The 144,179-nt window shown below is 39.0% G+C and overlaps 5 protein-coding genes, 1 long non-coding RNA gene, 2 other non-coding genes and 1 pseudogene across 9 annotated transcripts; 2 read left to right on the forward strand and 7 right to left on the reverse strand.

Moving 5' to 3' along the window:
* Positions 1-3,143: 3,143 nt before the first annotated feature.
* LOC142512988 (small nucleolar RNA R71) lies at positions 3,144-3,249 on the reverse strand. The gene has a single exon (XR_012808958.1). It is a non-coding gene; the product is annotated as a small nucleolar RNA R71 (small nucleolar RNA).
* Positions 3,250-11,149: 7,900 nt separating this feature from the next.
* Positions 11,150-11,255, reverse strand: LOC142512989 (small nucleolar RNA R71). Its single transcript, XR_012808959.1, has one exon. It is a non-coding gene; the product is annotated as a small nucleolar RNA R71 (small nucleolar RNA).
* Positions 11,256-12,860: 1,605 nt separating this feature from the next.
* On the reverse strand, positions 12,861-13,367 carry LOC142504966 (uncharacterized). Its single transcript, XM_075617802.1, has one exon. It carries the CDS (start codon positions 13,365-13,367, stop codon positions 12,861-12,863), a length of 507 nt encoding a protein of 168 aa, XP_075473917.1.
* Positions 13,368-19,798: 6,431 nt separating this feature from the next.
* LOC142505585 (uncharacterized) lies at positions 19,799-22,317 on the reverse strand. 2 transcript variants are annotated; one of them, XM_075618625.1, is made up of 2 exons: positions 21,237-22,317; positions 19,799-20,378 (listed from the first exon to the last, which is right to left on the reverse strand). In XM_075618625.1, the coding sequence occupies exons 1-2, from the start codon at positions 21,904-21,906 to the stop codon at positions 20,059-20,061; spliced, it is 990 nt and encodes a 329-aa protein (XP_075474740.1). In that variant the 5' UTR covers positions 21,907-22,317; the 3' UTR covers positions 19,799-20,058. The 2 variants fall into 2 exon arrangements, with proteins under 2 accessions (XP_075474740.1, XP_075474741.1); XM_075618626.1 differs by lacking the exon at positions 19,799-20,378 and adding an exon at positions 20,529-21,000.
* A 4,888-nt stretch (positions 22,318-27,205) lies between these two features.
* Positions 27,206-27,840, reverse strand: LOC142504755 (uncharacterized). The gene is made up of 2 exons (XM_075617549.1): positions 27,496-27,840; positions 27,206-27,403 (listed from the first exon to the last, which is right to left on the reverse strand). Exons 1-2 carry the CDS (start codon positions 27,812-27,814, stop codon positions 27,387-27,389), a joined length of 336 nt encoding a protein of 111 aa, XP_075473664.1. The 5' UTR covers positions 27,815-27,840; the 3' UTR covers positions 27,206-27,386.
* A 7,165-nt stretch (positions 27,841-35,005) lies between these two features.
* On the reverse strand, positions 35,006-35,640 carry LOC142504754 (uncharacterized). Its single transcript, XM_075617548.1, has 2 exons — positions 35,296-35,640; positions 35,006-35,203 (listed from the first exon to the last, which is right to left on the reverse strand). The coding sequence occupies exons 1-2, from the start codon at positions 35,612-35,614 to the stop codon at positions 35,187-35,189; spliced, it is 336 nt and encodes a 111-aa protein (XP_075473663.1). The 5' UTR covers positions 35,615-35,640; the 3' UTR covers positions 35,006-35,186.
* A 4,977-nt stretch (positions 35,641-40,617) lies between these two features.
* Positions 40,618-41,939, forward strand: LOC142505546 (thaumatin-like protein). Its single transcript, XM_075618577.1, has 2 exons — positions 40,618-41,046; positions 41,127-41,939. The coding sequence occupies exons 1-2, from the start codon at positions 40,983-40,985 to the stop codon at positions 41,804-41,806; spliced, it is 744 nt and encodes a 247-aa protein (XP_075474692.1). The 5' UTR covers positions 40,618-40,982; the 3' UTR covers positions 41,807-41,939.
* A 66-nt stretch (positions 41,940-42,005) lies between these two features.
* LOC142505545 (hsp70 nucleotide exchange factor fes1-like) lies at positions 42,006-83,532 on the reverse strand (annotated as a pseudogene).
* On the forward strand, positions 48,133-49,520 carry LOC142506148 (uncharacterized). Its single transcript, XR_012804524.1, has 3 exons — positions 48,133-48,850; positions 48,930-49,100; positions 49,181-49,520. It is a non-coding gene; the product is annotated as an uncharacterized LOC142506148 (long non-coding RNA).
* Positions 83,533-144,179: the final 60,647 nt, after the last annotated feature.

A 144,179-nucleotide genomic window follows, 5' to 3' on the forward strand; every position in this document is an offset into this window, starting at 1 on the left:
CCATGTTCATACATACTTGCAACATAACCAAGGCCAGATCTGCTGTCCTTTCCCATAGTCAGCACTGTGTCAAGTTTTGATGAGCTTGAATTGAATTTGGCCAGAGTTTTTGATGCTTTCTCAAGATCATCCTTGACTTTACATGTTCAAGATCCTTCCTACTCAGCAAAACTTCTAGACGAGACAAGTTGCTCTTTAACTCAGTGTTTTCTTTTGACAGTAATGAGTTTGTCTTATTTCTTTTGAGCCAGTCATCATAAAGTTCTTCATACATCCTTTGGACAATTTCCATAGTAAGCTCTTCTTGGTCATATTCCTGAATTTTGTCAGCTTCTGAAATTTCCAGAGAGTTAGCATTGAGACACAGTGATTCTGACACAGTGTTGCGCCCTGGTGTTGCAGCACCAGTGGCAACACCAAAGGGATTAACATGCAGTTTGTATGTTTGTTCCTGGATGAAAGATAAAGAGGTGGAATCATCTCCTTCCTTGGTTTCAAAATCATCATCAGTGTCCTCATCACTCAGTGTAGCTACCATATTTTTGTTTTTGCGAAGTCGATTTGCGCACTCATTTGCATAATGACCAAATCCAGAGCATTCTCTAGATTCGACTGAATCAAGTTTCTTTGTTTCTGTTCGAGCTGATGAATCATTTCTCGATCTGAAATTTCCTTGAGTTGATGCAGTTATTTTATTCCTTTCAAAAGGAACAAACTGTGGTCTTGATGTTTATACAATCTTCTCTTATCTCTCATTCTTTTTAGGTAGTCGCCAAACTTTTTTGTGATTAAGGAGATTGACTCCTCGCCAAGATCAGAATCCTTCGCCTCTTGTATTAGGCTATTCACAAAATCATCAGTCGTTTGTAAAGCAACAGCCTCCCCAGTATTTCTTTTTTGTAGGTCTAGATTCATCTCAAATGTTCTGAGAGAACTAATTAGATCTTCCAGATTAAGTGTAGAGGTGTCCTTGGATTCGTCAATAGCACAGATTTGATATTAAAACGCTCAGGAAGGGATCTCAGGACCTTGTTAACCAGTCTTTTGTTTGACATAGGATCTGATACGTGTGGTTTTTACGTGTTTTATTGCATTAGGTTGTGTGTGTTTGCATTGTGCATGGGTACATTTCGTTTACATTTTGTTCATTTTAAAGTAAACATTTGCATGTGATCGTATCTCACTTGGATGTGACGAATTTGCAGGAAAAATGGCCGGAAAAACGGAACTCGGAGCCAAGTGCTAAGCCAACAAGATTGTATACAGAAAGATTGGCGCCCGAGCGGTAATTTTCTACCGCTCGGGCGCGAGAAGCGAGTTGCTGAAGAGACGGACAGAAGATGTGGCGCTCGGGCGGTGAAATTCTACCGCCCGAGCGCGAGAAGTGATCCACAAGGAAGAAATTACAGAGAGTGTGGCGCTCGAGCTGTATTTTTCTACCGCCCGAGCGCCACCTAATTTTGGCAAGATTTCTTGTCTGATCTTTTACCTTATTTTGGAGAAGGGAAGATATAGAAAGGAGGGAGGCACGAATTAGGGATTATTCAGACATAATTTTAGCAGCCACCACAAGTGGAAGAGGGCACTTTGCGCTTGGATTGAAGATTTGAAGTTTTCCGAGCGTCGTTCTTCGCGTTTTTCGTCAATTCTCGTATTTCTAATTTGGTTTTCATCTTTTAAACTTTGTTTTGTTCATTTTCAATCATGAATTTTAGTAGCTAAACCTTAATATTTGTTGGGATTTAAGGGGAGCCTACCCCAAACTTTGATTTGAATTAATTTTTATTCGATTGTTGCGTAATTCTTGATTATACTATTCTTTTTCTTCGCGTTGTTAGAGCGTAGCTAACTTTAACAACGTTTTTATATTGCGAGTGAGTTCGAGAGAATAACTTGTGATAGGAACGAGTAGTATAATCCGTGGATCTACAATTTACATAGACATATGAAATTGGATACGCGCCGATAGTCATAGTCCTTAGGGTCGAAAACTAGGGGATTTCATAAATCGACATGCGATTCACTCTTGATAAATAATTAAAGACATTTAATTACTTCATTGAGTCGAATTAGTTTGGCATAGCTCGAGAGAGTGTGTTCAATTGTAAAGGAAATCCTGTGTGGAAGCATATAATCATTATCGAACGAATTAATTAATTAACGAGGGGTAGGTGAACTGAAATTCCCAACAAATTCATTTCTCACTGAATTTTACTCAATATTTTAGATATTAATTCTCATTCATTACTTATTAAAGCATTTTATTTACATCTTTCTTTGAGCATAGTAGTATTAATTACTCAATCAAATTTTCGTTGCTAAAGATCTCACAACTGAAAAGAATAATTGTTAAATACAGTCTTCAGTGAAACGATACTCGTACTCACTTACATTATACTATTACTTGACATCGTGCACTTGCGATTAATTTTCGAGCTTACAAAACCATATTTTTATTGGGGATTTTACTGTGCAAGTTTTGCTCGATCAAATTTTTGGCGCCGTTGCCGGGGACTGTTAATCTACAATTTTATTTTTAGTCAATTTCTTTAGCGTTATTTTATTTTTCTTTAGCTAACACTCCATATTTTATTCCAGATATCTTGTCTAGTGCATGCCAAAGTCACTTGACGAGGAGCTTGAGTTTAATCCTGAAATCGAAATAACTTTCCGCAGGAGAAGACAGCAGCAGAGACTAAAAGAACTGATGGAGAGGCAGTTGAATGATCAAGAGGAGGAACGTCGTGAAGATAGACATGTGGAGATATCGCGCCGCATATCCATGCTGGAATATGCCCAACCTTCTTTGGAGGGTGCACGCCCTAGCATTGTGAGGCCTATCGTGCGGGGAAATCACTTTTAAATCAAGCCAGCCATAATCCAGATGATTCAGAACACAGTCCAATTTAGAGGAACTGCAGTAGATGACCCAAACACGCACATCGCGGATTTTCTTGAAATTTGCGATACTTTTAAATTCAATGGAGTTTCTGATGATGCTGTTAGGTTGCGTTTATTTCCTTTCTCCTTACGTGATAAAGCTAAAGCATGGTTAAATTGTTTGCCTGTAGGTTCGATCGCTACATGGGAGGACATGGCGAAAGCATTTCTCATCAAATACTTCCCTCCCTCCAAGACCATGAAGCTGCGGGCAGACATTACAACATTTGCTCAATTCGATCAGGAATCTTTATATGAGGCATGGGAACGCTTCAAGGATCTACTACGAAGATGCCCACATCACGAGTTACCACTTGGGTTAGTCGTTCAAACATTTTATTATGGTTTGCTTAATCCTAACCGTACTATGATAGATGCTGCTGCTTGTGGAAACCTGTTGAGAAAAACCGCGGAGGAAGGATATGAATTGTTAGAGGAGATGGCTGCTAGCAGCTATCACCCTCAATCTGAAAGAAACAACCAGCTGAAGAGTGCAGGAGTTCACCAGGTAACTGATTTTTATGCTATTACTGCACAACTTGATGCTTTAAACAGGAAATTAGACAGCTTGAAGGTGGGTGGCACGGCGATGCGTCTTCAAGAGATATTCTGTGACAATTGTGGAGGGGAACACTATGCGAAGGACTGTCAAGATGACAATCCATTTTATGTGCAAGAAGGGGCACCAATAAATCAAGTAGGGGTCCAAAACCGCCCAAGGAATGACCCGTATTCGAACTTATACAATCCGGGGTGGAGGCAACACCCAAACTTCTCCTGGGGTGGTCAAAACAGCCAGAATAAACCACAAGGAGGACAATCATATGGGAAACAACCGATGTACAGGTCCGATCCTCCTAGAGAAGAGAAGTCCAATTTGGAGCAGATGATGTCTAAGTTCATCTCGTCTACCGAGACTAGACTACAGAATCAGGATGCATCGATAAAGGGGCTTGAGAATCAAATTGGGCAGTTGGCAAAAATGATCACAAACAGAGAGCCGGGCACCTTGCCAAGTAACACAGAGAAAAATCCAAAAGAGCAAGTGAAGGCCATCGATTTGAAGAGTGGAAAAGTTTTAGAGTCAAGAGAAAAAGAGAGAACTCAAAAATCGGATGAACACCCTGAAACATCCAAAGGTAAGTCCTCTAATACTACACCATCACCCACTGCACAACCTAAAATTGTTTTTCTTCCACCTTTTCCTGCAGCACTGAAAAAAGCAAGACTAGATGCACAATTCGGTAAGTTTCTTGAGATATTCAAAAAATTGCATATCAATATTCCTTTTGCCGATGCCTTGATGCAAATGCCTAGTTATGCTAAGTTTTTGAAAGATATATTAGCGAATAAGAGGAAGTTGGAGGATCACATGACAGTGAGTCTTACTGAAAATTGTTCTGCTTTGGTGCAAAACAAGATCCCACCGAAACTTAAGGATCCAGGGAGTTTCTCTATTCCTTGCACGATTGGAGATTTTGTTTTTCATAAAGCGTTATGTGATCTTGGTGCAAGTATTAACCCGATGCCTCTTTCTGTGTTTAGGAAACTTGGATTAGGAGAACCTAAGCCGACGCGGATGTCCTTACAACTAGCTGACAGATCCGTCAAGTACCCCCGCGGATTGATTGAGGATGTACTAGTGAAAGTGGACAAATTTATTTTCCCTGTGAATTTTGTGGTACTTGACATGGAGGAAGACATAGAGATGCCCTTGATTCTTGGGAGACCATTCCTTGCGAATGGCAAGGCCTTGATTGATGTTCAAGAAGGGAAGTTGAGATTAAGAGTGGGCGAGGAAGAGATCACTTTTGATGTTTTTAATGCACTTAAGAACACACTGCACTCTGATAGTTGTTATAGAATTGATGCTGTTGATGCTCTCGTTTCTGACTATGTGCAGGATGCTCTTGGGGACCCTTTGGAAGCCACCCTCACAACTGAATTGGAGGATGACGACTTGGACGAAGAAAAAGCTGAAATAGTAGCATACTTCAATGCCAACCCTCCATGGAGAAGGCCGATGAGGATGAAACTGGAAGATCTGGGAGAGCGCAGAGATTTGATCCCTCCAAAGTCAAGCATCGAGGAACCACCGACGCTTGAACTCAAACCCTTACCTTCGCACCTGAAGTACATATATCTAGGTAAGAATAACACTTTGCCTATCATTATTTCTGCTGCTTTGACAGATGCCATGGAGGAAAAATTGTTGCAAGTTCTCAAGGAGCACAAAAGAGCATTCGCCTGGAAGGTGGCAGACATAAAGGGAATCAGTCCATCGATATGCATGCATAAAATCTTGATGGAAGAAAAGTACTCACCTCTCGTGCAACCTCAAAGACGACTAAATCCAAAGATGCAAGAGGTAATGAAGGCTGAAACTATTAAGCTTCTCGATTCAGGTATTATCTACCCCATTTCCGATAGTGCGTGGGTAAGTCCGGTTCAATGTGTGCCTAAGAAAGGAGGGATTACGGTGATCACCAATGAAAAGAATGAACTTATTCCCACAAGAACTGTTACGGGGTAGAGAGTGTGCATTGACTATAGGCCCATAAGGACCATTTTCCCCTTCCCTTTATTGATCAAATGTTGGAGAGATTAGCGGGGCATGAATTTTATTGTTTTCTAGATGGGTATTCGGGGTATAATCAAATCACTATTGCACCTGAGGACCAAGAGAAAACCACTTTCACTTGCCCTTATGGCACTTTTGCTTTTCGCCGTATGCCTTTTAGTCTTTGTAATGCACCTGCTACATTTCAGCGCTGTATGACTGCTATATTCCATGATATAATTGAAACCTTTCTTGAAATATTTATGGATGATTTTTCTATCTTTGGTGCAACATTTGATGAGTGTTTGCAGAATTTGAGATCCGTGTTGAGAAGATGTGAGGAGACGAACTTGGTGCTCAATTGGGAAAAGTGTCATTTCATGGTACAAGAGGGAATTGTTTTAGGGCACAATGTTTCGGAAAAAGGAATTGAGGTGGACAAAGCTAAAATTGAAGTAATAAAGAACCTACCACCACCAGCCTCAGTAAAGGGAGTTAGAAGTTTTCTAGGCCACGCCGGCTTTTATCGGCGTTTTATCAAAGATTTTTCTAAAATTGCAAAACCTCTATCTTCCCTACTTATGAAAGATGTGCCTTTTGATTTTCATTCTGACTGTTTACAGGCATACGAGGATTTGAAGGAGCGCTTGGTGACAGCTCCTGTCTTGGTGGCACCAGATTGGGATCTACCTTTCGAGATCATGTGCGACGCCAGTGACACTGCGGTGGGAGCTGTGCTTGGCCAGCGACAAAACAAGGTATTTCATACAATTTACTACGCAAGTAAGACCTTAGATGAGGCTCAATTGAATTATGCAACAACTGAAAAGGAATTACTTGCAGTAGTATTTGCGCTTGACAAATTTCATGCATATCTTGTTTTGTCAAAAGTCATTATTTACACAGACCACTTTGCACTAAAATATTTTCTTGCTAAAAAAGATGCAAAACCACGCTTACTTCGGTGGATCTTACTTTTACAAGAGTTTGACTTAGAAATCAAAGATAAGAAAGGTGTTGAGAATGTGGTTGCGGATCACTTGTCTAGGTTAGAATTCGTCAGTGATGATTGTGTGAATGATGCTATTAATGATTGGTTTCCTGATGAGCAACTGTTTGAGGTGAAAAATTGTCCATGGTATGCAAATTTTGCAAATTTTCTTGTTACAGGCTCACCTCCCCCAAATTTAACTTTTCACCAAAGAAAGAAATTTTTTTCGGACGTGAAATATTATTTTTGGGAGGAACCGTTTTTGTTCAAAATTTGTGCAGATGCCATGATAAGAAGGTGTGTTGCATAGGAAGAGTTCGGTCAAATTCTCAATCATTGTCATGACCGTGAGGTAGGTGGTCATTTTGGACCAACAAGGACGGCGTCTAAGGTACTTGAATGTGGTTTTTATTGGCCATCCCTTTTTAAAGATGCTCGTTCTTATGTGCTCGCATGTGATAGATGCCAATGGACAGGTAACATTTCTAACCGTCATGAAATGCCATTGAATAATATTCTTGAGTGTGAGGTTTTTGATGTATGGGGAATAGATTTCATGGAACCGTTTCCCAGTTCGTTCACGAAAAAATATATTTTGGTTGCGGTTGACTATGTGTCTAAGTGGGTAGAGGCAAAAGTATTCGCCACTAATGATGCTCAGGTGGTCTTAAAATTTTTAAAGAAAAATATTTTTAACAGATTCGGAACACCACGAGCAATCATTAGTGATGGTGGCACTCATTTTTGCAACAAACTATTTGAAAAACTCTTGAGCAAGTACGGTGTCACACATAAGATCTCTACCCCTTATCACCCCCAGACAAGTGGTCAAGTTGAGGTGTCTAATCGAGAAATCAAGCGAATTCTGGAAAAAGTGGTGGGTGTCAGTAGGAAGGATTGGTCGATGAGGTTAGATGATGCTCTTTGGGCATATAGGACTGCTTTCAAAACACCTATAGGCACAACACCGTACAGATTATTGTTTGGTAAAGCATGTCACTTACCTGTAGAGTTAGAGCATCGGGCATATTGGGCAACAAAAGCACTAAACTTTAATTTTACTGATGCAGGTGAACGACGTTTGCTTCAACTAGATCAGTTGGAGGAATTCCGAAATCTGGCATATGATCTCGCACTGTCCTACAAAGAAAAGACAAAGAGGGCTCCATGATGCGCACTTTGCTCATACACGGGGGCATCGACCCAGGCACCTTCCCACCGACTATGCCACCCCCTCCCCCGTTCCATTTTCAGTACGACTACCAGCAGCAGGGGGATGCTTCCAGAGTGCCACCACCTGAGCACGACGACGACGAGTCTTGACCAGGGGAGTTACTGTTTCCCCTTCTTTGCACTTTCATTTCTTTACCGCTTTCTGTTTTCTTTCTTATCGTTGTTTCAGTCTAACATGTTTTTAGCTTTCATGTTTATGAGTCTGCATTTGTGTTTGCATTTCTGTGTTTTGAGTCTTTTGTGCAATGGGGACATTGCACACGTCTAGTATGAGGGGGTCGTCGTACGTCTTCTTATTTGTTTGCGTTCGTATTTGTCTTGCATGAGTGTCAGTGATGGTGAAACTAGTAAATTGGTAGCCGATGATGATTGTGGGATGAATGAACTGCATGTTATTTAGTCTGATCACTATGTGTGAATCCCCAAGTATATTGAATTTTGGTTATGCACACATAGTGGATTTTAATAGTGGTGTCGATGACAGTTAAGTTCAAAACAATCTGTGAGGGGAACCGGAGAAACATTAGATGCGAGTTGAACTTGAATGAATGTCTATTGACATGAGGGACTAACCAGTAGCATGAATTCGAGTAGCAAATCAAGAGTACGTATCAAACATCCTCCTTCCAATCGTGCATAAGACCTGAAAATTCATCCTTAGGCCAGATAAATAAACATATACCAAAGCCTAGGGAGTACGTATGAGAAAACTATGCACCAAAAAAAGAAAAAAAAAATTATGGAATAATAAAGGGGTTGTAAGGTGTGGGGGAGCCGAAAAGGGATGAAATCCTATCCCAAAGGCTAAAAAGAAGGAGATGTAAGTCGTTGAGGAATGTCAGAGAAAATTTCTGACAAGGGCATAGTGAAAATGATCTACGTACTCCCAATCTCCCTAAGCCAGTTGAACAGTTATAACTATTGACCTCATGCCTTCTGATGTTTGACCATGAAATTCTACCACTTCATGTGTTTACTGGTCGGTCCCAAATAGAAACAGAACTCAGTAGAGCGAAGCTTGCGTTGACATATCTATTTGGCAACCCACATGATTTGCGAAAAAAACTGTCTGAAACACAAGCTAGAAAAATCCACGGCACACACAACCACACTCTGTTGGAAAAGAACAAATGTTGTGCAATGTTTTGAAGGGGCAGTAATATATGTTGTGATTTGACTAAGTGGATGTGGTTCAAACACCCGCTGAGGCAGGAGATACCGGTTCGCTACTTCACCATCATTTTAGTTGTTTCAGTACCCTCCTTTTTGTGTTCGTTTCATGTTTTAATTGTAGTCTGTAACCTATTTTGCTTGAGGGCAAGCAAAAGGTTAGTATGAGGGAGTTGATACGTGTGGTTTTTACGTGTTTTATTGCATTAGGTTGTGTGTGTTTGCATTGTGCATGCGTACATTTCGTTTACATTTTGTTCATTTTAGAGTAAACATTTGCATGTGATCGTGTATCACTTGGATGTGACAAATTTGCAGTAAAAATGGCCAGAAAAACGGAACTCGGAGCCAAGTGCTAAGCCAACAAGATTGTATACAGAAAGGTTGGCGCCCGAGCGGTAATTTTCTACCGCTCGGGCGCGAGAAGCGAGTTGCTGAAGAGACGGACAGAAGATGTGGCGCTCGGGCGGTGAAATTCTACCGCCCGAGCGCGAGAAGTGATCCACAAGGAAGAAATAAAAGAGAGTGTGGCGCTCGAGCGGTATTTTTCTACCGCCCGAGCGCCACCTAATTTTGGCAAGATTGCTTGTCCGATCTTTTACCTTATTTTGGAGAAGGGAAGATGTAGAAAGGAGGGAGGCACGAATTAGGGATTATTCAGACATAATTTTAGCAGCCACCACAAGTGGAAGAGGGCATTTTGCGCTTGGATTGAAGATTTGAAGTTTTCCGGGCGTCGTTCTTCGCGTTTTTCGTCAATTCTCGTATTTCTAATTTGTTTTTCATCTTTTAAACTTTGTTTTGTTCATTTTCAATCATGAATTTTAGTAGCTAAACCTTAATATTTGTTGGGATTTAAGGGGAGCCTACCCCAAACTTTGATTTGAATTAATTTTTATTCGATTGTTGCATAATTCTTGATTATACTATTGTTTTTCTTCGTATTGTTAGAGCGTAGCTAACTTTAACAACGTTTTTATATTACGAGTGAGTTCGAGAGAATAACTTGTGATAGGAACGAGTAGTATAATCTGTGGATCTACAATTTACATAGACATATGAAATTGGATACGCGCCGATAGTCATAGTCCTTAGGGTCGAAAACTAGGGGATTTCATAAATCGACATGCGATTCACTCTTGATAAATAATTAAAGACATTTAATTACTTCATTGAGTCGAATTAGTTTGGTATAGCTCGAGAGAGTGTGTTCAATTGTAAAGGAAATCCTGTCGGAAGCATATAATCACTATCGAACGAATTAATTAATTAACGAGGGGTAGGTGAACCGAAATTCCCAACAAATTCATTTCTCACTGAATTTTACTCAACATTTTAGATATTAATTCTCATTCATTACTTATTAAAGCATTTTATTTACATCTTTCTTTGAGCATAGTAGTATTAATTACTCAATCAAATTTTCGTTGCTAAAGATCTCACAACTGAAAAGAATAATTGTTAAATACAGTCTTCAGTGAAACGATACTCGTACTCACTTACATTATACTATTACTTGACATCGTGCACTTGCGATTAATTTTCGAGCTTACAAAACCATATTTTTATTGGGGATTTTACTGTGCAAGTTTTGCTCGATCAAATTTTTGGCGCCGTTGCCGGGTACTGTTAATCTACAATTTTATTTTTAGTCAATTTCTTTAGCGTTATTTTATTTTTCTTTAGCTAACACTCCATATTTTATTCCAGATATCTTGTCTAGTGCATGCGAAAGTCACTTGACGTGGAGCTTGAGTTTAATCCTGAAATCGAAATAACTTTCCACAGGAGAAGACAGCAGCAGAGACTAAAAGAACTGATGGAGAGGCAGTTGAATGATCAAGAGGAGGAACGTCGTGAAGATAGACATGTGGAGATATCGCGCCGCATATCCATGCTGGAATATGCCCAACCTTCTTTGGAGGGTGCACGCCCTAGCATTGTGAGGCCTATCGTGCGGGCAAATCACTTTGAAATCTAGCCAGCCATAATCCAGATGATTCAGAACACAGTCCAATTTGGAGGAACTGCAGTAGATGACCCAAACACGCACATCGCGGACTTTCTTGAAATTTGCGATACTTTTAAATTCAATGGAGTTTCTGATGATGCTGTTAGGTTGCGTTTATTTCCTTTCTCCTTACGTGATAAAGCTAAAGCGTGGTTAAATTGTTTGCCTGTAGGTTCGATCGCTACATGGGAGGACATGGCGAAAGCATTTCTCATCAAATACTTCCCTCCCTCCAAGACCATGAAGCTGCGGGCAGACATTACAACATTTGCTCAATTCGATCAGGAATCTTTATATGAGGCATGGGAACGCTTCAAGGATCTACTACGAAGATGCCCACATCACGAGTTACCACTTGGGTTAGTCGTTCAAACATTTTATTATGGTTTGCTTAATCCTAACCGTACTATGATAGATGCTGCTGCTTGTGGAAACCTGTTGAGAAAAACCGCGGAGGAAGGATATGAATTGTTAGAGGAGATGGCTACTAGCAGCTATCACCCTCAATCTGAAAGAAACAACCAGCTGAAGAGTGCAGGAGTTCACCAGGTAACTGATTTTTCTGCTATTACTGCACAACTTGATGCTTTAAACAGGAAACTAGACAGCTTGAAAGTGGGTGGCACGGCGATGCGTCTTCAAGAGATATTCTGTGACAATTGTGGAGGGGAACACTATGCGAAGGACTGTCAAGATGACAATCCATTTTATGTGCAAGAAGGGGCCCCAATAAATCAAGTAGGGGTCCAAAACCGCCCAAGGAATGACCCGTATTCGAACACATACAATCCGGGGTGGAGGCAACACCCAAACTTCTCCTGGGGTGGTCAAAACAGCCAGAATAAACCACAAGGAGGACAATCATATGGGAAACAACCGATGTACAGGTCCGATCCTCCTAGAGAAGAGAAGTCCAATTTGGAGCAGATGATGTCTAAGTTCATCTCGTCTACCGAGACTAGACTACAGAATCAGGATGCATCGATAAAGGGGCTTGAGAATCAAATTGGGCAGTTGGCAAAAATGATCACAAACAGAGAGCCGGGCACCTTGCCAAGTAACACAGAGACAAACCTTGCGCTTGGATTGAAGATTTGAAGTTTTCCGGGCGTCGTTCTTCGCGTTTTTCGTCAATTCTCGTATTTCTAATTTGGTTTTCATCTTTTAAACTTTGTTTTGTTCATTTTCAATCATGAATTTTAGTAGCTAAACCTTAATATTTGTTGGGATTTAAGGGGAGCCTACCCCAAACTTTTATTTGAATTAATTTTTATTCGATTGTTGCGTAATTCTTGATTATACTATTGTTTTTCTCCGTGTTGTTAGAGCGTAGCTAACTTTAACAACGTTTTTATATTGCGAGTGAGTTCGAGAGAATAACTTGTGATAGGAACGAGTAGTATAATCCGTGGATCTACAATTTACATAGACATATGAAATTGGATACGCGCCGATAGTCATAGTCCTTAGGGTCGAAAACTAGGGGATTTCATAAATCGACATGCGATTCACTCTTGATAAATAATTAAAGACATTTAATTACTTCATTGAGTCGAATTAGTTTGGCATAGCTCGAGAGAGTGTGTTCAATTGTAAAGGAAATCCTGTCGGAAGCATATAATCACTATCGAACGAATTAATTAATTAACGAGGGATAGGTGAACCGAAATTCCCAACAAATTCATTTCTCACTGAATTTTACTCAACATTTTAGATATTAATTCTCATTCATTACTTATTAAAGCATTTTATTTACATCTTTCTTTGAGCATATGAGTATTAATTACTCAATCAAATTTCCGTTGCTTAAGATCTCACAACTGAAAAGAATAATTGTTAAATACAGTCCTCAGTGGAACGATACTCGTACTCACTTACATTATACTATTACTTGACATCGTGCACTTGCGATTAATTTTCGAGCTTACAAAACCATATTTTTATTGGGGATTTTACTATGCAAGTTTTGCTCGATCAGGATCACCGAGACTAAAGGCCTCATTTGCAATATCTCGCAATCTACGATCATATTCCACAATAGTCTCGTTCTCCTCCATCCTTAAGCTCTCAAATTTAGAGGTTAACATCCTGAGTTTAGTTCTGCGAACACTTTCAGACCCTTCGCAGTGCTTTTGAAGAATATCCCAAGCTTCTTTGGCAGAAATGCAGTTGGTGATGAGACTGAACATGTTGACATCAACAGAGGTGAATATAGCATTGAGCGCCTTATAGTTGAAGTTTGAGGTTTGAACTTCATCATTGAACCTGGAACTCTCTGGTTTACTTCTACTATCACCATCATCATCAACTATCCTTGGTGGAGACCAACCATCTAAGACTCGTTGCCATGCTCTTTCTTCGATAGATTTGATGTACATCCTCATCTTGACTTTCCAGAGAGCATAGTTCGAACCATCTAAGACTGGTGGTCTAAAAGCAGTGTTAGACGCTAGTGGATCCATTAAGCTATTAATGTATTTCCTGTAAAGACAGCAATAAACCATAATCAATCACTTAGTGTATCAAGTGTCTGCTCTGATACCACTTGAAAGAATTATTGCACATAAAGTAACAGAAAATAAATATTAAAAACTGGTATATCAGAATTGGGTGTTGTGCTCGGTGTTGTCAACACTGCACACAACACAGCAGCGGAAATTTATTATTTAACACGGATATAACTTTACTAAATAAACATTTGGATTAAATTATGCACAAGTACAAAGACTTGTGCGACGCCTCATGGCAAAAATTTCACTAGAAAACTTATGTAAATTGTTTACACTAAAACAATACTAATGAAAGAAACAAAGCTAAATTCATTGACACTCCAAGGAATTAAAATATGCATCAAAAACACAAATCAAATCTAGATGCATAAAACAAACATGTATTGCTTAAAAACCAAATGAAACCACTCTTCGATCAACACTCTGCGTCATTGTTGTTCTTGAGTGTTGGCAACACCAATCGGCAACATGGTCACTAGATAGACGGACCACCCTTTCTTCTTATGCAAATCTTCAAGAACTGAAGATGCTTCAGCAAAGCTCCTGTCGCCGTCAAAGTATTTTTCTGCATCTCACCCACTTATTGATAATTGACCCTCTTATATATATAGTCCTTTTTTGACCTAGATCTTCATAGATCCTTCCCACCTATAAACAAGGAAACTAGAGTTTAATAGGAATCAAACTCTAATTTAAAGCAAATACCTTATATATTATAGATAAGTTTCCAACTTAATTAAATCATTCCTAATAATAGGATTCAGTATATCTTGGAAAACAAATCTATTAAATTTGTCTAGAAGTGCAAAATTGAAATAATATCTTAAATGAATTCGGAATACAATATTCCTTTCAACTTGGAAATGTTTTTAAATGCAAGCCACGCCAAATAAGTTGGCGTGACTTACATAATATATACATTTTTTAATGCAAGTCATGCCAAATGAGATGATGTGACTTGCATAATATTTTTTTAAAAAAATAGTTATATGGCGTGACTTAATAGACATACATTTATTTTCTTTGATAAAAAAAACGTTAAGAAAATTTTTAATTTAATTATTTAAAAGAATATATTTGTATCGTCGATCGATGCAATGTAAAAAAGATGGTCAAATGCTGCAAAGCCATGTGATATTTCTTTATTGATAATTGGATGGTAGTGAAGGCTGCAAAGCCATGTGCTCTATCTGTTTTGGAAGCATCCGCCTACTTTGCCTACATAATACGAAGAGTTGTGTTTTAATTTTTTTCTCATTTTCATCTCAAATAAGTTCTCTTAATTTTTTTATGTAATTTGTTTATTGGATTGACTCAAATTTTGAGTTAATTTTAATTTTTTTTGCAGGTAAATTTTGATTCATCCGTTAATATAATGTATGTATATTAATATAATTATTTATGTTAAGTATTAAATTTATAGAAAAAATTATTATTTGTTAAAATATAATTTCTATGTTATGCTGATTTAATTTTTTTGCAATTATAATTATTACAAAAATTTTATTTCTTAGTTGTATCTTATAAGTCAATAATAATACAAATAATAATTTTATAATAATAAGTTTTCATACTACGCATGTCAAATAAATTAATAAAAAATAAAATTAATTGTAATATTTATTTGTATTTAAGTAGTTAGGAAAAAAATTAACAATAATCAAAACTTTATCTGCAAAAAATAATCACAAATAAATAATTTATCAATTTCAATCTAACTACAAGATTTAATTTGGAGTATAAGTACCTCGTATGTGGAAGTAGAAACTGATATTGAGTAGCTTCAACAATTAAATATATTCAACATTGAAAGAATATGTATCACTTCAATCGGCCGAAACAATTTGAAGAACACTTCAAAAATTTTCAGACCAACGAAGAATGATGATAACAAATGTTCTCTATATGTTCATCAATTTTATAAGCAAATTTTCAATATTCGGTCAAAAACACGCCATTTAACAAGGCGTGTTAATTGATTTGAACTGATACATCTCATCACTCTATCACCGCAAATTATTTTGAGCTGCTCGTGACATCCCATCACTCTGCCACCACAACGTCATCTTGGATGACGGGACTTTTTGATCTAAAAACTTTCATGTCATCTTCATTGGCGTGATACGGTATATTATTAATCTTCCTCCGCATGCGTTATTTATTCAAAATTTTTTTTTTCGCGGTAAACACTGAAAAAGCCCCTCAGCATTGAATCTCACAGGCAAAAAGATTTGTTTAATTCATTTTCTATTAACATATTTTGTGAAAAAGATTTGTTTAATTCATTTTTAATTATTTTTTTTATGAATTAGAAATTATATGGATTTAAAAAAACACGGATGGTAAAGATGGAGACATTGGACCAACCGTAAAAGAAGCTTACTCAAGGTGTCCCAACAAAATTTCTATCACCCAAGATTGGAGAAGCAATTAATTCCCAAATTGGGTGAACTACAATTAAAGAGGATATAGACCTCGTCTCTCGCCTTGGTTGAATATCCAAAAACTCTCTCTAAGCATACCAATAGTTCATGAGATACTTAAACAAGTGACATCCAAAAGACAAAGTGATTTCTACATTTTTAATTTTTTTCAACAACATTACATATATATATTTAATATCACATTTTGGGAAAAAAGATTAAAATTCAACAGTGTAAGTAACAAAATATAAAAAAGGAAGACACTATTATTCATGTGTTGGAGGTATCAATTACAATAATATGCTTCAAAACCCGTGTAGAAACACCCTCATGGGGCATGGGATAATAACTCAAATCATTGAGACAATTGTATTACATAAAATAAAATCACAATTGAACCAAATCTTCGTATATGCTGAAAAGTGTGAGAATTAAATGGACGGAAGCTCTCTGTTCTTTCATATAATAGTTTTACACTGTATAAATACAAGTACAAGTTTTGGTAAAAAATGAAAGTACGAAACTAATTGCATATGTCAATCTTTAATTACGTCAATCAATTTGTATGATGATCCTTGATTTGAGTATACTGATTTTTTTCTTGATATGCTCCTTTATTAATGATAATCATCTCTTGATCTTCGTAATTATCCTTAACATGCCCCCTCAATCTGGTGTGTGAAAGAGGACAAACACCCAGATTGTTTCTGAACCTTTGGAAATCATTCTTGTGTAATGGTTTTGTAAAGATGTCAGCAGGCTGAGACGAGGACGGAATATATCGTGTGACAAGAAGGCCCATTGCAACTTTCTCCCGTACAAAATGATAGTCAAGTTCAATGTGTTTTGACCGTGCATGAAACATTGGATTAACTGACATATGGAGTGCACTAATGTTGTCACAAAAAAGTTGTGGTGGTTGTGATAATTTAATCCCAATGTCTCGAAGAAGGAATGTCAACCAAGTTATTTCTGCTGTTGTGGAGGCCATGGACCGGTATTCGGCTTCAGAACTAGAGCGGGACTCAGTAGGTTGTTTCTTTGAACACCAAGATATGCAGTTTGCACCAAGAAATGCACAAAATCCTGTAGTACTTCTTCGGGTGGTTAGACAACCAGCCCAATCTGCATCACTAAAGGCATAGAGGTTTGTAGGACTTTGAGTTATATATCGAACACCAAAATTTCGTGTACCATTTAAATACCTCAAAATACGCTTCACCGCATTTAAATGAATTAGTGTAGGACTGCTGAGAAATTGAGCAACCTTGTTGACCGCATAAATTATATCTGGCCTCGTGAAGGTGAGGTATCGTAGTGCACCTACTATGCTTCGAAAATCAGTCGCATTAACAGGCTCTGAATCTCAGGGTTGCGCTTTTTCTTTTATCGTAATGGGTGTTGAGAAGGCAACACTTTCAAGCATCTGTGTTTTTTGAAGCAAGTCATGAGTGTACTTTTGCTGCGACAAGAACACACCACCAGGAAAATAATTCACTTCAACACCAAGAAAATAATGCAGTAATCCGAGGTCCTTGATAGCAAATTCTTGGCCGAGCTTATCAACTAATCCTTGAACGAATGCATCATTATTTCCTGTAAGGATTACATCATCTACATATATGAGAATAATAGCGATAATATCATTAGCACGATAGACAAAAAGTGAAGAATCAGATTTGCTACAATAGAAGCCAAGTTGTAGCAGATATTGAGAAAGTCTGTCAAACCAAGCGCGAGGTGTTTGCTTCAATCCATAGATTGACTTCTTAAGTAAGCAAACGTGATTTTTCTTTGTCGAATCGATGAATCCTGGTGGTTGTTCCATGTAAACAATTTCCTTAATATTTCCATGTAAGAAGGCATTTTTAACATCGAGTTGCCTCATCTGCCATTTGAATGACAAGGAAAGAGCAATCACCAGCCGTATGGTAGTTGGACGAACTACCAGACTGAAGGTTTCGTCATAGTCGACACCCGAGACTTGTGTGAAGCCTTTTGCAACTAAACGAGCTTTGAAGCGATCAATTGTTCCGTCCTGTTTTGTTTTAATCCGATAGATCCACTTTGAGCCAACAATGTTGACTCCAGAGGGCCTAGGAACCAATTCCCACGTACCATTTGACTTGAGAGCATCAAGTTCATCTTGCATGGCACTTATCCAATGTTGATCTTTTATGGCTTCTTTGAGGCTGTTTGGTTCTGATAGAAGAGATTCTTTTGTGGCAACAGTTGCATAATCTTGCAAGTATGAAGAAGGTTTGCGGCGTTGTCTCATTGTCGAGAGATGGTTTCAGAACTTGCTTCAGAATGTTCAATGAGAGGTGATTGAGATTCCATATTTCGTGGTTGTTCGGATGATGACTCTATCCTTGGCTCGGTCTGTCACGCCCCGAGACCGGGGTTAGTTGACATCGGCGTTGTTTTACAACCACACAATTGAAAACAACAAGCCTCGTAGTACAGTATAAACCAAAAACCAGTTTATTACTCATAATTAATCAAAAGATTGTCTTTACAACGTAGATTCTTAAAATGATAAAAATAATATACGGAAGCTTTTACAACTTACTAAGCCAAAACTAAAATAAACTTTTTGAATCATCTTATTATCAGCCCCAAAACTGGTCTTGTTCATCTTCCTCGATTTTCTTTTCTGATTTATCTAGGGAGAGTAGAGTAAGGGGTGAGTGATATGGTCGTCACTCAGCAAGTGGGGGCCGTTCGAGCACAATATAACAACATGCATAATTTCGAAAATCACATGACTTGCACTTACATGACATCATTCATATCACATGCATAACATTTACCAGCACTGAGATTCATCCACTTTCTATGGTTTACTGATATCAGTCCCTAATTTTTACTCCTCTAAGGGGGCGAGGCCGTATAGCGGTTATGTCCCCCACCGCGTAAGGGTACATCATGGTTGGGATTCCCACCCATATACAGTCGAATCCTGACAGTGCCCAAAATCGTATGACAACCAACACAAGAACGGAGTAGAAGAAGAACGTACTCGACCGTATTTTCAAAAAACGAAATAAATATGCATAAACGAAAGTTTAATCTTTAAAACAAGCCTACTTTCCTTAGACTGGAAGAAAACGTGAAGAACTCTGAAACTATAGAAGAATCATGAAACCAATCCCTCGAAAACGCAGCAGCACATCTACCGAAAAATCAGCTGTTTTGAAAAATTCACTGCGCCTTATTTAACCGTTGGATCGGATTCAAAATTTTACAGTACGTTCACAAGTACGTTAAATATATTATGAACAGTGAAGATCGGGTTTGGAAGTTGTTTAGGCCTGTTCATACAAAAAACCGTATGTATGCTGAATTCCAGCCTAAAATCTGAGCAGTTTTCTTTCAAAGGCTATAAACGAAAAACTAACCGTTGGATTTTGCTGAAATTTGGATATGTTATGCGAAACATACGAAGCATATTCTAAACTGTGGAGATCGGATTCCGATCAATTGAGAGAGAGAAACGAATTTCTGAACTTCGAAAGAAATTTGATGACTCGTGCAGAATTTTATGAGCAAAATTTCGAAAATTTGGGGAGGAACTCGAAAAATTCATGTAAATTCTTAATGAGAGGGTCCTACTATTTATAAGGGTGATGTGAAAATCCTACCATAATTCGATTGATATTTCTTCCATAATTTCGAGATAATTATTCCATAATTATCGAGATACTCATTCCTTTAATATTAGGATGCTACCTTGTTGAGAAAATCTACCTTGTGTGTAATATTTCCTTCCAAATTGATTGATATCCAGCCTTATTTCGAAATTAATACACGATTTGTACTGAATATTGAATTTTATGTATTTGGAATTTCCATGTATTATTTTTATTTTCGAATTTATTATAACTCGAAAATAAATTCTTATACATGTCTATATTTAATTAATTACGTGTCCAAAAATTTGGGTTCTCACATGGTCGAAGTTTGTTCAGCATGGTCGTAGTCATTCTCCATAACTTGTGATTGTGTAGAAGGACCATGAGTTTCTATAGTTAATGACTTTGATGAGTCAATCATTTGAGATTTTGTACGATCATCAACGAACATCTCTAAGGTTGTGGAATTATCGACATCTGCATTTGAAATATTGTCACAACAATTTATGAAATTAGGAGCAATTAAGGATTGAGGACTATCCTTTTTTGATTTTTCTTCATTTGAAAAATCTTCCGACGTGCCAATCAGCTCATCCAAGTTCGGAAATTCTGACAAGGAAAACTTTTGAGATTTTTGGACCAACAGTGTTGGTTTGAAGGGGAAGGCTTGTTCATCAGAAATACATGTCGTGAAATGTATACTCGTTTTGATTTTGGCTCTAGACATCGATACCGTTTGTGTATTGGACTGTATCCAATGAAAACACATGGGTATGTTTTCTTGACAAACTTCGAACCACCTTGATGTCTCAAGGAAGGAAAACACAAGCATCCCAGCACCTGCAAACCATTATAATCTGGATGTCTGTTATAAAGCTTGTGATAAGGGCTTTCATTCTGCAAAACTGATGATGGTAGACTATTAATCAAATATACACCAGTAATGAAAGCTTCAACCCACAAAGATAAAGGTAAATTTGCATGGAATAACCTCGTAAGTCCGGTCTCAACAACATGTCGATGTTTTCGTTCCGCTAAAAAATTTTGATTCTTTGATCGAATTGGTTCTCCACAAGTTTCTGAAATTTGATGAAGCAATCAAGAAAGTCTGTCTTTTTCTTTAGAGGATATAACCATGTAAATCTGCTCAAGTCATCAACAAAAATCGCATAATATCGAAAACCTTGATTTGAGGCTATAGGAGCTGGCCCCCAAAGATCACAATGTATTTTTTGAATTGGAAACTTTGAGATCTTATTATTGGTTTTAAAGGGGAGTCTACAACTTTTTTCCCATTTGACAGCTGATACATACGTTTGGTTTAGCTATCCAATAAGAAACATCAATGACATTTTTCTCCTTTAACAAAGATAATAACTTTGAATTAGGATGTCCTAATCGTTGATGCCATAGTGTAGATGATGAACCTCCTTTCCTTATTGCACTCAAGGCTTCATGAAAAACTCCATCCAAGGCATATAACTGTCCCTTTTTATGCCCCTTCGCAATTACCCTTTGGTTTTGATCCTTAACAACAAAATCAGAAGATGTGAATTCAAAGGTGCAATAATTATCTGATGCAAATTTTCCAACAGATATCAGATTCTTTTTCAAATGCGGAACGACGAGCACATCATTTAATTTAAACTTCCCTTCTTTGGTAAAAATATGTGCATCACCCACATGAGAGATTGGTAAGGCATTTCCATCACCCACAAAAATCATGTCATTGCCCATATAAGATTTTAAGGATGACAATTTACCTGCATCATTTGTCATATGCGCAGTAGCCCTAGAATCAACGTAAAATGATGGATCATTTTCACTGTTAAGATTAATTGCAGCAAGAGCTTGGGGTAAGTCGTCTGATTGGTAAGAATAGTCAAACCTGTACCAACACTCAATGGCCAGATGATTAGGCTTTCCACATATTTGGCAAGTAACTTTATCGGGATCGTTTGAGTTGTTGGAGTGCTTAATATCCATCTTCGGAGGGCGATCGAAATTTCTGGGCAATTGATTCGTGTTCTGGTGTTGTTGCACTGCAGTATTTTGGATGTTGCTGTATCTTCCAGCTGGTGTAAAACCTATGCCACGAGAGTTGAAGCGTCCTCTTCTTCCATTTTTTCCACGACCCCTTTGGCTAAAAAAAGCCTGAGCATGTTGGATGTATGTTTTCTCTTCCTCTTGTTGTGATGATAACGTTTGTTCATGGCCTTGAAGAGCTAAGACAAACTGGTTGAATGAAGGATATGGTGGTTTTGTGAGCCAAGCATTTTGAAAATTTGTGTACTGGGAACCTAAGCCCCTTGCAAATTGGAAGACCTTTTCAAGATCTGGAACTGGTTTCCGAATAGCTGCAAGATTATCACATATGGATTTAAATTCTTTAAGGTATTCTCCAAGTGGACGAGAACCCTTCTTAATTACCATCAGCTAATGTTTCAAATTTCCTTCTTTTTCGATGGTGATGAGGAGTAGTTGTTGTTCTAGTGATGTCCATAGATCAAAAGCACTTCCTGTTTCTCCAAAAATCGTGCCAAGGACATCTTCTGTCATGGTTCCAAGGAGCCACGAAGTTAGGAGTCCATCATTTGTTAGCCAGATTTGATATTGGGAGTTCATTTTTTTTTCTCCCTTTTCATTCATAATTTCTTCTGTTGGTTTTTCATTCACAGAGATGTGATGGTAGATACCAAGTTTGCGGATTAGAGGGATGACTTGGGATCGCCACAGAAGAAAATTGCTTGGATTTAGTTTGATGGAGATCAAACTAAAACATTGGTGAAATGAGTGCAAATTGAGTTCAGGTTCTTGCTTTAGCAAGGAAGAAGAAGCTGAAGACATATTGTTTTGGTTTGTTGGTGTAGGGCCTGTAAGCGGACCGGTTACGGTGGCCGGAAGCGCAACGGAAGTCAAAAATTTTTAATTTTAAGCTCAAATTTTCGGCCACCATGTTTGTCTGCAACATTTACATTCAAACACCATAAAACATTCATAGGGTGTTAGAAAGTTTTACCTATCAACCTCTTGAGGTTGATGAATGGCTCCAACTTTGTTGTGAACAACAAAGCTCTTCAAGGTAGGCAAGTCTACAAGCTCCTCCTCCCTTTCCTTCAAAATAAGGCCCACCACTAACTAGGTAAACCCCCTCAAATTTTGCACTAGAAAAATTTGAGGATTTATCAAAGAGAAGTGCAAGAATTCCTCAAACAAGATGAAGAGAAAAATGGAGAGAAAATGAGTGTCAATTTTTCGGCCAAGTGAGTGGAGAGTGAAGGAGTGAAGGAGTTGTCTTGGTGTGTGAAAAAGTAGTGACCAACTTTAGCATGCCATGCAATTTTTTAATCAAAAGTAATCCACAACCTTTCACTTCCCAAGCATGCATTCTCATTTGGGCTTGTAACAATTACAATGCCCATGGACTTTTATTTAAATGTCCCAAACATATTTGAGCTCATTTAAAGTTTACTTGATTTTACCCAAGCCCACTAGTTTAATAATTATTTCTAATTGGGCTCTACAAGGCCCAATATAATTTAATTAATTCAACACTTGAATTAATTTAATTATTTGGACTCTACTAGGCCCACTAGTGTTAAATTAATTCAACACTTGAATTAATTTAATTTAGTCCATAATAATGTTTATGAAAATCAAAAATTACAAATACATTATTTACTTGGCCAACTTTTAATTTTAGGAACACATTCGTAAATTAAAAGTTACATTTCTCTCATAGAAGTCATACTTCTATTTTTTCTTTACGCTTATAAACACATTTATAAGCCGTTCAACACATTGAACTATTTTATTTCTCATCGTGATTTACAAAGCTAGTACTTGTGTGGCCCTCAATGGTTCATTGATACGACTAGCCGTGGGTTCACATCTCCATGTGATTAGGACTAAACATGTCCTTATATGAGCATACCCCCATTGCTCCATTCTTATTTATCAACCCCTTGATAATAAGAATGTCAGAACTCAAGTCTGATATTACCCAACCAATCATGTTAAACACCTAGCACCATCGCTTACATGATTCCCTAGGTATCAAATGATAGTGCCTGCAAGAACCATTCAATTATGGTTAGCGTACAGTACGGTCCCTTCAACTCATATATCCCGACCGATTCGACAACTATTGGTTTATCGAGAGTTGTCAATGAATCGATACTATGTTTCATGTCGTAGTTGCATCGATGGTGTAATCTATGAAACCCCTTTCATAATTACAACCATACTCTGATCAAAGATTTCAAACTACACGCACATGAAAACACATAGGATATCCATACCCGTATGTAAGTGGTGAATCCCCGACTACAATGCATCGACTCCTATATGTTTCGCCGTAACACCCAACCTTGCCACCTGATGACCTCATAAGAGTCGGTAAACAAGTCAAAGTGAAACGCTAGCACATAGAGTCTCAATGTTGTCCCGGGTCATAAGGACTAATGATGTACAACCATAAACTAGGACGTTTCCACTCGATAAGTGAGAACCACTTGTAAAGTCCTTTATGGAGGGTTGTTCAGTGCACTCTACCAGGAGCACCTATCTGCATGCTCGGACATCACAATGTCCCCTACCAATGAAACATGGTACTCACATCGCAGATACTAGTCTCTAACTCGAGCGGCCTATATCCTTCTTATTGGCGGCTGAATCGACTAGGAACCGTTTAGAATATACAGTATTCCAAATATGAGTTTCATGATACTCATCATATGAGCATCTCATATTCTTTCTACTATTTGTATATTCAAAGACTTTATCTATGCAACTAACATGGGTATACAGATAAAGATGCGCCAATATAATAAATTCAAATATTATTAAAATAATGATCGTTTATACATAGAGTTTCATTGTGAACACTGGGCCAACACTTGGCTCGACGTGCACCTACTCTAACAATCTCCTACTTGCACTAGAGCCAACTACCCATATACTTCAAACCCATTGATTCGCGACGCTTCTCGAATGATGGTCCTGGTAAAGGCTTAGTTAGTGGATCATCAACATTATCTGCGGAGCCGACTTTGTCGATCGACACTTCTCCTCGTTCCACAATCTCTCGGAGGATGTGGTACTTTCTCAATACATGTTTGGACTTCTGATGAGACCTTGGCTCCTTCGCCTGAGCTATGGCTCCCGTGTTGTCACACATCACCGGGATAGGATCAACTCCATTAGGAATGACGCCCAACTCTTGGACGAAATTCCTAATCCAAACAGCCTCCTTTGCTGCAGCCGATGCAGCAATGTATTCTGCCTCAGTGGTGGAATCCGCAGTACTGTCTTGCTTGGAACTCTTCCAAGAGACAGCACCACCATTGAGCATGAATATGAATCCGGAGGTTGACTTCGAGTCATCGATATCGCTTTGGAAGCTAGAGTCGGTATAGCCTTCCAATTTCAGTTCTCCATCCCCATAGACCAAGAACAACTTATTGGTCCTTCTCAAATACTTGAGGATGTCTTTCACAACTTTCCAGTGTGGAAGACCAGGGTTGGATTGATATCTACTCACTACACTTAGTGCAAATGCCACGTCAGGACGTGTAGATATCATCCCATACATGATACTACCAATAGCCGAAGCATACGGAATTCGTGTCATCGCCGCTATCTCTGCATCAGTCTTGGGAGACATAGACTTGGATAGGGACACGCCATGACACATTGGTAGATGTCCTCTCTTGGACTCATCCATCGAGAACCGCTTCACGATGGTATCAATGTATGTGGACTGGGTGAGACCAAGCAATCTTCTTGATCTATCTCTATAGATCTGTATTCCCAATACAAATGATGCTTCACCCAAGTCCTGCATCGAGAACTTACTTGCTAACCATATCTTAGTTGATTGCAACATTCCTACATCATTCCCAATGAGTAGAATGTCATCAACATAAAGAACAAGGAATGTCACAGCACTCCCACTGACCTTCTTATACACACAGGGTTCCTCAGGATTCTTAGTAAAACCAAACTCTTTGATTGTACTATCGAATCTGAGGTTCCAACTCCTAGATGCCTGCTTAAGACCATAAATAGATCTTTGAAGTTTGCATACCATATGCTCACTTCCGATAGATGTAAACCCTTCAGGTTGAGACATGTAAATCTCTTCCTTAATATCCCCATTAAGGAAGGCAGTCTTGACATCCATCTGCCATATCTCATAGTCATACCATGCAGCTATGGCTAGCAAAATTCTAATGGACTTGAACATTGCAACTGGAGAAAAGGTTTCCTCATAGTCAACACCTTGCCTTTGAGTATACCCTTTTGCTACCAATCGCGCCTTGAAGGTCAATACCTTCCCATCCGCCCCAAGTTTCCTCTTGTAAATCCATTTACACCCTATGGGAACAGTTCCCTCAGGTGGATCCACAAGATTCCACACTTGGTTCGAATGCATGGAACTCATCTCACATTCCATTGCTTCAAGCCATTTGGATGAATCGGCATCAGATAATGCTTACTTGAAGGTCCTTGGATCACATCCAAGGTTAGGCTCATCATGGCCCTCTTCAAGAAGCAGACCATACCTCATAGGTGGTCTCGAGACTCTCTCGGATCTTCTAGGAGCTTGTATCTCCTCACTTAGCTCATTGGGTGTGGGTTCTACAACTGTGGGTGTCTCTCGAACCTCTTCGAGTTCTATCATCTCGCCTTTTCTATCCAATAGAAATTCCTTTTCCAAAAAGGTTGCATTTCTAGAAAAAAACACCTTTGTTTCTTGGGGATGATAGAAATAATATCCAACGGAATTCCTTGGATATCCCACAAAGTAGCATAAAATGGATCGACTATCTAATTTATCTCACACTGCCTACTTCACATAAGCAGGACACCCCCATATTCTAAGATAAGAATACTTGGGAGGCTTACCCATCCATATCTCATATGGAGTCTTGTCAACTGCCTTTGTATGGACATTGTTCAACAACAGTGCCGCTGTTTCAAGCGCATATCCCCAAAAGGATGGCGGCAACTCCGTGAACCCCATCATAGACCGAACCATGTCCATTAAAGTCCGGTTACGACGCTCTGAAACACCATTCAACTGCGGTGTAGCGGGCGGAGTCCACTGCGAGAGAATCACATTCTCCCTAAGATACTCTTGGAACTCGGCACTCAAGTACTCACCACCTCGATCCGATCGAAGTGCCTTGATGCTTCGTCCCAATTGCTTTTCTACTTCACTTCTGAATTCTTTGAACCTTTCAAAGACTTCAGACTTGTATTTCATCAAATACACATACCTATACCTCGAAAAGTCATCGGTAAAGGTGATGAAGTAGGCATGTCCATGCTTAGTGGTGATGCTAAGCGGACCGCACACATCGGTATGGATCAAATCCAATAACCCTTTGGCTCGCTCCGCATGGCCCTTAAAGGGAATTTTGGTCATCTTTCTTTTTAGACAGGATTCACAAGTCGTGAAAGCATTAATATCGGACATATCAAACATGCCAACTCCCACTAGCTTGTTCATCCTTCTTAAAGAAATATGTCCTAATCGAGCATGCCATAATTGTGCCGAATTAAGAGTATCTTGTTTGCGCTTATTTGTTGTTGTTATTGCTTGGACATTGTTAAGTGGAATATCTTTCAACTTTAAGGTGAAGAGATTGTTTTCAAGTTCTCCGGTACCAACTAAACATTCATTCTTGTAAATATTACAAACACCTTTGCTAAATAAACAAGAAAATCCATCAATATCAAGCATAGGAATGGAAATAATGTTTTTAATCAAGTCTGGTACGAACAAAACATCTCTCAAAACAAAATTAAAATCATTGTTCAAATGTAAATAAACATCTCCCACAGCCTTGGCAGCAACCCTTGCTCCATTGCCCATCCTCAAGAAGGTCTCACCTTCCCTGAGCTTCCTACTTCTTTCCATCACCTGCAAATCATTACAGAGATGTGAGCCACAGCCGGTATCCAATACCCAAGAAGTAGAGTTAATGGAGATATTTACTTCAATGTAGAACATACCTTTGCCAGAACCCTTCTGGGCAAGATATTCCCTGCAGTTACGCCTCCAATGCCCAGGCTTCTTGCAGTGATGACAGATATCAACTGTCTTCTCAGCCTTGGCTGGCGCGGCTGCCACAACGGGACCCGGAGTTTGCCTCTTCAAGGGCACGCTCTTCTTGGGACGTTGGAAAGAACGCTTCTTTCCCTTCCCATGTGGATCGTTCTTTGTGCCAGATGAAGAACCCACATAAAGAGCCAGCTTCTCCTTTTTGATAGTGGACTCAAAAGTCACAAGCATGTTCACCAACTCTTCAAGGCTTGGCTCAAGCTTGTTCATATTAAAGTTCACGATAAAAGGATCAAACGAGCTAGGCAAAACGACAGCAGCAGCACATCCATGGTCAACTCCGAAGGCAAGATCAGATACATGCTAACGAGCTTGTCCACGAGCCCAATCAACTTTAGGCCATGCTCATGGACCGAAGCCCCATCTCGCATGCGTAAAGTGATGAGCTCCTTGACTGTGGCATGCCTTAGAGGCCGAGTCTGCTCACCAAAAAGCTCCTTGAGGTGCAAATGAATGTCAGCAGCATTCTTTGCATCCTCGAATCGCCTCTGCAGCTCATCGTTCATCGAAGGCTGCATATAACACCTTGCCTTCAAGTCATGGTCACACCATTCCTTGTAGGTCTGCAATTCCTCGGGAGTGCAGCTAGTCGGAGCCTCAACAGGGGGCGACTCAGTTAGTGTATATGCGATCTTTTCCGAGTTTAGGACTATTTTCAGATTTCTTAGCCAAGTGAGATAGTTAGGTCCGGTTAAGACATGTTTTTCGAGAATAGCGGAAAGCGGGTTGCGAATTGATGACATTGTCAAAGATTTGTACTGAAAAGTAAAACAGATAAATTTTAATGACTATTTTAAAATATTTAATAAGATATAAAGTTTGGACTTTTACTTTATAAATTATCGCTCCCACTGTTTTGACATTTTCACTACCCTCTAGTGAAAACGGGAAACACTTTCCTCAGAAGGTACGTAAGGTCCTAATTAGCGAATTGTGATCCCGAATAATATCAGCCAATCACAATTCCTAAAATGTAGTTTCCAATTGCATCAACATGCAACCCTCTACGTATACTTTTGTCTCACGTTTGATTAGGACCAATAATATGACGTCGTTCATCTTTACGTGTCAAGCCTAACCCATCGATATTGAACCTTAATGGACGGTCGTCATGAGTTCCCTCAATAATATGAGCCGAAATCATGGGAGTTCCACGTAGTTCACATCACCATGTCAATGGATGTCACAGCTTTCCGGCACCCAGGGCCCCCAATAATATGAGCCGAGCCCCGAGTACGGGTAGCGTTCATCATGCACCCATTGTCGATGGAAGACAAGGAAATTATAAACAAATTTATAATTCCCCTTTTCGGACTTGATATTAATTTTGAATCTTATTCAAAATGAGGGTTTTTAATTTTGAAAGGTCTCATCATTAATTTTATTTTAAAAGCTCGCCATGTTTGATCGTATGTTTGCCGGATTCATGCAACTTTGTTATTATCATAATAATAACGCACATACTCATTATTTATAACATATCATGCATATATTATAAACAGTAAACAAACAAGGATGATCAATCGCCCCAAAACGAATGGCCCGTGTGAGCTAAACACGGGCCTAGGTCCAATCCTAGGGTAAATGCACGGGATGCAAATGCAACTATTACATTAGCTTCCAATATTTACATGTCTTCGATTTTCATAATCATCATGGCCACCATCTTCCAATCTTGATCATCTACTATTCTAATATTTACAAATAAATATCCATGGCACATAGGGATACATCTCATGGGGTGGGAACGGGCCATAAACCAAGCCCACTTTATAAATTGATAATTATTGCAATCATTCAACACAAAATATCCTAGCATACACCTAGCAAATTGAGCTTGGGCTTTTGATCATCCTTCATGCATAATATCACATATCATACACCATCAATTAATTATCACAATAATTAATTGATTCAATATTATATATCTTGATCCAATCACTAACCGCCACAATTATAAATTAAATTAACAAAGTATACAAACACCTTTGTCTACTTTCAAATTAATTTATTTATAATCGAATTTCTTGTAAATCACAATTTACTATAAATAATTAAAGTCCCACTTCAATTATTTATTTTATGAGAAAATATATGCAACAATTGTAAATTTAAACTTAAGGGCCCAAAACTCATTTTTCACCTAAAATACTTTGGCCCATTTAAATTTCACAAAATATGTTAGCCATCCAATGGCCCAACAACTCAAGGCCCATGACAATAAGATTGTCCAAAACATTTTTGGAAACCCTAGTCGTCATCCCCGTCGCCGGATTCCGGCCACACCCAAAAAAAAATTTTTTTTTTAAAAAAAACTGGAAGTTTCGGGCTGCCCCATTTGCTGCCCGAAATTCTCGGGCAGCCCGAGATTCACGGGCAGCAACAAGCTGCCCGAAATTTTTTTTTTTTTTTTTTGTGTTTCAAAAATTTCGGCCTTCATGTATACCTTGCAAAAATATTTCTCAAGCGGTTAGAAATCGATCTCAACATAATATTACGTAAATATTACACAAAAACCGTAACCTTAGCTCAGATACCACTTGTAAGCGGACCGGTTACGGTGGCCGGAAGCGCAACGGAAGTCAAAAATTTTTAATTTTAAGCTCAAATTTTCGGCCACCATGTTTGTGTGCAACATTTACATTCAAACACCATAAAACATTCATAGGGTGTTAGAAAGTTTTACCTATCAACCTCTTGAGGTTGATGAATGGCTCCAACTTTGTTGTAAACAACAAAGCTCTTCAAGGTAGGCAAGTCTACAAGCTCCTCCTCCCTTTCCTTCAAAATAAGGCCCACCACTAACTAGGTAAACCCCCTCAAATTTTGCACTAGAAAAATTTGAGGATTTATCAAAGAGAAGTGCAAGAATTTCTCAAACAAGATGAAGAGAAAAATAGAGAGAAAATGAGTGTCAATTTTTCGACCAAGTGAGTGGAGAGTGAAGGAGTGAATGAGTTGTCTTGGTGTGTGAAAAAGTAGTGACCAACTTTAGCATGCCATGCAATTTTTTAATCAAAAGTAATCCACAACCTTTCACCTCCCAAGCATGCATTCTCATTTGGGCTTGTAACAATTACAAGGCCCATGGACTTTTATTTAAATGTCCCAAACATATTTGAGCTCATTTAAAGTTTACTTGATTTTACCCAAGCCCACTAGTTTAATAATTATTTCTAATTGGGCTCTACAAGGCCCAATGTAATTTAATTAATTCAACACTTGAATTAATTTAATTATTTGGACTCTACTAGGCCCACTAGTGTTAAATTAATTCAACACTTGAATTAATTTAATTTAGTCCATAATAATGTTTATGAAAATCACAATTTACAAATACATTTTTTACTTGGCCAACTTTTAATTTTAGGAACACATTCGTAAATTAAAAGTTACATTTCTCTCATAGAAATCATACTTCTATTTTTTTCTTTACGCTTATAAACACATTTATAAGCCGTTCAATACATTGAACTATTTTACTTCTCATCGGGATTTACAAAGCTAGTACTTGTGTGGCCATCAATGGTTCATTTATACGACTAGCCGTGGGTTCACATCTCCATGTGATTAGGACTAAACATGTTCTTATATGAGCATACCTCAATTGCTCCATTCTTATTTATCAACCCCTTGATAATAAGAATGTCAGAACTCAAGTCTGATATTGCCCAACCAATCATGTTAAACGCCTAGCACCATCGCTTACATGATTCCCTAGGTATCAAATGATAGTGCCTGCAAGAACCATTCAATTATGGTTAGCGTACAGTACGGTCCCTTCAACTCATATATCCCGACCGATTCGACAACTATTGGTTTATCGAGAGTTGTCAATGAATCGATACTATGTTTCATGTCGTAGTTGCATCGATGGTGTAATCTATGAAACCCCTTTCATAATTACAACCATACTCTGATCAGAGATTTCAAACTACACGCACATGAAAACACATAGGATATCCATACCCGTAGGTAAGCGGTGAATCCCCGACTACAATGCATCGACTCCTATATGTTTCGCCGTAACACCCAACCTTTCCACCTGATGACCCCATAAGAGTCGGTAAACAAGTCAAAGTGAAACGCTAGCACATAGAGTCTCAATGTTGTCCCGGGTCATAAGAACTAATGATGTACAACCATAAACTAGGACGTTTCCACTCGATAAATGAGAACCACTTGGAAAGTCCTTTATGGAGGGTTGTTCAGTGCACTCTACCAGGAGCACCTATCTGCATGCTCGGACATCACAATGTCCCCTACCAATGAAACATGGTACTCACATCGCAGATACTAATCTCTAACTCGAGCGGCCTATATCCTTCTTATTGGCGGCTGAATCGACTAGGAACCGTTTAGAATATACAGTATTCCAAATATGAGTTTCATGATACTCATCATATGAGCATCTCATATTCTTTCTACTATTTGTATATTCAAGGACTTTATCTATGCAACTAACATGGGTATACAGATAAAGATGCGCCAATATAATAAATTCAAATATTATTAAAATAATGATCGTTTATACATAGAGTTTCATTGTGAACACTGGGCCAACACTTGGCTCGACGTGCACCTACTCTAACAATCTCCTACTTGCACTAGAGCCAACTACCCATATACTTCAAACCCATTGATTCGCGACGCTTCTCGAATGATGGTCCTGGTAAAGGCTTAGTTAGTGGATCATCAACATTATCTGCGGAGCCGACTTTGTCGATCGACACTTCTCCTCGTTCCACAATCTCTCGGAGGATGTGGTACTTTCTCAATACATGTTTGGACTTCTGATGAGACCTTGGCTCCTTCGCCTGAGCTATGGCTCCCGTGTTGTCACACATCACCGGGATAGGATCAACTCCATTAGGAATGACGCCCAACTCTTGGACGAAATTCCTAATCCAAACAGCCTCCTTTGCTGCAGCCGATGCAGCAATGTATTCTGCCTCAGTGGTGGAATCCGCAGTACTGTCTTGCTTGGAACTCTTCCAAGAGACAGCACCACCATTGAGCATGAATATGAATCCGGAGGTTGACTTCGAGTCATCGATATCGCTTTGGAAGCTAGAGTCGGTATAGCCTTCCAATTTCAGTTCTCCATCCCCATAGACCAAGAACAACTTATTGGTCCTTCTCAAATACTTGAGGATGTCTTTCACAACTTTCCAGTGTGGAAGACCAGGGTTGGATTGATATCTACTCACTACACTTAGTGCAAATGCCACGTCAGGACGTGTAGATATCATCCCATACATGATACTACCAATAGCCGAAGCATACGGAATTCGTGTCATCGCCGCTATCTCTGCATCAGTCTTGGGAGACATAGACTTGGATAGGGACACGCCATGACACATTGGTAGATGTTCTCTCTTGGACTCATCCATCGAGAACCGCTTCACGATGGTATCAATGTATGTGGACTGGGTGAGACCAAGCAATCTTCTTGATCTATCTCTATAGATCTGTATTCCCAATACAAATGATGCTTCACCCAAGTCCTGCATCGAGAACTTACTTGCTAACCATATCTTAGTTGATTGCAACATTCCTACATCATTCCCAATGAGTAGAATGTCATCAACATAAAGAACAAGGAATGTCACAGCACTCCCACTGACCTTCTTATACACACAGGGTTCCTCAGGATTCTTAGTAAAACCAAACTCTTTGATTGTACTATCGAATCTGAGGTTCCAACTCCTAGATGCCTGCTTAAGACCATAAATAGATCTTTGAAGTTTGCATACCATATGCTCACTTCCGATAGATGTAAACCCTTCAGGTTGAGACATGTAAATCTCTTCCTTAATATCCCCATTAAGGAAGGCAGTCTTGACATCCATCTGCCATATCTCATAGTCATACCATGCAGCTATGGCTAGCAAAATTCTAATGGACTTGAACATTGCAACTGGAGAAAAGGTTTCCTCATAGTCAACACCTTGCCTTTGAGTATACCCTTTTGCTACCAATCGCGCCTTGAAGGTCAATACCTTCCCATCCGCCCCAAGTTTCCTCTTGTAAATCCATTTACACCCTATGGGAACAGTTCCCTCAGGTGGATCCACAAGATTCCACACTTGGTTCGAATGCATGGAACTCATCTCACATTCCATTGCTTCAAGCCATTTGGATGAATCGGCATCAGATAATGCTTACTTGAAGGTCCTTGGATCACATCCAAGGTTAGGCTCATCATGGCCTTCTTCAAGAAGCAGACCATACCTCATAGGTGGTCTCGAGACTCTCTCGGATCTTCTAGGAGCTTGTATCTCCTCACTTAGCTCATTGGGTGTGGGTTCTACAACTGTGGGTGTCTCTCGAACCTCTTCGAGTTCTATCATCTCGCCTTTTCTATCCAATAGAAATTCCTTTTCCAAAAAGGTTGCATTTCTAGAAAAAAACACCTTTGTTTCTTGGGGATGATAGAAATAATATCCAACGGAATTCCTTGGATATCCCACAAAGTAGCATAAAATGGATCGACTATCTAATTTATCTCACACTGCCTACTTCACATAAGCAGGACACCCCCATATTCTAAGATAAGAATACTTGGGAGGCTTACCCATCCATATCTCATATGGAGTCTTGTCAACTGCCTTTGTATGGACATTGTTCAACAACAGTGCCGCTGTTTCAAGCGCATATCCCCAAAAGGATGGCGGCAACTCCGTGAACCCCATCATAGACCGAACCATGTCCATTAAAGTCCGGTTACGACGCTCTGAAACACCATTCAACTGCGGTGTAGCGGGCGGAGTCCACTGCGAGAGAATCACATTCTCCCTAAGATACTCTTGGAACTCGGCACTCAAGTACTCACCACCTCGATCCGATCGAAGTGCCTTGATGCTTCGTCCCAATTGCTTTTCTACTTCACTTCTGAATTCTTTGAACCTTTCAAAGACTTCAGACTTGTATTTCATCAAATACACATACCTATACCTCGAAAAGTCATCGGTAAAGGTGATGAAGTAGGCATGTCCATGCTTAGTGGTGATGCTAAGCGGACCGCACACATCGGTATGGATCAAATCCAATAACCCTTTGGCTCGCTCCGCATGGCCCTTAAAGGGAATTTTGGTCATCTTTCTTTTTAGACAGGATTCACAAGTCGTGAAAGCATTAATATCGGACATATCAAACATGCCAACTCCCACTAGCTTGTTCATCCTTCTTAAAGAAATATGTCCTAATCGAGCATGCCATAATTGTGCCGAATTAAGAGTATCTTGTTTGCGCTTATTTGTTGTTGTTATTGCTTGGACATTGTTAAGTGGAATATCTTTCAACTTTAAGGTGAAGAGATTGTTTTCAAGTTCTCCAGGTACCAACTAAACATTCATTCTTGTAAATATTACAAACACCTTTGCTAAATAAACAAGAAAATCCATCAATATCAAGCATAGGAATGGAAATAATGTTTTTAATCAAGTCTGGTACGAACAAAACATCTCTCAAAACAAAATTAAAATCATTGTTCAAATGTAAATAAACATCTCCCACAGCCTTGGCAGCAACCCTTGCTCCATTGCCCATCCTCAAGAAGGTCTCACCTTCCCTGAGCTTCCTACTTCTTTCCATCACCTGCAAATCATTACAGAGATGTGAGCCACAGCCGGTATCCAATACCCAAGAAGTAGAGTTAATGGAGATATTTACTTCAATGTAGAACATACCTTTGCCAGAACCCTTCTGGGCAAGATATTCCCTGCAGTTACGCCTCCAATGCCCAGGCTTCTTGCAGTGATGACAGATATCAACTGTCTTCTCAGCCTTGGCTGGCGCGGCTGCCACAACGGGACCCGGAGTTTGCCTCTTCAAGGGCACGCTCTTCTTGGGACGTTGGAAAGAACGCTTCTTTCCCTTCCCATGTGGATCGTTCTTTGTGCCAGATGAAGAACCCACATAAAGAGCCAGCTTCTCCTTTTTGATAGTGGACTCAAAAGTCACAAGCATGTTCACCAACTCTTCAAGGCTTGGCTCAAGCTTGTTCATATTAAAGTTCACGATAAAAGGATCAAACGAGCTAGGCAAAACGACAGCAGCAGCACATCCATGGTCAACTCCGAAGGCAAGATCAGATACATGCTAACGAGCTTGTCCACGAGCCCAATCAACTTTAGGCCATGCTCATGGACCGAAGCCCCATCTCGCATGCGTAAAGTGATGAGCTCCTTGACTGTGGCATGCCTTAGAGGCCGAGTCTGCTCACCAAAAAGCTCCTTGAGGTGCAAATGAATGTCAGCAGCATTCTTTGCATCCTCGAATCGCCTCTGCAGCTCATCGTTCATCGAAGGCTGCATATAACACCTTGCCTTCAAGTCATGGTCACACCATTCCTTGTAGGTCTGCAATTCCTCGGGAGTGCAGCTAGTCGGAGCCTCAACAGGGGGCGACTCAGTTAGTGTATATGCGATCTTTTCCGAGTTTAGGACTATTTTCAGATTTCTTAGCCAAGTGAGATAGTTAGGTCCGGTTAAGACATGTTTTTCGAGAATAGCGGAAAGCGGGTTGCGAATTGATGACATTGTCAAAGATTTGTACTGAAAAGTAAAACAGATAAATTTTAATGACTATTTTAAAATATTTAATAAGATATAAAGTTTGGACTTTTACTTTATAAATTATCGCTCCCACTGTTTTGACATTTTCACTACCCTCTAGTGAAAACGGGAAACACTTTCCTCAGAAGGTACGTAAGGTCCTAATTAGCGAATTGTGATCCCGAATAATATCAGCCAATCACAATTCCTAAAATGTAGTTTCCAATTGCATCAACATGCAACCCTCTACGTATACTTTTGTCTCACGTTTGATTAGGACCAATAATATGACGTCGTTCATCTTTACGTGTCAAGCCTAACCCATCGATATTGAACCTTAATGGACGGTCGTCATGAGTTCCCTCAATAATATGAGCCGAAATCATGGGAGTTCCACGTAGTTCACATCACCATGTCAATGGATGTCACAGCTTTCCGGCACCCAGGGCCCCCAATAATATGAGCCGAGCCCCGAGTACGGGTAGCGTTCATCATGCACCCATTGTCGATGGAAGACAAGGAAATTATAAACAAATTTATAATTCCCCTTTTCGGACTTGATATTAATTTTGAATCTTATTCAAAATGAGGGTTTTTAATTTTGAAAGGTCTCATCATTAATTTTATTTTAAAAGCTCGCCATGTTTGATCGTATGTTTGCCGGATTCATGCAACTTTGTTATTATCATAATAATAACGCACATACTCATTATTTATAACATATCATGCATATATTATAAACAGTAAACAAACAAGGATGATCAATCGCCCCAAAACGAATGGCCCGTGTGAGCTAAACACGGGCCTAGGTCCAATCCTAGGGTAAATGCACGGGATGCAAATGCAACTATTACATTAGCTTCCAATATTTACATGTCTTCGATTTTCATAATCATCATGGCCACCATCTTCCAATCTTGATCATCCACTATTCTAATATTTACAAATAAATATCCATGGCACATAGGATACATCTCATGGGGTGGGAACGGGCCATAAACCAAGCCCACTTTATAAATTGATAATTATTGCAATCATTCAACACAAAATATCCTAGCATACACCTAGCAAATTGGGCTTGGGCTTTTGATCATCCTTCATGCATAATATCACATATCATACACCATCAATTAATTATCACAATAATTAATTGATTCAATATTATATATCTTGATCCAATCACTAACCGCCACAATTATAAATTAAATTAACAAAGTATACAAACACCTTTGTCTACTTTCAAATTAATTTATTTATAATCGAATTTCTTGTAAATCACAATTTACTATAAATAATTAAAGTCCCACTTCAATTATTTATTTTATGAGAAAATATATGCAACAATTGTAAATTTAAACTTAAGGGCCCAAAACTCATTTTTCACCTAAAATACTTTGGCCCATTTAAATTTCACAAAATATGTTAGCCATCCAATGGCCCAACAACTCAAGGCCCATGACAATAAGATTGTCCAAAACATTTTTGGAAACCCTAGTCGTCATCCCCGTCGCCGGATTTCGGCCACACCCAAAAAAAAAATTTTTTTTAAAAAAAAACTGGAAGTTTCGGGCTGCCCCATTTGCTGCCCGAAATTCTCGGGCAGCCCGAGATTCACGGGCAGCAACAAGCTGCCCGAAATTTTTTTTTTTTTTTTTTGTGTTTCAAAAATTTCGGCCTTCATGTATACCTTGCAAAAATATTTCTCAAGCGGTTAGAAATCGATCTCAACATAATATTACGTAAATATTACACAAAAACCGTAACCTTAGCTCAGATACCACTTGTAAGCGGACCGGTTACGGTGGCCGGAAGCGCAACGGAAGTCAAAAATTTTTAATTTTAAGCTCAAATTTTCGGCCACCATGTTTGTGTGCAACATTTACATTCAAACACCATAAAACATTCATAGGGTGTTAGAAAGTTTTACCTATCAACCTCTTGAGGTTGATGAATGGCTCCAACTTTGTTGTAAACAACAAAGCTCTTCAAGGTAGGCAAGTCTACAAGCTCCTCCTCCCTTTCCTTCAAAATAAGGCCCACCACTAACTAGGTAAACCCCCTCAAATTTTGCACTAGAAAAATTTGAGGATTTATCAAAGAGAAGTGCAAGAATTTCTCAAACAAGATGAAGAGAAAAATAGAGAGAAAATGAGTGTCAATTTTTCGACCAAGTGAGTGGAGAGTGAAGGAGTGAATGAGTTGTCTTGGTGTGTGAAAAAGTAGTGACCAACTTTAGCATGCCATGCAATTTTTTAATCAAAAGTAATCCACAACCTTTCACCTCCCAAGCATGCATTCTCATTTGGGCTTGTAACAATTACAAGGCCCATGGACTTTTATTTAAATGTCCCAAACATATTTGAGCTCATTTAAAGTTTACTTGATTTTACCCAAGCCCACTAGTTTAATAATTATTTCTAATTGGGCTCTACAAGGCCCAATGTAATTTAATTAATTCAACACTTGAATTAATTTAATTATTTGGACTCTACTAGGCCCACTAGTGTTAAATTAATTCAACACTTGAATTAATTTAATTTAGTCCATAATAATGTTTATGAAAATCACAATTTACAAATACATTTTTTACTTGGCCAACTTTTAATTTTAGGAACACATTCGTAAATTAAAAGTTACATTTCTCTCATAGAAGTCATACTTCTATTTTTTTCTTTACGCTTATAAACACATTTATAAGCCGTTCAATACATTGAACTATTTTACTTCTCATCGGGATTTACAAAGCTAGTACTTGTGTGGCCATCAATGGTTCATTGATACGACTAGCCGTGGGTTCACATCTCCATGTGATTAGGACTAAACATGTTCTTATATGAGCATACCCCAATTGCTCCATTCTTATTTATCAACCCCTTGATAATAAGAATGTCAGAACTCAAGTCTGATATTGCCCAACCAATCATGTTAAACGCCTAGCACCATCGCTTACATGATTCCCTAGGTATCAAATGATAGTGCCTGCAAGAACCATTCAATTATGGTTAGCGTACAGTACGGTCCCTTCAACTCATATATCCCGACCGATTCGACAACTATTGGTTTATCGAGAGTTGTCAATGAATCGATACTATGTTTCATGTCGTAGTTGCATCGATGGTGTAATCTATGAAACCCCTTTCATAATTACAACCATACTCTGATCAGAGATTTCAAACTACACGCACATGAAAACACATAGGATATCCATACCCGTAGGTAAGCGGTGAATCCCCGACTACAATGCATCGACTCCTATATGTTTCGCCGTAACACCCAACCTTTCCACCTGATGACCCCATAAGAGTCGGTAAACAAGTCAAAGTGAAACGCTAGCACATAGAGTCTCAATGTTGTCCCGGGTCATAAGGACTAATGATGTACAACCATAAACTAGGACGTTTCCACTCGATAAATGAGAACCACTTGGAAAGTCCTTTATGGAGGGTTGTTCAGTGCACTCTACCAGGAGCACCTATCTGCATGCTCGGACATCACAATGTCCCCTACCAATGAAACATGGTACTCACATCGCAGATACTAGTCTCTAACTCGAGCGGCCTATATCCTTCTTATTGGCGGCTGAATCGACTAGGAACCGTTTAGAATATACAGTATTCCAAATATGAGTTTCATGATACTCATCATATGAGCATCTCATATTCTTTCTACTATTTGTATATTCAAGGACTTTATCTATGCAACTAGCATGGATATACAAATAAAGATGCGTCAATATAATAAATTCAAATATTATTAAAATAAAGATCTTTTATACATAGAGTTTCATTGTGAACACTCGGCCAACACTTGGCTCGACGTGCACCTACTTTAACAGGGCCAAGCTCTGATACCATGAAAAGTGTGAGAATTAAATGGACGGAAGCTCTCTGTTCTTTCATATAATAATTTTACACTGTATAAATACAAGTACAAGTTTTGGTAAAAAAAGAAAGTACGAAACTAATTGCATATGTCAATCTCTAATTACGTCAATCAATTTGTATGATGATCCTTGATTTGAGTATACTAATTTTTTTTCTTGATATGCTCCTCTATTAGTGATAATCATCTCTTGATCTTCGTAATTATCCTTAACATATGCTCAACCAATATTAAAGTAGAAACTCAAATTATTCACTTGAAGTTTCAGAAAAATCATCCAAATATTTCAATACGGATTCTATAATTTTTTTATCAAAATACCTAAACGTCCATGATTCCATTGGGTGTGTGATATAATTTCTCCATAAATATTGTATTGCATGTTATAACTATTAAAGATTTATATTTAGTTATTTCCTTTCTTAAGAGGTTAAGGAGCTTCTAAGTAAATATGACTATCTAATTACTTAAAAATTGTACGGCCAGATCCAACGGCCTCAAGTGATTTTGGGTCATGAGGTCTACGTGATCTTTGAGGTTGCTGCATGGAATTTCCCCCTTGAAAATTGGGGAAAATCTTGTCCAGTTGTAGGCAAAACTGTTGAATTGGTTCCAACACAAAGTACATAAGCATGTGCAATGGATTTCCTATAAACCATCATAGTCATAAAGGGAGAAACAGAATAGCTCGTAGCAACTTGCAAAAGTTCTAAAGCGCAATATAGTATGTTCACATAAGTATTAATCCTCTGTTAGAAGCAATGCATAAATTCCCATGTGTTCTTTAAGTGGAAAGCAAAAGTGAGGGATAAAAAATTAAAATTGCTGCTTAGCTACTAACAGAAAGTAGCCCACGCAGAAATCTTTTTGTGCTTTAAATTTGGAAATATATGGTTCAGATGTCATATCACCATTAGCATCAGAACTTCACCATCAACATGCTGTTTTTCAAATTTATTTGCTTGGTTGTGCTCTGCACGCTTCTGTTTCTCGCCGGAGCAAGTATAGTATCGTTTTTATTCTGAGCTTTTGTCTCTGTTTTCTCATGTGTTTTGGTAAGTTTAAGGTGAATGTTTATGCAGATGGAACAGGACACCAACTCATAGTAGTTAACAACTGTCAGGAAAGCATATGGCCAGGAATTCTCGGCAGCGCGGGGCAGCAGACGCCGCAAGATGGAGGTTTTCTCCTTAACAGTGGCCAAGAAGTGGTCATTGATGTACCAGAGAACTGGTCAGGAAGATTATGGGGGAGGCACAGCTGCAACTTCGATGAAAACGGGAAAGGTTCATGTGCCACCGGAGATTGTTCGGGCTCCTTACGCTGCCGTGGGATGGGTGGCGTGCCACCAGCAACCGTGGTGGAAATGACATTAGGGACATCAGCTTCACCCCTGCATTTCTACGACGTGAGTTTAGTCGATGGATTCAACTTGCCTGTTTCGATGAAGCCTGTCGGAGGAGGGATTGGGTGCGGTGTGGCATCATGTGCCATCGATTTGAACATATGCTGTCCTTCCGCTTTAGAGGTTAGGGTGGGAGGCAGAGTGATGGGGTGTAAGAGCGCGTGCTTGGCCATGCAATCAGCCAAGTACTGCTGCACAGGGGAGTATTCAAATCCCAAAACTTGCAAGCCTACGGTCTTTTCCAATTTGTTCAAGGCGATTTGCCCCAAGGCCTATAGTTATGCCTTTGATGATTCTTCAAGCCTCAACAGGTGCAGAGCTTCAAAATATGTAATCACCTTTTGCCCTCCAAATTGAGGATGGAATATAGAAGTTGAAGAATAGTGGGGTAGAATTGTAATAGAACTGTACTATGCAAGAAAAATTTATGCAAAATGGAATATATTTCTGTTTTTTTTAACAAATCAGGAAATATATTATTACCTTAGAAATAAATTATATGATGCAAATCACGATCTAATATTAGGATTTGTAATTGATCCACAAGTGAAAAACTAATTTAACGTAGGCATTAACATCTTCAAATAATGTATATAAGATGGGGTTGGGACAAATAACCCTTTTAGCACTTCAGACAAAAATCACAAAAACCAATATTTGCGGAAACATATATCCGGTCCCCACCCTCTAACAACAGCTGCATCAGGATGCATCGTCAGTTGGGGGCCCTGGACCCATCAATAATGGAGGTTCATTCTTTTTAGTACTTGGTTTTGTATATTGAGTTTGACTCGCAGCCCAAGCTCTGAGAGGGGGTTTAAATTGCTGGCTGGCAACATCAGGTGGAGGTGCATCCTCTCCTGGGAGAACAAGAAGCCCGTTTTCACGAAGAGAAGATGGCTCATTGTAACACGTGTTCCAAAGGGAATCAACGAGTAGTCTTTCTTCTTTGGCAGCTGCTAGGTTTTCAACACACATCTCACTGATAACCTCAATTCGGTTTTGTAGAATTTGCTTCAGTTTATCATTGTCTTCATTTAACCAAACATTGGACGTACCTGACTCATCTTGAGCTAGGTCGAGAAGGCCCCTAAGTGCAGCTTCACGAACATCAGCATCCTTGCTTGAAGCCAAGTGCACAAAGATACGTGGGAATCCGAGCTCAGCCACAATACCAAAGTCTGCCTCATTCTCATGCACTAAATAATGGATCAAGTTAAGTGCTTTCCTGCAGATTATCATGTGTCAGTTAACATACAGCCAAACAGTCTTATGACATTGAGCTTTGTACAAACATAAAAAAATTGCAGTTGGGCCCATTTTTAGAGCTTGTTAACATCAAGAGATGTGGGGAGAAACACTAAAAATTAAAGTAAAGAAAATCCTATTCCAATCGCTCTTATGTTCTTATACTTGTAACATACAAAAGGGATTACAATCTTCAGAAACTAACCTCTGAGATCTCACATTCTCGGTATCTAGCGCATCTTTAAGGGTCGCATATCCATTAGCCAACCGAAATGCAGTAACACCATCCCTATTATGCATGATCAGAGCTGAATATATAAAGACAACACAACCAAAACTAGTAATCAGAAGGCCCTATGCAGATGCGTCAAAACGAGATAAAAAAAGACTTTGCTTACATGTGATTGCACCAAGTGCTTTTGCACGAACTGTAACATCCGGATCTAAATTAAAACACCATAGAAGTGGTTCCAGGCCATTAGCTTCCATGACTAACTGCTGACTTTTTGGATTATTCTGCACAATAGTGCTAACTGCTAACAACTTCTGCAGCCTTGGCCCTGACATTAGAATGGGAATTTTTCAGGTAGGCGAGAAGAGGAACCAGACCACCAATGGAATGAAGATCTGGAAAAGAACAAAACCAACTTTTCTGTTAGTCATTCCATCTACCAACCTCTTCGATAAGTAGACTAACATTAAGTTTCAAATATCTGTATATTCTACATTGGGCTCCAACTAATCAAGAACATGTGCTCCAACAAATAATCCACAGCCAGAAGATAAAACTATGAAACTCACCATTTGCCATATCGATAGATTCCACATGATCTTGTAGCTCATCCAGCATATCTGGAAGCAGGCGAAGTTAATTTAAAACCAAGTCTTTCAGGAACAACAAACAACTCGAAAATAATCCGAAACCTATTCTTACAAGACAACAAACAACAAAAAAAAACTGCAACACAAAACAAATCCTCTAAAAAAAGACATTCAATATCTTCAGCAGTTACTCCCTGAGACTCCTAAACCTGCTCCGGGGTCTGCATAACAAGTGTTATCTCCTTCATTCGTTTGACAACATCTACTGTCTGCGCTTGCATTGCCTCCATAAACCATCTTCGATCCTCCTCACTAATCCCGTAAAATAACCAACAATTTACAAGCATTATCCACAAAATCAGTACTTATCAAGTCCAAGAACAACAAAAAGTATAGTTTAATCAACTAATAACTCAAAAATCATTAGCAATTTCCTGTACTGGCTTGTTTACACCATCCCACTGAGAACTTCTCCAGGAGCCAAAGATTGGGTTTCAATAAAAATACAGAAAAAATTATTTGCGCAGCATATCCGACTTACTTTTCAGTAGAGACTCAACTTTTACCCCAGCCCTCCAAGATTTGGACCCAAAACACCCTAAATCAAGAGCAATCGAAAATTTACAGAAACCCAAATATAGTACCTTAGATTACCAGAAGGCTTAGTACCATCAGAATGAGAGAGACTCCATTTCAGCAAACCATCCCAATTAGGACCTTCCTTCGCCATTCTGAATCAAGCAATCAAATCAAACAACTGTAAACATCAAACTTAAATCCGAAAATGGGAAATTTTGTGGAGATCAAGCTTAGTTACAGCCCCACAGGAAAATTTATCGAGGGGTTTCTGAAACGAACTCCAATCGTCGAGATTATAAGTTGAAGAAGACCAGGCATCGGCTAAAATCAGCGAATATGCACGGGGAAAATCAGGTAAAAGGCAGTCTGTTGTGTTTTTTTTAAAAAAAGATCCATGAAATTTATCTTTATGTCTGTGTTTTAAGTTTAAAATAAAACACACGATTAAATATATTCTTTTGCCAAAAAATGAGTAAGAGTACCCTATTCCACCCTAAATACTCCGTTCCCGGAAAAACCTTTCCGTCAAGGGTTCGCAATCTCAACCGAAGGAATGACAAACAAAAATGTGGTAATGTTCGCGTTTATTTCGATTTGTTTCTTCTGAATTTAGTCGTATTTTTTACTTATGTTTGCTGCGTGTGTGTGCGTTATCGACTGTGGTTTTCCACCATGGTCGACTAGGCATGCTTATCGGTTCCACCGGACCGGTTCCGAACCGGTTCTTACCGGTTCTGGGTCCAATGAGTTCGGAACCGGTCTGAACCGGTAAGGAACCGGTTCCGAACCGGTTCCGGTTCCAAGTTGAAATACTTGGAACCAATCCAAACCTAAGACCGGTTCGGCCTCTAATATACCTGTTCCGGTTCGGGTCGAACCGGTTCCGAGCTCAAATTTATTATATTTTACTTTATAATTAAAATTAAAAATATTAATGGACAATTTTTTATTTATTATTTTGATGCAAATAATTGTGTATTACATTAAAAAACTATAACAAAATAACTTAAACATTTATTTTTACAATTGAACATCTAAAATTTATCACAATTTATTAAAATATATTTTGAATATTCTGGATCTTCGTCGGAGCTTGAGCTTTGAAATTCGTCGATTGCGCCAGAGATCCTGTTCTTTTTTTTGCTGCAAACCAATCTTGTAGGCATGTTAGCATGGAAAGTGTTTCTGGCTTTAAATTAGTTCTTTGTTCACTAATGATCCTTTCACATAATGAAAATGCTGATTCGGAAGCAACACTTGAACTTTGAATGGGTAAGACATCTCTTGCAATTGCAGCTAACACTGGATAAAGTTTAGAATTTACTTTCCACCAATCAAGAACATCGAAATTATCCGTAGTCTCAATATATTGGCTTAGATAAATTTAGATCTCATTGTAATTGATTGTTGTCACCGATGTTCCTTTGAACTTTTGTCGTTTCAAACTTTGAAAGAAGTTCAGTGCTCCAATTTTGCTTTTATATGTCGGCATCTCTTCCGGCTGCGCACTCGGTTCATCACATTGTTCACTAGCAAACGAATCAAACAATTCTTGGAGAGAATGCATGATTGACTTCTTTGGATCGTCAACATTCTTCCAAAGAAATTTAGCATAATATTCAAAAAAAACACGTCTAATCCTCCTTGATTTTGAGTAGGATCAAGTAATGTTGCTAAATCATGCACAATTGGGATAGTTTCCCAATATTTTAAAAATTTGTTTTCCATATTTGAAATAAAATTACGCATAACAGAATCATCGCGATATTCAATAAATTTATAAAACATATTGAAAAACAAAGGTAGAAACATGGTTGAAGTAGGGTAGTTAATGCCAGAAAATTTTTCGGTTGCTTCTTTAAAAATTTCTAACGAAGAAACACATTTACTCAAAATATTCCAATCATCGTCAGTTAACATTAAAGATTGTATCGCAATATTATTATAATATGGAGTAACTAAATCTTGAAAACGTAATAAAGTATGAAGCAATTGATATAAAGAACTCCATCTAGTTTCAATAGGAAGATGATATTTTTTAAATTTAATTCCGGTTGATTCGACTAGTGTTTTCCAGTCACGTCCATTTCTTCTTTCACGTAATAATTTCCCACATAATTTGAATTTTTCTATTACAGTGGACATTTGCTCATCACAGTCATATTTAATACATAAGTTGATAATATGACACGCACATCTAACATGAAGCAAATTACCTTCTAAAATTGATTTTAGTGAATCTTTAAGGTATTTAATTGCAAGAGTATTGGCACTCGTATTGTCTAACGTTATCGACATTATTTTATTTTGTATGCCATAAATCTTAACAACATTTAAAACATATCTAGCTTTAGTGTATGCGTTATGAGACGATTCTAAATGATCTAGAGCTAAAATTCTTTTTTGCATAGTCCAAGTTTCGTCAATCCAATGACATATAACAACAAGATGTGATTCACATTTTAAATTAGTCTAAATATCAGTAGTCAAACTAACTCTACAAGAAATATTTGAAAGATGCGCTTTTAGTTTTTCTTTATATTCTTTATAAATATCAAAACAATATTTCTTAAGTGTGTGCCTAGAAATATTGTGAAACCAGGTTGAATAGTACTAGTAAATTCAACAAAACCTTCTTGTTCAGCTATTATAAAAGGTTGACCACATTTGGTGACAAATTTTACGATGGTTTTCCGAGAAATTTTTTTTGTAATTGTGAAAGCTTTACCACTTGAAGGATTAATTTGTTATTGTGTTAGTTCCTTACCGAATGGTTGTATCGTATTAGGGTCAAGTTTATGTACCTTAACTAAATGTTTTTTCAAAGTGTCGGTACCACCGGAACCACCACCCTTTTTGTAAGAATACCTCGTTTTGCAAATTTTACAAACGGCAAAAGAGTTATTCGTACCTTGTTGTTCGATATCAAAGTGATCCTAAACTTTACTTCGCTTTGCACGGGCTGTCGTCGTGCTCGTTGACATTGTGTTGCTTGCTCGAGTAGACGATAGCGTCCTTAAATCTTTGTTTGGGAGTTCCATGGATTCTTCATCCTCGTGTCAGGTTCGACTTTATCAAAGTCGGGGATGTAGCCAAAATTTTCATCAAAGTCGGGAGCGTATTCGCCACCATCACCACGACGGTTTGAAGATGATGCCATTGAAATTCGATTTATTTATATGAGTAAGTTTAGAAATAATAAATAAATAACAATAAAAATAATACTGATTATAGATAAAATTATAACACAATTATTGAATATATTTGGAAAAATGATAGCAAAAATGATATTGATTGTAGAGAAATGAAAAGTTGAGAGAAAATTGATATGTGAAATGTTAAAAATGACTTGTATTTATAGGTGATTTTGGAGGTTAAAAAAAATTATATTTGCAATTTGGCCCCCAAATTGAAAAAAAAACCTGCACATTTAAACGGCTACTGAAATGTGCTAACGGCTGCTGCAAATGCAGCCGTTGGCTGCTGCAATTGCAGTCTTTGGGCCAACGGTTGCATTTGCAATCGTTGGCCCAAAGGCCTTTTTTAAATTTTTTTTAAAAATTCGGTTTCCGGGTTATGGGTCCGGTTCCGAATACGGTCCGGAACTGGTTTCGAAACCGGACCCGGAACCGGTTCAACCCACAAACCAATGGTTTGTACATAGTTTCGGGTCCAGTTCTTACATACCGGATCCGGTTCCGGGCTTAACGGACCAGTTCCGGGTCGGTTCCGGCCCGAACCGGTCCGTTAAGCATGCCTATGGTCGACCATAAAAATTGGTCGATTAACTTTTATGGTCGACCATATGTGGTCGTCCATACAAAGTAAAAATTTTATGGTCAACCACATTAATGGTCGACCATAAAAATTGGTTGTGGTCGACCATAATAGTCGTTCGACCAATTTTTATGGTCGACCACAAATATATTGGTCGACCATCTTTGTTTGTTTGGTCGACCACATGTGGTTTATGTGGTCGACCAATTTTTTTTTCCTAACTTTACTAAGTTATATTTTTTTTCATCACAGGTCTATTTGCTGAGAAAACTAGGCAGGGATGCCATTTTTCGATGTAAATTGACAATTCAATCGAGATATAAAGAGATTGTTGAGAAGATTCATCGTTATTTGAACAACGACGAGAGAACCCATTTTTTCGAGCAGTCGCCTTTTGGTAATTTAGTTAGGTATTATATAGATTTTAACATTTCCAGCCAAATTCTATGGTATTTAATGAGTAACCAGATACTTGATACTAGTAGTGATGATTTGTGGATGGTGGTGCGCAAAAGGCCTGTTAGATTTTCTTTGTTGGAGTATTGTTTAATAACGGGTCTCGATTGCGCTATAGAGCCCGAAGATTTACCAGATAGAGGTGTATTTGGCACCACACACTTTCTCAGTAAGGCTGAGATTGTTTTGGTTGATTTGGAGGGAAATATTATCGTCCAAGAGCAGAATGAGACTGGTATAGACATGGAAAAGATAAAGATGGCTAGTCTATAATTTTGTTGTGCCGTATTCGGTGAGACGACTAGGAAAAAGACGACGAAGATCGACCCTAAATATTTGAGGCTTGTAGATGATTTGGATAGGTTCAACCATTATCCTTGGGGTAGAGGAGCCTATCGGGATGCGGTCCGATGTTTGAAGAAGGACCTTTTAGGGCGATATAATAATCTCACCGAGGCATAGGTCCGGAAAGAAGTTGAGGGCAGCTTTCTTGTCGGTGGTTTTGTTCTGCCTCTGTAGGTATATTATTTTTTGAATGTTAAAGTGGATTTGTTATCTTTATTTGTACCAGTAACACTATTTGAAATTTATGTTACAGATCCTCGCTTATGAATGTTATCCGAGCGTGACACAAAAGTTTGAAAGGAGAAGAGATGTGGACGGTTTGATGTTGCCCAGGATGTTTCAGTGGATGACTAACACGTGGCCGTCAAACAGTCCCCCAACTGGTGTTGAAATCGCTGCAGCCTTTGGTGATTGTGCTATAGATGTAAGTAATATGAATTGATTTGATAAAATAACTGTGGACATTAATTTTAATTAATTTGATCTTTTATTAATTATATGCAGGATTGTCTTGGATTTTTGACTCCTACTCCTGAGAAGCTAGTTTCACCGTATTATACGACGGGGCTTTTTGTTGATTCTGCACCTGATGCGGTGATCACTCGGGTACTCGAGCTCTGGAGGCAGGGTCAGATAGTCATATGTAGTGATCACCCTCTGGAGTCTCCTTCAGTCCAGCACATGCATTCTACACATTCAACTCCCTCTGTCCAGCACACGCCTTCTGCACATGCATCTCCTGACGTTTCCCGCACCCGTCCTGGTGATCTCAATAGATCCAGATCTAGCACCAGTTCTCCTATGCGTACGGGTCCTAGAGTCCACTTTGGACTCAATCCTGCCCGCCGCCCATCACCCTTGGAGCATCGTTCCGAGCTGGCGATTGACTGAGTTGGAGGATTCTGTTACGTCTATGCATGTTAAGATGTCAGCAGGATTTATTGAGACCAGAGCGTGTATCAGGAATATAAATCCAAGCTCTAGATGACCTGAAATCGAGTTTCAATCTTGGTCTCGATGAGTTGAGATTGAGTTTGTGTTGGAACATTTCATGTTTTCAATCTTGATTTTGATGTTAACAAAACTTGTTATTGTGTTTCTAACATATTTACTCAAGTGTGAAGTTATTAAAAAAAAAAGCAAGCCGAAACTGAATTCTGCACAAACGGAATTTCTGGCAAGCTTCAGTGTTTTGACGATATCTCCCAGCTGGATGATCCAAATGACAATCTGCTAACTTAACCAATCAGAAAACTCAATTGGGAACAAATCGTATTTCACGTCAGTTGGGCAAAATCGGATGTTATCAAGGTCTAATTGATCGCTCAATTACCGAACTGATCACACGGAAACAGCAATCAGTTGGGTTTGAGCAGTTACGATATTTTGGTCATATCTCTCAGCTCAGTTATTGAAATGAAGCGATTCATTATGCATTGGAAAGATAAGATGAAGATCTACAAATCATCTTCAGAAGTCAAAGTCTAAATTGAAGCTTAAGATGCTGATAAATGATGATGAAACTACTGGTTCTGCACAAACTGAAATCAGCCTAGCTGATTTCAGGACACCAGCTGAAACTGAACCAGCTGCTGACCAGTTGAACTGAAGCAGCTACTGACCAACTGAAACTGAACCAGACCAGCTGAAATTGAACCGAACCAGTTCAACTGAACCAGACCATCTGAACCAGCTGAACTGAACTGAACCAGCATTTGACGAACAGAACCAGCTGCTGACCAGTTGAACTGAATGACCAGTTGAGTTGACCAGTCGGGAAAATGTCCAGCAAGACGAATTTGACAGTTGCAATTCTAGAAACAGTACAGAAACTTTCCAAACGGTCATATTCTTGTGTCTAACGTATATATCAGTGTTGGAGCGTATAAATACAACATCTTGAAGATCAAACAAGAGCTTTTGAAGTGGTTCCAAAGCATGGGCAGTTAGCATGAATATATTAGCTAGTTGAGAGCACAAGCCCTTGTGTGAGGATACATTTGAGATGCACACTGTAAAGGATAAATTCCTCACACACAATCACTCACACATATACAAGAGAGTTGAACTTCAAAGTTTAGTTGAGTGAGTCTTCACACAAAGACATAAAACAATGTTTTTGTAGTCTTTGCATATAAGACATTAAACAATATGCTGATTGTGAGGTGCTGCCTACAATCTTGAGTGCTAGGAGTTCAGTTTAGGCAGTGGGTAAGTCCTAGCTGAGTGGGTTTGTACAAAGAATTGTATAAATTAAAGTCTTCTAGTGAATCCTTCCCAAGGGGAAGAAGGGGTGACGTAGGAGCATTTTAAGTCTCCGAACATCCATAAACAAATTCGTGTTTATTTATTTATTGCATTTACTTATCATTTCCATTGTTTTAAAGATGCATTGTTGAAGCATTTTATGTGTTCTTCAAATACAAAATTATTGCATACCAAATGTTCGATAAAATGCTTCAACCAAAAATATTTTTACTCATTCAACTTGCATATAATTTAAATGCTTTACAAAATATTTAATTGGTGTCTACGAATGATTACTTCGAGTGTATTCCACTTGGTTTGAATACCAAACTTGATTTAATTTATCGGTGTTCAATATTTCAAGAACCGAGCTATTGTAGCTCAACGGTGATCCCCCCATCGATCATAACAATTGGTATCAGAGCAGGTTGTTCTTGAAAGAATATTGAAACTGATTTTGATGTTTAAAATTCGAAAATTTCAGAATTTTTAATCATATATGTGCAAAACTGAATTTTCGTGCAGCTTGTAGCGACCGTAGGAAAAATGACATATCTCCTTGCTCGATTGTCCAAATGACGAACCGCTTTTTGCGTTGCAAACTAGACTCATAGAGGTTTATAGCGGTATAAAATTTGCAGCCTAGTTATGCCCGAGAAAATACAGTTTATTCGTTGAAGGCAGAGCATATGTGCTGCGGCAGAAAATGAGCCATGGAGAAAATTGGTTAGTTATCCCTCCACTCTTATAATTTTCAAAATTTCAAAAATATAGGGGGAGAACTCATTATAATTTTAATGAGTTGATTATTTTTAAATATTGAGGGGGAGAAAATTTTGTTTAAAATGTTTTGAAAATATGACTTTTTGATTCACACAAAAAGGGGGAGAAATATGTTAGTTGAGTTGATTGTTTATCCAAGTTTTGTGATCATCAAAAAGGTGGAGATTGTTGGAACATTTAATGTTCGCAATCTTGATTTTGATGTTAACAAAACTTGTTATTGTATTTCTAACACATTACTCAAATGTGAAGTTATTAAAACAAGAAGCAAGCCGAAACTGAATTCTGCACAAACTGAATTTCTGGCAAGCTTCAGTTTTTTGATTATATCTCCCAGCTGGATGATCCAAATGACAATCCGCGAATTTGACCAATCAGAAAACTCAATTTTGAACAAATCGTATTTCACGTCAGTTGGGCAAAATCTGATGTTATCAAGGTCTAACTGATTACTTAATTACCGAACTGATCACACGAAAACAGCAATCTGTTGGGTTTGAGCAGTTGCAGTATTTTGGTCATATATCTCAGCTCCATTATCGAAATGAAGCGATTCAGTATGCGTTGAAAAGATAAGACGAAGATCTACAAATCATCTTCAGAAGTCAAAGTCTGAATCGAAGCTTAAGATGCTGATAAATGACGATGAAACTACTGGTTCTGCACAAAATGAAATCATCTAGGCTGATTTCAGCACACCAGCTGAAACTGAACCAACTGAACCAGCTGCTGACCAACTGAAACTGAACCAGATCAGCTGAAACTGAACCGAACCAGTTGAATCGAACCAGACCAACTGAACCAGCTGATCTAAACTGAACCAGTAGTTGACGAACTGATCAAGCTGCTGACCATTTGAACTGAATGACCAGTTGAGTTGACCAAAGTTGACCAGTCGGGAAAATGTCCAGCAAAACGAATTTGACCGTTGCAATTCTAGAAACAGTACATAAACTTTCCAAACATGAACTACTATTCTATTCAAGCCTGCTGTTACGCTGCTAAAATCAGAACTCGTATTCAAATATCAAGAGCTCACTCTTATCAGATATACCGGTAGCAATCAAGGCTATATCAACGAGCTTGCTAGCACTTTGAAATCTTTGTTAGATTCATTCAGTCATGTTAAATTCAGTCACGCACTGTAAAAGTTTTTGTGAACTAAGAGTTTCAGTTTTGGCAGTATTAAGTCCAAACTGAAGTGGGTCAGTACATCTTTTGTATTCGGTCAAAGTCTTTTAGTGGATATCATATCTTCGTCATAGAAGGGGTGACGTAGGAGTTATTCTATTCTCCGAATATCCAGAAACAAACCGTGTGCCTTTTTATTTCAGTTATTATTTTCAGTCAGTTATTCTATCTCTCAGTCAGTTTACTTCCGCAACTGTTTCTTCAGTTAAACTGATTGTTATCGACTGATAAGATACCGAGTGTCAGTTTGTCACTAAACTGAACTCAATATTCGAAAAATATATATAATTCGGGAGTGTTTATTCAACCCCCCCTTCCAAACACTTATCACCTTCTAACCGATCCTTTCAGTTTGACTGAACAGATTAGAGCTGATTTTGCTGAGATGAGGTCTAACATGGCAGTGCAGCAGGACAGAGATTATAGCATAACCTATAGCAGAGGGCGGAAGAGGAAAGCATCTGAGGAAGATTTTGGTGAGTTAATTTTATTAATTATATTTATGTTTATGTAATAGAATGATTTAGTAGAATTCTCATTATTATTTTAATTTGTTTAATGTACGCTTTTAGGTGTGTATGATAATCTGGCTAGGAAAATTGGCAGTACTAGCCAAACACTACATATATTTGAGCCTAACCTTCCGGTCATTACAGAGGAGTCCTCGGAAGGTGAGTTAATGCACATTTTTGATTTGATATTTATGTATAGTATATTAAACAACAAACTTTTTGTTTTTAGATATTCAAGTGACTCCGAATTTGCGTAAGTCAGGTGGCGAGACGACCTATCTATTCATATTTGCATTAAAGTTGTTATTATTTTAATTTGCTTAATGTACGCTGTTAGGTGTGGATGATAATTTGGGTAGGGAAATTGGCAGTAGTAGCCAAACCCAACAGATATTTGAGCCTAACCTTCAAGGCATTCCAGAGGAATCCGCAGAAGGTGAGGTAATGCACATTTTTTATATTTATATTTATATTTTTGTATAGTATATTAAACAATATACTTATTCAAGTGACTCCAGATGCGCGTATGTCAGGAGACGAGGCGACCACGTCGAGAGGTTATTAAACTATACCTTGTTTATTGTTCATATTTGCATTAAAGTTGTTACAATTGATCATTTTATAGATGACGGTGTGAGGCCACTTGCGGAGACAGTGACACTGAAGGTAAACAACTCGCTTGCGCGAGTTAGGGCATCGATGGTCGACCATTCGCCAAGTAGGATTCAAGGTTTTTACGCCGAATATGAGAAGTCGTTCTACGGGCCCATGGCGATCGCAAACTCGCGTGTCACTATCTCTGTAAGCTTTTAAAAAAATCTTTTATAAAGTTTAAATTTGTAGAGAACTTCTTTTAAAATATTGAAAACCTTTTGTTATGTTGAATTCAGCACATCGGCAAAGCTCTCTGTGGATTGCTTGAGATGCAGATCCGACATCCTGAAGTGATGTCGGCAGATGATTCGTTGATGGACAGACATTTCTACACTGCAATCTTAGTTTTGGCCGAAGCTAAAGATATCAATTTCAAAATAAATCTGGCAGGGATTGTGAGCAAAGTCAAAGGTAGTGATCCAGAATGGCCGTGTCTCTCGTGGGAAAATGCACGAAGAATTCTCATCCCTGCCTACAGAGATGGGCGCTGGTTTTTGCTAAAACTCGTGACAGGGGTGAATAAGTGCATTATATATGACTTGCAGCGAAGGCACGATCCCAAATTTCAAAGATCTGAATGAAGAAATAGAGCCTATACTTATAAACGCTGCTCGTCTTCTATTCATTGCTGGGAACAACCCACACCCCGAGAGGCCATGGAATATAAAACTACATGATGAATTCCGTGCCAAGATTATACAGTACGTTGTCAACTTTCTATTTATAATATAATAACTTCTTTATATTTTTTTTTATTTTACAGTAAATATTAACTTCTCATTTTCTTTTCTTTTTCACAGTGAAGATTCTGGAGCATTTGTGTTAGCAGTTGCTGGATACTCTTTGTCTAGGAAGAGTGCGCAAGTAGTACTAACTTTAGATGATAGATCAGTATCTGAGTTTAGATTTTTTTAAGCTTGTAATACGTTCCTTAATGATTGATCATTATTATGATGTATCGGACAATTTTATGTAATTATTGGAACATTGTTTCTTATGTAATTATTTGGGGTTTTTTGTTGGTCGACCACTTTGGTCGACCACTAGCTTTTTGGTCGACCAATAGCTTGTTTGGTCGACCACTCTAGCTTTTTGGTCGACCAATATCATTTTGGTCGACCACCACTGTCCTTTTGGTCGACCATTGTGCTTTAGTTTTTAGTGTTTAGGGTTTAGGGTTTTAAGGGTTCACGATTCATCATATAACATTATTTCACGATCTAACAAGCATGTTACATTTTAAAAATCAAATGTGTAACGATCTCACAACTATGTTACATTAAAAATATATGAATCGTAATTTCAGGATTATGTTATATGTTTTAAATTATATATGAATCACAGAATCACAATCTCAGTATTTTGTTACATTTTAAAAAATATGATTAGGTTATATGTTTTAAGGTACCTATTAATCGTGGAATCACAAGCGAACTATTTTGTTATATTTCAAAAAACACAAGCGAACTATTTTGTTATATTTCAAAAAATATGAAGCGCAATTTCACGATTATGTTATATGTAATAATTGACATGTGTCACGATCTCACAACTATGTTACATTAAAAAAAATATGAATCGTAATTTCAGGATTATATTATGTGTTTTAATTTACATATGAATTACAAAATAACAATCTCAGTATTTTGTTACGTTATAAAAAATATGATTATGTTATATGTTTTAAGGTACCTATTAATCGTGGAATCACAAGCGAACTATTTTCTTATATTTCAAAAAACACGCAATTTCACGATCTCACAACTATGTTACATTAAAAAAAATATGAATCGTAATTTTAGGATTATGTGTTTTAATTTAGATACAACTATCCTAATTTCACAATTATGTTACATATTTTCCACAATTATTAATAAAACGTCCTGCCCTTTTTTTTATTGCTTTAAAAGTACTAGAATTTTTTTTTTAAACCTCACTTAACATCGACCGAACCATAAAATATCTTGACATCATTTTAAAAATAACCATCCAACTGCTATTTAAAAATCCAAAGGAAAATATTTTAAAGCATAAAATCGTCAAACATTTTACCAAACCTAAAAAGCAATAATTTGAAAAGAATAGCCCATACTAAACCTCTCAAAAATCTCTCAAATGCATAAATAAATAATCTTAAAAATCTTTAATCATAAAGCATGAGTCAAAAGTCATAATGCGGAAAAAGTAGAAGCGCTGGTACTCGGGTTGTGTGCGCCTTCAGCCCAGTCAAATCACTCATCAAGTCCTCCCTCAATACCACCTGCATCCATCACACCTAGTGAGTCTAAAGACTCAACACACCATAATCTTTATAACGAGTAATACGTAATACAGTCAACATATAACGGTGAAAAATACTTGTACTTAAAATATCGTTTTCATGAAGATGCATAAACATAAACATTTTCGTAAACATTTTCATGATGCATAAAACTTTAAATAAAAATATCTTTATAATGATGCATCAACTTTAAACATAAACATTTTCATGACATGCATAAATAAACCTTAATCTTTTTCCTTTTTCCTCAACATGACATAAAACCTGTAACATTATCATAAACATTTTCCTTTGTTGAATTCAGATCGTTAATTGTGACTTTCCTCAACATGACATGACATGACGATGGATCCATCTACGTGAAACCTCAGTACTGGGCGGCGGGGGACACCAGCAACACTCTCACCGGTCAACTGGGCCCTGGCCTAACATGATCGAATAGAAATACGATCGTCGGGGCTCCCTCTGGGGCCTTCTCCCATGAATGGGCTCCCTCTGGGGCCTTCTCCCCTCACGATATTCCCATTCTTACCTCAAATCTCATAACCTCATATTCGTAATAATGGAAACAAGATCGTCGGGCTCCCACTGGGACCATAACCCTCACGACGTCGCCATAATTAACGAATTAGTCACAATCACTTCACTTCCTTCAACATTTATATTCTCACCACTTTATAAAAATCATGCATAACATAACATTTTATTTTTGAAACCAAGCATGCAACATGTCTTTTAAATGTCTTCCTTAAATCATAAAAATCAAATAGACATTTTAAAAACCATAATTTAATCATGAACATTTCATAAACATTTAAAAATAATCGTAATATCATAAAAACAGTATTTAGGGCACTACCATGACCTTTACTAATTTCTCGGTGTAAAAAGACCGTTTTACCCCTAGACTAAACATTTTATGTTTTCAACTTTTTTCTTGATTTCATGACTCTAACATGTCCCAAATAATTATTTAAGCTTACGTGAATTTTTCCATAATTTTATTTGGCTTAAAACTTAGACTTTTTCAATTATCTTTTCTTAATTGTTTTAACGGTGTTTTAATCCTGAAAAATACCAAACTTTAATATAAAATTCCTAAATTCTAAATTTAGTCTTTTTATATTATTTTAGCCCTTATGGACCACGACTCGACCCCCGTGAGCCGTTTTCCAATTTTTCATTATTTAAAACACCCTATTTGACACCTAAACTTCGACCCCGAGCCAACTTTTGATTTTCTCGAGTTAGCCCCGCACCATGTTGGTCCAAAACTTGCCCAACATCCTAAGTTAACCTAACCTACTGGACCATTATTTCACCAAGTCACTAACCCAAACCATAAAAACGAGAACCTCCTAAGTGACCCTATGCTGGCCGTGACTTTCAACTTGCATGGACTCTATGTTTCGAGCACTTAGTGACCTAGCCGTCAGCCTAGCTCCCAAGCCAACCCCCTGTGAACCTTCCTAGGACCCTAATGAGTCACCCTAGCCTAACCCACGAGCCCCTGAACGATACCTTAAACCCTGCAAGCCACCTGAAGCCTGCACCCTTTTTGTGTCACTTCTCGGGGAGGAGTCCTTGCTTGCAAGGACTCCTCCCAGCCCCTCGAAACAAAGTCCTAGCGTGGCTAGGACTCTTCCCTTGCCCCTCACCGACACTAGCCAAGCCCTGGTCCCAGCCAATCCCAAGCCCAGTAGCAAATCCCATGAGTCGAGCCCCCTTCGATCGCATGACAAAAACTAGGCAGCAGCTTGTTCTATTCTTATGTGCAGTCCATACGTGCGTTTTCTAGGACAATAGAATGTGTGTAAACCTTCCCTTCTCAATCTACCAGACCCTATATTGGCCTCTTACCAAGCCCCAGCATTGGTAAGCCTTTAGTTCCCTTAAACTGAAACCTCCTCCCACCATGACAGCAACTTACAACCTACTTATTCCTGTTCGTGTACAGTGATTTGGGTGTGTCTAAGACCCCTTGAAAACGTGAAAACATGCCCCCTTTTAATCCTATACATGGCAGCCCCTTACACAATATAAAAACATGATTTTGGAATCAAATAACACAAGTTTAACACCTATATACACATAGTTACGAAAATAAATTTGTGTGTCAAGTTTTCTTTCAAATTATGATCAAATAAATATTATGGTGTGATAGATGTTTGAAAGAAAGAAATATGGCGTGCCTTTGCGTATTATACGCTCGAATAATCGTTGACGACGAAGAACGGGACGCAAACGTTGGCTTGTTTCTTATTGCTACCTACGAAATCCTCAAGAAATCCTCTCTAATATGATTGTGTGTTGTGCCGTGAAGTGTAGGGTTGGGAGAGAGAGTTTTCAGATTTAAAACTTGAGTGGCCGATACTTGGTTTGCAAGGTAGACTAGGTTTTGATTTGATTAACAAATTAAATATTAAACTAATCACTAATCTAGACTTTAGGCCTAATAAGCCATTAAATTAGGCCCATTAGTCTATTTAGGATTTAAATAAAAAATTAGCAATGTTTTTGTTTAATTAAGTTTGAGAATTTATTAGCTGGGTTGCCAAAAAGTTCGTATTTTAGTTGAAAATCCAACACCGATAAAATTTTCGTCCCGGCGTATAAAATCACTTCAAAACCCTTTATATTCAAAAATACTAAAAAGCATCGACCATCTTTTAAATAATTAAAAATAATTATTTAATAAAAATATTTTACGTTTTTTTCAGCCCTCGGTCCCCGTTCCTCGATCGTCACTTGAATATTCCTAAAAATACATTTTTTATGCATGATGACAAATAAATCTCATTTAGCATATAAACAAATACGTCACATAATTAATTAGCAACTAAAATCAATTAATTACTCAATTTTTCATAATTTCCTAGATTCGCATGCAGTTGGATTACGTCGTCTTAATTTTGGACCTTACAATTCCTCCCCCCCTTAAATAAAATTTCGTCCTCGAAATTAGAACTTACCGAATAGATCCGGATAGCGACTCTTCAAGTCCCTCTCGGTTTCCCAAGTAGCTTCGTCTTGCGAGTGATTCAGCCACTTGACCTTGACCATTGGAATGACTTTGTTACGCAATCGTCTTTCTTGTCTAGTCAGAATCTGGACAGGTCTTTCTTCATACGACATATTTGGAGTTAGTTGAAGAGGTTCATAATTAAGCACATGTGACGGGTTAGACATGTACTTCCGCAGCATCGAAATGTGGAACACATTGTGAACTCCAGAAAGTGCGGGTGGCAATGCCACTCTATAAGCTAGTGTCCCAATCCTCTCCAAAATCTCGAATGGGCCAATAAATCTAGGACTAAGCTTGCCCTTCTTGCCAAAACGCATAACACCCTTCATGGGTGCTATCTTCACAAACACGTGGTCGCCTACTGCAAACTCCAAGTCCCTTCGTCTTTTATCCGCATAACTCTTTTGTCGGCTTTGCGCAGTCTTCATTCTATCACGAATTTTGACTACCAGCTCAGCTGTCTCTTCAATCACATCTGGACCAATATCTCTTCTTTCCCCAACCTCGTCCCAAGGAATAGGAGATCTACACTTCCTTCCATAGAGTGCCTCAAAAGGAGCCATTCCTATTGATGATTGATAGCTGTTATTGTAAGTGAACTTCACTAGAGGTAATTTTGGTTCCCAACTACCTTGCAAATCAATAACACATGCTCGCAGTAGATCTTCCAAAATCTGTATAACTCTTTCTGACTGACCATCGGTTTGAGGGTGGAACGCTGTATTGAACAATAACTTGGTCCCCATCGCTGCATGAAGACTTTTCCAAAAAGACGACGTGAACCTCGGATCCCTGTCAGAAACGATGGATATAGGAATCCCATGCAGCCGAAATATCTCCCGAATATACAAGTCGGCATACTGAACCATGGTGAATGTCGTTTTAATAGGTAGAAAATGCGCTGATTTCGTAAGACGATCCACTATCACCCAAATGGCATTGAATCCTTTAACTGTCTTTGGCAATCCCACAACAAAGTCCATGGTGATATTTTCCCATTTCCACTCGGGGATAGGGAGTGGTTTTAATTTTCCCGCTGGTCTTTGATGCTCTGCTTTGACTTGCTGACAAGTCAAACACTCAGATACATATCTCAGAATGTCCCTCTTCATGCATGGCCACCAATATAACAACTGTAAATCTCTATACATCTTCGTACTGCCCAGATGAATGGAATATGGCGTGTCATGAGCTTCCTTCATAATAAGATCTCTCAAAGAATCGTCACTAGGAACCCATAGACGGTCTCGATAACGGACTAAACCATCCACCACTGAATATAAATTCCGGACCTTGGCTTCATCTCTTGCTCTCCACTTTTGCAACTGCTCATCAGTAGACTGCCCATCACGAATTATGTCCCTCAAAGTCGACTGCATTGATATTGTAGCAAGATTAGGGGCCTCGCCCCTAGCATACACTGTAAACTCAAACCGCTGTATCTCGGACTGCAACGGTCTTTGGAGTGATAAATGAGTGATAACTGCTGCTTTTCTACTCAATGCGTCTGCCACTACATTAGCTTTCCCCGGATAGTAGCTAATATCACAATCATAGTCCTTTACCAATTCGAGCCATCTGCGCTGTCTCATATTCAACTCCTTTTGGGTGAAGAAGTATTTCAAACTTTTATGATCGGTGAATATCTTGCACTTCTCCCCATAAAGGTAGTGTCTCCAAATTTTTAGTGCGAAGACTACTGCTGCAAGCTCAAGATCATGAGTAGGGTAGTTCTTTTCATGAATTTTCAACTGTCTTGATGCATAGACGATAACTCGGTCGTTTTGCATCAGAACTACACCTAAACCAAGCTTAGAAGCGTCGGTATAAAGAACATACTCCCCTTGCCCCGATGGCATAGATAACACTGGTGCGGATATTAAGGCTTGCTTCAACTTGTCAAAATGTCTTGACACTCGGATCCCCAAATAAACTTAGCATTTTTCTTCGTCAAAGATGTCAAAGGCACTGCAATAGATGAGAACCCCTTGATGAATTTGCGATAATAGCCAGCTAGTCCCAAGAAACTGCGAATCTCGGAGACACTCTTCGGTACTGGCCACTCTTTTACTGCCTCAACTTTACTCGGATCAACTTCTATGCCATCACTAGAAATGATGTGGCCTAAGAACGCCACTCTGTCAAGCCAAAACTCGCACTTGCTGAACTTTGCATATAGCTTTCTGTCTTGTAATACCTGCAGTGCGATCCTCAAATGATGGCTATGCTCCACTCTGTTCTTGGAATAGATCAATATGTCATCAATGAAGACAATAATAAACTGATCCAGATATGGCTGAAATACGCGATTAATGAGATCCATGAAGATCGCTGGCGCATTGGTCAACCCGAATGACATGACCATAAACTCATAGCGCCCATATCTCGTGTGAAATGCTGTCTTGTGAACGTCAGGCTCTTTGACTTTCAACTGGTGGTATCCAGATCGCAGATCAATCTTAGAAAATATCGATGCTCCTTGCAACTGATAAAATAAATCTTCAATTATTGGCAGTGGATACTTATTTTTGATAGTGACCCGATTAAGCTCCCGATAATCAATACAAAGACGCATGCTACCATCTTTCTTTTTCACAAACAAAACCGGTGCGCCCCACGGAGAGTAACTAGGGCAAATAAAACCCTTGTCTAGCAGTTCTTGGATTTGATCTTTTAGTTCTTTCATTTCAGCAGGTGCTAGACGATAAGGTGCTTTAGATATAGGAACAGTGCCCGGCATAAGATCAATAGAGAATTCCACTTCACGATCGGGCGGAATGCCAGAAACGTCTTCGGGAAAGACGCTAGGAAAATCTCTCACAACATCAACATCCTCTAACTTCTGGCTGATGGATTCATGTGTGGTAGTGACACATGCTAGATACGCCTGGCATCCATGCTTAATAAGCTTCTTCGCACATAGACAAGAGATAATGTGCGGCATTTGCTTGTTTCTCGCCGCCTCGAAAACAAAAGATTTACCATTGGGTGGCCCGATAGATACTGATCGCTGACGGAAATCAATCGAAGCTCCATTCGCTGATAGCCAATCCATCCCAAGTATAATATCGAATTCGGGCATAGGAAGCACAATAAGATCTGCCTGAACAACATCTCTGAATAAACGAAGCTCCAGATTTTTAACAATCTTAGATGTGAGCATCTAATCACCGGAAGGAATCGAAACTTTGAAACCCAAACCCATATCTTGAGGAGTAATATTCAGTCTTTTGATGAAGGTTTCTGATATGAAGGAATGTGTAGCTCCTGAATCTAGCAAAGCATAGCTAGCTACTCCTAGAATGATGATCCTCCCTGTGATGGAAATGTCTTTTAAATCTTTTCGTGTTGAAACTTAAGGATTTACTATCATTAATTCCCCAGGTGGAATGGAGATTTCGTATTGAACTTAAACATTTCTAGGAAGAATTGCACTTTAGTCCCTCAACTTTTGGAATTTGCAAAATTGACCCATAATTTTCGAATTATTGTACTTAAGTCCATATATTATTCGAAGTTCTGATTTAATCCTTGATTTTCGAGAGTTTGCATTTTGATCCTTAAGATTTCAGAATTTGCACATAGGTCCCTTAATTTCGAATATTGCATATTGGCCCCCCAATGATTCGAAATCCCCTTAAATATGATTTTCTTTAATTTTAGCCCTAAAATTTTTTTTATTTGAAATCGTAACATCCTTCACATAAAATAAGGCACAAAATTCGAATCATTTTTTCTATGGTTCCTAAAATCACCGCTTAAGTCCAACTAAGTAGAACATGCAACCTAATTTATTCTAGGATTGAATACCAACTGAAACGTCCTAATAACCAATTTAACATTTCATGCAGAAATAAGCAATATAAAAATGTTAAATGACTAGGTTACCCGTGATGAGTGTAGTGTCTGCCTCTCCTTCAGCTTCCTCGGCGTTCATAACATAAGCTCAGGCCGTAGTAGCTGCTTTCCTCTTTGGGCAGTCATTGGCTATGTGTCCTTCATCCTTGCAGTGAAACATTTACGAGATCCCCATTCGCATTTGCCAAGATGAAAACGGTTGCACTGTTTGCAAGGTTGCCTCTCAGCAGGCTTAGGTGCTCCCGGATTTTGTGGCTTTGGTGGCACTGGCTTCTTGCCTTGACCTTGGGGCTTTTGAGGCACTTGAGGTCTAGGAGGTCCCGTATATGGCTTCTTGGTAGGCTGATTATTATTCTGATGTTGTTGCCTCTTGCGCTGAATCTCAAAGTCAATGTCCTTTAAGGACTGCTCAGCCTGATATGCATAAGTAACTGCCATAGCATAATTCTCCGGACGCATCATCATAACTTTATCCCGAATGTTAGGTCGTAGGTCATCCTTGAAATGCCTAAGTTTTTCTTCCGCGTCTCCAGCAATAAGGGGTACAAAGTGGCAACCCCTATCAAACTTCTTCACAAAATCAGCAACAGGTATGTCTCCCTGACGGAGAGTCATAAATTCCCTCTTTATCCGGCTTCTGACATCAGCAGTAAAGTATTTCTCATAGAATTTCGTCTTGAACTGTGCCCAAGTGAGTGTAGCAAGGTCAACACCATGCTCGGTTCCTTCCCACCATAAAGAAGCGTCGTCCCTAAGCAGATAAGTAGTGCACCTCACACGATCGACGTCTCCCATGTCCAGATAGCGAAAATGTACCTCGAGTGATCGGATCCAACTCTCTGCAGCAAATGGATCGGTGGTGCCAGAAAATTCCTTCGGCCCTAGCCTCCGGAACTGCTCATAAATATCATGCTGTGGCCTAGGTGGCTACTGTGGCTGCTGCTGCTGCATCTGCTGTAACTGCAGCTGTAGCTGTTGCTGCTGTAACTGCTGCTGCTGTAACTGTTGCTCGAAGAGACGAGCCATACCCTCTAATTCACGAGTAGCAGGATCCCCTGGAGGAGGGGGTGGTGGTGGTGGTGCACTTCTTTGACTATTCCCTCGGCGATTAACACTGTTCTCTCCCTGATTCTCGATAACGGGTACACGTCTAGGAGGCATTTTATCTGAATGTTTTCCAAATTCTAACGTAACCAACATGCAATTAAATCTAAGTTTTCTAATCATGTGACATGTCCTAATTCATTTTATCAATTTAAGCATGCAAAGCATAAATACTCGAAAAGCTAATAAACATGCATCATAAACATAATATTCATATTATCATGCGGGTAACATCATATTAAATCATATAAAGCATGTAAACTTACAAATTGAGGCTTGACGACTGATCTTCCCGGCGCTGATGGTGGCACAACCCTTTTACAGGACCTTTGCTCTGATACCAACTGAAACGTCCTGCCTTTTTTTTTTATTGCTTTAAAAGTACTAGAAATTTTTTTTTAAACCTCACTTAACATCGACCGAACCATAAAATATCTTGACATCATTTTAAAAATAACCATCCAACTACTATTTAAAAATCCAAAGGAAAATATTTTAAAGCATAAAATCGTCAAACATTTTACCAAACCTAAAAAGCAATAATTTGAAAAGAATAGCCCATACTAAACCTCTCAAAAATCTCTCAAATGCATAAATAAATAATCTTAAAAATCTTTAATCATAAAGCATGAGTCAAAAGTCATAATGCGGAAAAAGTAGAAGCGCTGGTACTTGGGTTGTGTGCGCCTTCAGCCCTAGTCAAATCACTCATCAAGTACTCCCTCAATACCACCTGCATCCATCACACCTAGTGAGTCTAAAGACTCAACACACCATAATCTTTATAACAAGTAATACGTAATACAGTCAACATATAACGGTGAAAAATACTTGTACTTAAAATATCGTTTTCATGAAGATGCATAAACATAAACATTTTCGTAAACATTTTCATGATGCATAAAACTTTAAATAAAAATATCTTTATAATGATGCATCAACTTTAAACATAAACATTTTCATGACATGCATAAATAAACCTTAATCTTTTTCCTTTTTCCTCAACATGACATAAAACCTGTAACATTATCATAAACATTTTCCTTTTCCTTTTCCTTTGTTGAATTCAGATCGTTAATTGTGACTTTCCTCAACATGACATGACATGACGATGGATCCATCTACGTGAAACCTCAGTACTGGGCGGCGGGGGACACCAGCAACACTCTCACCGGTCAACTGGGCCCTGGCCTAACATGATCGAATAGAAATACGATCGTCGGGGCTCCCTCTGGGGTCTTCTCCCATGAATGGGCTCCCTCTGGGGCCTTCTCCGCTCACGATATTCCCATTCTTACCTCAAATCTCATAACCTCATATTCGTAATAATGGAAACACGATCGTCGGGCTCCCACTGAGACCATAACCCTCACGACGTCGCCATAATTAACGAATTAGTCACAATCACTTCACTTCCTTCAACATTTATATTCTCACCACTTTATAAAAATCATGCATAACATAACATTTTATTTTTGAAACCAAGCATGCAACATGTCTTTTAAATGTCTTCCTTAAATCATAAAAATCAAATAGACATTTTAAAAACCATAATTTAATCATGAACATTTCATAAACATTTAAAAATAATCGTAATATCATAAAAACAGTATTTAGGGCACTACCATGACCTTTACTAATTTCTCGGTGTAAAAAGACCGTTTTACCCCTGGACTAAACATTTTACGTTTTCGACTTTTTTCTTGATTTCATGACTCTAACATGTCCCAAATAATTATTTAAGCTTACGTGAATTTTTCCATAATTTTATTTGGCATAAAACTTAGACTTTTTCAATTATCTTTTCTTAATTGTTTTAACGGTGTTTTAATCCTGAAAAATACCAAACTTTAATATAAAATTCCTAAATTCTAAATTTAGTCTTTTTATATTATTTTAGCCCTTATGGACCACGACTCGACCCCCGTGAGCCGTTTTCCAATTTTTCATTATTTAAAACACCCTATTTGACACCTAAACTTCGACCCCGAGCCAACTTTTGATTTTCTCGAGTTAGCCCCGCACCATGTTGGTCCAAAACTTTCCCAACATCCTAAGTTAACCTAACCTACTGGACCATTATTTCACCAAGACACTAACCCAAACCATAAAAACGAGAACCTCCTAAGTGACCCTATGCTGGCCGTGACTTTCAACTTGCATGGACTCTATGTTTCGAGCACTTAGTGACCTAGCCGTCAGCCTAGCTCCCAAGCCAACCCCCTGTGAACCTTCCTAGGACCCTAATGAGTCACCCTAGCCTAACCCACGAGCCCTGGAACGATACCTTAAACCCTGCAAGCCACCCGAAGCCTGCACACTTTTTGTGTCACTTCTCGGGGAGGAGTCCTTGCTTGCAAGGACTCCTCCAAGCCCCTCGAAACCAAGTCCTAGCGTGGCTAGGACTCTTCCCTTGCCCCTCACCGACACTAGCCAAGCCCTGGTCACAGCCAATCCCAAGCCCAGTAGCAAATCCCATGAGTCGAGCCCCCTTCGATCGCATGACAAAAACTAGGCAGCAGCTTGTTCTATTCTTATGTGCAGTCCATACGTGCGTTTTCTAGGACAATAGAACGTGTGTAAACCTTCCCTTCTCAATCTACCAGACCCTATATTGGCCTCTTACCAAGCCCCAGCATTGGTAAGCCTTTAGTTCCCTTAAACTGAAACCTCCTCCCACCATGACATAAACTTACAACCTACTTATTCCTGTTCGTGTACAGTGATTTGGGTGTGTCTAAGACCCCTTGAAAACGTGAAAACATGCCCCCTTTTAATCCTATACATGGCAGCCCCTTACACAATATAAAAACATGATTTTGGAATCAAATAACACAAGTTTAACACCTATATACACATAGTTACGAAAATAAATTTGTGTGTCAAGTTTTCTTTCAAATTATGATCAAATAAATATTATGGTGTGATAGATGTTTGAAAGAAAGAAATATGGCGTGTCTTTGCGTATTATACGCTCGAATAATCGTTGACGACGAAGAACGGGACGCAAACGTTGGCTTGTTTCTTCTTGCTACCTACGAAATCCTCAAGAAATCCTCTCTAATATGATTGTGTGTTGTGCCGTGAAGTGTAGGGTTGGGAGAGAGAGTTTTCAGATTTAAAACTTGAGTGGCCGAGACTTGGTTTGCAAGGTAGACTAGGTTTTGATTTGATTAACAAATTAAATATTAAACTAATCACTAATCTAGACTTTAGGCCTAATAAGCCATTAAATTAGGCCCATTAGTCTATTTAGGATTTAAATAAAATATTAGCAATGTTTTTGTTTAATTAAGTTTGTGAATTTATTAGCCGGGTTGCCAAAAAGTTCGTATTTAGTTGAAAATCCAACACCGATAAAATTTTCGTCCCGGCGTATAAAATTATTTCAAAACTCTTTATATTCAAAAATACTAAAAAGCATCGACCATCTTTTAAATAATTAAAAATAATTATTTAATAAAAATATTTTACTGTTTTTTTCAGCCCTCGGTCCCCGTTCCTCGATCGTCACTTGAATATTCCTAAAAATACATTTTTTATGCATGATGAAAAATAAATCTCATTTAGCATATAAACAAGTACGTCACATAATTAATTAGCAACTAAAATCAATTAATTACTCAATTTTTCATAATTTCCTAGATTCGCATGCAGTTGGATTACGTCGTCTTAATTTTGGACCTTACAATTAATATCAATTTTTTAAAAAAAAACTAGTGGTCGACCTAATGGTCGACCATGAGCATGATGGTCGACCAAAGAAAACTAATGGTCCACCATCAAGCTAATGGTCGACCATCAGCCTAATGGTCGACCAATCAAGCTAATGGTCGACCAAAAAAAAACTTCGGTCGACCCTCAAGCTATCTCTTGCTGAATTCACCGATCGAAGGAATTCTGTTTTGTTTTTTCCGACCAACTCTCTTCTCTAACAAAGGAGGCAACACCAATGGAAAATTAATGTTGCGTGGCCATTCATTTTCTTCCGGAACAGGATACACAGTCTCAGAGTAAGCCATGGACCATGACATTGTAGAATAGTACTCTGAACACATATCATATAAATCAATCTTCGCTAACCAACTGGCTACGATGGCATGAGCACATAGGATTCTATCAATATCAAAAACTCGACATGTGCATCTTTTTGATTCCAGATCCACTATGAACGAATTTCCACGACTGCTAACATCAAACTCCAAACGTCCTAATTCAAAAACTTGCATTCCTTGAGCATCTGTGAACCTGCTACGAAGAATCCCCTCGATCGTAGGGGTCAAGTTAGTGTTACTTGCAATTGATACGTGGCGATATCAGGCAAACTAAGATGAGGCCAGTTTTTCCAAGGAATCTAAGAGTACAATGATTGGCAGCTTCCTTTCTTCAAGTAGTCTAGCATTGATCGACTCAACCCCGTTTGTCGTCATAATATTGTAACGGGTCTTCGGACAATATGCTCGAGTCCATCTATCAAGTGAGTCTCTCTCGTCCAAATATTCGCTGCCTCAGGATATCTATTCGTAAAATAATTGTATGCAATATCAAACTCGAAAGTTTTATAAATTTTTGCAATGTGCAAAAACATTTCGGTTGCACCCTTCTTTTTGCATCTAGTCTTCATGTTTTGGGATAAATGCCACGTACAATGACCATGATGCGCATTTCTATAGACAGTAGAAACCACATTAATGATCCCTTGATGCCTATCAGAAATTATCACCAATTCATCATCGTCTGGTACTACTTCGTTAAAAACCTAATCCACGAAGAAGTACACTCAACATCAACGATTCCCCACGCCAAAGGATATTGGTGATAATTTCCATCTTGTGCCGATGCCACCAGTAAAACACCATTATACTTGCCCTTCAACCACATATCATCAATTGATACAACTTTTCGCATACTTCGATATCCTCTAACGCATGCACCAAAAGCAAGAAACATATACTTGAATCGATTTTCCTCTTCGACAAATATGTCTGTTATGCTTCCTCGATTCATCTGCTCAACCATGTGCAAATAACAAGTCAATTTAGTAAAACTCGGCGTAGGATCACCTTTCAACATGTTGTCTGCTAGTTCTTTCCCTTTCCAAGCTTTGTAGTATGATATATCAGCAATCATACTATTGAGCATCATCGCCATCACCGCTTTTGGTACAATTGGCAATGGATGACCTTGGAAATTATCCACCAACATATCACGAACAACAGCAGAACTCGCTACACGGATTCTCTTTCGTCTCCCAGTCAAACCACATGTGTGTGTATTGCAATATATTCGAACGGAGAATGCACGTGAATCATTCTTAATCAAAGAGGTCCAGATTCTCCACTTACAATCAGACACTACACATTTTACGGCGTACACTTTTTGGCTACTTTTAACCGTCTCAAATTCAAAGCAAGCTTCCAAACTTATTTTAATTAGCTCTTTCTTCACCGCTTCTCGGTTTGGAAACTCTTGACCAACAAACAAGTTTGAACCATCCGTGAATGAAAATGTGTCATTATCAATATCCACATCCGCATCCAAATTTGCGTCATTGATTTGAACCAAATTTGCCTCGACCTCAATTGCGTCATTACGTGCTTCATCATATAACTCGTCTGTGTTACTACGATCCACATGCATGGCATCCACATTATGTGATTCGTCGAAAAAATAACTGCTGTTATTACGATCCACAAAAACAATATTCAAGTGAAAATAATCATTAAAATGCCTCTGTTCGTTAATATTGCAATTGTTTTCATCAATACCATATGCGTGCACATTATCAAAAGAAGCAACACATTCAATTTCAACTTGAAGCACTGGCCTACTTCTCGGACAACCAAGATACAAATATGTTTTTAAATCATGGTCATTCTCTATATAAATTGGTTGAATGCTGCACGACAAATCTAGAAGGTAACTCATGAAAGGGGATCGGTTTTAGGTGTTCTAATGCGCAACGGAAGTTTCAAAATTTGTTTTTCAAGATGAAAAATTCGAACACCTCATACTAGATGTGTAGCAAATACAAAACACAAGCATACGACATTCGGCCAAGGGAAGGAGAAGAGAGAGGGAGGAGAGTTTTCTTGGTGTGTGAAAAAGTAGTATCCAACTTTTGCATGCCATGCCTTGGTTAAACAAAAAATTCTCCCAACTCTTCACCTCCCTTGAATGTCTTTTGACTTGGGCTTGTAACAATTACAAGGCCCATGGACTTTTATTTAAATGTCTCAAACATATTTGAGTCCATTTAAAGTTTACTTGATTTTGCTCAAGCCCACTAGTTTAATAATTATTTTACTATTGGGCTCTACAAGACCCAATATGATTTAATTAATTCAACACTTGAATTAATTTAATTATTTGGACTCTACTAGGCCTACTAGTGTTTAATTAATTCAACACTTGAATTAATTTAATTTAATCCATAATAATGTTTATGAAAATCACAATTTTCAAATACATTATCTATTTGGCCAACTTTTAATTTAGGAACACTTCCTCAAATTAAAAGTTACATTCTCCTTATAGAAGTCATACTTCTATTTTTCCTTACGCTTATAAACTTCTTTATAAGCCGTTCAACACATTGAACTATTTTACTTCTCAACGGGATCTAGATAGCTAGTACTTGTGTGGGCCTCAATGGTTCATTGATACAACTAGCCGTGGGTTCACATCTCCATGTGATTCGGACTAAACATGTCCTTATATGAGCATACCCCAATTGCTCCATTCTTACTTATCAACTCCTTGATAATAAGAACGTCAGAACTCAAGTCTGATAGCACCCAACCAATCATGTTAAACGCCTAGCAGCATCGCTTACATGATTCCCTAGGTATCAAATGATAGTGCCTGCAAGAACCATTCAATTATGGTTAGCGTACAGTACGGTACCGCCCTTCAACTCATATATCCCGACCGATTCGACAACCATTGGTTTATCGAGAGTTGTCAATGAATCGATACTATGTGTCATGTCGTAGTTGCATCGATGGTGTAATATATGAAACCCCTTTCATAATTACCACCATATTCTGATCAGAGATTTCAACCTACATACACATGAGAACACATAGGATATCCATACCCGAAGGTAAGCGGTGAATCCCCGACTACAATGCATCGACTCCTATATGTTTCGACAGAACACCCAACCTTGCCACCTGATGACCCCATGAGAGTCGGTAAACAAGTCAAAGTGTAATTCTAGCACATAGAGTCTCAATGTTGTCCCGGGTCATAAGGACTAATGGTTTACAACCATAAACTAGGACGTTTCCACTCGATAAGTGAGAACCACTTGGAAAGTCCTTTGTGGAGGGTTGTTCAGTGCACTCTACCAGGAGCACCTATCTGCATGCTCGGACATCACAATGTCCCCTACCAATGAAAAATGGTACTCACATCGCAGATACTAGTCTCAAACTCGAGCGGCCTATATCCTTCTTATCGGCGGCTGAATCGACTAGGAACTGTTTAGAATATACAGTATTCCAAATATGAGTTTCATGATACTCATCATATGAGCATCTCATATTCTTTCTACTATTTGTATATTCAAAGGCTTTATCTATGCAACTAGCATGGGTATTCAGATAAAGATGTGCCAATAATAATTTCAAATATTATTAAAACAAAGATTGTTTATACATAGAGTTTCATTGTGAACACTCGGCCAACACTTGGCTCGACGGGCACCTACTCTAACAATCTCCCACTTGCACTAGAGCCAACTACCCATATGCCTCAAACCCATTGATTCGCGATGCATCTCGAATAATGGTCCAGGTAAAGGCTTAGCTAGTGGATCAGCAACATTATCTGCGGAGCCGACTTTGTCAATCCTGACATCTCCTCTTTCCACGATCTCTCTGAGGATGTGGTACTTTCTCAATACGTGTTTGGACTTCTGATGAGACCTTGGCTCCTTTGCTTGAGCTAAAGCTCCCGTGTTGTCACACAACACCGGGACATGAGCAACTCCATTAGGAATGACATCCAATTCTTGGATGAAATTCCTTATCCAAACAGCCTCTTTTGCTGCATCTGATGCAGCAATGTATTCGGCCTCAGTGGTGGAATCCGTAGTACTGTCTTGCATGGAACCCTTCCAAAAGGCAGCAGCACCATTGAGCATGAATACAAAACTAGAGGTTGACTTCAAGTCATTGATATCGCTTTGAAAGCTAGAGTCGGTATAGCCTTCCAATTTTAGTTCTCCACCCCCATAGACCAAGAATAACTTATTGGTCCTTCTCAAATACTTGAGGATGTTTTAGCTTTCCAGTGCGGAAGTGTAGGGGCCTAAAAATCCGTACTTGGAAATTTGTGGAAAATTTAAAATTTTTTCTTTTAAATAATTAAAATTGCCTCATTCATAACTGAAATGATAAATAAAGTTTAATGTTCAAAGTGGCAGCGGAAGAAATTAACATTTTCGAAATAACAGTAAAAGGTTTTTCCAACGATAAATAAAATGTTTGAGCCATCAAATAATAATAAATGCTGAACTGAGGTCCTCGGGTCCTGCTACTGCCGACTCGAGCCTGCTCACTGGTCCCCGCCCTCGGTCCCGACATCATCAGCACCTACAACAATCAAGTCTAGTGAGTCTAAAGACTCAACATACATATATCGTAAATAGCAAGTAAATAAATAAATAATAGGCTTGCATGCAAGTGAAAATATCATGTCATGATGCATAACGTAAAAATGTCGTGTCATGATTAATTATAATACGTGCATAACTGAACTTAAAATCATAGTGAAAATGTTTGCTCCTTGGAGCCCTGTACTGAAATAGCCTGTAATAATTTTCTGGTGAGATTATGGTCTACGCATGTGGTCCCTGAACTGAACTGACCAGTAACTGGCGACCGGGCCTGTAACTGGCGACATGACTTAGTAATGTACGTCTGATCAGACCACTGCCACAGTACTGGGTGAAACAACTGAACTGACCGGTAACTGGCGACCGGGCCTGTAACTGGCGACAGGACTTAGTAATGCTCTCATAACCGGTAACTGACGACCGGACCGGTAACTGGTGACCGGATTTAATCATGATAGTAAAGTGACCACAAGCCATATCGCATAAATCTCAAAATTTGTATTTTTGCACGTAATATAATTAAATAACTGAATTAAATATCCTGTAACAATTTTACTGAATGGATTGGATCGCTTCCAGGCTCGCTGCATTCTAAATATGCCATGAAAAATATGCAATAGATTTATGGGACCAAACTATGCAATAACCTTCAAAAATCTGACAATTACGCCTACCGACTTCGTATTTAATCACGACTCCGAACCAAACCGAACCAACACTGAATCATCATGTAGTCATGATTAAAATACGCCTAAAATGATAAAATAATGCTCCTAAAATGGTGAGGCCGAAATCTAGGTGAATGGAGGCCAAAACATGAAACGCTCTTTCGAGAGTCAATTTGGCACATCGCACCGTAAATTCTCGTACGACCTCAAAAATGATCCGAATGACAAACGGCGAAAAACATGACCTTTACAACTCAATGAGGCATTGTCCAATCCAAGGCCATAGGCTAAAAGCCAACCGAGAACTCGAACGAGCCACCGAACCGACGCAGCAAGCTGCTGTCCAGAAATTCCAGCAGCTGCGCTTGGGTGGCTTGTGTCGTTTGCGAGGCTAATGGTCATTGGGGTTTGAACCACCGACCAGAACCTCTTACCAACATCCTAAGGAATGATTTGAACCATGGCTATGGGCTCTAGGCCAGCCACAATTCGAACCACACCAGCAAACAACCGAACGTTCCAACCGAGAACAAATTCTGCACGTAGGATGCATTGCTTTTGTTTGGATGTCACGAATAGTTCCAATGGCCATTTGATTGACCATGACACGATCTAGACATCTAGGGTATGTATGAACCGTGGCTAAGGGCCATAGGCCAACCAAGATCCACACCATTCAACCATTTTCGAAACACACATGCTGTACAAAGGAAGAAGCCGAAGGGGAAGGGGCTGTTCTTGTTGTTTCATTTGAAAACCGATTCACCATGGACCAAGCCACCAAAAGGGTGACTTTGTCACGTCTTAGACATGCTAGGGAAGTGATCAAACCATGGCTATAGGCCTTGTGGCAGCCATGATCAGATTCATTTCCCAAATGACAGAAACTGAATTTTCGAAAAGCTCAATTGGACAAGAGGTGGAGTTGCTGTCGTTTTCGTGTTTTCCAGCGTGCATGGGGTTACATGAATGGACCAACATGGTCCTAATGCATCCTATTACATGTCTAGATGTTGCCTTAGGAGCGTGGAATCGAACCAATACCTGAAACCATGGAAACAAAAGAAACCGTGAAGCTTGTCATGGAACCGAAAATTCTGCATGTTAAATTTTCTGAAAATTGTTGGTACATTTCGGTTTTAGCATGAAAGTGATGATCATGAAATGTAAAAATAATGATAATAGGACTTGATTGAAGAGTCAAGGAATAGTATATGCATGCCTGGTTTTGTTTGAAAGAAAAACGAAAGAACGAAACGATCCAGCGCGGAGGAGCTGGAGTGCTTACTTTTCTACCTTTCTTGCTCTCGATTTTCTCTCTTGTTTTTCCCTTAGCACCTCACGATTTTTGTCTCTAAAATCCTCTGAATTTCGGTGGTGGAAGGGGGGGGGGGGGGGGGGGGGGGGCGGCTAATGATGGTTGGAAAGGTGAGGGGGAAGATCTACTAATAAAGGGATTCAAATGCAAGACCAAGTCTACCACTCATTTAAATTTTGAATTTGATTGAACAAGTCTTCTTGGGGGGAGCATGGCCTATTTATCCATGATAATTAGACTAGGATATTGCTTACTAATAAATTAATTAAGGTTGATCAATAATTAAAAAGGTTATCATGCTAAAAAATGACAAAGAATGGGTCAAAGGTGAGTTGGCATATCCTTGCTCAATCTACTAAGGGGTGGCCGAATTCTTGGAATAAAATGAAGGGAAATGTTGATTATTTTCTAAATTTATAACCCTTAAAAGCCTTACCTATTCTTTAAATAATTTAGTGAACTAACCCCTCATTTAAGAAACTTAAATGAATTTATTTTCTACTCACCTCAAGTAACTTAAATAATTCCTTAAACTTCCATTTAACTTAAATTAACTTATTAATTAGCTAAAATAAGTTCTGGGAATGTTTTCCTAAATCTTAAATTTTATCTCTAAACTCCAACTCCAGTTCGGCTTCACAGAAATAACTGAAATGATAAAAATCAAACTGCTGCATGAAATAATTAACTTAAGGAAAATCATTTAAATGCTCATGAAATAAAATCATTTAAAATACTAGAATTATGCATGGCTTATACGTAGTCTAAGTTACGGGTTCTACAGGAAGACCAGGGTTCGATTGATATCTACTCACTACACTTAGTGCAAAAACCACGTCAGGACTTGTAGATATCATCCCATACATGATGCTACCAATCGCAGATGCATAAGGAATGCTTGTCATCGCCGCTATCTCTGCATCAGTCTTGGGAGACATAGACTTGGATAGGGACACGCCATGACACATTGGTAGATGTCTTCTCTTGGACTCATCCAACGAGAACCGTTTCACGATGGTATCAATGTATGTGGACTGGGTGATACCAAGCAATCTTCTTGATCTATCTCTATAGATCTGTATTCCCAATACAAAAGATGCTTCACCCAAGTCTTGCATCGAAAACTTACTCGCTAACCATATCTTAGTTGATTGCAACATCCCTACATCATTCCCAATGAGTAGAATGTCATCAACATACAACACCAGGAATGTCACAGCACTCCCACTGACCTTCTTATACACACAGGGTTCCTCAGGATTCTTAGTAAAACCAAACTCTTTGATTGTACTATCGAATCTAAGGTTCCAACTCCTAGATGCCTGCTTTAGACCATAAATAGATCTATGAAGTTTGCATACCATATGCTCACTTCCGATAGATGTAAACCCTTAGGGTTGAGACATGTAAATCTCTTCTTTAATATCCCCATTAAGAAAGGCTGTCTTAACATCCATCTGTCATATCTCATAGTCATACCATGCAGCTATGGCTAGCAAAATCCTTATAGACTTGAACATTGCAACTGGAGAAAAGGTTTTCTCAAAGTCAACTCCTTGTCTTTGAGTATATCTTTTTGCTACCAATCGCGCCTTGGAGGTCAATACCTTCCCATCCGCCCCAAGTTTCCTCTTGTAAATCCATTTACACCCTATGGGAACAATTCCTTCAGGTGGATCCACAAGATTCCACACTTGGTTCGAATGCATGGAATTCATCTCAGATTCCATCGCTTCAAGCCACTTGGATGAATCGGCATCAGATAATGCTTTCTTGAAGGTCCTTGGATCACATCCATGGATAGGCTCATCATGGCCCTCTTCAAGAAGCAGACCATACCTCATAGGTGGTCTCGAGACTCTCTCGGATCTTCTAGGAGCTTGTATCTCCTCTCTTGGCTCTTTGGGTGTGGGTTCTATAATTGTGGGTGTCTCTCGATCCTCTTCGAGTTCTATCATCTCTCCTTTTCTATCTAATAGAAATTTCTTTTCCAAAAAGGTTGCATTCCTAGAAACAAACACCTTTGTTTCTTGGGGATGATAGAAGTAGTATCCAATCGAATTCTTTGGATATCCCACAAAGTAACATAAAATGGATCGACTATCCAATTTATCTCCCACTACCTGCTTCACATAAGCAGGGCACCCCCATATTCTAAGATAAGAATATTTGGGAGGCTTACCCATCCATATCTCATATGATGTCGGCCTTTGAATGGACATTTAGTGGAATATCTTTCAATTTTAAGTTATAGAGATCGTTTTCAAGTTGTCCAGTACCAATTAAACATTCATTCTTGTAAATGTTGCAAACACCTTTGCTAAATAAACAAGAATATCCATCTTTATCTAGCATAGAAATGGAAACAATGTTTTTCACCAATTCAGGTACAAACAAAACATCTCATAAAATTAACTTAAAACTATTGTTCTACAATAAGTAAACATCTTCAACAGCCTTGGCAGCAACTCTTGCTCCATTGCCCATTCTCAAGGAGGTCACACCTTCCCTAAGCTTCCTACTTCTTCCCATCACCTGTAACTCATTACAAAGATGTGAGCCACAGCAGGTATCCAATACCCAAGAAGTAGAATTAATTGAAATGTTACTTCAATATAGATCATACCATTTTCAGAACTTTTCTGAGCAAGATATTCTTTGCAATTACGCCTCCAATGTCCAGGCTTCTTGAAGTGATGACAAACATCACTAGTCTTGTCAGCCTTAACTGGTGTGGCTGCCACGACGGGATTCGGAGATTGCCTCAACAAGGGCACGTTCTTCTTTGGATGTTGGAAAGAACGCTTCTTTCCCTTCCCATGTGGATCAATCTTCGTACCAGATGAAGAACTTACATAAAGAACCAGCTTCTCTTTCTTGATAGTGGATTCAAAGGTCACAAGCATGTTCACCAACTCCTCAAGGGTCGGTTCCATCTTGTTCATGTTGAAGTTCACCACAAAAGGATCAAATGATCTAGGCAGCGATAAGAGCAACACGTCGGTGGTCAACTTCGAAGGCAACATCAGATCCATGCCAACGAGCTTGTCCACGAGCCCAATCAACTTCAGGCCATGCTCATGGACCGAGGCCCCATCTCGCATGCGCAAAGTGTTTAGCTCCTTGACGGTAGCATGCCTAAGAGGCCGTGTTTGCTTACCAAATAGCTCCTTGAGATGCAAATGAATGTCAGCAACACTCTTTGCATCCTCAAAACGCCTTTGCAGCTCATCATTCATAGAAGCCTGCATATAACACCTGGCTTTCAAGTCATGGTCACACCATTCCTTGTAAGTCTGCAATTCCTCAGGAGTGCAGTCAATCGGAGCCTCAACAGTGAGCGACTCAGTCAGTGTATATGCTATCCTTTCCGAATTCAAGACAATTTTCAGATTTCTTAGCCAATTGAGGTAATTAGGTCCGGTTAATATGTGTTTGTCAAGTATTGTAGATAGCGGATTGCGAATCGAAGACATTGTCAAAAATTGTACTGAAAATTATAACAGATAAATGTTAATGACTATTTTAAAATATTTAGTAAGATATAAAGTATGAACTTTTACTTTATAAATGTTTACTCCCACTGTTTTGACATCTTTCACTACCCTCTAGTGAAAACGGGAAACTCTTTTCCTCAGTAGGTACGCAAGGTCCAATTAGTGAATCATGATCCCGAATAATATTAGCCAATCACAATTCCTAAAAGGTAGTTTCCAATTGCATCACAATGCAACCCTCTACGTAAACTTTTGTCTCACGTTTGATTAGGACCCAATAATATGACGTCGTTCATCTTCACGTGTCAAGCCTTACCCATCGATGTTGAACCTTAATGGACAGTCGCCATGAGTTCCCTCAATAATATGAGCCGAAATCATGGGAGTTCCACGTAGTTCACCTCACCATGTCAATGGATGTCACAGCTTTCCGGCACCCAGGGCCCCCCCAATAATATGAGCCGAGCCCCGAGTACGGGTAGCGTTCATCATGCACCCATTGTCGATGGAAGACATGGAAATTATAAACAAATTTATAATTTCCCTTTTCGGGCTTGATATCAATTTTGAATCTTATTCAAAATGAGGGTTTTTAATTTTGAAAGGTCTCATCATTAATTTTATTTAAAAGCTTGCCATGTTTGATCGTATGTTTGTCGGATTCATGCAACTTTGTTATTATCATAATAATAACGCACATACTCATTATTTATAACATATCATGCATATATTATAAACAGTAAAGAAAACAAGGATGATCAATCGCCCCAATACTAATGGCCCGTGTGAGCTAAACACGGGCCTAGGTCCAATCCTAGGGAAATGCATGGGATGCAAATGCAACTATTACATTAGCTTCCAATATTTACATGTCTTCGATTTTCATAATCATCATGGCCACCATCTTCCAATCTTGATTATTCACTGTACTAATATTTACAAATAAATATCCATGGCAAATAGGGATACATCTCATGGGGTGGGAACGGGCCATAAACCAAGCCCACTTGAAATTTGATAATTATTACAATCATTCAACACAAAATATCCTAGCATACACCTAGCAAATTGGGCTTGGGCTTTTTAATCATTCTTCATGCATAATATCACATATCATACACCATCAATTAATTATCACAATAATTAATTGATCCAATATTATATATCTTGATCAAATCACTAACCGCCACAATTATAAACTAAATTAACAAAGTATACAAATTCCTTTGTCTACTTTCTAATTAATTTATTTATAACCGAATTTCTTGTAAATCACCATTTACTATAAATAATTAAAGTCCAACTTCAATTACTTATTTCATGAGAAAATATTTGCAACTTTTGTAAATTTAAACTTAAGGGCCCAAAAAATCATTTTTCACCAAAAACATTTTGACCCATTTAAATTTCACAAATATGTTAGTCATCCAATGGCCCAACAACTCAAGGCCCATGATACTTTGATATTACAAAACACCTTTTGAAAACCCTAGTCGTCATCACCGTCGCCAGAGCTACGTCGCCGGATTCCGGCCAACTTTGCAAAAAAATTTTTTTTTAATTAAAATCAAGGGCTGTTCGGGCAGCCCAAGGGGCAGCCCTTGCTGCCCGTTTCGGGCAGCCCCTCGGGCAGTCCAAGCTGCCCGAAATGGGCAGCAACTTGCTGCCCAAAAGCCGCCCCAAATCCGGCCTTGAATCGTTGCAACAAATCATCTCATGCGGTTAGAAATCGACCTCAATGTAATATCATGTAAATGCTACACAAAATAGTATCCATAGCTCTTGATACCATTTGAAAGGGGATCGGTTTTAGGTGTTCTAATGCGCAACGGAAGTTTCAAAATTTGTTTTTCAAGATGAAAAATTCGAACACCTCATACTAGATGTGTAGCAAATACAAAACACAAGCATATGACATTCATAGTGAGTTTAGAAATCTTTACCTATCAATCTTAAAAGAATGATGATGGCTCCAACTAAGGTGTAAACACATTAGCTCTTGAATGGCAAGACAATCTTCAAGCTTCTCTTTGAGCCCACCTTGCTCAAATATTAAGCCCACCACCAACTAGGAAGATCCACCTTACACTTGCACTAGAAAATATAAGGCATTTTCTTTGAGAAGTTTGCTATCAATTCTTCAAATGAATAAGCAAAAATTTTTAAGAAAAAGAAGGAGAAAATTCTGCCAAGGGAAGGAGAAGAGAGAGGGAGGAGAGTTTTCTTGGTGTGTGAAAAAGTAGTATCCAACTTTTGCATGCCATGCCTTGGTTAAACATAAAATTGTTTCCCAACTCTTCACCTCCCTTGAATGTCTTTTGACTTGGGCTTGTAACAATTACAAGGCCCATGGACTTTTATTTAAATGTCTCAAACATATTTGAGTCCATTTAAAGTTTACTTGATTTTTCTCAAACCCACTAGTTTAATATTTATTTTACTATTGGGCTCTACAAGACCCAATATGATTTAATTAATTCAACACTTGAATTAATTTAATTATTTGGACTCTACTAGGCCCACTAGTGTTTAATTAATTCAACACTTGAATTAATTTAATTTAGTCCATAATAATGTTTATGAAAATCACAATTTTCAAATACATTATCTATTTGGCCAACTTTTAATTTAGGAACACTTCCTCAAATTAAAAGTTACATTCTCCTTATAGAAGTCATACTTCTATTTTTCCTTACGCTTATAAACTTTTTTATAAGCCGTTCAACACATTGAACTATTTTACTTCTCAACGGGATCTAGATAGCTAGTACTTGTGTGGCCCTCAATGGTTCATTGATACAACTAGCCGTGGGTTCACATCTCCATGTGATTCGGACTAAACATGTCCTTATACGAGCATACCCCAATAGCTCCATTCTTACTTATCAACTCCTTGATAATAAGAACGTCAGAACTCAAGTCTGATAGCACCCAACCAATCATGTTAAACACCTAGCAGCATCGCTTACATGATTCCCTAGGTATCAAATGATAGTGCCTGCAAGAACCATTCAATTATGGTTAGCGTACAGTACGGTACCGCCCTTCAAATCATATATCCCGACCGATTCGACAACCATTGGTTTATCGAGAGTTGTCAATGAATCGATACTATGTGTCATGTCGTAGTTGCATCGATGGTGTAATCTATGAAACCCCTTTCATAATTACCACCATACTCTGATCAGAGATTTCAACCTACATACACATGAGAACACATAGGATATCCATACCCGAAGGTAAGCGGTGAATCCCCGACTGCAATGCATCGACTCCTATATGTTTCGACAAAACATCCAACCTTGCCACCTGATGACCCCATGAGAGTCGGTAAACAAGTCAAAGTCTAATTCTAGCACATGGAGTCTCAATGTTGTCCCGGGTCATAAGGACTAATGGTGTACAACCATAAACTAGGACGTTTCCACTCGATAAATGAGAACCACTTGGAAAGTCCTTTATGGACGGTTGTTCAGTGCACTCTACCAAGAGCACCTATCTGCATGCTTGGACATCACAATGTCCCCTACCAATGAAACATGGTACTCACATCGCAGATACTAGTCTCGAACTCGAGCGGCCTATATCCTTCTTAGCGACGGCTGAATCGACTAGGAACTGTTTAGAATATACAGTATTCCAAATATGAGTTTCATGATACTCATCATATGAGCATCTCATATTCTTTCTACTATTTGTATATTCAAGGGTTTTATCTATGCAACTAGCATGGGTATTCAGATAAAGATGTGCCAATAATAATTTCAAATATTATTAAAACAAAAATTGTTTATACATAGAGTTTCATCGTGAACACTCGGCCAACACTTGGCCCGACGGGCACCTACTCTAACAACTCAACCTCAAGTTGACAGTGTCTTCTACTTTCCTAGCTCTATATAGTTCACTTTTTAAATTTTCAAAATAACAAATATCATCATCCACTGGAATAGCATCAAACTTTGCATTGAGCCCTGTATTCAATTTATATACCACCCGCTCCGTCACTTTTAATTTCCCATCGAAATGAACAACAATAACTGTTGGCATATCTACAAAATGCACCAACAAATATGATAATTAGAATGGGCAAAATTTTTTAATAACAAAAATAAAAAACTTGTCCGCACATTGTTGGTCGACCAAGAAAAATCAAGGTCGACCAAGAAACTTTTCTTGGCCGACCGCAATAAAAGTTTGGTCAACCAGATCGACCAATCTTGGTCGATCAATTAGAGTGTGGTCGACCATGAAAATATTTCTTCTTGATCGATCATTGGTCGACCAGGAATAAATCTTCTTGATCGACCAACTTAATTTTGGTTGAAAAAAATCTTCATTTAAATTTGGTCGATGAAGAAAACAATGAACGACAAAAATTATTGATCTTAATTTTGCTCGATCGCTGCATGAAGAAAATAATGAACTGAGTTCAAAGAAAATTGAGAAAACTTACTGTGATTTTGCTTATGAATTTGTCTTCAAATACAGACGAATGGGGCAAGATACGCGGGAGTAGATTTAGATCTGGATCTGAGGAATGAGCGCAACAACACCTGAGCAACAACACTGGTCAATTTCGATTTAATGTAACGCGGAAGCAGTAGATGGGGTAGATGAGTTCTTTAAATTTGGGAAGCTGATAATTGGAGAAAATATGCGTGGAATGAGAAAAAAGAGAAGAAAACAATTAATTTAGGAAGTTAGAAGTTTAATTAAGGTTTAATGTAGTAATCAAGAGTCAAATCTTTCAATTTTTTAAAAAAAGTCAGACTCCTTGTTTTTTAAATCATTCATGTCTTAATCCCCTTTTTTTAATTGTCCCCACACAATCCAAAGACAGCCCGGTCTTACAAAACAAATCGGGACATAAAACCCATGGATTAGTTTTCCACATAAAATTATAATTTTATTAATTATTAATCTTTTTTTATTACAAAATCTAGTTTGAGCAAAAAAATATCATTCTTACACACGAATTTGGATCCAATTTCTATGAATGGAATAGACGTTGAAAAAACTTCCATCAAACCGAGTAAACTGCACATTAGAATTAGTTGAGTGGGGGGTCTATGAACCGAATCGAGTAGAATATAAAGCAAACATAAGGCTTCAATTGGATGTATTCGATCTCAATCTAAAATGAAGCTTGAATAGTTTAAATTTTTTGACTCTGAGTATGAATTTAAGTCCAAATTCTGCTCAAAAGATTCTAAATGTTTGCAATTTTTTAGAACTATTGCTTGAAAATAAATAGTCAAAATATTCGAAATATATTTATTTAATATATAATTATATTATATGATAAAATATTAAATATTACAATCAGTTTGCGGACTATCGAAAATTTTTTTGAGCTTTATTTCGACTCGAAAAAAATATATATTTGACCTCGAGCCAAACTCAATAAATTCGAATATAAATTAATATTTTTCATACCGAGTTGATCTCTGATATCGTCGTGGGTTAGAGATATATAACCCTCGTTTATAGAGTTATTCGAACTTTTTTTATATTTGTTGCACTCGTTTGCCAAAAAGAAAAAATAAAATGAATCACACCACCTGCTCCAATATTTAAGACTATGCATATTTTAACAAATAAAAGTCATTTGTAAAAATAAATATTTGGTTATTCATCGCAATTTGACATTGCTACTGGACTGTGGGATAGTATTTGTAATGGCCGAGACGTGTTTGTGAGGAATTGAGCCACATGTCCTATCATGCAAGTTGGTATATATATATATTGTCTCATTTCTTCAACAATTTCAGCAGAAAAACCGAGAGTTCCATCGAGAAATCCCTTTGAAAAGCTTCAAGTTTATTTTGAGCTTAAAGTTGTGATTTTAAAAGATTCGGTTATCAGATTTTAAATCTGGACATCAGTACTGTACTCCTCTCGTTGACAGCTACAACTGGATGTAAGTTTTATTGAGTTCTGTTATCATTTGAAATTATGATATTGGAGGAATTATTATTTGAATATTATTATGTGTTCTAAGAATACTACACATCGTATAATCGAAGTCAGATCGAAGAACAGATTGATTATGGAATTGTTATGAATTTCTGATTATATGGATTGAAAACCGGACAGATTTAGATTATTGATTGATTACAGATTGTATTGGATATGGGTTATGATTTGTAATTGATATTTGTTGATATGGTATTTAAGGGGATATTGAGATTGTGCCGTTATGCCGATGATTAAAATTAAATTCAGATTAATCAGATTCAGTATTGTGTTGAGAATGAAAGGTTGATATTATTATTCTCGATATGTAATTTTAGATTTACAGAGACAGTCTTGAGTTCATAACGTATATTGCTTCAGACCGAGATTACGAACGAAAGGTATAAGTCAATGTGGTATTGGGAGATCGACTCAAGTAGGATATACTTGAGTTTCCCTAAATCACATACTTCTTATTATTATGTTCATTGCTTTGACTTGATATGCTTGTTCTATGGATGTATAGAATGCAGGTATTAGTCGAGTGATCTTGTGACAGAAGTGCCTGATAGTGGTGGGATCGCCACGGGCACATTGCACGATGTCACAAGATAGTGTATTGACGATAGTGCCACAGTCTGTGACGGATAGGTCAAGACACTGGATGTTTGGTTATATCGACGTGAATAGAATCGGAGTTTCTTCTATTACTGTTGGTCGATATAGGAATACAAACGTCTGGAAACCGGGATCCCTAGACTAGGATTGAGTCTAGTCTGAGTCGTGGAGTCATGAGTATGATTGATATTTTGATATTAATTATGTTTCTGACTTGGATATATATATCTGATATCTGCTTCATGCTTTATATTGATTATATGATTGCATGTTCATTGATTTATACTGGGATTATATTCTCTCCGGAATTATCCGGCTGTTGTCGTGTTTGTATGTGTGCATGACAACAGGTGGGACAAGATCAGGGTCGAGGAGATGACGAGAGATCATGATTAGAGTGGAGACCACAGACTTTGATGTTGCTGTAGATAGGGTTTGAACACTTGATAGCTAGATGTTGAACCTTCGTCTGTATCGAATATATGCTGTACAGGACTTGTACCTTATGTTATACTGATATGTATACTAGTATGATTTCCATTACGTTCCGCATTTAAAATAAAAAAAAAAATTTTAGACCTTGTTTATTATAATTGTTTAAATGGTCCCAATGACGATTATGAACTTGATTAGCGTCCGGGTCCCCACAACAGGTGGTATCAGAGCGATAGATCCTTTAGATTGAGATAGGAGCTAATGAGTAGGGTAGATTGAGTTTTTTTCCTTCTTTTGATTGCTAGCATGTCTTACTGCTTTAATACATGTTACTTGCTTATCTGATTTGATATAGTAATATGTTTTATTGATAATGAATCAGCACCGATTCTGGATCAGCAGTAAGATGATCGGAGGAGGACTGAAACAGAATTCTTGTTTGGGGTTACTAATCCTTTTGATTATCAGATATGCCTCCGAGAAGAATACCAGAACAGGGTAGTACTTCGAATCCTCCGATGGACGTTACAGCCACTCCTATGGAGACATTATTGAAAAGGTTTCAGTCGTTCCATCCACCGACTTTGAAGGGTACTGAGACTTCGGTAGATTGTGAGAGCTAGTTAGACGACATAGAGATGCTGTTTGACTCTTTGGACTACACTGATGAGCGGAGAGTGAAACTGATAGGACACCAGTTGCATGATGTTGCCAAGAACTGGTGGATTACGACCAAGAGGGCCTTGAAGCATCGAGGTACGCCTATTACCTGGAATGTCTTCAAAACCGAATTCTATCAGAGATTCTTCCCTGTGTCATACAGAAAGGATAAAGGTGCTGAGTTTCGAATCTTAGACAAGGGCAGTTGAACATTGAGGAATATGTGTCTAAATTCTCTACACTACTGAGATTTGCTCCACATGTGGCCGAGAATGAAGAAGCAGTGGCTGATCAGTTCATCAATGGCTTGAATCCGGAGATATTTACATTGGTGAACACTGGGCGACCAAACAACTTTGCTGACGCCCTGAACAGAGCAAAGGGAGCCGAAGCCGGTCTGATTAGACAGAGAGGAGCTTCGTTTGTGCCTCCAGCACCGAGATCAGAACAACCACCTCCTCGATTCGAGAGTGGCGGTGGTAGTGGAAAGAAAGACTTCCTTAAAGCTAGGGGAAAGCAGTTCAAGAAGTCTGGCAGCAGTTCTTCCAGTTCTAGTGGCTCGAGACAGACTGGTCAGGGCCAGAGTTATACCGGACCCTATTGCAGCACCTGTGGAGGGAAGCATTCCACAGAGCAGTGCCGAGGAGTGTTTGGCAGCTGTCGTATTTGTAGACAGCAGGGACATTTTTCCCGAGTATGTCCACAGAGAGGTGCCCAGGGATCCCAGGCAGCAGAGTCATCTGGATCAGTGGCTCAGATTGGGAGACGACCATCTGGTGTTCATTCTTTCCAGCCAGCACCACCTACTCAGTCACAGCAGAGGCCAGGAGAAAGCCAGATAGTGAGCCAGCCTCCGAGACAGCAGGCCAGAGTGTTCGCTTTGACTGAGGAGCAGGCACAGGATGCACCTGATGATGTTGTTGCAGGTAACTGTTTTATTTCTGGTTATCCTGCATATGTATTGATTGATACTGGTGCATCGCATACATTTATATCGGAGCGATTTGCATTGAGTCATGCACTGCCTATTGAGTCATTGTCTGCTGTAGTGTCTGTCTCTTCTCCGTTGGGGACAGGTTTGATATCAGTGAAGTCTGTTAAACATTGTATGCTACAGTATGATGGGCATGAGATTGAGTTAGACTGTTTTGTGCTTGGGATATCTAACTTTGATTGTATTATTGGTATCGACATGTTGACCAAGTACAGGGTTACAGTCGATTGTTTCAACAAGATTGTTCGATTCAGACCTGAGATGGCTGATGAGTGGAAATTTTATGGTAATGGTTCTTGAGCTAGAATTCCTTTGATATCTGCGATGAATATGACTCGATTATTGCAGAAAGGAGCGGATGGATTCCTTGTTTACTCAGTTAATTTACTGAAATCGAGTCCATCATTGGCGGATTTGCCAGTGGTGTGTGAATTTGCTGATGTCTTTCCAGATGTGATTCCTGGTTTGCCTCCGATTCGAGAGATAGACTTCAGCATTGAATTGATGTCAGGTACAGTTCCGATTTCGAGGGCTCCATACAAAATGGCACCGATCGAGTTGAAAGAACTGAAAGAACAGTTGGAGGATTTATTGGCCAAGGGATACATCCAACCGAGTGTATCTCCTTGGGGTGCTCCCGTGTTGTTTGTGAGGAAGAAAGACGGTTCAATGAGACTCTGCATTGATTACCGGCAACTGAACAAAGCAACGGTAAAGAATAAATATCCATTGCCCCGTATAGATGATTTGTTTGACACGTTGCAGGGTTCTTCTATTTATTCCAAGATCGATCTGGGATCTGGATATCATCAGCTGAGAGTCAGGGATTCTGATATCTCGAAGACAGCATTCAGAACCAGGTATGGTCTATGAGTTTATTGTCATGCCGTTTGGTTTGACCAACGCTCCAGCTGTGTTTATGGGTCTGATGAACCGTGTATTTCAGAAGTATCTCGATGATTTCGTGATCATTTTTTTGATGATATATTGATTTATTCGAAGAATATGATTGAGCATGCAGAGCATTTAAGAACTGTGTTGCGAATTTTGAGGACTGAGAAGTTATATGCTAAACTGTTGAAATGCGAGTTCTGGTTGAGACATGTTGTATTTGTGGGGCATATTATATCCGGAGACGGTATATCAGTGGATCTCAGTAAGGCTGAAGCCGTGATTTCTTGGCCGAGACCGACTTCTGTGCCCGAGATTCGCAGTTTTATGGGTTTGGCAGGATATTATCGTCGATTCATCAAAGATTTTTCCAGTATTGCCAAACCGATTACACAGTTGACTCAGAAGAATGCTCCGTTTGTGTGGTCAGAAGACTGTGAGTCCAGTTTTCTGGAATTGAAGAGAAGATTGACCAGTGCACCGATACTAACTATCCTCTCAGGTACTGGTGGATTTGTTGTTTATTGTGACGCTTCTCATAGAGGTTTGAGTTGTGTGTTGATGCAGCGAGGGCATGTGATTGCTTATACCTCGAGACAGCTGAAGCCACACGAGACTCGCTACCCAATTCATGATCTTGAATTGACAGCCATTGTATTTTCTTTGAAGATATGGCGACACTACCTCTAAGGTGAGAAATTTGAAATTTATTCTGATCACAAAAGCCTGAAATATCTGTTTTCACAGTCAGAGCTGAATATGAGGCAGCGAAGATGGCTTGATTTATTGAAGGATTTCGATTGTGAAATCAAATATTATCTGGGGAAGTCCAATGCAGCAGCTGATGCACTGAGTCGAAAGGTATGTTCCTTATCCTTGTCGACGATTGGTGTTTCAAATTTGATAAAAGATTACTGTTTGTCTGGATTGGTATTTGAGACAGATTGTAGATCGTTGAGATTATATGCTATTCAAGCTGAACCAGAGCTGATTTTGAAGATTAAAGCGGCTCAGAAAGTTGATCAGAAATTATAGAAATCGATTGAGATGGTCAGATCAGGTCATCAATCAGAGTTTCAGGTTCGTGAGGATGTACTGTATGTGAATAATCTTCTTGTCGTGCCGAATGTTTCAGAGTTGAAATAGCAGATATTGACTGAAGCGCACAGCAGTCGATTCAGTATCCATCCTGGTGGCAGAAAGATGTATAATGACTTGAAGACACAGTTTTGGTGGAAGCAAATGAAATCTGATGTCACTGAATTTGTGTCAAAATGTCTGAATTGCCAACAGGTAAAGGCTGAAAGAAAAAAACCAGGAGGTCTACTGCACAGTTTGTCGATTCCTGAATGGAAATGAGATCACATTTCCATGGATTTTGTGACACAGTTACCACGTTCCTCCAAAGGTTGTGATGCGATTTGGGTTGTGATTGACTGATTGACCAAATCTGCATGTTTCATTCCATACAAGATGACGTACCGATATGATCAGATGGCCGATATTTATGTCAGAGAAGTTGTTAGATTGCATGGAGTGCCGAAGTCGATTGTTTCAGACAGTGATCCTCGGTTTACTTCGCACTTCTGGTAGAGTTTGCAGCAGGCTCTCGGTACGAAGTTACATCTGAGTACCGCATATCATCCACAGACTGACGGACAGTTAGAGCGGACGATTCAGACATTGGAAGATATGCTGAGAGCTGTAGTGCTGGATTTTAGCACTAATTGGCAAGATGCATTGCCTCTCTGTGAGTTTTCGTACAACAATAGCTATCAAACGAGTATTGAGATGGCACCTTTTGAAGCTTTGTACGGAAAGAAGTGTCGATCCTGAAGCGGCCCGAAAATTCGTGTTTGAAAAATTGCGGAAAAATTTAAAATTTTCTTTTTAAAATAATTAAGGTGCCTCATTCACAAAATAAACTGATGAATCAAGTTTAATGTTTAAAAATAGCAGCAGAAGAAATTATTACTCGCCAAAATAACAAGTTAAAGTATCCAACAACTGATAAAAATGTTTGAGCATAATGGCAAGTGCTGTAAATGAGGTCCTCAAATCATTGGTTATTACAATTAGGTCCTTAAAATTATTAATTCCTGCAATTCAATCCTTAAATCCAACTATGTAGAGCATGTGTCCTAAATAAATTCTCATAATTAATCTTACATTTCCATAGATAATTAAAATCCTCAAATTGTACATTTATAATCCTAAAGATTGTCGTAGTCTTCAAATCGCTATTGCTTATATGAAATCCTCAAAAATTTACTCGACTAGCAACCAAGAACCATCAATAATTTCTTAGAAATTCTACAAGTTTCAAAAACATACATAATTTTCAAGATTAACTTATAACCCATAAGGAGGACATCAACACTACTGACCTAAAAATTAATATAGTCAAATTATTTTCAACCTCTCCTAAAGCCCAATATTCAAATTCTTAGACATGTCCAATTCCAAACGTACCCAACATGCATAATTCCATTATTTATTTTAAATTCAAATAAATACTGCATAATCAAAATCTGAACGTAAAATATTTCATGAAACATGCTGTTAAAATATTTCATGCTTTAAATAAAATGCGAAAATGTAAAACTTACAGACCGAAGATGTGACTTCATGAGCTTCTCGAGGTCAGTAGTAGTACGACCCTTTACAGAATCATTGCTCTGATACCAGCTTGTAACGTCCCAGATTCGACGACTGTCCTCACTGTACCAAGACGAGTCTTTCCAGCGTGCTTATGTCCTCACTCACACGCACCCTGGGAAACTTCCCAGGAGGTCACCCGTCCCAAAATTGCCCCAAGTCAAGCATGCTTAACTTTGGAGTTCTTATGTGATGAGCTACCGAAAAGAAGATGCACCTTCGTGATATGAGTAGTACAAATCAAATCCTTTAAACCATCTTCAACTGTACAGTCCATTACATTGAACAGTCGTCGAATCTGGGACGTTACAAGTGGTATCAGAGCCGACCTCTCTTAGTACGGTGTGGTTCGGGGATGAACCAAGCGGAAGCTGGTGGGCATGTGAGGCCCGGGGCCGAAGAGGGCGGGGGTGATCGCCGGTGCCATCAGTTTCACGGACAATGAGCGGCTCCTGGCAGGCTTCTTGGTGGAGGGAACATGAATGAACCGACCCACACGGGAATGAGAGGGATTCCGAGACTGTTCAATGTAATGGACTGTACAGTTGAAGATGGTTTAAAAGATTTGATTTGTACTACTCATATTACAAAGGTGCATCTTCTTTTCGGTAGCTCATCACATAAGAACTCCAAAGTTAAGCATGCTTGACTTGGGGCAATTTTGGGACGGGTGACCTCCTGGGAAGTTTCCCAGGGTGCGTGTGAGTGAGGACATAAGCACGCTGGAAAGACTCGTCTTGGTACAGTGAGGACAGTCGTCGAATCTGGGACGTTACAGATCCCCTCTTTATTGGGATGATATCTCTGAAGTTCCTGAGACTGGACCGGACATGATCAGAGATATGACTGAAAAAGTGAAACTGATTCAGAAGAAAATGAAGGCAGCTCAGGACCGACAAGCCAAATATGCCAACCTTCGACGTAGACCGTTGGTATTTGAGGTAGGAGATCGAGTATTCCTGAAGATTTCTCCTTTTAGGGTTGTAGTCAGATTTGGCAAGAAAGGAAAATTGTCTCCAAGATACGTTGGTCCGTATAAGATTCTCGAGAAGATAGGAGATCGTGCCTATCGACTTGCATTACCGCCTTCTCTATCTGGAATACATGATGTCTTTCATGTATCTATGTTACGGAAATATCTCTTCGATTATTCCCATATTATCCAGCCAGACGAGGCTGAGCTTGATGAGTCTCTGAGTTATATTGAGAAATCGGTTCAGATTATTGATCGTAAAGAAAAGCAACTCAGAACGAAGACCATCCCACTTGTGAAAGTCCAGTGGACTCGTCATGGCATTGAAGAAGCTACTTGGGAGACTGAATCAGATATGAGACAGGAATTCCCAGAGTTATTCCACTGATGTGAGTTTACTATTTTAGTTTCTGTTATTTTTGATTTGATTACCGGTGATATGATTGCTTGAGATTTCGAGGACGAAATCATGTCTTAGAGGGGGAGAAATGTAATGGCCGAGACGTGTTTGTGAGGAATTGAGCCACATGTCCTATCATGCAAGTTGGTATATATATATATTGTCTCATTTCTTCAACAATTTCAGCAGAAAAACCGAGAGTTCCATCGAGAAATCCCTTTGAAAAGCTTCAAGTTTATTTTGAGCTTAAAGTTGTGATTTTAAAAGATTCGGTTATCAGATTTTAAATCCGGACACAGTACTGTACTCCTCTCGTTGACAGCTACAATTGGATGTAAGTTTTATTGAGTTCTGTTATCATTTGAAATTATGATATTGGAGGAATTATTATTTGATCATTATTATGTGTTCTAAGAATACTACACATCGTTGAATCGAAGTCAGATCGAAGAACAGATTGATTATGGAATTGTTATGAATTTCTGATTATATGGATTGAAAACCGGACAGATTTAGATTATTGATTGATTACAGATTGTATCGGATATGGGTTATGATTTGTAATTGATATTTGTTGATATGGTATTTACGGGGATATTGAGATTGTGCCGTTATGCCGATGATTTGAAATAAATTCAGATTAATCAGATTCAGTATTGTGTTGAGAATGAAAGGTTGATATTATTATTCTCGATATGTAATTTCAGATTTACAGAGAGAGTCTTGAGTTCATAACGTATATTGCTTCAGACCGAGATTACGAACGAAAGGTATAAGTCAATGTGGTATTGGGAGATCGACTCAAGTAGGATATACTTGAGTTTCCCTAAATCACATACTTCTTATTATTATGTTCATTGCTTTGACTTGATATGCTTGTTCTATGGATGTATAGAATGCAGGTATTAGTCGAGTGATCTTGTGACAGAAGTGCCTGATAGTGGTGGGATCGCCACGGGCACATTGCACGATGTCACAAGATAGTGTATTGACGATAGTGTCACAGTCTGTGACGGATAGGTCAAGACACTGGATGTTTGGTTATATCGACGTGAATAGAATCGGAGTTTCTTCTATTACTGTTGGTCGATATAGGAATACAAACGTCTGGAAACCGGGATCCCTAGACTAGGATTGAGTCTAGTATGAGTCGTGGAGTCATGAGTATGATTGATATTTTGATATTAATTATGTTTCTGACTTGGATATATATATCTGATATCTGCTTCATGCTTTATATTGATTATATGATTGCATGTTCGTTGATTTATACTGGGATTATATTCTCTCCGGAATTATCCGGCTGTTGTCGTGTTTGTATGTGTGCATGACAACAGGTGGGACAGGATCAGGGTCGAGGAGATGACGAGAGATCATGATTAGAGTGGAGACCACAGACTTTGATGTTGCTGTAGATAGGGTTTGAACACTTGATAGCTAGATGTTGAACCTTCGTCTGTATCGAATATATGCTGTACAAGACTTCTACCTTATGTTATACTGATATGTATACTAGTATGATTTCCATTACGTTCCGCATTTAAAATAAAAAAAAAAATTAGACCCTGTTTATTATAATTTTTTAAATGGTCCCAATGACGATTATGAACTTGATTAGCGTCTGGGTCCCCACAGTATTTGATTTCATTATTATAGGCAAGAATATTATTTTTCTTTACCATTTTTAATTTTAACATCAAGAGATGGATCGTTGAGCATGAACATAGCTCTATCTACTTGATCTACTCAATTTACAAATTACCAGGATCCAGGCATTGAATTTATCAAAAACAAAGGGCTCAAATTTTATTAGATTTTCTCAAAAAAAAAAAGAAAAAAATAAATTAAATAAGATTTCAAAATGATGATCGTTGGTTTTGTTGAAGTATCATATTCTCTCATCCAAGATACGACTAAAATTTAAAATTTTCAGTTTTGACAATCAAAAAAATCTATTCAAATCCATACATTGATGATTAGAGTGTTTTACTTTTGCGATCTAAATGTTTGACACAAAAAAATTTCGGGATTAACCGAACAAGTTCTTTTTGTAAATTCCTACGAACGATCAACTACGTCTCTACCATTCTTCAATCCTCTGAATCAATTTCTTAATTGAAAGATGTGTCCCTCGTTTAGATCGTACAAGAGATCTAGACGAAATTTCGGTTTAAATCAACAATCAGAAAGCCGCGGAGATCCAGTGGTACCACGACAGCGACGCGACAGCGTGTGACGGTGAAAGATGGTGCTCGGCCGTGAGGTATATATATCTCAAGGAGGGGGGGCCAAATTTGCTTGGTGAGAGAGAGATAAAAGAGAAACCAAGACTAGATTTTCTTATGTTGTATATTGTGTGTTGTCAACTTTTGACCACAATGTTTTTATGAACAATAGTTGAGCCATGATCCTAATACGACTCTTCTAGATCAAACGTTTCTCTCTTACCAAATTATGCTGTGTTTTCAACTTTTGACAACAATGATATAATTAAATAACTATTATTTAATTAATAAATTCTAGATGTTTCAATAATTTCATGAAAATCTTACACAATAGTCAAACCTATTTAATTAATATTTAATTAGTATATTCTAAATTTACTAATTAAATAATTGTGAATTCATCATAATCTCAATTGACGATCAGATAACAACGATGTGACGATGATATAAATCTCATTATTATAACGAAACGTGAAAAATTCGAAGTTCAAAATTTTGCACTGATTCATTTTGGCAGTTGCCTATTTGGAATTCCTTAACTAAACCAGGTAATTTCACCCTCGGTACAAAATTAGCACTCAAGCTAAATTTCACAACTTACATATATGAAATCGACTTTTTGATCTTCATCAAACTGCAGCTACCAAATTCAAATCTCAACGGGAAACCATAATTTAATAGTTGTGACAACATCAATGATTCAGATATACAGCTAGTCGTGGATTCACTCTACTTGTGATTCGAGACAACACGTCTATCTTATGTAGGCTTATCCTAGTTAGCCACATTTTGTGCATCAACCAGTTGATTTCAAAAATGTCAGAAATCAAGTTAGATGATACCTATCAGATCATGGTAATAGTTTCTAATAGCATCGTTCCATGATATCCTAGGTATACATGATAGTTTCTGCAAGAACCAATAAATTATGGTTAGTATACATTACGATCCTTTCAACACAAATATCCTGGATTGAATCTGCAGCCATTGGTGTATCGATAGTTGCAAATGAATTCGATAATGATGTTATGTATCTTTGAGTAATCATAGTGACATCATGTGTGCAATTCAGGAAACACTTTTTCTTAAAGCAGAATTCTTACTCTGCTCAGAGATTCATTGCACTATTACCTTATTAGATCACATATGATATCTACATATGTAGGTAAATGGTGAATCTCTGACTAAAAAGCATCGAATCCTACGTATGTCGAAACTAAACCTAACCTCACTATCTGATGACCCTTGTGGAGTCGGTAAATGAGTAAAAGTACAACGCTAGTATATAGAGAATCTATTTTGTCCCGAGTCAGGTGACTAATGATGCACAACCATAACCACAGACTTATACACTCAATAACTGATAACCACTTGGAAAATTCGAAGGAATGTTATTCAGTACATCATCATATGATCACTCATTTGTATGATTGGACATCTTCATGTTCATACCATTGAAATGTGCATTAACATCACATATGCTAGTATCTAGCTAGAGCGACTCTTATCCTTGTTTTAGGCGGTTGAATCTACTAGAGTAGGAGCCCAGCGAGCCAACTTGTGGCTTAGACTTTATTGAGTCTTACGTAAAAAAAATATTTTAATAATATTTTAAGGTTTTATCCTATTTTGACAATTATTTTATATGTATACACGTGCAAGTTGTATGAATAAAATTCTTGAATATACTAAAAGTACCAAGAGGTCCACGAGTGAAACGTCTCTTATTTTTTAACTTCAAAATCATAATAAATTTATATATATATATAAATCATGACACTCGAAACTATCCTTGAAGATAATTCAACATTTAAAATCTTAAATGTCCTCCCTCAAATCGTCATCTCCTGCAACCATCCAAACGCAGCGAGTCTAATGACTCAGCACGTTCTAACCATACATAACAATCAATACATATACATACACATGCATTAAAATCATACTTTTATTTAAAATAAGCTAGCATAAATTTATAAGCGTATATAAATCATAAATCATTAAATCGTAAAGCTTTCCATCATCGTATATCATCTTGGATGAAGTTTGATAATTGATAGTGACTAGCTGTACTCATATCATCAAGTGGTCAACTAGTCAGTCTTAGCTCACCAAGTACCTAGGGGCGGGACGTCAACAACTCTCGTCACAAATATGAAAATACGATCGTCAGGCTCCCTCTGGGACCTTCACCCGTAAATGAGCTCTTTCTAGGATCTTTTTCATCACGATATCCCCAATCATATCATATATGTCACAATCAATTCACATCCTTCAAAATATTTTTCATTTCCTTTTATTTATAAAATATTGTATCTTTCAAAAATCGTAAAATAACATTTTTCGGAAAAAATCGTACACCCTTTGTATATATCGTAAAAATATCATATTTTCATCATAAATATTTTCAAATATCATTTAGCATGCATTATTATTCTTCGGGATACCGTCAGACCTTTCGTACTACCTGAGACGTAAAATGATTATTTTACCCCTAGACATCGAACTTTCTAATTTTGATTTTTTTCTAACTTTTCTTGACTCGAGCCTATTCCATAGAATCATATAAGATTAAATTTGAATTTTAATATTTTCTTAGATATAAACCCGAGCCTTTCGATTTATTGACTTAATGTAACGTCTAAAACCAACCTACTTAAACCACATGCATGCAAATGAATTAAATTACATAATTGTTTTAATTAATTTTAAATGCTTACTTGATGCATATTATATGATTAAAGGTATGATTGCATGATTAAATTATTATATGGCATGATTTTATGATATTGAAGGATTTTACCCGAATATTCAATAATAGGCTGGAGAAAGGAGACCGTGGACGACAGAGATAAAAATAAATATTTTTCATTAAATATTTCAAGGCTTATTAATATGATTAAAAATGATTAAAATTTTCTAAAAATGAAAGAGTTCAAATTATTTTACGAGACGAGCTCGATTTTACCCGGGGAGCCAGATTTGGGCAAACGAGAGACTTTTAAATTATCAAACACATTATTTTTTAAAACTAATTTTTATAAACTTTTATTTTTCAATAGGATGAATAGGCCCAATTGCTTCTAAACTAAAAAGTCCAAAACCCAAGTTCATTATCATGCAAATTAAAACCTATAAAATAAAAACCTAGGTTTCTAAACACAACATTCAGCCGAAAATTATACACACAACATACACCAAAATTCGAAATCTTCAAGGAGGAAAAGCTAGGGTTCTTCGTCACCCATTCGTTACTTTTCGTGCCCCATGTCGACGATCATATATTCGAGTATTTAAAACGCAAAGGCACGTAGTCTAAACCTTTTGACGCATCATTCAAACTATTATATGCATGTTTTATGTATCTTTGCATGAAAAATTTTGGAGTTTGAATTGATTATCGTTTTGACAGTTATTTTCAAAGTTTTGAAAGATTTTTACGTATGTATGAACGTGTTATGATTTTCAACAAGTATGCTGACAACATAGGATGTTTTATGGATAGAACGAGGATGATTTAAAGGTGAAAACGAGGGTTGGACGGTAAGCAAGAGGGCTGCATGATGCTAGGGTTCGAGTGGATTTCCATGGTTGCTAGGGCTCGGGTAAAGGAAGGCACGGATGGGGCTTGGGTCAGTCCCGTGCATGGCTTGGTAGGGAGACTAGGAAGGGACCGTGAAGGGATGGACGTGGCAGCAGCTAAGGAGAAGATTCCACATGTACAAGTACTTCTCCATGCATGATCGCGGCTGCTGTTTTCGGAAAAGTGTGGCTTGGTTGGGGCTGGATGGGCTGGTCCTAGTAGGATCTAGAAGGTGGTCAGGGTTGGCTAGGGTTCGATGGAGTCGGTGGTTGGTGGAGTAAAAGAGTACTAGTGAGAGCTAGAGTCCTAGTGAAGATATTAGAGGGTGCCGCGACTTGTGGTTCGTGCAGGGACTTTTCGCGTGGGATGGGGGCTCAGGAGTGGTCCAGGGGGTGTCCAGGAGGGTCAGGGTTAGGTCTGGTCTAGGTGGCTCGTTTGTGGCTCAGTGGATTTGGGCCGTGGCTCGATGAGGGCGAGCTAGGGTTCAGATTTTCGAGTTTAAGGGGAAATGGGTCGAACCGTGGTCCACGGTGGTTGAGTCATGGTTCACGAGTGTATTTTAGGTATAAAATGTCTATGTTTAAAATTTGGAAAAAAATTATTAAAGTTTGAATTAATTCAGGAATAAAACTGCTTCACGAATTAGTAATTAAATAATTAAATCAAAATACTACAATTTATGTCAAATGAAAATATTAAAAATTAAATTTAGGCTTAAATAATTATTTGGGATGGTTTAGAGTCAATAAAAGTAAGAAAAAGTCAAAATCTAGAAATTTTACGTTTAGGGACAAAACAATCATTTTACACCTGGGTAGTACGAAAAGGCTTGGCAGCATCCCGAAGGATCATAAATCATGAAAAATGATATAAAATGATGATTTTATTGAAAATATGATATTTTATGATTTATTGTAATGTTTTACAATTTTTACTGTTAAAATACTATTTTTGGAAAGGCATGATATTGTAAGAGTTAAAAAGGAAAAATATTTTGAAAGATGTGAATTGACTGTGACAAAAATATTAGAGGATATGTGAGGGATCCGTTTTAATAATGAACAGTGAATTTACAATTTTATGGAGATATCATGAGGGAAAAGGTCCCAGAGGGAACCCGTTTACGGGACAAGGCACCAGAGGGAGCCCGACGATCGTATTTCCATATTTTACGATGGTGCCTAGTGCTCGTCCTCATGCGCAATGGTGAGCTAAGACTAATCAGTCGACCAGAGGATAAAATATTAGTCAATTTAAAGGATCAAATTTCACCCAAAATGATAAATGATGCAAAACTTTACGATTTTATGATTTATTTAAGCTTAAAATTATTTTAAATAAAAGTATGATTTTAATGCATGTGCTTGTATATGTATTACTTGTTACTCATGTTTAGGACATGCTGAGTCATTAGACTCACTAGGTTTGAATTCTGTAGGTGATGATGTTATTGAGGGAGGCGCTGACGCTTAAGTAGATCGAGTACAACAGTACACTCCCGAGAGACATTTATTTCTGCACTAGATTGTTAGGCAAAGTTCAAAGGATTTTGTTAAGGATTTTATTAAAGATTTTATGCTTATTTTGAATTTAATTTTAATCATGTTAAAGGTAGAAGTTGAAGTTTGTTAATTGACGATTTTAGGGATTTTATACACTTGAGATTTAAATTGTTAAATTATTTTAATTTATGGAAATGTTAAGTTATTTTTAAGTGTTGGTTTCAAAACTAATGGATATATAAAAAAATTAGTAGAACTTCAAAGTGAAAAATAAGGATCGTTTCACTTAATAACTAAACCGTAAAGCGTTTTAAAACCGAATTATTTCCAAACTTAATATTTTCTTAACAATTTTAAAACATAAAATTTTCATCCCTAAAATACCCTCATGAACCACGAACCAACCCCCGCGAACCACGGTTCGAGCCCACACTCTTCCCTTAGACAAAACTAAATCACTCATCCAAATCCTAAGCCACGCACCCATTCCTACCGAACCACCCTTGACAAGACCTTGCCCAGACCCTCCTGGACCCTACCCGAAGAGCCTTGACGAGCACACCAGCCCCCAGCACTAAGCCCAGCCGTGTGGTCCCCCTCAACTTTCATCATGCATGTGCCTTAGCCCTCTCTCCCAACCAACCGCGCCCATGCCTGCACCAACACACCGATACACTCCCTAGGACAACCCTGAACCCTTATGGACCTTTTTGAGCTACCGAGTCCTCTCCTCCATCGCCTACACAACCCATGCGCACAACGAGCCCTAAACCCACCTTCCCAAGGCCGCGGCTCCTTTTCCCTTATGCGTCAAAGAGTCCAGCCATGCTAGGAATCTCCCTATAACTAGGACACAACCATCACAGAACCTTGACCGAGCCTAGCTGAGCCCCTGGTCCAGCCACGCCCTAGCTGATCACTATGACCCAAGAAAACTCTAGCAAACCCTAGGTCCATCCTCCCTTATCCATGCACGGTTCCAGCCCTCGTTTCGTACCTAAACGTCTTTGTTCCCATCCCTTAATCATACTCTAATGGCAGCATACCCTTTGGAATCCATAACATGACTCATATATGCGTATAAATGTCGGAACTTTGAAAAATATACGTCAAATAGTTAAATAATTTGATCTAAACATTTTTCATGCTAGAAAACGGTTAGAACATTTTTTTTCGCAATCTTAATTTTGATGTTAACAAAACATTTTATTTTGTTTCTAATAAATTTACCTAAGTGCACAAAAAGCTACCGAGCCTAACATGAAGCTAGCACACTACAACAAAAATGGCTTTCGCAGCGCACAAATTCTCTTTCCGCAGCGCAGATTGCACGCTGCAAAGTTGCAAGCTGTTGAAAGTTCAAGATTATCTGCGGCGTACATGTGCACGCTGTTAATACTATTATCCACGGTGTGCATATGCACGCCGTGAATACAACTATCCGCAGCGTGCAATGTACGCAGTTAATATTCATAAAACATCTAAACTTAGCGATGGTTTTGTCAAACACCGTCGCTAATCCGCGACGGTTCGTAACCGTAGACGCTGTCGCTAATTTAGTGAAGGTTTATAATCCGTCGCTAATTTAGCGACGATCTTTAAATTTAGCGACGGTTATAAAACCGTCACTACGTTTCGCAACCGTCGCTAAATATTTTGAAAAAATAAAAAAAATTTACTTTTATAATTTAATAAATTTAAAAAAAAACTACAATACAACTATAATAACAATACTCTTAAGATCTTAACTAACACTTAAAAAATTAACCACAAATTTAAACAAAAAAACGTATCTAAATCGAAACTAAAATCGTATAAATCGTCGCTTTATAAATCATCGCTAATATAGCGATGGTTACGGTTTTTTAAACCATCGCAACCTTTAAAGTGGCGACGGTTTTACCAAAACCATCGCTAAGTTAAAAATTCGCAGCATTTTCTGCAGCCCGCTAATAATATGCATGCCATGAATAATACTATTGACGGCGTGCGATTAATGTACGCCGTTAATGTCTAAACACGATTTTTTTTTAAAAAATGATTTACTTTTAACAACGCACATAAACATGCACGCTGTTAATAATACTATTAACGGTGTGCCTTTATTGTGCGCTGCAAAAATTGCACAGGTTATTAACAGCTCACATATAACTGCACGCTGTCGTTTATATAATTTATTAACAGCACACATAAATGCAAGCTGCAGATATTACTATTCGCAGCATGCTTTTAATGCATGCCGTTATTTCTGTCAAGTGCAACAATATTAAAAGCGCACATATGGGTGCGCGCCGTTAAAAGTAGTATTTGCAGCGTGCTTTTAATGCACGCTGTTGATGACGTGCTGCGGAAAGTCATTTTTCTACGTATGTCAATACGCAAATTGAAAGTGCCAACTGATTGACCAAACTGAACTAGTTCAAATGATTATCAAGCTGATAGGTAATTCAGTAAAAAACCATCAGAAGCCCGTCCAGCTGATGAAGAGCTCAACTGATGAAGAGATCAGCTGACCAATTCAACTGAAGAAGTGAAATCAGTTCAGCTGACGAGCCAACTGATTTCACTAAACCAGTTCAACTGATCAATGCATAACATCAGTTAGGAACCTATCAATTTGCAAAACACGACAAACTTATCTAAGTTGAATCTAGCTGTGCATATTAAGGAAAGAAATTGTCCATTCAAAGGAAAATAATAAACGTTGCAGCAGAGCTTAAAGTCAAGATGTTCTAGAATGACTGTAAGAAAGGAAAAAACAAAAATATCGAGGAACAGATTCAAACTGCAATGGACATATTTGATGTGTCTTGATGAACGATCACCTAGCCTATATAAATACAAGATCAAGACCATCAACAAACAGATAGAGGTCTGTGTGAGAAATCATGAAAAAATAATAAGGGCACGCTCAACGCATATCAGCTTACAAGAAGCAATCATCCCATATTTGAGGGAACACTTCCAAGTGTCATCAGCTTAGATTAGAAGCACATTTCTCTCAGTATGTGAGAACACCTTCGTGTTGTATTTATAGATCATTTTTCACACACGCACACACCATCACTCACGTATACAGAGAACAGAGTGTATTTAAAAGTTGAGTGAGTCTTGCACAAAGATAATAAACTTGTGTATGTAGTCTTTAACACATAAACGTTAATAGGGATGGCAATGGGACGGGGCGGGGGCGGGTTTGCCATTCCCATCTCCGTCCCCGAATTCCATCCCCACCCCTATACCCGCCCCGATCCCCGCTTTTTCGGGTTCGGGAATCCTAAAACCCGAAACTTTGGGGATCAACTTCCCATCCCCGCCCCCATACCCGTTTCAAAAATATTAATATAGTAAGATGATGACGAACTCGAAATTTTTTTCAAGCTAAAACTTATTATTATCTAATATTATTAGTGATAATATTAATAATAATATTAATATCAATATTAATACTATTATTATTATTAATAATATTTTTTTAAAAAATATTATTTTTATATTATTAATACTAATAATATTATTATTTTATTATTAATATTATTTTCGGGGCGGGTTCGGGGATGGGGATAGTAATCCCATACCCGCCCCGAATTATATCGGGGATTTAAAAAAATCCCCAAACCCAAACCCAAACCCGAAAAAATCGGAGATCCCCATCCCCGTATCGGTTTTCCCCGCGGGGCACCAAAACCGTGGGGAAAATTGCAGTCCCTAGACGTTAAAAAGTGTTGGCTGGAAGGTGTTGCCTTCAGTCTAGGCTAGGAGTTCAGTTATGCAGTAAGGCAAGTCCTAAGCTGAGTGGGTTTGTACAAAGTGTTGTATAAATCAAAGTCTTCTAGTGGATCCTACCCGAGATGGTAGAAGGGGTGACGTAGGAGCAGTTGAAATCTCCGAACATCCATAAACATATCCCGTGTACTTAAATGTTTTACTCTTGTTTTCAACCTGATTTGATCAGTTCGAACTTATATCAGTTCAGTTCTCACCATAACTTAACTAATACAAACAAGAACTGATCTCCCTCATTTCAATTATTCAATTCACACAAGGTAAAAGACTTTTAAACTAATCAGCTTTCTAAACGAAAGATAATTTCGAGTATTTTCTGCTTGGTTTAAAACCAAACTTGATTTATGTGGGGACCCGGGCTCTAACTCAGTTCTTTTCGGGATTAATTGGATCATTGTTAAAATATACGGGTCAAAATTTTGCTTTTAACATTAACTCACATGTTTATAACTTAAGCAAAAGATAGTTCTATATTTATTTCATTACAACAAACATAATATACATGTCTTGTTTTGTCCATATTCTACAAACCAGTATTTAAGTACAGTACATGTCAAAAGTACAACTACTAGTTCATCTGCTACGCCCGTGATCACCACGCTATGTCCATCTCTCATCTCTGTCGCGACCCTGATCCTGCCCCACCTGTTTTTATGCACACATACAGACATAACAACAGCCGGAAACTCCGGTGAGAACAAATCCTAGTATAAAACATGTATGAATGCTGATACATAATCATAAATCATGAATGCAAGCAATAACAATGGGTTCCATAGTCTATGAAACCAATCTATATAAACATGCAATTCAAATCAAATCATGTCTTGACTCGACTCAACTCTAACTCTAGGGTCCCGGTGTGAATAAGACGTCACTGTCTGTCACCTACCCTCCCAATCGGGGTAACTGTACGTCTTATTCCTAGACTTCGGCCCCGTCTGTATCGAATGTCTACAATCGGATTGAATCTGATCCGAAGCGTCGATATCACCGAAGGTCTAGTTTAGCAAGTCTGCCAATGACTCTCCTATCTCAATGCTTGAATATAAATCTATAAACAAGACATAATCATAATCAAATATAAATAACAAATCTAGTATGTGATTTAGGGAAACTCCAACCAAGTCTGATTCGAGTCGTATCTCCCGAATTCACATGAATTATACCTTTCTTGTCGTTGGAATAATTCGAAGTCTCGAAGTAGGGATATCGAACCTGTCAATCCAAATCTGAAATGAAAATGTTGAGATGCACAATATCAAATCACAACTCAAACTAATACTAGTACGGTTCAATATCAAATCTTGATACGGTATAACGGCATAGTTTCTCGATACCGATCAATTCAAATCTCAACATATATATCCTCAACTCATAGTCAATACCATAACCATTTCAAACTCTGAAAATCTGCATAATCTCATGCACATATATGCTGGAATTTCATAACAATTGTATATGACATCCGATAATCGATCCGTTTACGATTCTACGACGTCTATGATCTCAAGAACATATAATCACAAACATATCTGAATTTCCTCCACATTTCAACTTCAAAACATGCTGAAAAGATGTAGAAAGTATACCCTTTTGAAGCCCTTGTCAAGAGGAACAAGAATCTCAACTTGGATTAAAGTTTGGATGGCTAAATCTTGCACAAGCTCAATTCTAAAATGAAAGAAGCCTTTCACCTCTTTTTGGAATAACTCTCGGTTCTCTCCTCAGAAAATGAAGAAGAATGACTCAGCTCAAGTGGATATATATATATATATATATGCCATGTGTCAACATAAGAATCAAGGGTGGCTTTCTCGCACAGGGCACCGCGGGTGCGCTCCGTCTAGACCGCGGGTGCGCTTAAGCTTCGGCACCACTTTTCATTTTCCAACATTCGACGACCGCGGGTGCGGTGTCTTGTGGACCGCGGGTGCGGTCTTGCTTCGCATAAAATTTCCTACCCTACTGGCCATGCACCGCGGGTGCGGTACTTCTTCACCGCGGGTGCGGTGTCACTTCTGTAAATAATCTCCAACTCTATGTCCATCAACCGCGGGTGCGGTCTTGTTCGTAGCGCGGGTGCGGTCTAGACTTTATGCAACCCTTCATAATCTCATTCAGTGCCTCTCATTACATGTCATGCATACTCATATCTTCCGAATATCACATCAATGAAGACTAATAAATCTCAAGCCTTACATTTCTCCCCCTCTAAAAAATGATTTCGTCCTCGAAATCGCAGGCCATCAATCATATCATGAATAAAAAAACAATATAATCAAAAGTTGAATAAATACTCACATCCTTTAAACAACTCGGGATATTTCTCTCATATCTGCTTCTGTCTCCCAAGTCGCTTCCTCGATGCCATGACGACTCCACTGGACTTTCACTAGCGGAATAGTCTTCGTCCTGAGCTGCTTTTCTTTCAGATCAAGAATCTGTATCGGTTGTTCAAGATAACTCAAAGTCCGATCAAGCTCGGCTTCGTTAGGCTGAATGACATGAGAAGCATCAGGTATATATCTATGCAGCATTGATACATGAAATACGGCATGTATTCCAGATAGAGAAGGAGGAAAACTAGTCGATAGGCTCGATCGCCAATCTTCTCAAGAATCTCGTATGGACCGATGTATCTAGGAGACAACTTCCCATGTTGCCAAATCTGACAACGCCTCTGAAAGGAGAAATCTTTAAGAATACTCTATCTCCCTGTTCAAATACTAGTGGTCTACGTCTTATATTGGCATACTTGGCTTGCCTATCATGTGCCGTATTCATCCTCTTCTGAATTATCATTACTTTCTCTGTCATCTCACGAATCATATCAGGCCCAAGTTCTGGTACCTCAGATATATATCATCCCAATATAGAGGAGATCTGCACTTCTTGCCATATAATGCTTCAAACGGTGCCATCTCTATGCTCGTTTGATAGCTGTTGTTGTACGAAAATTCACACAACGGTAGTGAATCTTGCCAACTAGTGCCAAAGTCTAGCACTACAGCTCTCAACATGTCCTCTAAAGTCTGGATAGTCCGCTCTGACTGTCCATCTGTCTGTGGATGATAAGTAGTACTCAGGTGCAATGTCGTACCTAAAGCCTGCTGCAAACTGTGCCAAAAGTGTGAAGTGAATCGTGGATCACAATCTGATACGATAGACTTCGGCACACCATGCAATCTGACTATCTCTCTGACATATATCTCAGCCATCTGATCGTGTCGATATGTCATTCTGTATGGAATAAAATGCGCTGATTTGGTTAATCTGTCAATAATGACCAAAATCGCGTCACAACCCCGGGATGATCGAGGTAACTTCGCCACGAAATCCATGGAAATGTGATCCCATTTCCATTCAGGAATAGACAAACTCTGAAGTAAACCTCCGGGATTCTTTCTTTCGGCCTTCACCAGTTGGCAATTTAAGCACTTAGACACAAATTCGGCAATATCTGATTTCATCTGTTCCAACAGAACTGTGTCTTCAAGTCGTTGTACATTTTTCTGCCACCAGGGTGAATGCTGAACCGACTACAGTGCGCTTCTGACATAATTTGCTGTTTCAAATCCGAAACATCGGGCACTACAAGACGGTTATTCACGTACAGAACATAATCATGTACCTGATATTCTGACTGATGTCCTGATCTGACCATCTGAATCGACTTCTGAATATTCTGATCAGTTCTCTGCGCTTCTTTGATTCGCATAATCAAATCTGGTTCAACTTGAATCGAAGCAAGTCGTAGAGGTCTACTGGCTGCGTCAAATGTTAAACCTGACAAGCAACAATCTTCAATCATATTTGAAACACCTATCGTCGATAATGATAAGGAACATACCTTTCTACTCAAGGCGTCCGCTGCTGCATTTGACTTTCCAGGATAGTACTTGATCTCGCAATCAAAATCTTTCAGTAGATCAAGCCATCTACGCTGCCTCATGTTCAACTCTGATTGAGAAAACAAATACTTCAGGCTTTTATGGTTAGAGTAAATCTCAAACTTCTCGCCATAGAGATAATGACGCCAGATCTTCAATGCAAATACGATAGCCGCCAATTCAGGATCATGAATTGGGTATCGGGTCTCATGTGGCTTCAGCTGTCTAGAGGCATATGCGATTACATGACCCAGCTGCATAAGAACACATCCTAGCCCTCTGTGGGATGCATCACAATATACAACGAAATCGCCAGTACCTGAAGGAATCATCAAGACAGGTGCACTGGTCAGTCTCATCTTCAATTCTAGAAAGCTAGACTCACAATCCGCATACCACACAAATGGCGCATTCTTCTGTGTCAACTGGGTAATCGGCTTCGCAATGCTGGAGAAATCTTTGATGAATCGTCGATAATATCCTGCCAGACCCATGAAACTGCGTATCTCAGGCACAGAAGTCGGTCTAGGCCAACCGATCACCGCTTCAACTTTACTTGGATCTACCGAAATACCATCTCCAGATATGATATGACCCATGAATACAACCTGTCTCAGCCAAAACTCACACTTTGACAGTTTAGCAAATAATCTTTCATTTCTCAACGTTTGCAACACACTTCTCAAATGATCGGCATGCTCAGTCATACTCTTGGAATACACCAAAATATCATCGATAAAAACAATCACAAACTCATCTAAATACCTCTGAAAGACACGGTTCATCAACCCCATAAACACCGCTGGAGCATTCGTTAAACCAAAAGGCATGACAACAAACTCATAATGTCCATACCTGGTTCGGAATGCTGTCTTCGATATATCAACATCTCTAACTCTCAGCTGGTGATATCCAGATCTCATATCGATCTTGGAATAAACAGGGGATCCCTGCAACTGATAAAATAAATCATCGATACGAGGCAATGGATATTTGTTCTTTACCGTCGTCCTTGTTCAGTTGCCGGTAGTCGATACACAATCTCATTGAACCGTCTTTCTTTCGTACAAAAAGTACTGGAGCGCCCCAAGGAGATACACTGGGTCTGATATATCCCTTGGCTAGAAGATCTTCTAACTGTGCTTTCAATTCTTTCAATTCTATCGGCGCCATCCTATACGGAGCTCTCGAAATAGGAACGGTACCTGGAATGAGCTCAATGCTAAAATCTACCTCTCGGACTGGGGGTAATCCTGGAATCTCATCAGGAAATACATCTGCAAACTCCCGTACGACTGGCAACTCTGCCAAGGCCGGGCTCGATTTCTGGAGATCTACAGAATAAATAAGGAACCCCTCTGCTCCTTTTTGCAGTAATCTATTCATAGTCAAAGCAGACACTAAGGGAATCCGAGATCTGGAACCCTTTCCGTAGAATTTCCACTCTTCTGTCATTTCAGGTCTGAATCTGACAATCTTATGAAAGCAATCTACGGTAGCTCTGTACTTGGTCAACGTGTCAATCCCGACAATACAATCAAAATCAGATAAGCCAAGTACAACACAGTCTAAATAAATCTCATGTCCCTCAAACTGTAGTATACAATGTCTAACTGAAGTTACAGATGTCAGACCACTCCCCAACGGAGAAGAAATAGACACTACAGTAGACAATGACTCGACAAGCAATGTATGTAATAGTACAAAACGCTCAGATTTGAATGTATGGGATGCACCTGTGTCTATCAAAACATATGCAGGATAACCGCAAAGGAAACAGTTACCTGCAATCACATCGTCCGGTGCATCTTGGGCTTGCTCTTCCGTTAATGCAAACACCTGAGCCTGTTGTCTGGGAGGTTGGCTCACTATCTGGCCACCTCTAGCTCTAGGTTGGGATTGTGTAGGCGTGGGCTGGAAGGAATGGATAGACGAAGCTTGCCTCTCAGGCTGAGTCACTGATGCTGATGACCCTGCACTCTGAAATCTCTGTGCACCTCTCTGGGGACAGATTCTGGCGAAATGTCCCTGTTGCTTACATATGTTACATCTGCCCATCACTCCCTGACACTGCTCTGTGGCATGTCGGCCTCCACAAGTAGTGCAATACAGACCTGTCACATCTGTACTCTGGCCAGGACCTCTCTGTCTTGACCCACTGGAGCTCGACGAACTGCTCCCTGATCTCTTGAACTGCTTACCCTTAACTTTCAAAAAATCCTTCTTGCCACTACTACTGCTTCCACTATCAAATCGAGGAGGAGGTGGTGGAAATTGGGCGGCAGGCTGTGGCGGTCTCTGGCTCTGAGCACTATAAGAAGCTCCTCGCTGCCTGATCAAGCCAGCCTCTGCTCCCTTTGCTCGGTTCAGTGCATCAGAAAAGGTATTGGGTCAACCCATGTTCACCAAAGTAAAAATATCCGGGTTCAAACCATTGATGAACTGGTCCGCGACCGCTTCGTCATTTCCTGCCACGTGTGGCGCAAATCGGAGCAAGGAAGAAAACTTGGCAACATACTCTTCTATGTTCCACTGCCCCTGTCTCAAGTTGGCAAATTCGGCCCCTTGGTCTTTTCGATACGGCACTGGAAAGAAACGTTGATAAAATTCATCTTTAAATACTTTCCAAGTAATATCGATACCTCGATGTTCTAAGGCTCTTTTTGTGGTCAACCACCAGCTTTTCGCAACTTCTTGCAACTGATGCCCGATTAGTTTCACTCTTCGTTCGTCTGTATAAGCCAGAGATTCAAACAACATCTCTATATCGTCTAACCAGCTCTCACAATCCACTGCATTTTCTGTGCCCTTCAAGGTAGGTGGATGGAATGATTGAAATCTCTTCAACAAAGTCTCCATCGGTGTCGCAGTCACGTCCATCTGAGTACCCGACGTACTACCCTGTTCTGGCACTTGACCTGCAGCTGGTTATGGTATTCTTCTAGGCGGCATATCTGATTATCAAACAGATTAGGATACAATCTATACAATCTGTCTCGGCCCTCCTCTGATCATATACCTCTGATCCAGAATCGGTTCTGATTCAGTCTTTACAAGTATATGATGTAAATCAACTCACATACAATACAACATATAATAGGGAAAGCATTAAATCATGCTAGCACATCAAAAGCAAAGAAGAAGACTCGATCTACCCCGCTCATTCTATTCTATCTCAGTCTACAGAACCTACTGCTCTGATACCATCTGTTGTGGGGACCCGGCTCTAACTCAGTTCTTTTCGGGATTAATTGGATCATTGTTAAAATATACGGGTCAAAATTTTGCTTTTAACATTAACTCACATGTTTATAACTTAAGCAAAAGATAGTTCTATATTTATTTCATTACAACAAACATAATATACATGTCTTGTTTTGTCCATATTCTACAAACCAGTATTTAAGTACAGTACATGTCAAAAGTACAACTACTAGTTCATCTGCTACGCCCGTGATCACCACGCTATGTCCATCTCTCATCTCTGTCGCGACCCTGATCCTGCCCCACCTGTTTTTATGCACACATACAGACATAACAACAGCCGGAAACTCCGGTGAGAACAAATCCTAGTATAAAACATGTATGAATGCTGATACATAATCATAAATCATGAATGTAAGCAATAACAATGGGTTCCATAGTCTATGAAACCAATCTATATAAACATGCAATTCAAATCAAATCATGTCTTGACTCGACTCAACTCTAACTCTAGGGTCCCGGTGTGAATAAGACGTCACTGTCTGTCACCTACCCTCCCAATCGGGGTAACTGTACGTCTTATTCCTAGACTTCGGCCCCGTCTGTATCGAATGTCTACAATCGGATTGAATCTGATCCGAAGCGTCGATATCACCGAAGGTCTAGTTTAGCAAGTCTGCCAATGACTCTCCTATCTCAATGCTTGAATATAAATCTATAAACAAGACATAATCATAATCAAATATAAATAACAAATCTAGTATGTGATTTAGGGAAACTCCAACCAAGTCTGATTCGAGTCGTATCTCCCGAATTCACATGAATTATACCTTTCTTGTCGTTGGAATAATTCGAAGTCTCGAAGTAGGGATATCGAACCTGTCAATCCAAATCTGAAATGAAAATGTTGAGATGCACAATATCAAATCACAACTCAAACTAATACTAGTACGGTTCAATATCAAATCTTGATACGGTATAACGGCATAGTTTCTCGATACCGATCAATTCAAATCTCAACATATATATCCTCAACTCATAGTCAATACCATAACCATTTCAAACTCTGAAAATCTGCATAATCTCATGCACATATATGCTGGAATTTCATAACAATTGTATATGACATCCGATAATCGATCCGTTTACGATTCTACGACGTCTATGATCTCAAGAACATATAATCACAAACATATCTGAATTTCCTCCACATGTCAACTTCAAAACATGCTGAAAAGATGTAGAAAGTATACCCTTTTGAAGCCCTTGTCAAGAGGAACAAGAATCTCAACTTGGATTAAAGTTTGGATGGCTAAATCTTGCACAAGCTCAATTCTAAAATGAAAGAAGCCTTTCACCTCTTTTTGGAATAACTCTCGGTTCTCTCCTCAGAAAATGAAGAAGAATGACTCAGCCCAAGTGGATATATATATATATATATATGCCATGTGTCAACATAAGAATCAAGGGTGGCTTTCTCGCACAGGGCACCGCGGGTGCGCTCCGTCTAGACCGCGGGTGCGCTTAAGCTTCGGCACCACTTTTCATTTTCCAACATTCGACGACCGCGGGTGCGGTGTCTTGTGTACCGCGGGTGCGGTCTTGCTTCGCATAAAATTTCCTACCCTACTGGCCATGCACCGCGGGTGCGGTACTTCTTCACCGCGGGTGCGGTGTCACTTCTGTAAATAATCTCCACCTCTCTGTCCATCAACCGCGGGTGCGGTCTTGTTCGTAGCGCGGGTGCGGTCTAGACTTTATGCAATCCTTCATAATCTCGTTCAGTGCCTCTCATTACATGTCATGCATACTCATATCTTCCGAATATCACATCAATGAAGACTAATAAATCTCAAGCCTTACAATTTAATTCATCGGTGTTTATATTCTTAGAACACAAGCTATTGAAGCTCAATGAGAATATTGTGTTGGAAGCACCCTCGCAGGTGTGAGAACCAATCCATCAATTGGTATCAGAGCCAAATGTTTTAAGAAGAACATTTGAAAACCGATGTTTTGAAATATGTTTCAAAATGAAATATAAAATGGTTTTTAAAATCCTCTTAAAAAATTTATATGAGTTTACCATGAAAAGAGAAAAGAATTTTGGATCTGTAACTAACATTGTAGCCACTTCTCTCGACTCCGTATTTTGTTGTTTTAGCAGCTTGCAGGGTTTTGAGTCCAAAATGACAGCGTAATAGCTAAACTGATCAGCGGATAAGATTTCATTTGCCAGCCTACCAATTCAGCTGATCAACAAACGAAACCCAACTACCAGCTGAAATGTTGGATGATTAGGAGCTTAATCATCAACAGTATAACGCCGCTTCATTGCCATTTTGAGATCAAAGTAGATGATCAATGCGGTTCAGCATCAGTTGAGTCCAGTTTGCATCAGCTAGACTAGTTAGCCAGCAAAGAGATCAAGTCCAAGACAATTAGCTGTTCTTCTGGCAAAAGAAAACTGAAGATCGATGCAGCATTCAAAACATTCAAGGCAACCACTTATTGGTATATTCAGTTCAATTATGTATAAACTAACTGATATTTGATGTGTTTAAAATTTGCTATTATAGTAGCAATTTCTCTTACACATTGTTGATGTGCTTAAATTTATGATACAAGAGACGCGTATTTGATTAAATAAACACCATGTTTATTCAGTTAGTTTCTATGTAACTGAACTGATATCTTAAGATTTGTTGCCTAAACTACTTGAATGTTAAAAGATGCGAAAAATTCATTAAATCGCGTAAATGTTTATATTTTTAAGGGGGAGTTTTTAACTCAGTTCTTGAGGGGGAGTTTTCTTTAATTATCCATCGAACTGAAAAATTTTTTAAACATTTTTTAATTCAGTTCTTGAGGGGGAGTTTCTAATTTTTTTTTAAATATGTTATCCCTTGAACTGAAATTTTTTTTTGTTTAAATGTTTTAAATATTTTTTATGCACACAAAGCGGGAGAATTATTAAATCTGCAAAAGTTTTTTTTTTTAAAAAATCGCTTTAATTGCTCAAGTTTTGTGATCATCAAAAAGAGGGAGATTGTTGGAGCATTTTATGTTCGCAATCTTAATTTTGATGTAAACACTTGTTATTTTGCATCTAATAAATTTAACAAAGTGCGCAGAAAGCTACCAAGCCTAACCTTTGGATCTAGGCCCGTGTTTAGCTCACGGGCCATTAGTTTTGGGGCGATTGATCATCCTTGTTTTGTTTACTGTTTATAATATATGCATGATATGTTATAAATAATGAGTATGTGCGTTATTATAATGATAATAACAAAGTTGCATGAATCCGGCAAACATACGATCAAACATGGCGATTTTTAAATAAAATTAATGATGAGACCTTTCAAAATTAAAAACCCTCATTTTGAATAAGATTCAAAATTAATATCAAGCCCGAAAAGGGGAATTATAAATTTGTTTATAATTTCCATGTCTTCCATCGACAATGGGTGCATGATGAACGCTACCCGTGCTCGGGGCTCGGCTCATATTATTGGGGGGACCCTGGGTGCCGGAAAGCTGTGACATCCATTGACATGGTGATGTGAACTACGTGGAACTCCCATGATTTCGGCTTATATTATTGAGGGAACTCATGGCGACTGTCCATTAAGGTTCAACATCGATGGGTTAGGCTTGACACGTGAAGATGAACGACGTCATATTATTGGGTCCTAATCAAACGTGAGACAAAAGTTTACGTAAAGGGTTGCATGGTGATACAATTGGAAACTGCCTTTTAGGAATTGTGATTGGCTGATATTATTCGGGATCATGATTCGCTAATTGGACCTTGCGTACCTACTGAGGAAAGGAGTTTCCCGTTTTCACTAGAGGGTAGTGGAAGATGTCAAAACAGTGGGAGTAAACATTTATAAAGTAAAAGTCCATACTTTATATCTTACTAAATATTTTAAAATAGTCATTAACATTTATCTGTTATACTTTTCAGTACAATTTTTGACGATGTCCTCGATTCGCAATCCGCTATCTACAATACTCGACAAACACGTATTAACCGGACCTAACTACCTCAATTGGCTAAGAAACTTAAAAATTGTCTTGAATTCGGAAAGGATAGCATATACACTGACTGAGTCGCCCCCTGTTGAGGTTCCGACTGACTGCACTCCTGAGGAATTGCAGACTTACAAGGAATGGTGTGACTATGACTTGAAAGCCAGGTGTTATATGCAGGCTTCTATGAATGATGAGCTGCAGAGGCGTTTTGAGGATGCAAAGAGTGCTGCTGACATTCATTTGCATCTCAAGGAGCTCTTTGGTGAGCAAACACGGCCTCTTAGGCATGCTACCGTCAATGAGCTGATCACTTTGCACATGCGAGATGGGGCCTCGGTCCATGAGCATGGCCTGAAGTTGATTGGGCTCGTGGACAAGCTCGTTGGCATGGATCTGATGTTGCCTTCGGAGTTGACCATCGACGTGTTGCTCTTATCACTGCCTAGCTCATTTGATCCTTTTGTGGTGAATTTCAACATGAACAAGCTAGAGCCGACCCTTGAGGAGCTGGTTAACATGCTTGTTACGTTTGAATCCACCATCAAGAAAGAGAAGTTGGTTCTTTATGTGGATTCTTCATCTGGTACGAAGATTGATCCACATGGGAAGGGAAAGAAGCGTTCTTTCCAACGTCCCAAGAAGAACGTACCCTTGTTGAGGCAATCTCCGAATCCCGTCGTGGCAGCCACACCAGTTAAGGCTGACAAGACTAGTGATGTTTGTCATCACTGCAAGAAGCCTGGACATTGGAGGCGTAATTGCAAAGAATATCTTGCTCTGATGGAAAGAATTAGGAGACTAAGGGGAGGTGAGACCTTCTTGAGGATGGGCAATGGGGCAAAATTTGCTGCCAAGGCTGTTGAATATGTTTACTTATTGTTGAACAATGATTTTAAGTTAATTTTTAAGAGATGTTTTGTTTGTACCTGATTTGATGAAAAAAAAACATTTTTTCCATTTCTATGTTGATAAAAATGGATATTCTTGTTTCTTTAGCAAAGCTGTTTGCAATATTTACATGAATGAATGTTTGATTGGTGCTGGTGAACTTGAAAATGATCTCTATAACTTAAATTTGAAAGATATTCCAATAAATGTCCATTCAAAGGCAGACACCATATGAGATATGGATGGGTAAGCCTCCCAAATATTCTTATCTTAGAATATGGGGGTGCCCTGCTTATGTGAAGCCGATAGTGGGAGATAAATTGGATAGTCGATCCATTTTATGTTACTTTGTGGGATATCCAAAGTATTCGGTTGGATACTACTTCTATCATCCCCAAGAAACAAAAGTGTTTGTTTCTAGGAGTGCAACCTTTTTGGAAAGGGAATTTCTATTGGATAGAAAAGGGGAGATGATAGAACTCAAAGAGGTTCGAGAGACACCCACAATTATAGAACCCACACCCGAAGAGCCAAGAGAGGAGATACAATCTCCTAGAAGATCCGAGAGAGTCTTGAGACCACCTATGAGATATGGTCTGCTTCTTGAAGAAGGCCATGATGAGCCTATCCATGGATGTGATCCAAGGACCTTCAAGGAAGCATTATCTGATGCCGATTCATCCAAGTGGCTTGAAGCAATGGAATCTGAGATGAATTCCATGCATTCGAACCAAGTGTGGAATCTCGTGGATCCACCTGAGGGAATTGTTCCCATAGGGTGTAAATGGATTTACAAGAGGAAATTGGGGCGGATGGGAAGGTATTGTCCTTCAAGGCGCGATTGGTGGCAAAAAGATATACTCAAAGACAAGGAGTTGATTTTGAGGAAACATTTTCTCCAGTTGCAATGTTCAAGTCCATAAGGATTTTGCTAGCCATAGCTGCATGGTATGACTATGAGATATGGCAGATGGATTTTAAGACAGCCTTTCTTAATGGGGATATTAAGGAAGAGATTTACATGTCTCAACCCGAAGGGTTTACATCTGTCGGAAGTGTGCATATGGTATGCAAACTTTAGAGATATATTTATGGTCTAAAGCAGGCATCTAGGAGTTGGAACCTTAGATTCGATAGTACAATCAAAGAGTTTGGTTTTACTAAGAATCCTGAGGAACCCTGTGTGTATAAGAAGGTCAATGGGAGTGCTGTGACATTCCTGGTGCTGTATGTTGATGACATTCTACTCATTGGGAATGATGTTGGAATGTTACAATCAACTAAGATATGGTTAGCGAGTAAGTTCTCGATGCAGGACTTGGGTGAAGCTTCTTTTGTATTAGGAATACAGATCTATAGAGATAGATCAAAAAGATTGCTTGGTCTCACCCAGTCCACATACATTGATACCATCGTGAAGAGGTTCTCGATGGATGAGTCCAAGAGAGGACATCTACCAATGTGTCATGGCGTGTCCTATGCAAGTCTATGTCTCCCAAGACTGATGCAGAGATAGAGGCGATGACACGCATTCCGTATGCATCTGCGATTGGTAGCATCATGTATGGGATGATATCTACACGTGCTGACGTGGCTTTCGCACTATGTGTAGTGAGTAGATATCAATCGAACCCCGGTCTTCCACATTGAAAAGCTGTGAAAGACATCCTCAAGTATTTGAGAAGGACCAATAAATTCTTCTTGGTCTATGGGGGTGGAGAACTGAAATTGAAAGGCTATACCGACTCTAGCTTCCAAAGCGATATCGATGACTCGAAGTCAACCTCTAGGTTTGTATTCATGCTCAATAGTGCTGCTGTCTCTTGGAAGAGTTCCAAGCTAGACAGTACAGCGGATTCCACCACTGAGGTCGAATACATTGCTGCATCAGATGCAGCAAAGGAGGCTGTTTGGATAAGGAATTTGTCCAAGAGTTGGACGTCATTCCTTATGGAGTTGCTCCTGTCCCGGTGTTGTGTGACAACACGGGAGCTATAGCTCAAGCAAAGGAGCCAAGGTCTCATCAGAAGTCCAAACATGTATTGAGAAAAGACCACATCCTCTGAGAGATTGTGAAAAGAGGAGATGTCTCGATTGACAAAGTCAGCTCCGCAGATAATGTTGCTGATCCGCTAACTAAGTCTTTACCTGGACCATTATTCGAGAAGCATCGCGAATCGATGGTTTGAAGCATCTGGGTAGTTGGCTCTAGTGCAAGTGGGAGATTGTTAGAGTAGGTGCACGTCGAGCCAGGTGTTGGCCGAGTGTTCACAATGAAACTCTATGTATAAACAATTTTTATTTTAATAATATTTGAAATTATTATTTTGGCACATCTTTATCTGTATACCCATGCTAGTTGCATAGATAAAGTCCTTGAATATACAAATAGTAGAAATAATATGAGATGCTCATATGATGAGTATCATGAAACTCATATTTGGAATACTGTATATTATAAACAGTTTCTACACGATTCAGCCGCCGCTAAGGAGGATATAGGCCGCTCGAGTTCGAGACTAGTATCTGCGATGTGAGTACCATGTTTCATTGGTAGGGGACATTGTGATGTCCGAGCATGCAGATAGGTGCTCCTTGTAGAGTACACTGAACAACCCTCCATAAAGGACTTTTCAAGTGGTTCTCACTTATCGAGTGGAAACGTCCTAGTTTATGGTTGTACACCTATTAATCCTTATGACCCGGGACAACATTGAGACTCTATGTGCTAGCACTACACTTTGACTTGTTTACCGACTCTCAAGGGGTCATCAGGAGGCAAGGTTGGGTGTTCTGTCGAAACATATAGGAGTCAATGCATTGTAGTCGGGGATTCACCGCTTACCTTCGGGTATGAATATCCTATGTGTATGTAGTATGAAATCTCTGATCAGAGTATTGTGGTAATTATGAAAGGGATTTCATAGATTACACCATCGATGCAACTACGACATGACACATAGTATCGATTCATTGACAACTCTCGATATACCAATGGTTGTCGAATCGGTCGGGATATATGAGTTGAAGGGACCGTACTGTACGCTAACCATAATTGAATGGTTCTTGCAGGCACTATCATTTGATACCTAGAAATCATGTAAGCGATGCTGCTAGGCGTTTAACATGATTGGTTGGGTACTATCAGACTTGAGTTGTGACATTCTTGTTATCAAGGAGTTGATAAGTAAGAATGGAGCAATTGGGGTATGCTCATATAAGGACATGTTTAGTCCGAATCACATGGAGATGTGAACCCACGGCTAGTTGTATCAATGAACCATTGAGGGCCACACAAGTACTAGCTTTCTAGATCCCGTTGAGAAGTAAAATAGTTCAATGTGTTGAACGGCTTATAAATGAGTTTATAAGCGTAAGAAAAAATAGAAGTATGACTTCTACGAGGGAAATATAATTTTTAATTTATGAATGTGTTCTTAAATTAAAAGTTGGCTAAATAAATATGTATTTGGAAATTGTGATTTTCATAAACATTATTGTGGACTAAATTAAATTAATTCAAGTGTTGAATTAATTAAACACTAGTGGGCCTAGTAGAGTCCAAACAATTAAATTAATTCAAGTGTTGAATTAATTAAATCACATTGGGCCTTGTAGAGCGCAATTGGAAATAATTATTTAACTAGTGGGTTTGAGTAAAATAAAGTAAACTTTAAATGGACTCAAATATGTTTGGGACATTTAAATAAAGTCCATGGGTCTTGTAATTGTTACAAGCCCAAGTCAAATTGCATGCATGGGAGATGAAGAGTTGGGAGACATCTTTTTCAACAATCAAAGCTTGGCATGCTAAAAGTTTTTTAGCTTTTTACACTACCAAGATTAGTCTCCCTTCTGTTCATTCTTGCATGATATGGCCGAAATTTTGCCTTCAATTCTCTCCCAATTTTTGTTCTTCAATTGTTGGATAAACAATTATCTTCTCAAAGAAAAATACCCTACATTTTCTAGTGAAAGTGTAAGGTGGATCTTTTAAGTTCGGTGGTGGGCTTGATTTTGAAGGAAGGACAAGGAGAGCTTGTAGATTTGTCTTGCCTTGAAGAGCCAAGTTGTTTACAACTTGGTTGGAGCAATTACATCAATCTTTGAGATTGATAGGTAATTATCTTAACACCCTATGTTTGGCATAGTTGTGTTTTTGTATATGTTACATGTTAGTACATGAGGTGTTCAAATTTTTCCTTTAAAATTTTCGGTTTTCATGCCTTGAAAACATTTTTGAACTTCCGTTGCGCATTTGAACACCTTAAAATCGATCCCTTTCAAGAATTGCAGTAGGATTGCATGCTCTACTCAGTATTATTTTGGAAATTTAAGTTAGAAGAACTTTGACCTTTGCATGTCTATAAGTTAGTTCTTGTGATTATTGGGTTCAGCTTAGTATTCCAACCTTTCAGGGAGAATATTTATATCTGGTTCCGCTACGAAGGCCTTGATAGATTCAGGGGCCACTCACTCATTTATTTCGGAGGTCTTTGCTAATTTTCTCAAGGTCAAGACCGTTGGGCTAGATGTAGCCTATTCAGTAGTATTGCCTTCTGGTGAGGAGATGGCAGCTACCATTGTGATCCGAGACATAGATTTTGAGTTTCAAGGCAACCTTGTTTATGCGGATCTTATCGTTTTGCCGATGCCAGAGTTTGACATCATCCTGGGGATGGACTGGCTATTGCGGAATAGAGTGTTGATAGACTTCCAGCGGAGATCCGTTCTAGTCCGACCGCCTGGAATGGAGCAGTTCTTATTCGAGCCAGACAGGTACTTTCCTTTACCGCGCATTATAACTTATGTCCAGGCTAGGAATCTCATGCATAGAGGGTGTCGGGCATTTTTAGCAACTTTTGTATCTGTCCCCGAGGCACCCAGTCAGTCAGCCGCAGATGTTCCTATTGTTAGAGATTTCCCAGACGTTTTTCCTGAGGACGTCTCTGGTATCCCACCCGAGCGAGAGGTGGAGTTTTCTATTGAGCTCATTCCAGGTAAGGCTCCGATCTCCAAAGCACCGTACCGACTAGCTCCGACAGATATGGCAGAGCTTAAGAAGCAGATTCAGGAACTTCTAGACAAGGAGTTCATTCGCCCGAGTTTTTCACCATGGGGCGCGCCAGTCTTGTTTGTAAAGAAGAAGGATGGCACGATGAGACTTTGCATTGATTACCGGGAATTGAACAGGGTTACAGTGAAGAACAAATACCCACTCCCGAGGATTGAGGATTTGTTTGACCAGTTGCAGGGAGCTTCGATATTCTCCAAGATAGATCTGCATTCCGGTTATCACCAGTTGAGGGTTAAAGATGATGATGTTTCCAAGAATGCTTTTAGGACTCGTTATGGCCACTAGAGTTCCTTGTGCTGCCGTTCGGTCTGACGAATGCGCCAGCGATCTTCATGGATCTCATGAATCGCGTATTTCAGCCGTATCTTGACCAGTTTGTGATAGTATTCATAGACGACATTCTCGTCTACTCGAAGAATCAAGAGGATCACAGCAGATATCTGACCACAGTGCTGCAGACCTTGCAGAAGCACAAGTTATTCGCAAAGTTCAGTAAGTGCGAATTTTTGTTAGAGAAGGTGGCGTTCTTAGGCGACATTGTTTCTAGCAGTGGTATTGAGGTAGACCCAGCGAAAGTTGCCGCAGTCAGAGATTGGGTTGTGCCGCAGAATGCATCAGAGATCCGCAGTTTTCTTGGGCTAGCAGGATATTATCGGAAGTTCATTAAGGGATTCTCCTCTATTGCCGTTCCACTAACATCCTTGACCAGGAAGAATGCTAAATTTGTGTGGAGCGAGGAGTGTCAGAAGAGCTTCGATACTTTGGAGCAAGCTCTTATCTCAGCACCAGTTTTGGCGATGCCGTCAGGGCCCGTGGATTTTTTTTTGTATACCGATGCTTCGAAGCTCGATTTGGGCGCTGTATTGATGCAGCATGGGAAGGTGATAGCGTATGCTTCTCGTCAGTTGAAAATCCATGAGAAGAACTACTCTACCCATGATCTAGAGTTGGCAGCCGTAGTATTTGTCCTGAAGATTTGGAGGCATTATTTGTATGGAGAGAAGTGCCAGATCTTTACCGACCACAAGAGCCTCAAGTATTTCTTTACGCAGAAGGAGCTGAATATGTGTCAGAGGCGTTGGTTGAAGCTTGTGAAGGATTATGACTGTGACATTAGCTACCACCCGGGTAAAGCTAATGTAGTTGCAGATGCTTTGAGCAGGAAAGTCGCAGTGATGGCTCATTTTACGATTCAGAGACCTCTTCAGCTTGAGATGCAGATGTTTGATCTAGAGTCATATCTTCAAGGTAGAGTTCCCCGTCTATCTACCTTGACTATTTAGTCCTCTCTTCTTGACCGTATTTGCAGTGGTCAGCCAGCAGATGAGCAATTGGCACAGTGGAAGAAGAGAGATGAAGCTAAGGGCAGTATCTTGTATTCAGATAGCGACGGTATAGTGAGATACCGAGACAGGATGTGGGTTCCTAGCAGTGGTTCTATCCGAGCAGATATTTTATCAGAGGCCCACATGTCGCCGTACTCTATTCATCCAGGGAGTACGAAGATGTACCGAGATCTGCAGTTATTGTATTGGTGGCCTGGGATGAAGAAAGACATTAGACGGTTTGTATCCGAGTGTCTGACTTGCCAGTTAGTGAAGGCGGAGCATCAGAGACCAGCAGGTTTGCTCAAGCCTCTTCCCATTCCCGAGTGGAAGTGGGAGAATGTTACCATGGACTTCATGACCGGATTGCCGAAGTCAGCCAGAGGATTAAATGCTATCTGGGTGATTGTAGATCGTCTTACCAAATCAGCGCACTTCTTGCCTATTAAGACGACTTTCACCATGATTCAGTATGCAGAGTTGTATATCCGGGAGATAGTCCGACTTCATGGTATTCCAGTTTTTATCGTATCTGACAGAGATCCCAGATTTACTTCCTCGTTTTGGAAGAGTTTGCATTCGACTATGGGTACAAAGTTGCTGTTTAGCACAGCTTCCCATCCGCAGACAGATGGGCAGTCAGAGCGAGTTATTCATATTTTGGAAGATCTTCTCCGTGCTTGTGTTATTGATTTCTCTGGGAGTTGGGAGTCGAACTTGCCATTAGTGGAGTTCACCTATAACAACAACTTCCAGTCGTCTATTGGTATGGCTCCGTATGAAGCACTATATGGCCGCAAATGCAGATCTCATGTTCATTGGGACGAAGTAGGGGAGAGATCAGAGTTGGGTTCGGATATTATTCAGCAGGCTGTCGATGTAGTAGTCAAGATCCTTGATAGGATGAGGACTGCTCAGAGTCGACAGAAGAGTTATGCAGATTAGAGGAGGAGAGATCTAGAGTGCCGTTGGCGACCATGTTTTCGTGAAGGTAGCACCTATGAAGGGTGTCATGCGATTTGGGAAGAAAGGAAAGCTCAGTCCGAGATTCATTGGACCATTCGAGATCTTCGACAGAGTTGGGACGTTAGCTTATCGTGTTGCTCTTCCGCCGAATCAGGCCGGAGTACACAATGTGTTCCACGTCTCTATGTTGAGGAAGTATATGGCGAATCCTTCGCATGTCTTGAACTTTGAGCCGTTGCAGCTTACTCCGAACCTGTCTTATGAGGAGAGACCAGTGCAGATCTTAGACAGACAGGAGAAGAAGCTTCGGAACAAGCTAATTAAGCGAGTGAAAGTCAAATGGCTCAACCATTCAGAGGAGGAAGCTACGTGGGAGTCTGAGCCAGAGATGAGGAGTCGGTACCCCAAGTTATTCGGTAAGTTTTTGTAAGGCCCGAGAATTGGATTATCATAATCAGACTTGTTTTGTTGATAATTAAGGGGATTTTAGACGCATTGTATCGGACCGGAAGAGACGGAAAAGTAGATGCTATTTTTGGTGTGAGATGAGCTCGGCGCATATGCGCCACAAGTCCGGCGCATATGCGCGACATTTCCAGAAACATTGGCGCACATGCGCGAGTAGATACGCGCATATGCGCGACACGTCCAGAATCTTTTGCGCATATGCGCGAGATGAAGCGCGCATATGCGCGAGGAGTTAAGATTGACATTGCCGAGACCAGTAGGTCTCGCGCATATGCGCGGGTGATGTCGCGCATATGCGCGAGACGTGTAGTCCAAAATAATAGGACACTTGTCCCTTACCATGCATATATAGTGTATGTGTCTTCCTTTCCTCATGAATTCAGCAGGCAAGAACCGAGAGCACTCCATAGAAATTCTCAAGTTTCATTCCATCTTTGAATTGTGATTACTCAAGAGCTAGCCATCCAATTTTTAATTCAAGTTTATATTTGTGCTTCTTGCATCAAAGGCTACAAGAGGATGTAAGTTTTATTCAATTCCTAGATAGTTTGAAGTTTACATGTTGGGGAAATTCTGATATGCTTGTAGTTATGTGTTCTTGAGATCATAGACATCGTAGAAACGTAAACGGATCGAGAAAATGATAGCATATGACATGATTATGATTTTCAGCATGTATTGAGTTGAGATATGCAGATTTTAAGATGATAATGAGTATATTGTGCTGATTATGAGTTGAGGATTATGACTTGTTGATATATGTTGAGATTTGAATTGATCGGTATCGCAAGTTTACGCTGTTATGCCGTCGAAATATACCGAGATTGAATATTGATCCGTATGTGTATCCTTTTGAGTTAAAAGTTGATATGGTGCATTATATATATGTCATTTCAGATTTGGTTTGACAGATTCGATATCAAGAATACGAGACGTCGACTTCTACGAACGACAAGAAGGTATAATTCAATGTTTTTTTGGGGAAGACACAACTCAAATGAGATTCAATTTGAGTTTCCCAACAAAATCACATACTTGTTCTGTTTGTACTTTATATTGATTTATATATATGTACTGAGATAGGAGTGTCATTGGTAGATACGCCAATTTTTTAAACGTTCGGTGATATCGATGCTTCGGATCAGATTCACTCCGATTGTAGATTTCGATACAGACCAGACCGAAGTTTAGGAATGAGATGTAACGCCACCACGATTTGGAGAGTAGGTGGGAGACCTGTTACATCTTATTCACACCGGGATCCCTAGACTTAGATACGAGTCGAGTTAAAGAGTAAGAGTCAGATTGTTTTATGTGTATTCACTAATGTGTCATAATTACTGATTATGTGTTATGATTTGTATGAAACTGCATGACATGCAAGTACACATGTTTTATACTGGGATTTATTCTCACCGGAGTTTTCGGCTGTTGTTGTGTCTGTATTTGTGCATAACAACAGGTAGGGCAGGATCTGATTCGCAGCAGAGATGAGAGATGGATATAGCGTGGTGATCAAGGGCATAGCAGATGTACTAGTAGTTGTACTTTTGTCATGTACTATATTTGAATACTGGTTTGTTGAATATGTACTGGACAAGACATGTATATTATGTTTGTAGAAATAAAATAAATGAAGACCTTGTGCATGTTTATATACATTTGAATTAATGTTAAAAGCAAAAATTTGACCCACATTTTCTAGCAAAGATCCATCTAATCCCAAAAAAAAAATCGAGTTATAGCCTGGGTCCACACATCAGGTGGTATCAGAGCAGTAGGTTCTGTAGACTGAGATAGAATAGAATGAGCGGGGTAGATCGAGTCTTCTTCCTTGCTTTTGATGTGCTAGCATGATTTATTTCTTTCCCTATTACATGTTGTATTGTTATCTGAATTGATTTACAGCATGTGCTTGTAAAGACAGAATCAGAACTGATTCTGGATCAGTGGTATATGATCAGAGGAGGACTGAGACAGATTGTATAGATTGTGTACTAATCTTTCTATAATCATATATGCCGCCTAGAAGAATACCACAACCAGCTGCAGGTCAAGTGCCAGAACAGGGTAGTACGTCAGGTACTCAGATGGATGTGACAGCTACACCTATGGAGACGTTATTAAAGAGGTTTCAGTCATTCCATCCACCTACCTTGAAGGGCACGGAGACTGCAGTGGATTGTGAGAGCTGGCTAGACGATATAGAGATGCTGTTTGAATCTCTTGCCTATACAGATGAACGGAGAGTGAAGTTGATTGGGCATCAGTTGCAGGAAGTGGAAAAGAGTTGGTGGCTTACAATGAAACGAGCCTTGGAGCATAGAGGTATCGATATTACTTGGAAGGTATTCAAGGATGAATTTTATCAACGTTTTTTTCCAGTCTCCTATCGAAAAGACAAAGGAGCCAAATTTGCCAACTTGAGACAGGGGCAGTGGAACATAGAAGAGTATGTTGCCAAGTTTTCTTCCTTGCTTTGATTTGCGCCACACGTGGCAGGAAATGATGAAGCGGTCGCCGATCAATTCATCACTGGTTTAAACCCTGATATTTTTACTTTGGGGAACACGGGACGACCCAATACCTTTTCTGATGCACTGAACAGAGCAAAAGGAGCAGAGGCTGGCTTGATCAGGCAGCGAGGAGCTTCCTATAGTGCTCAGAGTCAGAGACCGCCACAGCCCACCGCACAGTTTCCACCACCTCCTCCTCGATTTGATAGTGGAAGCATTAGTAGTGGCAAGAAAGATTCGTTGAAAGCTAAAGGCAAGCAGTTCAAGAGAGCAGGGAGCAGTTCGTCGAGCTCCAGCGGGTCACGACAGAGAGGTCCTGGACAGAATACGGATTTTTCAGCTGTGTATTGTAGTTCTTGCGGAGGCCGACATGCCACAGAGCAGTGTCAGGGAGTGATGGGCAGATGCAACATATGTAGGCAACAGGGACATTTTGCCAAAGTCTGTCCACAGAGAGGTGCACAGAAATTCCAAGGTGCAGGGTCATCTGCATCAGTGACTCAGCCTGAGAGGCAAGCTTCGTCTGTTCATTCCTTGAAGCCCACTCATACACAGTCCCAGCCTAGAGCCAGAGGTGGCCAGACAGTGAGCCAACCTCCTAGACAACAGGCTCAGGTGTTTGCATTGACGGAGGAGCAAGCCCAAGATGCACCAGACGATGTGATTGCAGGTAACTGTTTTTTTTGCGGTTATCCTGCATATGTGTTGATAGATACAGATGCATCACATACATTCATATCAGAACGTTTTGCATTGACACATGCATTGCCTGTCGAGTCATTGTCTACTGTAGTGTCTATTTCTTCTCCATTGGGAAGTGGTTTGATATCTGTGACTTCAGTTAGACAGTGTATACTACAGTTTGAGGGACATGAGATTGATTTAGACTGTGTTGACTTGGCTTATCTAATTTTGATTGTATTGTCGGGATTGACATGTTAACCAAGTACAGAGCCACCGTAGACTGTTTTCATAAGATTGTCAGATTCAGACCTGAAATGACAGAAGAATGGAAATTCTACGGTAAGGGTTCCAGATCTCGGATTCCCTTAGTATTTGCTTTGACTATGAGTAAATTGCTGCAGAAAGGAGCAGATGGGTTCCTTATTTACTTTGTAGACCTACAGAAATCGAGCCCGACATTAGCAGATTTGCCAATAGTACGGGAGTTTACAGATGTAATTCCAGATGAGATCCCAGGGTTACCCCCAGTCCGAGAGGTAGATTTCAGTATTGATCTTATTCCAGGTACCGTTCCTATATCTCGAGCTCCGTATAGGATGGCGCCGATAGAGTTGAAAGAATTGAAAGCACAGTTAGAAGATCTTCTAGCCAAGGGATATATCAGACACAGTGTATCTCCTTGGGCGCTCCAGTGCTATTCGTACGCAAGAAAGATGGTTCCATGAGATTATGCATCGATTACCGGCAACTGAATAAAGCGACGGTGAAGAATAAATATCCATTGCCGCGTGTTGACGATTTATCTGATCAGTTACATGGATCATCTGTTTATTCCAAGATTGATTTGCGATCAAGATATCACCAACTGAGAGTTAGAGATGTTGACATACCGAAGACAGCATTCCGAACCAGGTATGGACATTATGAGTTTGTTGTCATGCCTTTTGGTTTAACGAATGCTCCAGCGGTGTTTATGGGATTGATGAACCGTGTCTTTCAAAGGTATTTGGATGATTTTGTGATTGTTTTTATTGATGATATCTTGGTTTATTCTAAGAATCTGAATGAACATGCCAATCATTTGAGAATTGTGTTGCAGACATTGAGAAATGAAAGATTATTTGCTAAACTGTCAAAGTGTGAGTTATGGCTGAGACAGGTTGTCTTCTTGGGTCATATCATATCTGGAGACGGTATTTCTGTGGATCCGAGTAAAGTTGAAGTTGTGATCAGTTGGCCGAGACCGACTTCTGTGCCTGAGATACGCAGTTTCATGGGTCTGGCAGGGTACTATCGACGATTCATCAAAGATTTCTCCAGCATTGCAAAGCTGATTACCCAGTTGACACAGAAGAATGCTCCGTTTGTATGGTCTGAGGAGTGTGAGTCTAGCTTTCTAGAGTTGAAGAAGAGGCTGACCAGTGCACCTGTCTTGATGATTCCTTCAGGTAATGACGATTTCGTTGTATATGGTGATGCATCTCACATAGGGCTAGGATGTGTTCTTATGCAGCGAGGTCATGTGATTGCGTATGCCTCAAGACAACTGAAGCCACACGAGATTCGATACCCAATTCATGATCTTGAATTGGCGGCTATTGTTTTTGCCTTGAAGATTTGGCGTCATTATCTTTATGGCGAGAAATTTGAGATCTACTCTGATCACAAGAGCCTAAAATATTTGTTTTCTCAGTCAGAGTTGAACATGAGACAGCGTAGATGGCTCGATTTGTTGAAAGATTTTGATTGCGAGATCAAATACTATCCAGGGAAGTCAAATGCAGCAGCGGATGCCTTGAGTCGAAAGGTATGTGCTCTATCCTTATCACCGATAGGTGTTTTGAATTTAGTTGAAGATTGCTATTTGTCTAGTTTAGCATTTGACACAGATAGTAGACCATTGAGACTTGCTACGATTCAAGTTGAGCTAGATTTGATTATGAGGATTAAGGAAGCTCAAAGAACTTATCAGAATGTGCAAAAATCGATTGATATGGTTAGTCTAGGACATCAGTCTGAGTATCAGGTACATGATTATGTTCTGTATGTGAATAACCATCTTGTAGTGCCAGATGTTCCAGAATTGAAACAACAAATTTTGTCAAAAGCGCACTGTAGTCGGTTTAGTATTCATCCTGGTGGCAGGAACATGTACAATGACTTGAAGACACAGTTCTGGTGGTAACAGATGAAGTCAGGTATTGCCGAATTTGTGTCTAAGTGTTTGAATTGCCAACAGGTGAAGGCCGAGAGAAAGAAGCCCGGAGGTCTACTTCAGAGTCTGTCTATTCCTGAGTGGAAATGGGATCACATTTCCATGGATTTCGTGACAAAGTTACCTCGATCATCCCGGGGCTGCGATGCGATTTGGGTCATTATTGACAGATTGACCAAATCAGCTTGTTTTATTCCATACAGAATGACATATCAACACGATCAGATGGCCGAGTTGTATGTCAGAGAAGTAGTCAGATTGCATGGTGTGCCGAAGTCTATCATATCGGATCGTGATCCACGATTCACTTCACACTTTTGGCACAGTTTGCAGCAGGCTTTAGGTATGACATTGCACCTGAGTACTGCCTATCATCCCCAAACAGATGGATAGTCAGAGCGGACTATCCAGACTTTAGAGGAAATGCTGAGAGCTGTAGTGCTAGATTTCGGCACTAGTTGGCAAGATTTACTGCCACTTTGTGAATTCTCGTACAACAATAGCTATCAGACGAGCATTAAGATGGCTCCGTTTGAAGCCTTGTATGGCAAGAAGTGCAGATCTCCGTTGTACTGGGATGATATTTCTGAGGTACCAGAACTTGGGCCTGATATGATTCGTGAAATGACTGAGAAGGTAAAGATAATCCAGAAGAGAATGAAGACGGCACAGGATAGACAAGCCAAGTATGCCAATATCAGACGTAGACCGTTAGTATTTGAACAAGGAGACAGAGTGTTTTCGAAGATTTCTCCTTTAAGAGGCATTGTCAGATTTGGCAACCGTGGAAAGTTGTCTCCTAGATACATCGGTCCTTACGAGATTCTTGAGAAGATTGGCGATCGAGCATATCGACTGGCTCTTCCTCCTTCTTTATCTGGGATACATGACGTTTTTCATATATCAATGTTGCGTAGATATATGCCAGATATTTCTCATGTCATTCAGCCTGACGAAGCCGAGCTTCATCAGACGTTGAGTTATGTTGAGCAACCGATACAGATTCTTGATCGGAAAGAGAAGCAGTTCAGAACGAAGACTATTCCACTTGTAAAAGTCCAGTGGAGTCATCATGGCATCGAGGAAGCGATTTGGGAGACAGAAGCAGATATGAGACATAGATATCCCGAACTATTTCTATGACGTGAGTATTTATTCAGTTTTGATTATATTGCATCTTGTATATACTTCGATTGATTGAAGTCGATTTCGAGGACGAAATCATTTCTTAGAGGGGGAGAAATGTAAGGCCCGAGAATTGGATTATCATAATCAGAATTGTTTTGTTGATAATTAAGGGGATTGTAGACGCATTGTATCGGACCGGAAGAGACGGAAAAGTAGATGCGATTTTTGGTGTGAGATGAGCTCGGCGCATATGCGCCACCAGTCCGGCGCATATGCGCGACATTTCCAGAAACATTGGCGCACATGCGCGAGTAGATACGCGCATATGCGTGACACGTCCAGAATCTTTGGCGCATATACGCGAGATGAAGCGCGCATATGCGCGAGGAGTTAAGATTGACATTGCCGAGACCAGTAGGTCTCGTGCATATACGCGGGTGATGTCGCGCATAAGCGCGGGATGTGTAGTCCAAAAAATAGGACACTTGTCCCTTGCCATGCATATATAGTGTATGTGTCTTCCTTTCCTCATGAATCCAGGAGGCAAGAACCGAGAGCACTCCATAGAAATTCTCAAGTTTCATTCCATCTTTGAATTGTGATTACTCAAGATCTAGCCATCCAATTTTTAATTCAAGTTTATATTTGTGCTCCTTGCATCTAAGGCTACAAGAGGATGTAAGTTTTATTCAATTCCTAGATAGTTTGAAGTTTACATGTTGGGGAAATTCTGATATGCTTGTAGTTATGTGTTCTTGAGATCATAGACATCGTAGAAACGTAAACGGATCGAGAAAATGATAGCATATGACATGATTATGATTTTCAGCATGTATTGAGTTGAGATATGCAGATTTTAAGATGATAATGAGTATATTGTGCTGATTATGAGTTGAGGATTATGACTTGTTGATATATGTTGAGATTTGAATTGATCGGTACCGCAAGTTTACGCCGTTATGCCGTCGAAATATACCGAGATTGAATATTGATCCATATGTGTATCCTTTTGAGTTAAAAGTTGATATGGTGCATTATATATATGTCATTTCAGATTTGGTTTGACATATTCGATATCAAGAATACGAGACTTCGACTTCTACGAACAACAAGAAGGTATAATTCAATGTTTGTTTGGGGAAGACACAACTCAAATGAGATTCAATTTGAGTTTCCCAACAAAATCACATACTTGTTCTTTTTGTACTTTATATTGATTTATATATATGTACTGAGATAGGAGTGCCATTGGTAGATACGCCAATTTTCTAAACGTTCGGTGATATCGATGCTTCGGATCAGATTCACTCCGATTGTAGATTTTGATACAGACCAGACCGAAGTTTAGGAATGAGATGTAACGCCACCACGATTGGGAGAGTAGGTGGGAGACCCGTTATATCTTATTCACACCGGGATCCCTAGACTTAGATACGAGTCGAGTTAAAGAGTAAGAGTCAGATTGTTTTATCTGTATTCACTAATGTGTCATAATTACTGATTTTGTGTTATGATTTGTATGAAACTGCATGACATTCATGTACACATGTTTTATACTGGGATTTATTTTTACCGGAGTTTCCGGCTGTTGTTGTGTCTTTATGTGTGCATAACAACAGGTAGAGCAGGATCTGGGTCGCAGCAGAGATGAGAGATGGATATAGCGTGGTGATCACGGGCATAGCAGATGTACTAGTAGTTGTACTTTTGTCATGTACTGTATTTGAATACTGGTTTGTTGAATATATACTGGACAAGACATGTATATTATGTTTGTAGAAATAAAATAAATGAAGACCTTGTGCATGTTTATATACATTTGAATTAATGTTAAAAGCAAAAATTTGACCCACATTTTCTAGCAAAGATCCATCTAATCCCAAAAAAAAAAAATCGAGTTAGAGCCCGGGTCCCTACAGTTTTAATTTCGAGGACGATATTTCTTTTAAGGGGGGGAGAGTTGTAGAACCCGTAAACCAGACTACGTATAAGTCATGCATTATTTCTAACATTTAAAGTAAAATGATTTTTATTATTATTGCATGAGTATTTATTCTTTCCTATAAATCTAATTATTTTATGCAGTAGTTTAATTTTTATATTTTTAGTTAATTCAGTGAGGCCGGACTGGAGTTGGAGTTTTGAGATAAAATTTAAGATTTAGAAATCATTCCCAAAATTTATTTTATCTAGCTAATAAGTTAATTTAAGTTAAAAGAAGGTTTAAGGAATTATTTAAGTAACTTGAGGTTAGTAGGAAATAAGTTCATTTAGGTTTCATAATTAATGTGTTAATTCACTAAATTATTTAAAGGATAGGTAAGGCTCTAAAGATTTAAAATACACTAACTAAACAATATTTTCCCTCCATTTATTAGGTTAATTTTGGTCACCCCTTAAGTGAGATAACAATTCTTTGACAACTCTCAACCTTTGACCCTTTCCTTGTCATTTCTTAACATGATACCCCATCTATCCCTCCAACAATCATTTTGATATCAAACAATTTCAAATTCAAAAGAGAGCAAGACTTGGTCTTGCCATCCCTTTTATATTGCAACCCCCTCCATCTCTCCTAACCATCATTCCCCCTTCCTCACCACCGAAATTCAGAGGAAAAACCAGAGAGAAATCGTGAGGTAGCCATGGAAAATAGGAGAGAAAAATCGAGTAGAAGCAAGAACAAGAAGATCACTCCGCCTCCTCCGCGCCGCGTCGTCGTTTCGTTCGTTTTTCTTTCAAAACGAACCAAGGCATGTGTATATTCCCATTGCTCTTCAATCAAGTCATGTTAACATTTTTAAATATTATATGATCATAATTTCCATGGCATAACCGAATTTGGATAACAATTTTCAAAGAAAAATCTGCGCAGAATTTTTGTTCCCCTCTTGTGCTTCACGGGTTGCATTGTTTCAATGGTTTCAGGGTATGGTTCGATTCCAGGCTTCCAAGGCTGCTCCTAGGCATGTACTAGGACATGTTAGGGACACGTTTTTCCATCGGTTTGAGTCCCATGCAAGCCGAAATCCAGAGATGACAGCAACACCCACTTAAGTGTCATATTGTGTTCGATTTTTTTTAGTTGCTGTCCAAAGAGGAGAGTTGCTGATTTTGGCTGCCATAGGGGCCTATAGCCATGGTTAGAAAACCTCCCTATCATGTATAAGATGTGACCAAGTTGCACGTTTGAGGCTTGGTCCATGGTGAATCAGTTTTCAAATCAAAAGAAACAAGAACAGCCCACGGCCCCTTCCCCTTATTGCATGTGTTGTTCTGTTTTAGGGAGTGGTGTGAATCTTGTTTGGCCTCTGGCCCTTAGCCATGGTTCATACCATACCCCTTGATGTCTAGATCGTGCCATTGTCAATCAAATGATCACTGTAACGATCCATGACAGCAAAACGATAGCAATAGCCCACGCGTGCAGCTTGTTGCTCTCGGTTGGGAGTATGGTCGCTTTTCTGGTGTGGTTCGAATTGTGGCTGGCCTAGTGCCCTTAGCCATGTTTCAAACCATTCCTTAGGATGTTGGAAAGAGGCTCTGGTCGGTGGTGCAAGCCCCAATGGCCGGTAGTCTCGAAAAAGACGCAAGGAAACGAAGGCGCTACTGCTGTATTTTGTGGATAGCAAGTGGTGCGTCGGTTCAGAGGCTCGTTCGGGTTCTTGGTTGGCTTTTAGCCTATGGCCTTGGACTGGACAATACCTTATCAAGTTGGGAAGGTCATGTTTTTGTCCGTTTGTGATTCAGTTAAGTTTAGAGGTCGTACGGGAAATTACGGTACGATATGCCAAATTGACTCCCGAAAGAGCGTTTCATGTTTTGGCCTCCATTCACCAAAATTTCGGCCCTTACCATTTTAGGAGCATTATTTCATCATTTTAAGTGTATTTTAATCATGAAAAAATGACGGTTTGGTGTTGGTTCGGGTTGGCACGGAGTCATGATTAAATACGAAGTCGTTGGGCGTAGTTGTCTCGTTTTTGGATTCAATTACAAAGTTGGGTCAAGAAATTCATTTGCATAATTTTCATGTTAAATTTAGGTCGCAGCGAGCCTGGGAACGATCCAACTCAAGTGGTAAAATAATACAGGATATTTAATTATGTCATTTAATTATATTACGTGCATAAAAATATAGAATATTCATTTTTGAGATTTATGCGATATTGCTTGTGGCCATTTCACTATCATGGGATTATTGCATCACCCGGTCGTCAGTTACCGGTTCAGTTCAGTTCAGTTCCACCCAGTATACTGTGGCATTAGTCTGATTAGACTATTATTACTTCACCCGGTCGTCAGTTACCGGTCAGTTCAGTTCAGTTCAGTGCAGGGGCCACTTGCGTAGACCATAATCTCAACAGAAAATTTTTGACATGTTATTTTATGACAGGGCTCGATTGAGAAAACATTTCACTTATGATTTTCAGTCAGTTATGCACGTATTATAAATGCTCATGATAAGTTATTTTCACGTTATGCCTCATGACATGATATTTTATCCCATGAAATTTTATTATATTATTTACTCATTATTTACAATATATGCATGCTGAGTCTTTAGACTCACTAGACTTGATTGTTGTAGGTACTGATGAGGTCGGGACCGAGGGCGGGGACCAGTGAGCCAGCTTGGGTCGAGAGTAGTGGAACCCGAGGACCTCATTTACGGCATTTAACATTTTTTCATGCTCAAACATTTTATCAGTTGTTGGATTACTTTAAACTTGTTATTTTGCGAACAATAATTTCTTCCGCTGCCATTTTGAACATTAAACTTGATTTATCAGTTTATTTTGTGAATGAGGCATTTTAATTATTTTAAAAAAAATTTAAATTTTTCCGCAAATTTTCAAATACGAATTTTTGGGCCATTATAACAGCCTTCCAGACGCGTTATGGGCACTATGAGTTTTTGGTAATGCCCTTCGGTTTGAAAAATGCACCAACGATCTTCATGGGTCTCTTGAATCGCATCTTTCAACCATACTTGGATCAGTTCGTCATAGTTTTCATTTACGATATCCTGATCTATTCGACTGTACTGTAGACTTTACAGGACAGACGGCTGTATGCCATGTTCATTAAGTGCAAGTTGTGGCTTGAAATAGTGGCGTTCTTGGGCCACATTGTATCTCGGGACGGTATTGAGGTCGACCCATTAAGGTCGAAGCAGTCAGAGATTGGCCAGTGCCTAAGAGCGTGACAGAGATCCGTAGCTTCTTGGACTGGCTAGGTACTACAGGAAATTCGTTCAGGGCTTCTCTTCTATCGTGGTGCCTATGACCGCCTTTACGAAGAAAAATGCCATATTTATCTGGGTATCTGAGTGCTAGGAAAGCTTTGATAGACTGAAGCTAGCATTGATCACAACACCAGTTCTAACTATGCCATCGGGACAAGGAGAGTTCGTGGTTTATACAGATGCTTCGAAGCTCGTTTGGGTGCGATTCTGATGCATCATGATAGAGTTATAGCCTACGCATCCAGAAAGTTGAAGGTCCATGAGAAGAATTATCCGACTCATGACCTCGAGCTAGAAGGAGTGGTATTTGCCCTAAAGATTTGGAGATGCTATATGTATGGGGAGAAGTGCAGGATTTTCACTGATCACAAGAGCCTGAAGTAATTCTTCACACAAAAAGAGCTGAACATGAGGTAGAGGAGATGACTAAACCTAGTAAAGGACTATGACTGTGACATTAGCTACTATCCGGGTAAAGCTAATGTGGTTGCAGACGCTCTGAGCAGAAGGCACGCAGTGATTGATCAGTTGTCGGTACAGAGACCACTACAGGCGGATATTCAGAGATTTGATCATAAAGTTTATGCCATGGGCGATGCCCCAAATCTTGCTACTCCGACAGTATAGCCGACATTGAGAGACAAAATTCGGGCAGGGCAGACTTCTGACGAGCAGTTGCAGAAGTGGAGACAGAGGGACGAGGCTAAAGGTCAGAGACTGTATACAGTTATGGATGGCATAGTCAGATATATGGACCGTCTATGGGTTCCTGACAGTGATTCCCTAAGAGAAGATACCTTGAGCGAGGCCCACAACGCACCGTACTCTATCCATCCAGGGAGTACGAAGGATGTATAATGATTTGCAGACTCTTTCTTGGTGGTCGGGCATGAAGCGAGATACTCTGCGTTTCGACTCCGAGTGTTTGACATGTCAGCAGGTCAAGGCCGAGCATTAGAGACTTGCAGGGAAGCTGAGACCCCTCCCTATTCCTGATTGAAAATGGAAGAACATCACCATGGACTTCGTGACAGGGCTTCCAAGGACTACTGGAGGATTTAATGTCATCTGGGTGATTGTTTATCGGCTCACTAAATCAGCTCATTTCGTACCGATCAGGTAGAATTTCACCATGACTCAGTACGCACAGCTGTACATCAGAGAGATAGTTAGATTGCATAGGATTTTAGTGTCCATCATGTCAGACAGGGATCCGAGGTTCACGTCTGTGTTCTAGAAGAGTTTGCATCAGGCGTGAGGTACTAAATTATTGTTCAATAATGCCTTGCATCCTTAGACTGATGGTCAGTCAGAGAGGGTGATTCAGATTCTGGAGGACCTACTCCGAGCTTGCATGATCGACTTCCAGGGCAGCTGGGAGCCGAAATTACCCCTTGTGGAGTTCACATACAAAAATTGGTATCAGGCATCTATCGGTATGGCTCCATACGAGGCACTGTACGGGAGGAAGTGCAGGTCACCAGTGTATTGGGATGAGGTATGAGAGAGAGCATAGTTAGGTCCGGATATTGTCTGGCAGATATCAGAGTTAGTGGTCAGGATTCGATGCAGGTCGAGGACCGCTCAAAGCCGTCAGAAAAGTTATGCAGAGCAGAGGCGCATAAATCTCGAGTTCGCAGTAGGGGATCATGTTTTTGTGAAAGTCACACCAATGAAGGGAGTGATGAGATTTGGGAAGAAGGGCAAGCTCAACCCTAGATTCATCGGACCATTCGAGATCATAGAGAGAGTTGGGACACTTGCATACCGAGTTGCATTGCTGTCGAATCTGGCGAGAGTTCATATTGTGTTCCACGTCTCTATGATGCAGAAGTACGTGTCGAATCCTTCGCATGTGCTGAATTATGAGCCACTTCAGCTGACACCGCACCTGTCATTCGACAAGAAACCCACACAGATATTGGACAGACAGGAGAAGAGGCTCTGGAACAAGGTGATCCACATGGTCAAGGTCAAGTGGCTAAATCATTCCGAGGAGGAAGCTACTTGGGAGACTGAGGCTGAGTTGAGGAGTCGCTACTCGGAGTTATTCGGTATATTCTAAATTTCGAGGACGAAATTTTATGTAAGAGGGGGATAGTTGTAAGGTCCAAGAAATTAAATTTACATAACCTGAATGCATGCAATCTAGGGTTTTATTTAAATTACGTGTTTATTTAATTTTATGCATTTAATGCATAATTATTGAATGATAGGATTCATTTCACGATTATTTTAAAAGTTCACGCATTAGGATTTCTAGATGCATTTCACGTTCGATCGAGGAACGGAGACCAGGGAATTATCAAGAAAATTATTTTTATTATATGTTTAATTTTTATTTGTTATAAGGAGGTGTTTTTAATGGATTTTTCGAAAAATTTGCCTTGGTGGGTATTTCTACTCGCCGGGTCGTAACTTTTATCAGTACGCAAATTTTAACAATTCAGAGGAATTTTTGAGGGTTCGGGCGATATTTTCAAAAATGTACCAAAATAAAATATTTTTTTCGAGCATTTTTGGGCTTGTGGAGTTTGTTTTATTGCCAAATGGGCTAAAAAATCATTATTAAATTTTTAAAAATTATAATCAAGGGCACATTGGTGTATTTTAAATAAACCAAAACCTACTTTCACTAACCTTAAACTCCCTTTAACCCTAGCAGCTGTCCCTCACCTCTCATAGTAGCCTAAACGTGAGAAAAACCAGTAACAAGAATGCTCCTTCTCTGTATTTCACGAAAAAGGTCTTCCCCGCTCCCCCAGCACCTCCTCGACTTGAAATTCTTCAAGTTTTCGTTCATAAATCATCAAAGCACACTTGTATCATCCTCTCTTCTTCATTCACGGCATATTATTGTTGTTATATATGTAAAGGCATGATGTTCTTTTCAGCCAGCATGAGAGGTTGTTTTGATGCAAGTTTTGTCATGATTTTTGCATGCTAGTGTTGTGTACTCACCTTTTTCTTGCTTGGGTGCGAAGGGCTGCCAGTTTTTGGTCACAAAGGGGCTGCACATGCTGGGGTTTATTCTGTCAAAGGGTTTAATTCGTGTGGGACTCGAAGGGTAGCTAGGCCGAGGGGTAGAGCTTGTTCAATTGGATCCAATCTGGCCGGATCGAGAGTTTTTGGCAAGCCAAACGGCGCAAGGGTGACTCCCAACTTTGGATCAAACTCTGGTGGGTCTGAGTCATGGTCTGGAGGAGCTCAAGCGCTGCTGGACTTGTGTTTAGAGCTGCTTGGATTTGGCAAGTTGAGGTTGGAGGCGGTGTGCTTCTTTGGTGACTAGCGAGTGGCTGCACTTCGCGGCTTTCATGGGGCTGTGGCCATGAGTCAAGTAGGTCCAGTAGGGTCCCAAGATGAACTAGGAGGGGCTGGACTGGGGCTGGTCCCGTCGGTGATAGGAAATAGTTAGGGTATGGTCGAGAGGTTTAGGGGTCTGGTCTTGAGGGTTTTAATGTTGTAAATATGTTTATAAGGTGTGGTAAAAGTTGGGAGAAATTTGGTTAAGCTTCGGTTCGATTTAGGTTAAACTAGGACTCTGATCCAAGTTTTAAAACGAATTGTCTAATTTTTGAAACGGGCTCGAGTTTACGTCTTAGGGATGCTTATGAAATTTTTTGGGATGTTTTAAGGAGTTTGGTAAACTTCGGGTCGAAATTTAGAGTTCCAGGGGTAAAACGGTCATTTTGGGTTTCCATGGGCAAAATTGTCATTTTACACCCGGGGTGAGTTTTTGTCCTGGCAGCTCCCTGAGCACAAATTTAACATGATTTTAAATGTTTATGCTTCATGAGTATGATTTTTGTGGAATAATGAAAATTACGTTGCGTGCTTGATTTTAAGAAAATTTACGTATATGCATGATTTTGTTAAGTGATAAAAATGATGATGCTTTGAAGGATGATAATTGGTTATGAATAATGATGTATATGTAAATGATAATGATGAGACCTAGGCACAGTGGATGGGTAATATTGTCGCTGATATCCGACAGCCGCCTGGTACCACGGTTTTATGTAGATGGATCCATCGATTAATGATGAAACGATAATGCTGATACGAAAGTCACAACTAATGAACTGAATTCATTGAAGGAAAATGTTTAAGTACATGATGTTAAGATGAGCTGCTTGACACGTTATGATTTCATACGATACTCTTACGTTTATGCTTTTAAGTTCATAAAATGTATGTTGATTATAGTATTTTTCACTTCTGTATGCTATGTATATGCATTTGATATTGTTTGGTTTAGGTGCGTTGAGTCCTTAGACTCACTAGGCGTAAGTGTTGCAGGTGAGCATTTGGATGAGAAGACTGGGGGTGCCGAACTCTGAGTAGGCAGGGCTGGATGTGCGCACACGACACGAGGACCACACTTTTTTGCACATCACAATTTTATGAGCTTTGAGTAGACATGATCAGTTTTATACGTTTTTATGATATGTCTTTGATTTGTAGGATTTTACTCGTTTTATTTTATTTATGCATGATCGAGGGCCGAGTTGGCAATTTTTAAACTACATTGTTTTATTTGTCGATTGTTTACGATTATTTTAAAATGTTACATTTTTCAGTAGAGTTGCATGCATGAAAACTATTTAAATGTTTATTTTCGAAAATGTGAGCCTTACAAAAAAAAAATTAGCAGCATTTTAAATTAGTAGACGTTACATCTTGTGTACTTAACTATTTAACTATTGTTTTCAACCTGATTTGATCAGTTCGAGCTGATATCAATTCAGTCCTCACCATAACTGAACTGATACAACCAAGAACTGATCCCCCTCATTTCAGTTATTCAGTTCACACAAGGTAAATGACTTTTAAACTAATCAGCTTTCTTAACGAAAGATTATTTCGATTATTTTCCATTTAACTCGATTTAATTCATCAGTCTTTACATTCATAGAACATGAGCTACTGAAGCTCATTGGTAATATTGTGTTTGAAGCACCCTCGCAGGTGTAAGAACCGATCCATCAAAAACATAGATCATGCATAATATGATTTGAATGGTGCAAAAATAAATTTTAGAAGCGTGTCTTTTCGTTTAGATGCTGAAATATTCGATCGTTGGCATGGGTTGTAAAGATGAACGAACAGGCGACGAAAATCCTTGAACTTTGTTCTCCAATTTATTTTCGAAAATTGTGTGTGATGTGTGTAGTTTTGCACGGCTTCTAGAAGTCTATTAGAACCCCAGTTTTGATTTGTAAAATTTTCGAAATTAGTGTTTTAAAGAGTTGGGGTTTTAAATTTTTGAGTTTAGGAATAATTAAGACCTCCAATCCTCGTTAAATTAGGCCCATTAAAGTCCATTTAACTATAAGCATTTAAAATCAATTAAAGAACGAACGGTATTTTTCCCCAACCTAATATCGAACATCAAGATAGAATCCTTAATTTCTTAAGATCATGCAATCTAAACATTTAATCATGTAATATGTATCATTTAAGCATTTAAAATCAATTAAATAAATCAATTAAGTAATTTAAATAATTTTCATGCATGCGGTTTATGTGGACTGATTTTGGACGTTACAACGAATCTAGTGGATCATGAAATTAATTAGAAATTTTATTGTATATTCTAAATATGTTCCTAATAGATTCAGCCACCTAAAATAAGGATAAAAGTCGTTCAAGCTTGAGACTAACATATGTGATGAAAACGCCATGTTTTATTGGTAAAGACATGAGAATGTCTATTCATACAGATGAGTGATTATTTGATGAGAAATTGAACAACCCTCCCTCGAACAGTGCAAGCAGTTATCACTTCTCGAGTGAAATAGTCTACGATTATTGTTGTATACCATTAGTATTTTGAACCAGGACAACACGGAGGCTCTGCATACAAGCATGCACTTTGATCCATTTACCGACTATATTGAGGGTTATCAGGTGATGTGATTGGGTGTAATTTCAAAATATGTATGAGAGAATACTTATGAGTGCAAGAAATGCACTTAATTTATATGATAATCCATTTGAATTATGTTAGTTTCGGACATAACTATGCTTGATATTTGTTGTTTTCATGTCGTGTAGGAGATGAACAACAATTGGATGATTGACGGCGATTAGATGTGTTTTTGATGCTGAATTGTTGATGGACTAGTGCTGCAGCTCCAAGGAACAAGCGCTGCACCGCTAAGGCGTCACAAGAAGAAAAGAAGCGTCACGACGCGACATATGTACTCCATGAGCGCCTACGTGCTGCTTGACAAGCGCCATGGCTAATGCCAGTGAGGAAATACAACTGGGCTTAAATTTACGGGCTCGGGAGAAAGATAGAAGAGGCAGCCGTTTTTCGAGAGAAAAGTCTTCAGAGACGAAGAGGACACACTGGAAAAAGATCCGGAACGCAAGGATTGATCTCACGACGAAGAACGACGAATCTGGGGAGAGAGACGATACTTAGGATTTGTTATCTATCCTTTCGCCATTTAAATTCTTGTGTTGAGGTGTGTAAATCTTCAAAAATGCTTTATTTTTAATTTTTAAGATTTTGTTATTAACTAACTTTTCAAATCTATAGGATGATGCAGCTTCGTTGATATGATAACTTTGACTCTGTTGTTTATATGATTGAATTCATGTCAGTTTAATTGTGTTTTAGAGTTCTTATCGATTTCAATTTACTGGCCTTAAATTGATTGTAATCTTATTACTTCTACAACTCGGCAAATGAACTAGAATCATGGATCATTAGAGACACATCGTTAAATGTTTATAGTATTCGGAAGGCATATAACTTTAACGGAGCTTAGGTAAGATCATCATTTAAATCTATCATTTGAACTTAGATTTTTATTAGCAATGTTTGAATCGAAGTTTGAATGATACACTTTATTCGTTAAACGTCCACTATTAAATTATTTTAAATAAATCATAAACTCATAAATTATTAATTAAAAATAACTTAACATTTCCATAAATCATAATAATTTAACATTTGAAATCTTAAGTACATAAAAATTCCTAAATCATTAAATAACCAAAAATCTTATGTCGACCTTCAAAAGATCAGCGAACATCAAAATAAAGCACAAAAAATGTCTAATAAATTCATTAAAAATAATCTTTTATTTTCAAGCTAATGCGGAAAATAAATGTCCCTCGGGAGTGTACTGCCACACTCGATCCACTCAAGCATCACCGCTTCCCTCAATATCATCAACTCCTACATCATCCAAACCTAGTGAGTCTAATGACTCAGCACGTTCTAAACATGAGTATCAAGTAATACATATACAAGAACATGCATTAAAAATCATATTTTTATTAAAATAACTTTTAAGCATAAATAAATCGTGTATCATAAAATCATATAATCGTAAATCTTTCAATCCATTGCCATTTTGGGTGAAGTTTGATCCTTGAAAGTGACTAGCATTTTATCCACTGGTAGACTGATCAGTCTTCAGCTCCACATGGCCCATGGGGACGGGCACTAGGCACCGCCATGGAAATACAATCGTCGGGCTTCCTCTAGGGCCTTTTTCCATAAACGGGCTCCCTCTGAGCCTTCTCCCTCACAACATTCCCATTAAATTGTAAGTTCACCGTTTCTTCTTAAAACAGATCTCCCACATATACTCTATCCTTTGTCACAGTCAATTCACATCTCTCAAAGTATTTTTCTTTTTTTAAAGCATAAAATATCATGACATTCAAAAATAACATTTTTTACAGTAAAAATTGCACAGTTTTACCATAATTAATAAAATATCATATTTTCATCAAAATCATCATAATAAAACATTTAACATGCCTTATGACCCTTCGGGACACTGCCAACCTTTTTTGTATTACCTAAGTGTAAAATGACCGTTGTGTCCCTAGACGTAAAATTTTTCGATTTTTGCTTTTTTTTTACTTAGAATGACATAGGCTTATCCCAAATAATTATTTAAGCTTAGATCTAATTTTAGATATTTTTATTTAGCTTAAATTCGAGGCTTTAGATTTTATTCCTTAATTACTAATTCGCGAGGCGTTTAATTACCGAATTAATTCAAACTTGAATATTTTGATCCCAACATGGACTTTTTATTACCTAAATTACCTTTGTTAGCCATGAGCCACCCCTTGGACCCATGGTTCGAACTTTTTTCTATTAAACTCGATTTTTTACCCTTGTATGAACCCACCGAGCCATCTCCCAATTTTATCGAACCACGCCTGAGCCACCTCGAGCCAAAACCTGACCAACCTTCTCATGGACCCACTGACCAGCCCTGAACCCTTGAATCAGCCCCTACACGCCGGACGAGCACTGTTTACAAAACACAAGAGCTGTGCAAGCCTCCTTCCATTACTAGGACTCATATTCGTACTAGGACTCCTCTTGTTACTTAGCCACAAATCACTAGCCTTCCCAACCTTCCTTGGACCACTCCCAGACCCAACCTAACCATCCTCGAGCCCCTGAAACATGCTGCGAGCCACTGCATCGGAACAAGAGCAGCCGCGCGAGTTCTCTAGTGTTGCGATCGAGCCACCAGCGAGCCACCTTGCACCAGCCCCTGGCCCAACCCCTGAAATCCTCCCTAGACCCTACTGGACCAGCCCTGGGTCGCCCTGCCCTAGCCACGAACCACCCTAGCCGCAGCCACCCTTGTGTGTGCATGGAGAAGTCCTACTTCACAAGAACTCTTCCCCAGCCACTGGTCTCGAGTCCTAGTGTAATGCCCGAAAATTTAACCCTAGTAATCTGTAATTATTGATTTATTATTTGATATGATTAAGAAAGGATTAATCGAGACAAGATTTTAAGTAACGGGTAAAAATGTATGTGCGAGGACAGTACCATCGGCGCACATGCACGAATTGGAAAGAAGGTCTCGCGCATATGCGCGACAGGAAGGCGCGCATATGGCGAGCTGTGTGAAGGTTCAATCACAACTCCAGAGAGTCTCGCGCATATGCACGTCAAATGTTGCGCATATGCGCGAGCTGCCGAGAAGAAATGTGCGAAGACCAGAAGGTCTCGCGCATATGCGCCGAGTTAGGTCGCGCATATGCGCGAGACGTGTTGCACGTAGAGTGAGCCATTTGCCTTGTTGCATGTACGTGTATGAATATATATATATATATATATATATATATATATATATATATATCAACTTATACGTTTTAAGCATCAGAAAAAGGGAAAGCGAAGGAAACATTGTCAAAATTGTTTTGAAATCGTGGAGTCGCGATTGTGTACAATCCGTGTGTCTGATTTTGAATCTGACTACGGTACTGTGTTCCTATCAACACAGACTACAACTGGACGTAAGTTTTACTACGTTTTGAAATTATGATGTTGTTGGAATTTAATACACGTCATATATGATGTTCTGGATATGTTAGACATCATAGAATCGAAGTCAGATTAAGAAACGGACTGATTATG

Source organism: Primulina tabacum, chromosome 10 (genome assembly GCF_025594145.1).
Source record: "Primulina tabacum isolate GXHZ01 chromosome 10, ASM2559414v2, whole genome shotgun sequence".
Classification (NCBI taxonomy): domain Eukaryota; kingdom Viridiplantae; phylum Streptophyta; class Magnoliopsida; order Lamiales; family Gesneriaceae; genus Primulina; species Primulina tabacum.

Coding starts and splice junctions, on each gene's coding strand:
- LOC142504966 (XM_075617802.1), bottom strand. CDS start 13,367: ATGGATCCACTAGCGTCTAACACTGCTTTTAGACCACCAGTCTTAGAT.
- LOC142505585 (XM_075618625.1), bottom strand. CDS start 21,906: ATGGTAATTAAGAAGGGTTCTCGTCCACTTGGAGAATACCTTAAAGAA. Junction 20,379..21,236: donor GCATATGACAAATGATGCAG/GTAAATTGTCAT, acceptor TACCATCATCAG/TTTTGCAGAATGAAAGCCCT.
- LOC142504755 (XM_075617549.1), bottom strand. CDS start 27,814: ATGAACAAGCTTGAGCCAAGCCTTGAAGAGTTGGTGAACATGCTTGTG.
- LOC142504754 (XM_075617548.1), bottom strand. CDS start 35,614: ATGAACAAGCTTGAGCCAAGCCTTGAAGAGTTGGTGAACATGCTTGTG.
- LOC142505546 (XM_075618577.1), top strand. CDS start 40,983: ATGCTGTTTTTCAAATTTATTTGCTTGGTTGTGCTCTGCACGCTTCTG. Junction 41,047..41,126: donor TCTGTTTCTCGCCGGAGCAA/GTATAGTATCGT, acceptor ATGTTTATGCAG/ATGGAACAGGACACCAACTC.